Source organism: Eubalaena glacialis, chromosome 19, assembly GCF_028564815.1.
Source record: "Eubalaena glacialis isolate mEubGla1 chromosome 19, mEubGla1.1.hap2.+ XY, whole genome shotgun sequence".
NCBI classification, from domain to species: domain Eukaryota; kingdom Metazoa; phylum Chordata; class Mammalia; order Artiodactyla; family Balaenidae; genus Eubalaena; species Eubalaena glacialis.
Window position 1 is genome coordinate 61767321 of NC_083734.1, and position 121896 is coordinate 61889216.

Sequence of the window (121896 nt, forward strand, 5' to 3'; positions counted from 1 at the left end):
TGTAAGCTCTTTAGGGAGATCATGGCAGCTGCTAAAGAAGTTTAGGGTGGGGAAGGTTTAGCTATTCTCTTATAACCTTCCTGCCAGGGCGTAAGGAAAGAAAATCTCAGACCAAAGTCTTCCAACCACATGGACATTTACTCAACAAACGTTTCTTGGCAAGCAGACGCAAAACAGTTCACGCAATCAGTTCTGCAGACTCAAATGAAGTCCCAACTCTCTGTCTCTTGGGAGCTTTGAACAGTTCCTTTATTAGAAAGGTTTGGTCAAGACAGACACAACAACTCCAGAAGCAGGATTCAATTCTCTCAGTTGGATTCAGGCCACTGGAAATGTTCCAGGATCACAAGCTGAACACAAGACTACTCACTCTAAGAGTACCGGCTACAGCCTTGCAAGATTTTCATACCCTGGGGTTGGAAGGTACGGGTGTCTCCAAAACACTTTAGCCAACACCCAAAACCTGAATACTTTCTTTTCTCCGATGAGAGCTGATTTCTAACAATCATCGTGCTAGTTAGCAAGGTACTATTTTCACCAATAAAAGTAATTCTAATATCACTCTGTTTCCCAGCAATGTCTGCTGTTTTCAGCCACCAGCCTGTAGTATTTGCTACAGTGGCCCCAGGAAAATAATACAACATCAAAGGGGAGACACTGAGCTGTTGGCTGGCTTCATGGATCTAGAGCTCAGAAGACTAGTACACGGGCTGCAAGTTGACAACAAATGGGTCACGAGAGGAAAAGGATGAAGCTGCCTGAGGAAAGCAGACAGAGCGAGAAGAGAGAGTGCAGGACAGAACGATGAAGAAGACCAATCCTCCGGGTCAGAGGAAGAGCGGTCTGCAAAGCACAAGGACTTTGGAAAAGTAACGAGAGAGGAACGCACGGTCTTCAGCGTGTTAGGCAAAGCTCCAGGAAGGAGTCGACTTCCGGAGAACTTGCGAGGTGGAAATGAGAAATTGGATGAGGATGGATTTTCGACACTGGTGAAATCAGGGTAGGAGCCGTGACTGGGAAGATCAAAAACACGAATTAAGAGAATAAGATCAGGGCCTGGGTGTGATGGGGGGAGAACAGCAAGATAACACAGAGGATGCAGAGAGTGCAGGGGCAACGATGCTGCAAGTGACACACGGAGAAGACCGGCTGACAATCGAACAGCAGAGAAGCACCCTCTCAGGATGTGTGCAATCACAGCAAGCCTACATCGAGGTACATGCTCATGAAGAACCAATCAGAGCGAGCCTGGGGCCTCCAGAATAGTCATTCTTTTGCCAGTGTAGACCTTAAACTCACGGGGGTGAATGATGCCCTAGAATTAAAACTATGTACGGACTTGCAGGAAAGGCCCCTAACTCGGATTTCCCCTCACTTCTTTTCAAACCAGAATTCCTTTGACTTGACTGAATCTAATTCACCAGTCATTTGTATTGACAAGCCCACACAGATTTGGGAGTTTTGCTTTATTCTGTGACAGCGTATAAAATGCTAATGAACACAGTCTCCTAGCTACTTTTGAAAACAAAATAGAAAAGAAAAAATTCTGTTGCAAACAATCCTCCTTGAATTTTGACGCTGCTTCTACAACTTTCCCTCTGGTAGCCAAAAGTAATTGCACTCAGTTGGGGCAAAGAAATCTTTGTTTTCTCATTATAGAACAGATGCTTTACAGAAGCCATTACCCTTACGCCACCCGTAAAAAATAATCTAACAAATTGATCTTTGATTTAGAAAATAGCTATGTGATTCTGCCAGCAAAAAAAAAAAAAAAAATCTTATTAGGAAAAAAAATGAGTTGTCATTTATATGGACCAGATGTATCTCAGAGCAGCTTTCCTTGATGTCCCAGGATTCTGAGAGTCCAGGAATTAGGGACAAGTGCCTGTCACTGCTGGTTCCGTGGAAGTCGGTAAGGGGGGTGGAGGTTAGGGGGAGGGGGTACAACACACTTTATTTTGGCGGAAGAGGTATTCCATGCACATGCTTCTGTTGGCTCTCAGGACCGAGGTCAATCTCAAGTAATAACTGCTCTGTAAAGGTAACTTTCAACAGGATCACTGTGACCCATCATTCACGTAATATTCAACTTTACGGAGCATCTACAGTCTCAGGCAGTACCACTGCCCTGCTCAAGAACTTTCAGCGGTCCCCCTATTGCCTACTAAACTAGGCATTAGCGCTTCTCCTGGAAGCTGGAGACCCGCCGTGGATGCTCCTAAAATCCTTCTCCAGCCCCAGTTTCCTCTCCTCTGTGCTCCCACCAATCTAGACCACTCACCTTTTCACCATCCCTCTCAGCTTTCCCACCCATCCCAGCTGGACCTTCCCAGCTGGAGGTGGGTCCCATTGTATGCAAGGAATGTGTTTCTTCGATTCACACATCTTAGGACCAATTAACCTGAAGCAACACATATAAAGTTCGGAGTATATATTCTCTGACCGGCCAAAGCTACAAGCAAATTTGTTCTTACAGATATGTAGCCGTCAGTTTTTCCAATTTCCAAATCTATAAACTATTTTAGGACTTTTGTTAGCCACAAATGTATTTTATAAAGCATCCATTTGAAACTGTATATTTCTAATATAATATAATAATAATATCCTTTTCTTTTAAACATTTGTGAAAATTACCATGTATGTTGTCCAGTAGCCTCCTTTCTTTGCTTGTTTCCTTATCCACAAATACAGAGCCACCTTTTCATTGTTAACAGTTGTTTAGCATTTCAGTGAATGAATACACCACAATTTATTTAACATTTTTTTTTTTTTTTGCAGTCTTGCCAAATCATTTCTTCGGGTGTAACCTGGAAATGTAACTATGTGTAATCTGGAAGGGAATTGTGGGCCAAATTTTATTACCAGATTTCCATTCATCCATTCTTTCAACAAATATTTACTGAGCAAGGACTATGAATAAAACCTTGTTTAAGTACTGGAGACACAGTGGTGAAGATGGCGGGCACTGACTTTGGAGATACAGTGGTGAAGATGGCGGGCACTGACTCTGGAGACACAGTGGTGAAGATGGTGGGCACTGACTCTGGAGATACAGTGGTGAAGATGGCGGGCACTGACTCTGGAGACACAGTGGTGAAGATGGCGGGCACTGACTCTGGAGACACAGTGGTGAAGATGGCGGGCACTGACTCTGGAGACACAGTGGTGAAGATGGCGGGCACTGACTCTGGAGACACAGTGGTGAAGATGGCGGGCACTGACTCTGGAGACACAGTGGTGAAGATGGCGGGCACTGACTCTGGAGACACAGTGGTGAAGATGGCGGGCACTGACTTTGGAGATACAGTGGTGAAGATGGCAGGCACCGACTTTGCCTTCATGGAGCATCCATTTCAGTAGGAAAAGACATAAATGTATAGACAAGTAAATATATAAATAAGCAAGGTAATTTTAGATGGGATTCAGTGCTTTGGAGGAAATAAATGGGGTTTTGTGATAAAGAGCAACTGGTAGGTGGGGGAAGAGGGATGTGTCCTTCAGGGACAATCAGAGAAGAGGACCAGTACAGATATATATCACGAGATTTATTGCAAGAAACCGGCTTACACAATGGTGAGCCGTGGCTATGCAAGTCCAAAATCCATAGGGCAGCCTGTTGGGAAGGGCAGGCTGGCACTTTGGACATGGACTTAAAGGGCTAAGCACAGGTGAGATTTCTTTTTCTTTGTGGAAGCCTCAGCCCTGCTTTTGAGGGTTTTCAACTGGTTGAACCAGATTCCCCCAGATTACCTAGGAAAATCTCCATGTGTTCACATCAACTGATTATGGACTTCAATCACATCCACAAAATACTTTCACAGCAGTGCCCAGATTTGTGTTTGGCTCTAGAACTAAAGACTGTAGCCTAGCTAAATTGACACATCAAAAAGACCATCGCAGTGTCCTGGATGGGATGGTCCCAAAGAGTGACATTTGGACAAAAACTTGTGGAAAGAGAGAAACCGAGCAGGAGAAACAATTACCTAGGCCCTAACACTGGAAAGATCACAGTGGGTTTAAAGTACTGCCGGAAGGCCAATGTGCCTGGACTGTTATAAGCCAGGAGGAAGAAAGAACAAAATTAAATGGAGGATGCCCGATTACGTGGGCCTTTTAGGTCACAGAAAAATGTGTGCATTTTATTCTAACTCAAATAGGAAGTCATAAAAAGTTTTAACCAGCAGAGTGATCCAAATTCACACCATTTTAAAGAGATTACAAGGGACTACCCTGATGGTCCAGTGGTTAGGACTCCGAGCTTTCACTGTCGAAGGCCCGGGTTCGATCCCTGGTCGGGGAACTAAGATCCCACAAGCCACGAGGCACAGCCCAAAAGAAAAAAAAAAAAAAAGAAAGAAATGTGAAGCCGTTTAAAAAAATAAACTAAAAACTACAAAATAAATAAAAATAAAAAGATAACCAGTCGCTGTGTAGGGAGATCAGTTAGAAGGGGATGCAGGTGAGAGTGGACTGTGGTACCACTGGGCTGCTGGAGGTGAGATGCAGGAAAGCACAGAGGTTTGGGAAATATTTTGGAGGAACCCCAAGACAGACACTGCTACTTAACTATCAGGATCCATACTCCCCTTTTTACTTACGAGTCTCACTTTTGTTCGAGGCAGGAATATTGGAATGCTTATTATCCTCAGCTATGTCTACTGCTGGAGTTGCCCAGGGACCTGTAAAGGATTCTAGGAGAGCTTTTCTTAAGGACAGACTCAACTGGCTTGATTTTTGCCCTTCCACCTTCTTCCTGCCTAAATGAATGCAATTTTAGGTATAGATGCTATCTTGCAACAATGAAGGCAAAAGCCACACTCCTAGGGGTGTTCATCTGTGCGTATATCTGTACGGAGACAAGGGTGCTTATTTGCATATACATTAGCATTAAGAAAGGGAACCCTTTATAAATGAACTAATTTGTTGAGTCTGGACTTGAGTTATCAGAGGTAAAAGTTCTCAGAAGTCTCTTCTCTTGTCTTGACAAACAGAGCGCCCGTTTGTCTTTTCCTAGCAAGACCCAATTAGGCCTTGATGTAGAGATGGCAGGTTGAAATATTATGATTTCATCCATCATATTCATAATTGATGCATTTGCATCTCTAAGGAACCAGATCAGAATAAACAAACTCCTGGCATTTTCTCAAATTTTGGTCTCTGTCATTTATCTCTTAATAATTTCCAGAAGAGGCGGTGGAAAAAGAAGCAATGGTTCAGCCGGGGTCAGCTTCCAAGCAACTGACTGATGTTTAGCATTGGAATCTTTCTTCAGTGACATCTTCAGAAGAGAGAGGAGTGTGAAGGCATAATGTGTAATCCCCACGTATCCTGAAAGGATGCAAGACACTCAACAGAGATGCTTACAATCTAGTGCTTTTGGATTTCTTTCTCTTTTTGGCTTTGCTGGTTACTTTTGTTAGCAAGATACCTCCATCTTGTTCCACTGAAGTAAATGTCAAAGTGGCCTTTGGAATAATAGGACCCAAGAGTTTATTTGTAGCATCTCTTGTTAGGAAACTAGAAGAGTGACCCTAGAGAATCATTTGCTGCATCAGATGTTTTGTTCTCACAGCTCTGGTTGCCCAACTGTCATCTTATTTACAAACGAGAGATTAGCCTGCAGAGAGAGCAAAGGCCTAGCTTTGTAAAGGTGCAGATTCTAGGGCTAAACTTCAAACCAACAAACTTCAGGGATGGGACCTGGGAACCTGTATGTGATCCTGATAACCTATGACTCTTCCCCACGCCTAAGATTCCAGCATATTGGGATTTCTTCTGGAAGCAAACAAGAACAAGGTTGAAAGAATAATCCAGAGGCAAAGTCTGTTGAAAGTGGCTAAATTCAGAGCTGGGGAATATGCAGGAGAAAAAGCTACCAGGCTCGCCACCATTTATTGGGGAAATCAAGCCTATTCACAAGGTCAAATGTTTCAGGAGTAACACAAAGTACCACACCAACAGAAGAAAGAAAACCAGCCATAAATGCTAAAGGTACGAGTGGTAAAAGAATAATCAGAGGTGGAAAGGGACTGTTTCTTGCAAGAAAATTAGTTTGTTTTGATACTGGGGAAACTGCACATCTGCATAAGCAATACTGATTTGGTGACAGTTATATATTAGAATTAATTATTTTCAGCCCAGAAACAAAAGCATGACTGTGTGGGCATATAGTATAGGATGTAGCATTTTCCAAGTGGAGGGGAAAAGAAACACTATTTAATAATTGTGTTGAGATTTTCCATTTTGCAAAAGGAGTTAGATCCCTCCCGAGTTAGATCCCTCCCTCAGACACAAAAATGAATTCCAGATGGATTAAATACCCAAAGATAAACCACAAGCTACAAAAGCATTAGAAAAAATAGACAAATTTTTTATAGTTTTAAGGCTAAGAAAGCCTTCCTAAGAAAGACATAAAACTGAGGTCTAATTGAAAAGATCTGACAGATTTGACAACACAAAAATGGAAAATCTGCACTACAAAAGATACCATAAACAGAGTTAAAATCAAACAAACCAATAACAGCCTGAAAGAAAATATGCTCAGCAAATAAAATATAAAGAAATAATATCCAGAATGTAGAGTTATTGCAAATCAATGAGAAATGGGCAAACAGCACAACTGAAGACCAACAAACAAATGAAACCAGGTGAACGGTAAGAACAGACAACAGGAAAGGAACCCAAATCATGAGCAAACATGAAAAAATGCTAAACCTCATTGAAACTCTAGCGGGATAAAAATTATTACAGCAAATACTTTTATGATATTGATAACATCCACTGTTAGCAAAAAGGCAAGATCAAAGACACTGTCATACACTGTCGGTATGACTGTAAACGCACAAATATTAATTTATTAATGCCCATATCCCTGGAATCAGAAATTCCATTTCTAAGAGTGTATCCTCAGAAAATACCAGTGCCAGTACTACAAAGATGCATGTAGAAAACAAAAAAGTTCACTTCAAAACAAAAAGATGTGGCATATATACATATAGACATACACACACACAATGGAGTACTACTCAGTCATCAAAAAGGACAAAACTTTGCTGTTTGCAGCAATATGGATGGACTTGGAGGGCATTATGCTAAGTGAAATAAGTCAGACAGAGAAAGACAAATACTGTATGATACCACTTATATGTGGAATCTAATAAACACAACAAACTAGTGAATATAACAAAAAAGAAGCAGACCCACAGATACAGAGAACAAACTGGTGGGTACCAGTGGCGGTGATGGGGGTCAGGGGGAGCCGCAGTACAGGGGTGGGGGAGTGAGAGGTACAGACCACTGGGCGTAAGACAGGCTCAAGGATGTAGTGTACAACACGGGGACCATAGCCAATATTTTGTAATAACTGTAAATGGAGTGTAACCTTTTAAAATTGTACAAAAATTAAGAATTAAAAAATTAAAATTAAAAAATAAGTGAAACATTAGAAATGCCTGCAAATAGAATTCTTGATCAAAGGGTAGGAAGATTTTTAAGTTCTCTATTTTTTTTTTTTTTTTTTTTGTAAATTTACTTATTTATTTTTGGCTGCATTGGGTCTTCGTTGCTGCACGCGGGCTTTCTCTAGTTGCAGTGAGCGGGGGCTACTCTTCATTGCGGTGCACGGGCTTCTCATTGCGGTGGCTTCTCATGTTGCAGAGCACGGGCTCTAGGCGCACGGGCTTCAGTAGTTGTGGCGCACAGGCTTAGCTGCTCCGCGGCATGTGGGATCTTCCCGGACCAGGGCTCGAACCCGTGTCCCCTGCATTGGCAGGCGGATTCTTAACCACTGCACCACCAGGGGCACCAAGTTCTCTATTTTTAAGAGGCATATTTCAAAATACTCTGTACATTTTCTACACAGGACTCAGGATAAAAATAATTAAACTACCCTATAATTATTTGTTCAGCTATATTACAGTTCTGCCTCTGTAAGCTACCCAAGGGCAGAGACCATGCCCAGCCTGTGCCTGATGGTCATTATGGAATGAGTGGAACTTTCCAAGCCTTGATCAAACACCAAATTCTGATGAAATAAATAACTTCAGCTATTTATGAGAGTGTGAAACTCCTAAAAGGACCCCGCTTTGTCCAATGAAGATGGCATGAAACTAGGAATTGGATGACTTAAGTCAAATCACCTTACGCAAGCCATTTCACCTCCCTGATCTCCAATTAACATGTTTGCAAAAGAGGGATAATAACTGCCCTCTAAAGGATTCCTGTGAGGATTCATGAAATAACCTAGGAGGTCGAGCTCAATGTAGATCTGGAGTTTTAGCAAGCCTCAGTATTTTATGCAATAAAATGAAAATGGAAAGATACTTATGACAGGTAATTGCTTCCTTCAGGAAATGGTTTCTTCGGGGAATGGTTTCTTAGAAATAGTGATGATTTACCCCATCCCGGCATCCGTGTATCAGCAGAGCCAAGAGTAAGCAGAATGGACAAGTCACCCTGAGCTCTCAGGAAACAGGCTTATGCTTCAGGAAAAGAAACAAGCGCTTGTTGTTTTGTTTCAGTCTCAGACTGGGGTTTTGACATACATCTAATCTTCACATCACTTCCTGAGCTTGTGTGGTGGATACTTGGAAGAGGATAGGTCCAGTACCCTATGACATGTCATTGTGTCCCTTTGCAAAGTCGTGAACCCCTGGAATCCATTCTGTATACAGTGACCTCAGCCCCTGGTCACAGATGATTAGTCTAGAAAGGGGTGGCTGCCCAAGCTGGTCCAATCAGAGTATCTCTTCTAGAAACTTGCAAAAGGCCAGCCTCTCTGTTGACCAAAGCTGTTAACTTTAACCCTGAAATGGTATGGCAACCTTTCTCTTTACAGTTATTAAAAGTGGGATTTTTGCACTCCACTGACTAACCTCAGAGAATTTATCAGTAGAGGTAAGACTGAAACCACAACCTGTTATGTATTTTTGGCTTTGATCTCTCTGTCTCTCTCCCTCCCTCTCTCCCTCCTTCTCTCTCTCTGGTCAATTTCTTTATAATCATGCACATGCGCAGGGGGGTAGGAAAATTCACAAAACATTAGTACTTGTCATGTAGTCCCCCCCCTCCCATGGTGCAAGTTTAAAAAACAGTAACAATAGTAGGCTTTCTCATCCACAGCCCCACTCTCCTCCAGCTGTTGAAATTTTATAAGCCAACAAGACAAGCTTGTGGCTGGATGAAACAGCACACAGAAAACAGACAAAGCGCTTCCTAGGCCACAGCTCACTTGGATGCATCGGAGAACGTGGTGTGGCTTTTCCTGTGCACCGAGGCAGGCTTTTTGCGGCCACTAATAGATACAGCAGAAGCCGTGTGTTCCAGAGCACACCAGTCAATATGAGAAGCAACTTTGAAGAAGACCTGTTTCACCAATATGGAAAGGCCCCAAACAAGTATTTTAAAATAATGACTTCCACAGCCAAGTTTATACAGATATCCTCCCAAACTCCCCCGCCCCCCATAAGTAGTTTAGAAGCTGGTCTGGAGGGTGGGATGGGAGAATGAAAACATCGGCAAGGGAAAAGTAGAAAAGAAAGAAGAAATTCTTGTTCCAGGATTTCCAGTGGCTTTCCTGCTCCTGGTTCCTTTTTTTTTTCATAAGTTACATGAGATAGATACAGAAGCAGCCTTAAGATAAATTGCTGAAGTTGTCTTGGGTGAGGTTCCAATGTTTGTAACAAAACAAGTCTAAATTTTACTGATAGATGGTACTATCCCCCTTTCTCAGTGAGGAACCCGAGGGTTAATGAAGGCAAGTGAGTTGGCCAAGGTCAAACGGTTCCCGCCCCAGGTTTATGTGACTCCCAAGCCCACGGTCTTTCCATTGAGCTGATGAGGACAGGATGTGTCCCAGCCGATAGCAGCCTGAATTATCCGGGTACACTGCCTTGTTGATTTCCTTCTTGGCTCCAGGCAACAAGTTATCTAATGAGAGAATCTCATTCATTCCTTGTTCCTATGCTTCCTAGTCTCCTGGTCAGGACTAGAATTCCATTCCCACCCACAGCCCTTGAAATCTCTAAGTCATAGCAGGTCAGGGAGAGAGGAATCTGGGAAGGAAAGCTTTGTGTACCTCTCCTCTCAGACTCGAAGCTGGAAAGGGTGGCTGCTGTTTACCCTTGTGTTATTTGACTGTGTTCTTAAAAATTAAAAGGCAAGAGGTAAATTTAAGTCCTTCCAAAGGTCAGCTCACTCAATCTTCCCTCCCACCTTGCCTTATGCACAGGTATTTCTGAAGGAAGTGGGCCCTACAGTTGAACAGAATTGATGCCTTTGAATTTTCTTTATTTTGGTAAAAATTAGAGGGACAGAAACATGTATCACCCAGAATCCTACCATCCTAGCAGTACCAGTGTTAAGGGATTTGGTACATCTTTCCCATCCTTTTTCTTATGCATCTGTTTCAAATAAAGTTGTTATGAAGGGGTCCGATTTTGTAACATGTTCTTTTTTTAATAAGCATTTTCCCTGTTGCTGCATGTTCTTTACAACCATACATTTAAGGATAGACAAATTTTAAGGATATAGCATAATTAAGATGGACATTTACAGGGGGTTCTCTGCAGGGAACTGAATCACTTTGCTGTCCACCTGAATCATTGTAAAATAAACTTTACTTCAATTTTAAAAAAATTAAAAAGGTAAATAAGCACTAGGGATGCAATGCACAACAGGATGACTATAGCTACCACTGCTGTATGATATATTGGAAAGTTGTTAAGATCCTAAGAGTTTTCATCACAAGGAGAAAATCTGCTTTCTTTTTTCTTTTCTTCTTTCTTTTCTTTTTATTGTCTCTACATGAGATGATAGATGTTAGCGAAACCTGTGGTGATTTCATATATTTCACCATATATGTAAATCAAACCATCATGCTGCATGCCTTAAATTTATCCAGTGATGTATGTCAATTATTTCTCAATAAAACTGGGAAAATATATATACAGTCAGTGAGTTTTGAAAAACACACACATCTGTGTAACCACCACCACAGTCAAGATGCGGAACTTTGTCTTCATTCCAAAAAGCTCTCCATCTCTACCTTCAGCCCCAGGCAACCACTGAACTGTCACTCTAGACTGGTTTTGTCTGCTGTAGAATTTCATAGATACCATTTACTCTATTTCCTTCCACGCATCATAATGTTTTTGAGATACAGCCATACTGATGCAGGTATAAAGTAGTTTTTGTTTCTTTTTATTGCTTTATATCCACCGAATGGATATATCACAATTTCTTTATCCATTCACTATCTGGTGAATGTCTGGGCTGCTTCCAGGGTTTTTTTTTGTTGTTGTTGTTATTATAAATAAAACTGCAATAAACATTTCTGTATAATTCTTTTTGTGGATGTATGTTTTCATTTCTTTTACGTACACACCTAGGAGTGAAATTTCTGGATCGTCTGGCAAGTGTATAAACTTTACAGTGAGAAACTGTCAGACTTTTTCCTAAAGTGTTTCTACAACTTTACATTCCCAGCAGTAATGAAGTCGGTTCTCATTTCCCCACATCCTCACGGGTGCTGCTGTTGTCAGCCTTTTTAATTTGAAATGGGTGGAGGCAGGACCAAAATTCCAAACTCTTTCTCTGGAAAGAGGCAAAGTATTATACTACTGTGCTACACAGCCATGCAACTTGTGCCTTACCAGATGATACTGGTTAATTTCTGTGATGTTTGTTTTGGTGGAGAGCAGGCTAGAAAGAAAAAAGCAAAGGGGGAGGTAAGGGGGGGGAATACTAAAGAAGTGAAGGAGAATGTGTAGGTGGGAAGCGGGGCTCCATGGAGACATCCCAAAAGGATTAGCTGGGTGACATAACAGCAGCCAACCTGAGTTAGAACTCAGAGGTTGGCAGATATCTGTCATTCCCAAGCTTAGGTTCCTGGATAGAAGGAGTCCATAAAATTGGAGCAGGAGCCCAGAAATCACACCTGTGGCAGCGGACGGAGACTCCTGCATATGTATGAACTCTCCGATGATAAGACTCAGCTTAGAGCTCTGTGAATTTCATCAGTCCTTGCTCATGGCTTGTGAACACCTGTCTAGAGTTTTGCAGCTTGTGAATATCCAGCCTCAATTACTGAAATGAACTGTGTGTTTAGGGTGAAAATACCCTTTCCTTTGCCACCTCCAAAGCATGTGTCTTGCTTTTTGGACATGACCAGTCATGATGTCAACAGGTACAGCCTAACCTAGTCTTTCCACCGCAAGCATCTGCGAATATGTTACAAGAGGCCATGCTTCAAATCTTGTATATTAAAACCAGGGTCTTAAGTTTGCTAAATCAACATGCTCAAAATAAAATATGTTAGAGCCATAATTCCCATGGTGAAAGAAACAATGGCTAGTGTACATCAGAGGCTTTGCCTGCTTTCAGACTCATGCACAGTTAAATAAAGGTCTTTGTGCCTCTTGGGTTTTTCCATCTTCATAAACAAGGACCAAACAATGGACCTCCTTGATGATAACTAAAAAGGGGAAATTTTCAGAAAACCAACCCTATTTGTATGATGATTATCATAAATTAACATTTATTCTGTGCTTGCCAAAGGCCAGGCATTCATTGCACTAAGCTCTTAACATGCATTTGAGTGACTCATTTGAACATTTAAACAGCCCTATCCCATACAGTCGTCCCTTGACATCCCTGGGTGATGGGTCCCAGGAGCCCCTGCTGATACCCAAATTTGCGGATGCTCAAGCCCCTCATATAAAATGCTGTCCTAAGCGAGTACAGTCGGCCATATCCGCGGGGTTTTGCATCCGAGGATTCAACCAACCGCAGATCGTAATTTCGCGATTGGAAATCCTCCATGGGTTGAATCTATGGATATGAAACCCGCGGATACGGAGGGCAGGTGCTGTACTCCTCTTATCCCCATTTTAAAAACTGGCGAGGTGGAGTAGCTTGCCCAAGGTCAACAATGTGAAAAGTGCCAGAACCAGGAATCGAACATACGCTTTCTCACTCCAAAGCTGATGTCCTTAACTACCACCCAGTTACAGAACACAGTAAAATGAACTTGCCACCAGTACTATCTCAATGAATGGAATTGAGTTAATTAGTTTATCTCACCTTGCTACAAACGCACGTAGGTTGGGCCATTAATATAAGCCACGTTTTCCAAAGCGTAACCCAGCAAAGTTGCCAGGAGGGTTCTCTTATTCTCCTTCCTTCTCCAGCTCCGGAGCTCCCACCTCTCCAGACACCACACGTTTTTAGCAGACATCGGGTGAACCTTAAGAAAGAAGGCCAAACGTGAAGAGTAGCTTCTAGGAGAATTATAGTATCATTAAAATGCCTACAGGGGGGCTTCCCTGGTGGCGCTGTGGTTAAGAATCCGCCTGCCAATGCAGGGGACACAGGTTCGAGCCCTGGTCTGGGAAGATCCCACATGCCACGGAGCAACTAGGCCCGTGAGCCACAACTACTGAGCCCGCGCATCTGGAGCGTGTGCTCCGCAACAAGAGAGGCCGCAATAGTGAGAGGCCCGCGCACCGCGATGAAGAGTGGCCCCCGCTCACCGCAACTAGAGAAAGCCCTAGCACAAGAAACGAAGACCCAACACAGCCAAAAATAAATAAATAAATAAATAAATAAATAAATAAAGAAGAGTGAGTGAAACTTACTTCTAAAAAAAAAAAAAAATGCCTACAGGGTGGAAAAAATCAAAACACACTTAGATCTACACACATTTCATGGCAGTTCACCTGGGGCATTAGATTTTGTAGCAAGGTAACATATTTCAAATACTATTAACTTTTGTTCTCTCCTTTTGGGCCCTTCTTCTGTTTTTAACAGCAAAGCTATTTCATGCTTATTGGTTCAGGGGATGATGTAAAGAAGGAAGCAAAGGGAAAAAATAATACTTTCCAGACTGTAATGTTTTAAAAGCCCAGGATGTTAGGGCCTGGAAAGGACTCTCAGCCTAGACAAAATATTTCTTGGAAAACATCCTGAGTAAGAGTAAAGCCAGGTAGGAACCACGCAACAGGAACAAGGAAGTCCCTACGGGGACATGCTTGGGCCAATGAAGGAAGACCAAGTTGGGTGGCAGTTGTCTCATCCAATGCCCTTGTAACCTCATTAAAGAGTAGATAAGCCCGTGGGACATTTGGTTCCCCTAAATTTAAATACAATCCTAGAGCAGAAAAAGAAAAAAAAACAGTTAACCGAGATTAAATGTTTTCCACTCTGGTGAAATAAGGGTTTGAAATAGAAGTTAGATTGAATTTCAGAAATACATTGTAAGTTGTTTTTCTTGTACACTCAGGCTTCTGAGCTAACATTCACACCTATGACAATTTATACAATTGAATGCAAACCCGGCGAGCATTCCTGGCAGGCTCCTGTCTCAAAGGGTATCTCAGGGAAGGATGGAAAGGAAGACTTTACAGGCCACAAGTTTGGGAAATTTCTGGACAGCAAAAGGGACAGGCCATGCTTTACTGCCAAGTCATCTCATATTAAAGGACAACTTGTTTCTTTATAGACATCCCAGAGCAGAGACGTCAAACAATTTCGAAACACTTCTTCATAGGGAAAGGGCCAAAATGTTACATAAAGTTAAACACCAATGTGCAGCCCAAGGCCCAAGATGAATAGTGAACCTCTCCAAATGTACTAGGAACCCTGTTTCCCTGGAAGTGGAAGCCTCCACCTTTGTGCTCTGTGGACTTGATGCCACTGTTTGCTTTTCTCTTTGAGAGGAGCTAGACAGGCTACATTTTTAGCCAACAAATAAAGGAAGGGAGAAATCCACAGAAAAACAGGTGCTGTATCTGGTTCCCCTCTGACTGCCAAATATCCTGAGTGTGGATCCAATTTCATGCACACTTTTAACTCAATTGCTGCTTTACAGACAGGACAGGTACAGAAATGACAAGAGAGGTGCTTCCTACAGTCACAAAGGATTCTGGGTCTTTATATGCAAAGTGTGGTCCAAGGATCCACAGGAATAGCATCACCTGGGAGCTTGTTACAAATGGCTCTGGGGCCCCACCCAACACTGGAGCACAGAGGACTTTTAGGGCCGTGAAAATACTCTGTATGACATTATCATGATAGGTAAACGTCATTATACAATTGTCCAAACCCATAGAATATACAACACCAAGAGTGAACCCAAAGGTAAACGACGGATTTCAGACGATGAGTTAATGTAAGTTCATCCGTTGTAACACACGTCCGGCTCTGGTGAGGGATGTGGATCACGGGGTGGCTGTGTGGGGGGAGGGGGCAGGGGGTATATGGGTCATCTCTGTGCCTTCCTCTCAATTTTGTCTTAAACCTAAACTTCCCTAAAAAATATATAAAGTCTTTTTAAAAATATGAGACCCCCAACTGCTCCAGCTCACAGGGGGAGCTGTGTGAAACCCTATGATAAGCACAGAGAGGAGTCCAGGCCTGGAGGGAGTCTGCCTGAGATCAAACCCTGCCCTCTTTATTATCAGCTCTAGAGTCTTAAGCAAAGTGCTCTCTGGGCCTCAGTTTCCTAATCTGTAAAATGGGGACAATGATGATAATAATGGAATTTAGCTTCCAGGATTGTCGAAAGGATTAGATGGAACAAAATACATTAAAAACATTTAGAACGACACCTGGCACAGTGAGCTCTCAATAAACGTCAGCTTTTAGTGTTTGTAAGAGGAGGTGTTTTGTGTGTCGATACCTAACAAAGGAACTGAGACCGTCTTGGAGATTTCTTCCCTGCTCTTCCTTTTCAGCTGCAGAAGACACAGTAAACGGTTTTAACTGCTTCTGTCGGGTCCACGCTAAATGGTGGGCAGTGTAGTCAACTCTCGGAAAGAATGGCTTACATCACTGTTTCTCAAACTAGTCATTCTAGAAACATCTTCATTTTTTAAAACCATTTCCATATACAACCCTTATACATTATTTTTACATACATCAATTTACAACGAATTTGGTTTTTTTAGAAGCCACATCCTAGGCAATAAACAAGACCTATGAAATCAGTAGTTTGATGTGCTAAGTTGTATTTTTTTTCTAATCCATGTGAAAGGGAAACCATAACTATGGAAATAAAAACATTCACATATGCATAAAAGCGTGACTGAGACCTTGAGGAAGTCTCTTCATTCTTCCGTGAGCATTTTATTAGCTCCCAGCTGCAGTTCTAAATGTTTTGACATTAAATCTCTCCACCCAAGTGACTTGAGCAAAACCTTTTGGCTTCCAGCTCCTCCAGCTCAGCCGGGGACCAGAATCACCAATCGATTTGCCCAAGATTTACACGGCCGTGCAGGGCGGAATAGACCACAGTTTTTCTGAAATACAGAAGGGGTGAGCATCCTTCTTTGCCCCAACAGCACTGAGACAGCAGCTGTGTCTCCAGCCCTATTCCAAGCCTCCCCACTTGGTGACTTTGTGTCTCATTCCTGTGATTGTTTAGAACGCCTTCTTTTCACATCAGCTTGATTGGTGCGTTCATACTGCAGAGCTAGAAGTAATTATTTCTAAATGTCATGGCTTTCATTTTGCAGTTTTCCAACGTCCGAGGGGCCCAATTTCTTCCAGAGTCACTCATCAAAGTTTTTTTCACAGAACCAACGCAATGGCTTGGTGTTCCTGCCATCCTGCTTGTCACGAAGCATATTTCAAAGGCTGAGTCTCCTGGGCCTCAGATTCCATTCTTCTTAAACATGTAAAAAATAAAAGCTACTACAAAAGGAATGTGTGAGCAAACTCCCATGAGTGACAGCCTCCAGCTCAATTATTTCTTTCCCACATTTTTTCCTCTGTGAATTGCCTAGCAATATTCTAGGGATTCTTGACAACATTAATTAAGGTCTGAGGAAGGAGGACAAATTAGTAGTGTCTCTCTGCTCTGCTTTAGAACAAGCGTGATAACATCCTTGGACATTGTTATCATCAACATTCAGTTCAATTCAGTAACTATTTTTTGAGGGTTCCAGGCAAGCCACAAGTGCTAAGTGCTTCCCGGTGACAAGATTTCGATGTGACATCCTGCGGTCATCACAAAAGAGGGATGTGTCTTTTCCACCCAACAAAAAAATGTTTTCAGCTTGTGTTTATCTAAATCATGCATTCTCGGTGGGAGGAAAATCGGTTCTTAGAGGTGAAAATACCTTGGCTATGAGAACGGTGCACGGCCCTCCAAAGTTCAACTCTACCCCACAAAATCTTATTCCCTAGAAGTTAATTTCTCTCATCAGAGACACATTTAATTTTAATTAATTGAAGTATTTAATTGCATTTAATAATTTCATTTAATTTTTTTCTTAGGGGCAGTGATAATGGGGGAAAAAAAGGTCGAGAAACACTGAAAATGAAATGAAACTGTACTTCAAATGTACTTCTCCTTTGACCTAGAAATTCTGCTTCTCTTATCCTCCTAGAGAAAAGGTTCCCAAAAGAAGCACGTATACAAAGTTGCTGACAGCACCATCTTTTTTAATAGTGCAAAAACCTAAATATCCATTAGTTGAAATGGTTAAGTAAACCAAGGCACATCTGTATTATGAGATACTATGTACCAGTTAAAAGGAGTAAGGTAAGTCTAGATACAGAGAGCGAACCACGTCATATTACTGGGTAGAAAAAGCAATCTGCAGAATACATATGCGTGATCGCATTTATATTAGAACAAAAACACAAGATCTATATGGTTTTATATGCACATGTTATATATGTAAATACAAAAGAAAGTGAATGGTAGGATATATACAAAAGTAATAAACCCAGGTTACCTCTGGGGAGAGGAATGGATGTGATGGTCGAGGGGTAGTTGAAGAGGTCCATGGGCTGTTTATTTATCTCTTGCTTTGTGCTTTGTTTTTGCATTTTTTCACAAGAAAGAGTCATGAACAACTTGTAGAAATAAGAATAATAATAAACATTTACAAAAAAGTAAACCCTACCTCAACCACCTGACTACTGCCCTGAAGAAAAAGTTAGTCACTTTATTTCTAATAAAACTGGAAATCAAAAGCCTGCAAGCTCCAGTTGGGTTAAAGTTGTATCTGTTTAAAAAATCAAATTATAGAAAAAAATGACGAAAAGATATGCCAAGGCTTTGAAAAAAAAAAAGTTTACCAAGATTTGAATAGAAGAAATCAAAAAGTAAAGAGATCGATTTTACTACATAAAAATGAAACAACAGTGAGCAAGATTTCTCCAGGGTGGCTTGGAAATATGTATCAAAGTGTAAACCAGCATACCTTTTAACCAGCAGTCACAATTCTAGGAATTACACAAGGATGTTTATCGCTGCGTGCTTTATTATGCAATAGAGAAAGATTAGAAATCACTTAAAAGTCCATTACTAGAGGATTGATTAAGCAAAATATGGCAGATACGTACAAAGAAACACTCTGCATTCATTCCCAATGATGGTCTATTATTTACTGACATGGAAAGAAATTTCCAAGACATTACTGTATTTTTTTTAAGTTGCATCCACCAAGGAGATTTAATGTTGATTTGCAGACACAATACAAATAAGGCTTTCACTAACTGGCCAGAGAGGAAAATTCTAATTGTTAAAAAAAAAAAAAGGTATTGATGGTCAATCAAAGAAATTTGGTGGCCCTCTTTCAGGTGTAATGATGACCCACTTGCAAGGTCAAACAAACAAACAGATATATTATTCCCATCTATCAAGTTATCAAATATAAAACATACATATAATGTAAAAAAAAATTAAGAAATAATATACACATAGGAAAGGACAAAATCTTCAATGTAACAGTCAATGAATTTTGACCCCGATGTGCATACACACACAGTGAAACAAGACTTTACTGTATTTTAAAAAGTAGGTTATAGAAAAACACAAAGAGGACAATCTGATTTCCATACATAAATATTTACAGCTGTTCTGGCTCTTGGCAAGAGGACTCGTTTCCTCCCCATGTGTACCCTCTCTCAGGACTGCTCCAGTGTCTTCGGTGACATAGTAGCTGGTTTCCCTCAGAGTGAGTGACCTAAGAGTAGGACGGATGCCGCAGTGTTTGAATGACCAAGCCTCAGGACCCATGCTCTGTCATTTCTGCGATATCCTCTTATCCACACATGTCAGTCCCATTCAATATGGGAGGCATGAAACATACATAAGGGCATGAAAACCAGGATGCAGGAATCACCGGGAAGCCTTTTGAAGGCTGGCTACCACCAGTATATATTTTTCTAAGTTTTTGTAAATCTTATGGAGGCAAAATGGGACAAAAATAAGTCCATAAAGGTTATGGCACTGTGCCAAGAGGGCTACGCACATTCCTGTTGTACATCAAACCTAGACGTAAATACTGCTATTCTCTATGCCGCCTAAAAGGAAATAAAACGCTCCCAATAAAGTTATGGCGTGAAGCTTTCTTACCACTTTGAATTTTTACTGTCTACTTATTGAGAGAGCTGCTTTAGACATATGGTTAGTGATTGTTTATCATAGATCCCTTCTGTGTGTGTCTTAATGAGAAAGAAAATATAAGACATTTAAAACGTTGAGTCTGAACGTTCTAAACCGTTTTTCAATCTGAGTCATCAACGTCCACATTTTTCCACACAAAATTCAGGCGACCAATGATTCTCCTCTGGGATTTTCTTCTAACACTGACACCTGTTCTGCAGCTTTTGATGTTGGCGCTTTCTTGATCATACTACAATCAATCACAACAACCTCTCATTGCTTTGAAATTTCTTCCATCTAGTCTGTGGAACCTCACAATTTCTCCTGCCTTCAATCACATAGCTTAGCAAGGGATAAAAAAAACCCTTCTGTGTGTATTTCCAAAATAAATAAATAAATAACGCAGCTTTATCTACTCATCGATATCGAATGAGTCGATATCGACTCACTTTATCGAATCCCTTCCTTAGGGTCTCATGAAACCGTCATTGTTTTGCAAGAAAAAACATGGAACTGTGGTCATTTCCCCACTGATGAATACTTGCTTCACAAATATCCAATTTATGTGCCACCTGTCTGGCAATAATTGTAAGATGCATCCTTGACTTCAGAGATGTTAAACTATGGACAATATACATCCTAGAATTGATGACATATAGTGTCCTATTTGAACCTCCCAACAGCCCTGTGAAATAGTTATTGTTTTTACAGATGAATATGCAGAAATGTAACTAGAGAAAAGAACTTGTCCAAGGTCACACAATCAGTGAGACAGAACAGATACTCAACTCCAGGACCTTCTGATGCTATAAGCCGAGCATATGACCTCCACACTCTGCTAATTCATGAGTCAGTAGAGTCATCTTCGTCCCTAGCATCGTGGTCGACATTGTCATCACCATGACTCTGTCCTAGTCATCATCACTATCAGTCATCTTTGCCATGGTCCTCATCATCACTGTCATAGTGAGACAGGCTGGGACCTGGGACCCTTTGCTGCAGGGCTTGCACCTGGACAAACGTCTCCTCAAGCAACAACCTACAAAGAAACTATAAGGGACTAAAAATAACTGCTTGCATGCCCAGTTGCGGCAAATTCTGGACAAAAGATAAGACCAAAAAGCCCAACTGCCACTTCCGAAGAGCCGGGAGCAAAGCAGGGTCCTGCGCAGGCCCCCTGCGCTCAACACCACCTAAGGGGTGGGCAGACCACCTCAGCCACCCCTCCTGCCAGACCCCCGGATGCACCCCTACCTTCACCCCATGTAAGGAGCCAGCTCGTCCCGCCTCAGGGAGTGAGCAAAGGAACGTGTTGTTTGTTCTCACTCCCCCCGGCTGCAGCAGGGGCCCCAGTAAAGCCTTGCCTGAATTTCTTGTCTGGTCTCTAGTCAATTTCTATTGATTAAGGAGGCCAAGAACCCCAGTCAGTAACGACAGTAATCACCAGCATCGTCGTCATCAACACAGCTAATATTTACTGAGCATGTATTTACCCTGTGCTAGGCTCTGTGCTAAAGTTTACATGGTCTGCCTCATAACTACCCAACAGATAGGTTTTTTAATAACCTCATTCCACAAGCATTGATAGTAAGATTCAACAGGATCAAGTAACTTGTTCAAAATTATTCATCTGACACCCGAATTCAAACCCTGGCCATCTGACTATAGATACCACACTCTCAACTACTACTGGATTAAGTACAGGACACAGCAAACTGTAGGCACTCGATCAACGACATGTATATTGTGCCTATCCCAGTGACTGGTATGCAGGAAATAAACAGTTATAACAACAATAATAGCAGCTAGCATTGACCGAGCAATTATGACATGCCAGGCATTATGCCAAGGGCTTCATACAGTTTATTTCTTTCAGTCTTCATATGAGCCCTAGGAGGCAGGCACTGTTTTACCCTCATTTTACAGGCGAGGAAATTGAGAACTGGAGAAATTAAGAATGTGTCCAAGGTTATACAACCAGTTAGTGACCCAGCACTAAATCAAGCCCAAAAGCCCATGTTCTCAAGTACTACACAATATTGCCTCCTACAAAGAGCATTATGAGTGAATTTGTTTCCACTGACTCACTCCACAAATATTTCTAGGCCTATGTGTTGTGCCGAGTGCAATGGATACAGTAAAGAATAAGAGAAAGATCGACTCTTCCTTCATGGAAATTACAGTCTGGATGAAACACCAATAAAAATGAGAACTGTGAAGACCGAATAGAAAGATGGTGATAGAACACCCGCATTTACATCCTACCCTTCCCAAAACTCTGCTAAGAAGATAATGAGATTACAATGATGATAACTAAAATTTATCATGACGCGTCAGACATTGATATGAATGTTTTACAGGTACTATAACATTAAACTGTAATAGGAAAGAACAAATCTGACTCCATATTGGATCTGTTTCTTTTACTTTAACCTTTGTACTCTATTGCTTTTGCTATAAGTTAATCACTAAAAGAATGTTGCTTATAGCCTGAAATATACAGGGTAGCCCATTCTCAAGGCTCTGACCTTTATAGGTATAACACTTTCCCATTCATTCATAGAGAAAAAGTTGCAGAACAGAGAATAACATTTGTTTTGTTGGAGGTTTACAGGAACATCATGACCTGACCTATGGGGACAGATGCAAGAACAAAGGATTCTGACACCAAGAAGTCTGCAACAACCAACCACACACCCTCCCCTTTTAGTATAAAAGAAGCCTGAATTCTAACTCGGGGAAGAGGATTCTTTGGGACACTAGCCCACCAGCTTCTCGGTCTGCTGGCTTTCCAAATAAAGTCACTATTCCTTGCCCCAATAACTAGTTTTTCGATTTATTGTCCTTTCATGCAGCAAACAGTATGAGCTTGGACTTGGTAAAAAAAAAAAAAAAAAAAAAAAAAAAAACCTTATAACAACCTGTTTTACAGATGAAAAAAAATCTAAGGCTTGGAGCGGTCAAGGAATTTGTCCAAAGCCATACAATTAGTTTGTGGCAAAGCAAGTGTAAGAATCCAGAGCTTGTGCTTTAATGCACCTCTTTACACAGTAAAGGAACAGAAATATAAATTCTCAAGGACAGAGACTTCAGGAGAAGGGATATCCTTGAATGGATCAATAGAATCTTAAAGAATGGAAAGCAGGGCAGGAGGAGTAGCTTATTTAGCCGGGCAGAGAACACCATGAATAAAAGCAGAGGACTGAGAAAAGAACAGCTTCTCCTCACTGCTGGACTTCAAAGAGACACATAAATTGGGGATATCTGATGTCACAGAGTGTGGGAGGGGGTCACAAGAAGTCACCCTAGAGTATGCGGTGGAAGCCGATATTCATCACCATCAACACCTTCACCTACTCCTGTGCAGGCAAGGATCGTCCCCGCAAGCAGACGTCAGCAGGGAAACGTACCAACTTCCAGTGTCTCCTTCTGAATGGAGATGTGACTCACTCTTGGCCTCTCCCAAACTCTCACCTGCTCCTCCCGCGGGGCAAGAATGGTTAATCTGGGAAGATCTGGCCACGCTTAGTTCGGCCCCCGCCCCGCTTTCTTCTTGGGAGAGAGTCTGTCCAGGAGACAGCATGTTTTCTTCTGCTCTTCCCTGATATAAGTCTCACCATGAGAGGAGGCCTGTCTGGGGCCAGCGCTGCCCATGACTGGGTGTATAAGTCTACACATTCTAGGGTTCAGGTCACAGGCCCACTTGGCTCTCACTCTAAGCCACATCTCAACCTGAGCTTTTAAAAGTTTAATAGTAGTGGTGTTTTGATCTCCCATCTGCCTTAGGTTTTTGTCTTATTTCTCAATTTTCTCAGAACTTTGGTTAATTAAGAAAAACAGAGAAAGAAACAAAGAGACAGAGAGAGACAAAGGAAGAAGGAAGGAAGGAAGGAGGGGAGGGAGGGAGGAAGAGGAAAGGGAAACAGAAAATGCAGGATTTTTAAAAAATGTTAAATAACATCCTTGGAGAGATATGAGGAGAATAATGTATCCATAAAACAAGAATTTATTAATCAGAGAGCAAAGAAGAGTTCTCGAAAAGTAAAGGGAAAGCTCTCGAAATAAAAATTTCTCTTGATGAACTTGAAGATAAAGTTCATCCTAGTTTCTCTCCCAGAAAGAGAACAAATATAGAGATAAGCAGATGAAAACTATTGGGTGGAGGGGAGAGAGACATGAAAGAAAGGATCAATCCAGAAGCTTGAACAGCCAAATAATAACAGGAGCTCTAGTTCCAAACAGAAAACAGTTGGTAGGAAATATTTATATACAAGGAGAAAGGAGCCTCCAGGTTGAAAGAGCATTCTAGGAGCCCAGCATCAGAAGCAAAAAGAGACCTACCTCAAAGGCACGTCATCACAGAATTTTACAAATCAGGGGTAAAGAGCCACAAAAGGCATCCCTCCAGCAGTGCCCCCCGCGACAAGGCATTGTGAAAGCCACACTTTGAGGTTAAGACAGTGAACTTTCGAAATCTTCACACCTTCAAACCCCTTGATTTTCTGCCACAGCTTTTTTTTTTTTTTTTTTTAAGCAATTCCTGACCCTGAATAAAGCCAACCATCCATTTTCTCTGTTCCTCTTCCTAAATGTTGCTAGAGGAAGTGCTAAAACTGTGCTAATTGTGCTACAGACCCAGGACTCACAGCTTCCACTGGGCACACGCTCTGGATCATCACGCCCAGCGAACAACCTTCCCATCCCTGCATGGCCGTAAGAAGACAGTCGGACGTGAGTGTATGTTCACATGTGTAGATATGCTGCTTTCATATTGTAAAGTATATTACATACTATATAAAATATAAATAATGTAGTATATAATTCTGTATTACAAACTATATTATTACATAATATATAAAATATCTAAAATATTTTAAATATAAAATATCATTACATATATTATCATATATATATACACATATGTATATACCATATATATACACACACATATGTATATATATAAAAACTCAGATCATGATAAGGGCTGTAAAATCCACATTCCTCCGTGAACGAGACCCTCACAAAACATCACCCTGTTCACTACGTTATTACAGGGACCCTTTTGCCTGGACTATTCCTACCCATTAATTAATGTTCATTAATGATAATTAGTGTCTTGGTTCTAAACCTCCTTTCACGCAGAGGCCTCCTTTGAGCCCCCTACCCCAATGCATTGTGATGCCCCGGAGCACGGTAGCAAATTCACAGGGAACACTCTGGGGTATTTTTTAATTTCAAGGGAAATCCTACAGTGGTTGACATCTGTTGGACACATAATTCCTAATTCAAGGTGTTTTGCAGTTTCAACTTTAGATCACTGCCTTCTTTTTGATCAAATTTGAGCAAAGTTGGGATTAGGGCAGTTGGCGTGATCAAAAAGCAAGAACCACCTGACAATCACTGTGGGAAAGGACCTGAGAGTGGCGGGGTCTGATCTGATGCCAACATTTGAGAAGTTATCCCCAACAAGCACACATGTAACGTTAGCAAGTAATCATTTTTCAAAACAAAAGAGTTTTCTCTCGATTTCTGTGTATTATTTTTCAAACTTCTACTAAATTGTTAGGACATAAACCCTAAGTTTTTGGGACCTGATCACTTAACAAACAGAACTTGGGTATTTCTTTTGGCCTCACGTGCTGCGGAAGAATTACTAAGGCACTAAGGACTCTGTGAACCCAGGAAGTGTGGGAATCTCTGTCTTAGACCATTAGAACCACAATCATCTGTCTTTGCAGGGCTCTTTACTTCCCTTCACACAACAGTCACTGTACTTTTTTTTAATATATAAATTTATTGATTTTATTTATTTATTTTTGGCTGCATTGGGTCTTCATTGCAGCATGCGGGCTTCTCATTGCGGTGGCTTCTCTTGTTGCAGAGCACGGGCTCTAGGTACACGGGCTTCAGTAGTTGCAGCACGCAGGCTCAGTAGTTGTGGCTCACGGGCTCTAGAGCACAGGTTCAGTACTTGTGGTGTGAGGGCTTCAGTAGTTGTGGCTTGTGGGCTCTAGAGCGCAGGCTCAGTAGTTGTGGCTCGCGGGCTCTAGAGCGCAGGCTCAGTAGTTGTGGTGCACGGGCTTAGCTGCTCTGCGCCATGCAGGATCTTCCAGGACCAGGGATCGAACCGGTGTCCCCTGCATTGGCAGGCGGATTCTTAACCACTGCGCCACCAGGGAAGCCCCAGTCATTGTACTTTGTTGCAAGTACTTGAGAAGCAAAGTACTTTGATCTGCCTGCTGCTAGTACAGACCACGCGTGCGCACATGCACACACACACAGACACACACACCTCTATCTCCTTGCACATGCATGGGAGCCTCCTCCGTTTGTAACTGGCATTTGAAAGAGGAAATTTGGAGAACAAACCAAATGAAGACGAATGAAACCGTGTCCATGCACGGGGTCCCTTTCAGGTCCAGCAGGAGGGAAGACAGTAGAGGCAGAAACCAGGGCAGCTGTTGTAAAACTATAGACAGAAAAAGGGATATTTTGCAACCTCAGGAGACAAAGCAAAGACAGAGCCCAGCCCAGGGTGGCACCCTTGCACTTGACATTGATGCTCCCCCGAGCACAGGTTCTTCAGGCAGTGGGACTGGAACAGAGGAATGGGAGCTGGAATGGGAGGGTCCAAGCAGGACAGATGCACTGCAGGGCACAGACTGGTTTCTGGACCCATCCGTTGGGAGAGTCCCCTCAACATCTGGGAAATCATTTAAATGAGGGCTGAGAGCCTGCCACTCATAGATGGGAAGATTTTGGATCCACGGTAAGCTGTATGAAGACAAGGACAAAATCTAACATCTTTACCCTCGTGTCTCTAGTACCTAAGACAGGGCTGACCCCACGGTAAGTGCTCGTTCATTTGTTTTCGTCTATGTGTGTTTCTTTGTTGACGTCTAACTCCCTGCTAAGAGAGCACAAACCTTTCCAACCTATCAAACTCAAAATATACAAAGCCAAACTCAATGTCTTCTTCTCATTTGCTCCTCCTTGTCTTGGAAGGTCCTTTAACTGTCCCACGTTCTTCAATACCCCCAAACCAGTCCTCCGCTATGGTTTCCATCTCTGACCTCTCTCTTGAATTCTGCCTGAGTCAGGTCTTCACTGCCTCTTCCTTGAGCCTCTCCTCCATTCTAGCCCGTCCTACACACTCCTTCCTAAAACTGTGACGGGGAGAAGGATGTCTGACTCCGTGTGGATCTCTTTCTTTTCCTTCCACCTTTGTGCTCTGTTGCCTGTGCTGAGTCATGCTGACTCTGCACCTTTTGCAACAGAATGTTGCCTATAGCCTGAAATATACAGGATAACCCATTCTCAAGTCTCTGACCTTTAATAACACTTTTCCATTCACGCAGAGTTAAAAAGTTGCAGAACAGAGAATAACATTTGTTTTGTTGAAGGTTGACAGGAACACCATGATCTGACCTATGTGGACAGATGCGAGAACAAAGGATTCCAGCACCAAGAAGAATGCACCAACCAACCACACCCCTCCCTCACCTTGCCTTTAAAAAGGTTTTGCTGAAACCGTTTGGGGAGTTCGGGGCTTTGGGGGCAGGAGACACCCATCTACTTGCATGGCCCTGCAATAAACCTTTCTCTGCTTCAAACTCCGATGTTTCAGTTTGTTTGGACTCGCTCTGTGTTGGGCACACGAACTTATGTTCAATAACCGGTAACAAAACCCAGCTTTGCGCTCTGCTACTCAGAAACTTTCCATGGCTCCTTAGTCCTGTCTAATAAAGACCAAATTCCTTAAGGAAGACCGTGAAGGCCCCTTCTGGCCCCTTTCAACTTTAGTTTCTCCCATTTCCCTCACCCTGTACTGAATGCCCTACACTCTTGCATCTCTGTGTTTTTACCCATTGCATCATGCTGTATCTTCTCTCTCCTGCTGGATTATAAGTTCCTTGAACCCTAGGACATGTATTATTTGTCTTTATATCCCCCTGTGCCCCTGCACCCAATACAAGTGCCTTGTTTGGGGAGGGGTACTTAATACACAGTCTACGGGAACAATATTTATTAGCATGATACTCAGGGCTCTCCCTTCCCCCCTTAATGACTCCACCCCAGGGAAGGAGAAAATGACTTATCTGACTCATGAGTTTGGCAAAAGGATCTGAGTTTGCTCAACTCAGCACCCACCCCCCTCCATTCTCTCTTTGAGGAACCAGCCACCTATGGTTAACCTGTATTCTCACTGAATTCTCATTTCTTCTTGGCCACCCAGAAAGTTTGGGGCAGGATCATTCCAGCAAAGAAGGCCTCAAGCTTTGGGGAGGGATGCAAGTTTGATCCAGGGGCGTGTAAACAAACCTATTGGCCAGATTAACCCATGCCCTACAATATAATGCTTTGTGAGTAAGAAAGGTGATATTTTTATCTCCATCTGTCTAATTCTTACGTCCATTTTTCAACTCTTCCCAATTAAGGCAGGTTAGAGGGGTGTTATATTTTAGGTCCTCTCAAAACCTAGTGTCTCATACAGACAATGTGTGTCCTATATGTAGCCTTGATTTAGCTGGCTTGAATTCCGTCCCAGAGACTTATTTTCAGCTTTCTCATCCTGAGTGAGATTGAACAAACAAAGCCTTACTTTATAAATAGTACAACAGCAACATGGCATCTCTCAACTGAAGAAACTGAAACATTTGGGTTTTGAGAAACATCATTTGTTATTGCACAAACAGCAGGCGCTTGGGAAAAGCCAAAAGTGAATTTTCCATGTCAAATTCCTCTTCATCTATAAATCCTCCCCTTCCCAGGGAAATTTATCGGATTCTGGCTCCCATTTCCCTTTGGTCATCAAATTTAATTTCCCAGGAGTCTTGTTTTTCCTTTTTGTAGTTTCTATTCTAAACTTGTAAAATTTTCCCGATTGTTGATGTTCCAGATCTTCTCCTGTCTCCTCAATCTGTCACTTCTAACCTATTCCTTCCCTCTACCTCCACCCTCCACTTTTATTCCTCTGTAAATTCTAGAGATGACCAGACCTCCTGCTTCTCTAAGATCCATTTTGAGCCTTCGCATTTCTTTTGTTAACATCTCAAAACATCCACCAACATTTTTCATCCTTCTCTCCATTCTCTGATCATATGCCTCTCCTCCTCCAAAGTGAGCTTTTCACGTCTACCCTCCATTGAACCCAGGAGACCCACTTTTCTCCACTCCTTTTACATCCTTTCTATTTCTTTTTCTCCCCTGGCTGCTTCCCACCTGCCTTTGAACATACCCAGATCCCTTCGTTTTGAAAACCCTCTCACTTTTCACTTCATTTATTGCCCACCTCTGGCTGCCTTCCCGGCTCACCCCCCTTTCATTCACTGTCAAAGCTCTAAAAACATCATTACACAGGTTCTACCTGTATTTCCACATCACTGAATTGCTCCAGGACTCCACGACCTTTTGCTTCCAACCCAAGCATTCAATGGAAAGAACTGCTCTTAAAGTTCACCAACAATTTCTTCATGGTCACATTCTTCAGTCTTTACTCAGCCCTTGTTCCTCTTGACTTCTTTGATTCATTCAACACTGATGGCCACTTTCTACCCGACCAGCACCACTGGCTTATTTATCTGTCTTTTTGTCTTAGTCTCATGTTCTTTCTCTCAAAACTGTGATCCAGTCCTGAGTCTTGGTAAACTCTATAGCAAGCATTCATGGTTGCCGTGCTCACTTGACCTGACTAGTAGAACAAGGTGTTCAACCCAATCACGGCAAAATGTTCCCATTTGACAGTGAGTGGTGTAGGGATGGGCATGTGACCCATTTCTGATCCATGATAAAGGGAAGACCTCTCAGGGGTTCAGGGGAACATTTTACTTCGTATAAGAGAGGCATACAAGGAGAAAAGCATTTCTTCCTGCCCATCCCCATTTTCTTGGGATGTCATCACATAAGAACATGAAGTATCGAGCCGTGCCTTCTTGTCACCAAGAGGGACGGTCAAGAGAAGAACATAGAAGCCAAGACTGTCCCCTGACATCAAGGAAATTCCAAGCCAATGCTGAAACTTCCCATATGCTTGAACAACAATAGGTCTAGAGGTAAGTAATCAACTATTGACTGTATTTCTATTACTTGCACCCAAAAACATTGAAGCATTCTTCCAAAACTCTACCTCATCCATTCTCACAGAATATATTGTGATAGCTATGCTGACCTCATCAAAATCCTTATCTCCAAATGTCTCTCCCACCCCCAGACTCCCCGAGTCCTAGGTGTTTCCACTCGGGTTTCACGCCATCAGTTTAAAGCACCATGTTCAAATCCAAACTCATCAGTTTTCCGCTAAAGTCAGCCAGCCTTTTGTCATCTTCATAAAGATTAAGAAACCATTTGAGCTTTATTAGAAGAACATGAGTTTCAACCTTGCTAGAACTTCCCAGGTGGTATGGGTGGGGGGGAATTATGCAGACAGGTAAGACAGAATTTAAGATTTATGTCTTAATGAGGCTTATCTCTGTCTGGGTATGCTAGGTATTTCACAATGGATATGGGTATAAAAACATGGATGAGACACAGGGTACACAGCAGGAAGTGGCCAAAGATAAAGCCAAAATGAGAGCAGTCATGAGACCATGAGAGACGCCTTCCTAAAGAGTTAGGCCTTAATAGCGTAGATTGTGTAAGATTTTAAGCTATGGAACAACATGACAGATTTACATTTTGCAGAAGTAGCTTCAGCAACAGCATGAAGAATGGATCAGAAGATGAAAGCCTGAGATACCAGAGCTTTTAAGGCAGTTAACTGAGCCAGGCAGCGGTTGGCAAGATCACTTCTTAGCTAAGGCAGCCCTGCCAATGACAGAGCAAAGCATGGTGCAAAATCCCCACCAACACAGGACTCCAGAGCTCTCCATTGGGCTGGTAGAGACTATCAGAGCTGCATCGCAGTCAGATGGCCCCTTCTGCCCAGTAAATCTTGTGTACGCAGCATCTGTATCCCAGAGAGCCCAACTGACGCACAGGACATGAGTTCATGCCTATTATTCGATTTGCTTAAATAAGCATTTAATAGGCATTAAAGTAAAGAGGTAAGAGGTTAGTGATTTCCTCAACTAACCAAAACTACCAAATACAGATATTCTTATTCAAAGCAATTCACTTTCTAATTAATGTGCTCAGTCCTCCCTGGTTCTTTTTTTTAAATTAATTTTTATTGAGGTATAGTTGCTTACAATGGTGTATCAGTTTCTGCTGTACAGCAAAGTGAATCAGCCATACGTATACATATATCCTCTTTCTTTTGGATTTCCTTCCCATTTAGGTCACCACAGTGCATTAAGTAGAGTTCCCTGTGCTATACAGTAGGTTCTCATTAGTTGTCTATTTTATACATAGTATCAATAGTGTGTATGTGTCAATCCCAATCTCCCAAATCCTCCCACCCCTCCCCCCTTCTCCCTTGGTATCCATACATTTGTTATCTATGTCTGTGTCTCTATTCTCCCTGATTCTTTATCTCTGTTAACCCAGAATATAACCATATTCCATCAATACTCTCTCCAAAATATCATCAATTTCTATTGTTTTACTTTCCTCTTAAATTTTATCTTGCAACCAAATATTACATAGGAAAAATAAACAAGGATAAATTAATAAATCACGTGTAAAAGAATTCATTCAAGCCCCTTTGTGTATGTCATTACTGATTATTTTCCAGACTCAGCTATCTTATAACATAAACCACAGTCATTCAACACATAAATCCATATGGCAAAAGCTCTGTATAGTAAGGTGAACTTACAAGGCATGTATTAAATCTGTTCCCAGAACATCATGGGCAGAAGCATTGCCAATAGAATTAATTGAAAAGATTCTTGTTTCTGAGAATCTAACAATTTATTTCACAAAGACAGAGGTTCATTTTCTCTTTCTTCCTTTTATACCAATCATCATTGATCCCAGATTAATATTCCAAGAAAAGCACATATAGCTACAAATATGTTGGCATTTCCTTCTTACAAGAAAAACAACAGGGACTTCCCTGGTGGCACAGTGGTTAAGAATCTGCCTGCCAATTCAGGGGACATGGGTACGAGCCCTGGTCCAGGAAGATCCCACATGCCGCAGAGCAGCTAAGTCCGTGCACCGCAACTACTGAGCCTGCGCTCTAGAGCCCACAAGCCACAACTACTGAGCCCGCGTGCTGCAACTACTGAAGCCCACGCGCCTAGAGCCAGTGCTCTGCAACGAGAAGCCACTGCAATGAGAAGCCCGCGCACCGCAACGAAATGTAGCCCCTGCTCACCACAACTAGAGAAAGCCAGCACACAGCAACGAAGACCCAACGCAGCCAAAAATAAATAAAAAGAAAAAAAAAAGAAAAAGAAAAACAACAAGGCAGATAAAAATCTGCTTTCCCAGATTCTAGAGAGCCAGTACTGTATTACTGGTATCCTATTGCAACTTTCTGATTTTTTCTTTCAGGGGTCAGCAAACTACCACCCATGGACCTAATCTGGCCCACCACTTGTTTTTGTAAATAAAGTTTTACTGGAACACAGAGATGCTGTCTGTTTATGTATTGTCTCTGGCTGCTTTCCTACTACAATGACAGAGTTGAATCATAGCGACAAGACCATCTAGCCTACAAAGCCTGAAATATTTACTCTCTGGCTCTTAACGACAACAACAAAAATTGTCCTAGTGAAAAAAGCATGGCATTTTCTCACATTTCAGGTATTTATTCGTTCATCATTATCCATTCACAACATTTTAACTGACACCTTAACATGCTAACATCATTGTTAATGTGTCAATCTGAAATCAGCAATGATTTTTGAAGATCATAATGAATACTCTTCTTTTCTTTTGATTAATATGTGATTATTATTTCTTAATGAATCTAATTTTAAAAAATCTATCACCAAGAAGACATTTAGAATCTTGAGTATAGCACTCTATATTCATCCATGTTTTAGGCTAGCTTTAAACTTCAAGCTTTAAAACAAAAAAAGATTAACCTCCACAAGAGACTGGAAATAAAACTATAGCTTTAAAAAAAAATTAAAAGATAATTATGCCCTAACTGCCATGTTTTCCTTTCTTTCCTTTTGGAAAGATTGCCTCTCTAAATAAAAGAAGATGTCAACCTTTTAAAATGCCTTTTATCCCCGGATCTTTTGACGTCACGGACCTTCTTATTTTAATGGTGCAACATCTTCTTAGGAATTAATCAATGAATCATAGCCTGAGAATGAGATGGAAAAGGAGGAGGAGGAGGTCTACACTGAAAGAAAGAGATGCAGGGAGATTCCAAACTTGATCTGCTGCTATAGGTGGTGAGGGCTGCACAGACCACAAGCCTGCTCAACTCAGATGCCCAGGAGGCTAAGCGTGGACGTCTGGTTACCAACTTCCGTGTCCAGCTTTGAGCTGGGAGCTCTTTAGGTTTGCCCTAGAGCATAAATGAACACAGGTCTCTGCGTGATGAACTTGCCCCTCCTTCTGAGCTGCCTTATTTCCTCCCCCTGTTTCCTTCTCTAAGTGGGTACAGTTGTTTGGGGTTCTGTGAACTGTGGGTTCAACCACGTCTTCAAGAGGATGAGATCGGCATTTCTCAATGTGGTCCCTCATTTGTTGTATGCCAACTATTTTTTTACTTTTTATTTCAAAAGTAATACAAAGATCTTTGCATAAAAATCATAAAAATACTGGTAAGCAAAAAAAGACAAAGGAAAATTCAGATTATCCATAAATCCTATCACCCAAGGAAGCCACTGTAACATGTTGCTATGTGTTTGGTCATACATGTAGTGGGTCAAATGTGCTCATCCACTCCCCCCAAAAGATATGTGAACTAGACCTGGAAATGTGACCTGATTTGGAAAAAGTTTCTTTGCAAATGTAATTACGTTAAGGATCTCAAAATGAGATCACCCTGGATTATCCGATAGGTGCTGAATCCGATGGCTCGTGTTCTCATAAGGAGAGGAGGAAGTACGTGGAGACAGAAGCAGAGACTCTAGTGATGCTGCCACGGGCCGAGAAATGCCTGTGACCGGAGCAGGACCCTATGGTCCTTCCCGCCATGTCCTCCACCTGCCTTTTGTCTGTAGAAAAACTTTAGCCAAAGAATAAGTTTAATCAGAGAAGTGAGAAAATGCAGAAGCAAAGGAAAGCAAACAGGGCAAAATAATAACAGTTGAGTCATTAAACAGGGTCAAGGACCTTTGGTTCCTTCTCAAGGGCTATAGATAATATTCTGAGCCATGTCCTGTGAGCTGCCTTAGAGATACTGAAACCCCACCAGGCGGAAGAAGTTAACTCCATGATGACCAGACTGTAGCTGTGACATAAGCTGCCATAATTCCAAGGCCTCAAGAAAATGGGAACAAACCTACCCTGGAACTGAAGATTTATTGTACTTAAAACAGTCAAGATGACGCTGATCAGACACCACAGGATCAATTTCAAGATGAGTGTCAAGCTGACTGTGCTGTCTCTACATGTAGCCCCCTCCATCTGCCTACGTACCCCTGAAACTCCCCTTTAAAACCTCTCGCCCTGGTTGTCAGTCAGGGAGCTGGCCTTTGGACACGAGCCTGCCCTCCCCGCAGTTGCCAGCCTCGGGAATAAAGCAGACTTTCCTCTCCACCAACCTAGCCTCTCGTGCAGGGAGCAGCCAAACCCCACTTTTGGTAACACCTGGAGCCTCCAGAAGCTGGAAGAGACAAGGCAGCATGGCCCTTGCTTTCAGACTTCTGGTGTCCAGAATTGCAAGAGAATACATTTCTGTCCTTTAAAGGTGCCAGGTGTGTGGCCATTTGTTATAGCAGCCCTAGGAAGCTAATACAATACATCTGTTCAGTAAGTATTGAACAACAGCTGTGAACTAGCTATTATACCCAGGAATTGAAGAATAAGACACCAAACCTTTCAAAGTCTTTTTCTACCCATACACAGAAATATATGTATAAATATATTTTTAATGGATTATAATGTAAAAGTTGCTATTAATACATCTTTTTACCTAATAATGTAGACACATGTTCGTGATAATAAACACATAGAGCTTCATCTTACAGATTTTGCCTAAGCAGTTCTCAACTTTGGAACATTGACCTTATTTCCATTTTTTTTTTCTATACTGCAATAACCATTCTTTATCTAACTACTTACGTACACATGTGATGATTTCCTTAAATTTTTAAAAATGGAATTTAGAGGTCAAAGTCTGTGCCAGTTATCAATTTCTTGTCTCAGTTCCAAATCTACCCTTCTTTCCCCTGCTTTGTGAAACCAGAGCTGGACCCTGTAAACATTTCTCCTCTACCAGCTGGCACAATGTGGGGCTTTGTCAACAGAAGCTGCCGTAGAAAAACCGCAAGGCAGCAGTGGCAGGAAGACACTTCCTTCTGGGTCCCAGCACCTCTTTTTTTAGGCAGCAAAGAGGCCGCCCTCACAGACCAGCTCCAACCCCAGGCTCAGTCACGTGAACACCTCTACACTGTAGCTGTTTCCACTGCCACTCTGGCCATGGCCTCAGACATCTGTCTCACCTTCCATGGACACGTCTACAGATCCACACGGCGTGCTGTGTGCACAGTTTCTCCACTACCCGTGGCTGGGTTTTCCAGTAGTGGACACGTGACCTTCAAGGAGATCTAAGTCTCAGCCTTGCGTAGGGGATGGGAGAACCCTCCTCAACCTTCATTCCTTCACTGTCTACTTTTCCTCAGCCTAGATGCAAGAGCTTCTTTTCTGCACATGCTACTTCCGGATCCTTGAAAGGTGTCCTATCATTTTTACTAGCTAACAGTCCTTTTGATTAAACCGTTCTCATTCAAATAACCCATGTGCTTTCAGTCTCCTAACTGAGTCTGGCTGATAATCAAGCCTCAATGCACTGACGTGACCAAATTAAGCTCTAGAACAGTTGCGCCCATGTACAATGCCTTCCCCAAGCTCTAACCAATTCTGGATATTTTCATTCATTTTTAGCAATGACAATAGGATAAGAAAGAAAGTATCCCTTGTCGATTGCTTTCATTTGCCTTTCCTTGATTACTAGGAAGGTGGAGGAAAGACTATGTGAGTGTATGCTGTATTGGAAGGAGTTATATCCAACCAATAATACTGTTCCCTGGGAAGGGACTGAGGTTAAGGAGAGGGAGGTGGAAGGGGGCCATCCATTTATTACTCTAAAATCTTATATATTGTCCAAATACTATCCACAGAGAAGATGTTCATGGATTACTTCTATAATTAAGCGTATATCCATCATGATAACATTGTGCTGTTGCAACCTCTCTCTAGCTGGTACTAGTCAGAATTGTTATCTTCATTAGCAGAGCTGAGCAACCGACTTTGGAAGTGCCTTATCTAGACCTGTAACCACAGGCTCCAGCCCTCATCTCTCTAAGGCTGCATCTCAAACACCGAAAGGAAATGAGGGCCCAGCATATGTGCTTGGTCACAGCAGCTCTACTTCCTGTATTTCGGGGGATGGGACGTTGTTAGAGCACATGTGAAACCATGGGCTGGACCCTAAGTTCAGATGTTTAGTTCATGAGTTATGGTCGCCATACCTCTTGGGGAGAACAAAAGGAGAATATAGAGACCAATATAGGGTCCAAGTGCCTTTTCCCAACTATGGGGTGAACACAGTTGGAAATTTTGAAACGTGGGACTTAGTCTAACCCAGAGAGAAGAGGACATGATTAGTTCAGCACAGGGATGGGCTACAGTCATCTACCTCCTTCCAAAATGATTAGTCATCTTTCACACCTTTCATCCTTGCTTCCCAATTAAAAACAAAAAACTGGGACTTCCCTGGTGGTCCAGTGGTTAAGATTCCATCCTTCCGCTGCAGGGGGCGTGGGTGGGATCCCTGGTCGGGGAACTAAGATCCCACATGCCACGGGGCATGGCCAAAAAAATAATTAATTAATTAATTTAAAAAAATGTTTAAAAACCAAAAACCATGAAGAGTTAAGATGATGGAATTGTACTTATCACAACTGAGAATTGTGTAATTCTCTGTCTGATGGGGCTAAAATATGATAATATTGTGTTACAAATATTTGAAATCCTCCTTTCAGGGAGGAAAGATTCTTTAACTACCCAGATGTTTAGAAAGGTACACTAATCATCAAAAACCCCAGTAAGGTAATTTTCACTTCTCCACCCCGTCAAAAGACATTGACTGAAGGCAGGTTAATTTTCAAAGCTTTTTGGACTCATTTCTATTTATTTCAGCTGTGTTGATGTCCTGTGGCTGAACTTTGAGCCGGAACAAGATATTTGTTTGTGTTACACGTGTCTAATGTTCGTCTCACCCACTAGCTGTGAATTCACATAATGGGTTAGGAACAGTGAAAAATGCTTAAAGACCTGGCTTTCTAAAGACCTCCAAAATCCCAACTTCCCACCTTCTGAAAACAGCTATGCTATCAAAGTAGCAAAAAGTGAACCAGGGAAAACGCATCTTTTGTTGTTCGGTGAGATTATAAAACTCACATAACATGCGCAAGTGTGCTGCTTAGAAGAATTACATGATTTGGAAGCAGCTACACTTAAGTTTATGGATTTCTTCCAATTCAAAATAGAATTTAATATTATGTGGCTGATTTAAGTCAAGATGGTTCTCACACGTATTCTTTGCCCTCTATCATGTACCTCCTTTTTTAAAGAAATGGTTCAAGTTTCTTGACTGTGGATTTTTATTAACCTACTTAATCTGAATATCAAAGCCCAACTCTTTAGCTCAACTGTCTCTTTAAGAAGATTGAATACCCCAGGATATGAGCCACAAGGAAAATCAAGTTTTTAAGGAAATATTGTAAGTATACAAACAAGCATAGAGAATAATACGACTAACATCCATATACTCACCACCCAACTTTGTCAGATTTAAACATTTTGTGATATACACTTCAGATCTCTTTTTCTAAGAAATAAATCATAACCAACATTATTGAAGACCCGTGTATAATCTTCCACCATCCCACTACTCTCACTCCAATCCCATATATATCCACTATGCTGAATTTGGTAATCATCCTTCTCATACAGGTTTTTATAATTTCACTAAATCTGTATTTATCCATAAATAATATTGAGAATTGCTTTGCCAGTTTTGAAGTTTATTAAATAGCATCCTACTACTATACACACACACACACACCCCTATATATCATATATAAATATTCCCAGCCTTTCTCTACTTGAAGATGTATCTCTGTTCAGAAAATACAGTTCCTTCATTTTAACTGCTGTTTCCCATTGTACAGCCATACAATTTATTTACTTATTCTCCTATGGATAGACATTTCGATTTTTTGCACTTCTTTGCTATTATAAGGCAGGCTGCAGGGAAAGTTCTTTGGGATAGATGTATGCATCTTTTGTTTTTTATTTTCTTTTGTTTTTAATGTATAGATAAGAGAATACTATGACCAATAAAATTCACCTTTTTGAAAAAGGCACAGCTCTGAGAGTTTTAAGGCATGTACGCACTGGTGTGACCACCACCACCACAAGAATTCAGAGCAGGTCCGTCACCCAAAACAACTCTGACAGGTTCCTCCTTTGTAATCACACCTTTGTCGCTGCCCCGATGCCTGGTAGCCACTGGTCCATTCCCTGTCACCATAGTTTTTCCAATTCCAGGATATCATACTAATATGGCTGCTTCCTTTCAGCACTATGCCTTTGAGATGCATCCGTGCTGTAGCGTGCATCAATACTTTGTTCCTTATTATTGTTAAGTAGTATTCCATTGTATGAATGTACAACACCTTACATCTATTTTGCCCATCGAAGGACATTTGCATTACTTCCGAACTTTGGCAATTATTAATAAAGCTGCTCTAAACCTTCACAGACAGGTTTTTGTGCACACAGAAGTCTTCGATTCATCTGGGTAAATACCTAGCTGTGGGATTACTGGGTCTAATGGTAAGTTTATATTTATCTTTCCAAATTCTTGGAAATTTACAGGGATCTTTCTGTAATGGATTTCTAGTATAATTCTATTATGATCAGAGAACATAATTTGTATGATTTGGATTCTTTAAAATTTTTTTTGTTTTATAACCCGGGATATAGTCTATCTTGGCGTATGTCATGTATGCTTAAAAATAATATGTATTATGTTGCTGTTGAGTGGCGGATACTGTAAATGTCAATTAGATCCAGTTGGCTGAAGCACTGTTCAGTTCTACTATATCCTTGTCTTGCAGAGAAGAAAAAAATTGGTTTCTAGCTATAATTGTTGGATTTGTCCATTTCTTCCTTTGGCTTTATTAGTTTTACTTCATGTTGTTAAAAACATACATGTTAACATACATCTTGTTAAAATATTCACATTAAGGATTATTATGCCTTCTTGGTGAACTGAGGTTATTTTAGTGGTCACTTTAGGGGTTACAATCTATGAATGTAACATTTCTCAGTCTACTCAGCATTAATATTACCACTTCAAGGGGAGTATAGAACCCTTACCGGCTTTATAGGTTACTTTACCCTCCTCCTTTTATGTTTAGTGGTCATTAAGTCTGTAGATGTTGTAACTCCATCAGACATGCTTTCAACTATCATACATATTTTTTTTAATTTATGAGGAGAAAAAGAATCTATTATATTTTCCCAGATATTTAGCATTTCTGTTGCTCTTCCTTCACTCCTAACGTTCCAGGTTTCCCTTTGGTAGAATTTGTCTTCCATCTCAAAAAACTGATTTAGCATTTCTATTAGAGCAAGCCTGCTGGCAATGAATTCTCTTAGTTTTTTTTATTCGTATTTCATCATCATTCATGAAGGATAATAATTCTAAGAGGGCATTTTGGAATTGTCTAACTTAAAGTATTCATTTTACATATGAGGAAAATGAAGCCCAGAGGCATCAGATAATCTGCCCCCGTGTCACCGAGCTGGTTATTGCCTGAGCCAGGATCGAGGTTCCTGCTTCCTGACTCCCAGCTCACTGCTCTTACATTGCCTCAATTATTTACTTTACACTGGAAATAAAGTTGTGCAAAAAGAGCTGGATTATTGTATGCTAGTACAAGAAAAAACTGTACAATTATCATTTTTTAGAACTGCGAAGGACCTCAGAGATGACTCATATCTGTGTTTCAGATGGGGAAACGGAGGCCCAGGGAAGGTAATTCAGCAAAGCCGTGACTTTTTATAGCAAGATCACACTTGTAAAAAGCAAGCACTGGGGTTGCTTGTTGTTTGTTTGTGTTCCCTAGTAGTGGTGATGGATTGTGCTGGACCAAACTAACTTATACCCTTACTCTCTCTCTCTCTCTTTCTCTCTCTCTCTCTCAACTTTACGACACAAGTCAGAACACCAGCCCTGGGCAATGCATCCCAGCTGGACCGTTTGGAATCAGATCTATAACTCTGTTCTCATTAGCACTATCCTCTCAACCAATGATTCCCAAACTTCAGCGTGTATCAGAACTGGACCTCAGTGCGTGCAGAACCGTATGAGCTGGTAAGAATCAGCTTATTGAAACTGCACATTCCTGGTCCCACTTCCAAAGACCCCGATTCACTAGATCTAGGGAGTGACCCTGGAATTTACCTTTTTACAAACACCCCAGGTAATTCAGATACACAGGCTGCACTTTGAGAAATCTCTGGCCTGTGTTGAGGCATTATGTTTTGGTCATGAATAGAAAACTCTGGACTTTCTAGCTCAGAATAAGAGAAGACTGAGTCCAACACCAAATCAGTATCAGTTTTCCGAATCCCGCTCCATTCTGGATCTGCCATTGACAGTAGTCTAATTGCTTCTCTCCTCTCTCACTGGTTGCTGAGACAGCAGGTAAAGGTAACCTTGTCCTCATACACATCTATACAGTAACAAAATCTCTTAGGGACACAGATGTCTGCAGTTAGCATAGTTATTTCATTATATGTCTCTTACCTATTGCTCTTTCAATAGGTCCATCAAGATTCCTAAGGTTTAGATATTCTAACTAAATATAATATTTAACATATTCTGGGGTCAGATCTTAAAAGTCCCGATTTTTTAAATTTTATTTTTATTTTGGCCGCGCCGCACGGCATACGGGATCTTAGTTCCCCGACCAGGGATCCAACCCGTGCCCCCCTGCAGTGGAAGTGCGGAGTCTTACCCACTGGACCACCAGGGAAGTCCCAAAAGTCCAGATTTTTTTAATACTCTTTTTTCAAACCACCTCCCAGATACCTGAGCACACACAGACCCACATATACAAGCATCATTTATTCCACAGGTGTTTGTTAATTTCAGCTCCATGCCTTCGATGTAAGAGTTCCTACGAAAGCAGGAAAAGGAGGGGGAGCAGGTCGGCCCCGTACTCGTGGAGTTAGCGCCTAGTGTAGAAAACCAACCACACAAACAAGAAACAACTAGTCATGTTTTAAGTAACATATGAACATGTGCACAATAGAAATAAGAGTGCAACCTTCACAGATTGAAGAGCTCTTGTGTTTAAATGCTGACTGTTGTTTTCATGATTTAATTCCCGGAAATAGAGGGCTTGATATTTAGCTAGACTGAAAGGAAACACAAGTGCCCTTTGCGTTTGCTCCTCCTAATACCTGCCGTGGCTCAGATTCCCTCATCTGCCCAGGGTCCTCTGTCTTAATTGTCTCCTGGATACAGACAGATCTGGTTTCTCTAATAACCAGAAGAGATGCTTGAAGGGAGGAACCATGTCTTGTATTTCTTCTTCATCTCCTACAGGGTCCCAAGTTGTTATTTTATTGTAACCAATAGTTCAGCCCCTCCGGGATACCAGGCTCTGTGTGAGAGGCTACAGCTGCAGAGGTATAGCCTGAGATCCCTGCCTCCAATGATTTCCCTTCATTCCTTCTGCAAAAACTTCTCAAGCATTTCCCAAGCCAATAACCCTGTCCTCAGAGCCCCCAGTCCTTAGGTAACAGTCTCCTTCTACACTTTAGGAGGTCATGCTCCAGCGAGGAAGGCAGACGTGCACTGGATTCGATTGCAAGGGCTGCTGTAACTAAGGGCCACAAGCTGGGTAGCTGAGACAATAGAAGTATATTGTCTCACAGTTCTGGAGGCCAGAGTCTAAGATCGAGGAGTTGGCAGGGTTGGTCTCCCCTGAGGGCTATGAAGGCAAATCTGCTCCATGCCTCTTACCTAACTTCTGGAGGTTTGCTAGCCATCCTTGGCCTTCCCTGGCTTGTGGAAGCAACACCCTGATCTCTGACTTCACCCTCACGTGGAATTCTCCTTATGTGCATACGCCTCTGTGTCCAAAGTCCCCCTTTTTATAAGGACACCAGTCATACACTCTACTCCAGTATGACCTCATCTTAACTAATAGCATCTGAAACGGCCCTACTTCCAAATAAGGTCACCTTCTGAGGTACTAAGATTTAGGATTTAAACATATAAATTTGGGGGGGGGGCACAAAATTCAAACCATAAAACAAATAAACCACTAAACTCAACATGAGGGACACAGATGAGGCTGGTGAGGAAGCCAGGGCCCATAACGTGGAGAGTCAGAGCAGCGGCCAAAGGGAAAGGCTCATTTCTGGGAGAGAGAAGGAGAGATTTAGACAAACCCTGAGGACAGTGACCTCTGCCTGGTCAACTCTGCCTGTAGGGTTTCCACTCTCCCACCCCAACCTTATTCACACTTCATATCTGACTTCCACACGCGGTTTTGCCCTTGACCTTTGTAGGGCAGGGAGAACACGTTGAGATAGTCCCTACTTGAGTCAGGAATACTGTTTCCTGAATTGAGCTCACACAAAAAACTCTACTGAGCGAGCAGCACCCCATGGGTGCGCAAGAAGTGAAGTCATAGGACGTGTGATGGCTTCATGCCCACGTCCTCTGCCAGCCCAGAAACGCAGCCTAGTTATTACGGATGCAACACCGACCCACGCCTGACTTCTTCACCCTCTGGCATGGATGCCTAATTAGACACATCCGAAGCTGCAAAGTTTCTTAGAAACTGGAGACCAGTTCGAAATTAATTGCAGAGAAAAAGAAGAAGGTGGTTCAAAAAAACCCCCTAAAAATCCTGCCAGCACACCCAGCTGAGCGGAGCAGCTGGCAATAGTATCGTCTCGGGACTGCTCACTCGGACTCGGCATTTTAGGCCACTAGGTTGTGTTGCTGACGATGGTCCCTTTTTGGCATCTTCCTTTTCAGTACTTTTCTATTTTTGTCCCACTCACCATCTCGAACCTGTCCCGGTGTACGACAGGAACCAGGAAGTAATCATATTTCTGGCAAACACATCTTTCACACTTACCACGTGCTGTTCAAAGCAAGTTATAGGCTTTAAGCGGCTCAAGCCACACAATAACCCTGTGGGGTAGGTTCTATTACCACGTTCCCTTACAAATGATGGGCATGGCAAAGGCCACAAGGATCTCCCGCCGAACCACAGGAGCAAGAACTCTGGTCTGAACCCACAAGTCCAAGTGTGTCTGAGGGTTCTTGACTCCAGCAGGGAAGGAGGGGGTTAAAGACCGGGGTCCCCAGACGCGGGAGGGAACCGCTGCTGCCTGGGCCGGCGGCTCAGGCGAAGATGCCTTTCGCTCCACATCCAGCAGGCGGGGGGTTTCGGTGAGCACTTCACCATCCCACCAGGTCATTAAACTGAGGAGCCCGGAGTTCAGGGCCAGGCAACTGCCTCTCCCTCTTCCTCAACGGGAAAATGGAGTGGGGAAGTAGAAGTGACCTCACAGGATATCGGGAGAAAGCCTGATTCATGTGGGCGGACCCGCCTTCACACCCAGCTCACCGCAAAAGTTCGGAGTGGGGTCATGGGGGCGGGGGTGGACGCCCCCCTCCTTCGCTGCAAGACAGATTTCCTCTCGGTAGAGTGCAGGCGCAGTTGGCACCAAACTCCCTCCAAACAGGAAGTCGCCAAGATGCTAGGTGGAACCGGTGCCTTCTTTTTAAAGGTCAAACTTTTTCCTTGGCTAAGCGGCTGTTTCCCGAGCGCCTACTACGTGCCAAGCACATGCACACGACATGTAGTCCTTATGGATCAAGTGGGCACTCTGCGGGAAGATGCAAAGAGAGAAAAGACCACACACGCGCGCGCGCGCACACACACACACACCTGGCAAATCTTACAGGAGACAGGCTTTCCGGGAGCTGTCTTGTTTCTAGGAAATCAACATGAAAATCGAAGGTCTCGTGCGCACACCTCGGGAGCCCCCCTTCCCCGCACCGAGCGCCCGGCCTGAGCCCAAGGCAGGGCAAGCGGGGGTCCCGGGCGAGGGCGGAGGGCGCCCGCGCGGCGGGGCGGGTGACCAGGTGGACCGGCAGGGCCGGAAGAGTGCTCGGAGTTTGCGGGCGGGCGGGCGGCGCCGGAGGCAGGTGCCAGCGGGAGTGGGCGGGGGCGACCCGGCGTCACCCTCCTCCGGGGGCCGGGCGCGCACACCAGCTCGGCCCGCGGAGCCGGGGGCACGGGCGTCCGCGCCGCCCGCAGGAGGAGCCCGAGCGACCGCATCCTCCGGAGAGACGCCCCGGGCTCCGCAGCCGCCCTCCCCCTCCTCCGAGAGGCGAGAGGCGAGCGCCGCCCGTCCCCGCGCCCCGAGCCTCCACCTGCAGCGGACTCCCGGGCGGCCGGGCGCGGGGCAGAGAAGGTGCGAGAAACGGGCCCGGGAGACAGCGGCCCCCGGGGACCGCTCCGCGCGGAGAGGGGACGCCCTTCCACGCCGCCAGCCCCCGCGCGTTCGGCGCCCCGGCCCCGAGTTCAAGGGCCAGCGCCCTCGGAGGGGGCTCTCCGCGCGGGGAGCGCCCCGGCCCCGCGGACCCCGGCCCGTCCCGGGGCTCCGGCGCCTCGCCCCCCCCACCCCCCGCGGCGGGGCCATGCCGGGGCTGCGCCGGGACCGCCTGCTGACCCTGCTGCTGCTGGGCGCGCTGCTGGCCGCCGACCTCTACTTCCACCTCGGACCCCGGGTGCGGCGCCGGCTGCGGCCCCGGGAGCGCCCGCCCGGCTGCCCGTGCGCCCGCCGCGCCGCTCCCTCGGCCCCCCGGCCGGCCGCGCGCCACGTTCCCCCGGCCGAGCCGGACGGCGGCGGCCCCGGCTCCAAGCTGCGGGCCCTCTTCGCGCACCCGCTGTACAACGAGCCGGAGGACCCGCCGCTGCTGGGGCCCGAGGACTCGCTCCTGGCCGGCCCCGAGGCGCTGCGCTATTACCGGAGGAAGGTGGCCCGCTGGAACAGGTGAGACCCCGCGCCCCGGCGCCCGGCCCCGAGCCGACCTCCGCGCGAGGAAGAGTTTCTGGGCAGTAGCGCCAGCAGGAGGTGCTCCCAGCTCCTCTCCCCGCGAGCCCCTGGGGGTCCATTCCGAGCCCCTTCTGTTCCCCGGGCCGTCTCCCCCCTCTTTCTCCTGGTCCTGATGTGGAAAGCCGCTGCCGGACTTCGGTTTTCCAGAATGAGGTTCCCCAAAAGAGCAACTCGAGAGAGAGCTGCTTCGAATCTGGCACCTACCTCTAGACCTGGGCGCCTTCCACGAACCGAGGCTACACCCGCAACCCGGCTCTTCCCTTTTGCTTATTCCTCTGCCCGGGGTCAGAGATCACGAGAGGTCAGCCGGGCAGAAAGTCAGTGGTCAGTTTCCTGAAATGGTCGCCACGCTGTGCTATTTACAATGTGGCTTGTCCCGTGAGTGTTACAACCTGCAGGCAGTTTTATTATCGTGGGGATTTGGGCACGGGGGAGATAAAAATCTACCTGGGAATTTTTTTAAATCCAAGGCAAAATATAGAGGGGAAAAAAAATGCCAAACATCTTTAGGCTAATATTAAGAAGGATTCTTGTGTGTGTGAAAGAACAGGGTGGGAGGGTCCTTTGGAGAAGCTGGAATGGTCAGTTCTGAGATCCCCAGCTGATGCCAGAAGGCCTTCATAGGAGTTAGGACTCCGTTTTGAAGTACACACTGGTCTACAGATCATTCAGTCCACTTTTGGACCGCACCCATCACTTTTCTTAATACAAGAGATTTCCAAATGAGATGTCTTCGCTGGTTTTATAGTCCCTCTGGAGGATGGGTAGACATAAATCTCTATGGAAGTTCAGCGCTAGCCCAGTTTAACTGTTTGCTAGTTATTCTGTAGTGCTGAGACTGACCAGGGGTGGAGGGGGCCTTCAGAAAGCAAAAAAGAAAAAAAATTGAGAGTTACTGGCTGAAGTCACTGTGGTGCGTTTCAGTTGCAACTGGCTGATGATTTCATATTAAAAAGAAAGTGGTTCTGGATTCTCTTGCTAATTGGACGCAATAAAAAGGCAGTTTGAGATTGCTTCTCAGACACTGTCATTTTCGATATTACCTTTATTTCATCAATAACGTGCATATCAGTGAGCTAGGAAGTTTTGCCCTTGGAAAATTATCTCCACGTCCATGGAGGATTTGAGGAGGGACCGTGGGAGAAGTTGCTTGCTTTTGTCAATGTCGATCAATATTCGCTTACTCACATTTCCGTGGCCTTAAACTTCCCTATATTACTTTTGTCCTTAAGGAGAGTCGAAGGGAATATTTTGGCAGAAAAGCAAAAAGTCTTTCTCACCAATCTGTCCTACAAACAATTTTGAGCTTGAGTTCTGTGCCATTATATGTCAGAAAAACACATTTACTGACCAGGAATGATCTTGGGCATTTAACAGAGGTTTGATGGGGACTGGTGACCTTGCTGTATTCGGCGCTAACAGAGTAGTTTCGTGTGGTTGGTTGAATGTGACAGTTGTGATACCTATTCATCACTGCCTTTTAATACTTGAGATCTCAAGTGAGGTTTGTGGGCTGTAACAGGAGGGGAGCTACACTTACAAGTGTTGAAACCGGACCCCAGAGGCAGAGAACCTTCACCCAAACTGCATTGTAAATGTCAAGGCAAGGATTTTAATACGTGTATATACCAGGGCTAAAAATAGAATGTGGAAGACTCATTAGCCAGGGTGCATTGGAATTGCACTCAAAGTTCTATTGTGAGAGATAGTCACTCATTACCTTAAGTGAGACAGTGCCCTGACATGTGAGGACACATAAAAAGTACCTGCTACGATACTTTTTATGCAGGGCCAACCAACGCTCCAGATTTCAGTGCAGACAATTAGAACGAACAGCAAAGGAAAAAAAAAAAAACAGGGAGTGACCTTGCCAATTGTTTCCCTCTTGCACAGACAGGCCCCCCTTGTTTGTAGCCACAACCCAGCCAGTATTGAAAAGCCAGGGCTTTCTAGACATATGTGGATGCCACCCTACCAGTAATTACTTAGCATCATTAACTGCTATCCAGAATAATTGTAGCAGTAAACCAATCTGCCTCACCGGAGCGGGGCAGGTAATAAACTAACCAAATCAGCATTTCCTCCCCAGTGGCCCAGAGGAGCCCATTAGTCTGAGTGAATGATTTTTTTTATTTTAAACCACCACACTAATAAGTACTGGCATGAAGTCAGAACGTATCTTTCTATAACTTGAGCTCCTCACCGATAGGAGTTAGGACACGGCCTGCCTTTTCCTCCGCAGCACGTCTCTTTTTGATTTCAGTGACAGATGGAGCTTATACACTGTTTTGAATGTTTCAGGTTCTTGATCGGTGTTTGTCCACGGGATGTCAACATGTAGTTGACACGATGGGTAGGGTGTGCTGTCCTCGTGCTGTCACGAAGCTTTCTGCAGACCTCCTCGACGAGCTGCTCTTCCCTCCCTTCCTCTCTTTTCCCCCTCGCAATGTAACTAAGTGGGGCAGCAATCCAAGTTAAAAATGCAATCGGGGAAAATATCTCTGTCGGGCCATTTGGCCGCTGGTCACAGCGAGCGGTCCAACACGTTTGGCACCTCTCTTGACTGGCGAAGAGGAGGGCACACAGGGAGCCCGGGAAGTGGGCTCGTCACTATTTCAGACCTTAAGCCAACAAGCCAGACGAAGCCTTTTCCTTTCAAAGCAGTGGTGGAGGGCGGCGCTTACCTGGAGCCCAGGTTCATGGTGTTGCTGCCCTTACATCTTAGAGGCTGAGCTCTGGGTTCCTTCCCCGCCCAGCAGCTGCCCGAGCCAGACAGCATCTGTCCTTTGACATGTCAAAGCCGGTCACCTTGGCTTGGCCGTTTGCCCTCATATCTTTGGTCGGTTCCTCTGTAACCCTCTGGTCTGACAGTCAAGGTCAGACAGGGTCATGCCTGCCTGGTGTAAGAACTCCGGCAGCTACAGCACAGATGCAAGTTGTCTACTCTCTGCTTTTCTTTCTTGACCTCATTCTCAGGTATCAAGAAGGTTATATTTTCCTGCACTTACCGAGTCAGCATTTCTCAAACACGTGTGTGTACCTGTGTCTTTCCCTCCATCGGATGCCCCTGTCTTCCGCCTTCACACCTGCACCACTTGCCTTCGCTGAAGAAAGCCTGGCCCTTAGTCTCCCTTTGAAAATCACAGCAAAGAGACAGCTTTGCAAAAATGACAGCTGTTTGAGGGAAGTAAATTGGCTCCGGTTTTTCCCGGAGAAGCTATGAGAAGATCCAGAAGCCGAAGCAGTTGTAGGAGAGCGGCAGCGGAGGGCGGGGCCGGGGGGGGGTGGGGAATGCCAGAAGAGAAGGGCAAGAATTCAGCTGGGCATGAGAGTGGTCTGGTCTAGGAATTGCTGGAGAAAAAGCTTCTTCCCGCCGTGGCATCCGGGAAATAGGAAATAAAATCTCCTTATTCTCACCCCCTCCTTTTTATGTCTTTCCTGCTTAGCTCACGCTGGCCCCAGATCGTTTGGAGCGCAGAGTTATTGAGAACAGGCAGTTCAGCTCACAGAGCAGATAAAAGCCCGGGGTCTCACTCAGGGATGCCGGCCATTTGTCATTCACCCAGAGTCAGCAGGACCTGGGCCCCTTGTTCGATTCTTCCGCCAGTGATGCCAGGCTGAGAAAGGAAATGAGCCTCCTGGGATTTGAAGAGGGACCTCAGCCACCACCTGTATGTGGCTAGCAGAGCAAGTGGGAATCTGGACTTCCATTTCTCTTTTCTCCCAATTAGAGCCTTGCTTGGCCGGTTGGGAAAAGCTAGGATTGTAGTGGTTTCTGAATCCCTGGATTTGTAGCTGGAGGAAACCTCTCCACTCTTCTCAGAGCCAAAAGCTCCAAGCAGATGGTTTCAGAGGGAGCTCATCCAGAGGCCGTTTCCAGGTTCCTGGTCCCTCATTTCAAAGCTCAGGTCTCATTGCGGTCAGCACAGCAAAGACCTAAACCAGGGAGGGTACCAGTGTTCATCCAAGGAAGACGGCACTTCCGGTCTCCAGCTGCATCACAATGAAGCCCGTTGGCCAAGAACTGGAAGATGCTCATCAGCTGTTCCATTGATCCCAACCGCTGACAGCCCCCTTTTACCCCAACCAAATTCTCGTCCATCTGGGAACTCCACTGGGTAGTTCTTTGCATGCAAATCCTCCTACCTGAGACATGCTTGGTAGGTGCCAGGTACTTGACATACACTTGCTAACTCAGGCCTCACAATTTCCTGAGAAGTAGGTGCAAGATTCCAAGATGCGCCCCCTAGAGGCCAGGCCCTGGGTGTACACACACCTCATTATCCAATCCAATGCTAATCTAAGTACTGCAGTAAAGGGAATTTACAGATGTAATTAAAGTCCCAGACCGGTTGACCTTGGGATAGGGAGATTACCCAGGTATGCCAGACCTAATCACATGAGCCCTTTAAAAGCAGAGTTTTCTCTGGCTGGTCAAAGAAGAGGAAGTCAGAGACTCCACGTATGATAAGGGTTGGATGTCCCGTTGCTGACTTGGAGATGGAGGGGCCATGTGGCAGGAGAGATGAGTGACCCTCAGGGCCTAAGATGGGCCCTAGTCGACAGCCAGCCAGGAAACAGGGACATCAGTCCTACAGCCACAAGAAATGAATGCTGCCAACAGCAAGAGTGAGCACGGAAGCAGACCCTTCCCCAGAATCTCCAGGCAAGAACTCTACCTAGCTGATGACTTAACTTCACCCTTGTAAAGCCTGTGCAGGGAACTCAGTCACGCTGAGCTGGATTTCTGCCCTATAGCTCAGGGAGCTAATCAGTAGGTATTGTTTAAAGCCACAAGGTTGGAAAACTAATTCAGCACTGTGTTTACTTCATTTTATGGAGGAAACTGGGGATGGGAAGGTGGTTATAACTTGCCTTCTTAAGTCAGGCAGCTAGCAAACCTCAGGCAGCCTTTGCACCCAGAGGGTCTGGCTCTAGAATCCATGCTCTCTGACCAGCAGCTCTCACCCTCTGCATCCTTGGACGTCCACAGGTGCTCGCTTTTCCTCTCCTGGAAAGGCTTTTCCGACTACTTCCACCCACTCTGGTCCCTCCCTGACTAGACTCATCCTCTCCATATACCATCACGTTAATTGTTACGACCGTGCAGCTTCATGGCAGCTGTCATGTGAGCATGAATGGCCACTTGCTCCTGGCATGAAAAGCCCCCAGCTTGCACACGGTTGCAGGAATACATCTGTTTCATGGTTCCCCATAGGGGAGAGCCAGAGTAAATATCTGTGGGACAAATAATGGGGGACAGACGACCTCAGGATTTGGGGGCCGTTAGTCAATGGCCTGTTAGCCCCTATGGGAGAGAAGAAGCCTTGAACAAAAACAATCTTAACCGTAAAATTATCCCACCTATAACCTGGCTCTTCCTCCCTCTAAAAGTCAAAGGCAAAGCCAGCCTACTGAGACATCCTGGAATTTGGATCTGGGGTGCTCTCCCTACTGCAGTAGCGTAAATAAAATCAATTTCCAAAAAAAGAAAGCCCTGAAGGAAAGTTGAGGAGGTGCCGTTTGCCAAGAAGAGAGAATTTCCTCAGCTTCCTGATCTTTCTGAGGAAGAGCAGCCAAAAAGTCATGCATTCAAGAAAAGTGGGAACCACAGAGAGACCCTGACTCAGCCAAAGCAACCCCCGCTCACCCCTTGGTAGGTGCTGACCTGTGTTTTCCTTGTGATTATTCATTAAACTGGAGGGCGATGAGAACCTGTGGATTCTGCTGAAGTCAGCTTTCGCGTGGCTAAAAGCCGAGTGAGGGCTTCCCTGGTGGCACAGTGGTTGAGAACCTGCCTGCCAATGCAGGGGACACGGGTTCGAGCCCTGGTCTGGGAAGATCCCACATGCTGCGGAGCAACTAGGCCCGTGAGCCACAACTACTGAGCCTGCGCGTCTGGAGCCTGTGCTCCGCAACAAGAGAGGCCGCGACAGTGAGAGGCCCGCGCACCGCGATGAAGAGTGGCCCCCGCTCGCCGCAACTAGAGAAAGCCCTCGCACAGAAACGAAGACCCAACACAGCCAAAAATAAATAAATTAATAAATTAAATTTAAAAAAAAAGAAAAATAATTAGAAATGGACTGCTTACCTTTAAAAAAAAATAAAAAAATAAAAAATAAAAGCCGAGTGAGGATTCTACACCGCTGCAGCTTTAGTGGAGCAGAGGTTCCTAGGAGTAAGAGCGTCTGCGCACCTGTTATTACAGGCAGGCACACACGTATATGCCTAAGGAAAACCATAGCACGGAAAAAGAAAAGGCCTAGTTCTTTTTATGGCCTGACAGTTGGCAGGATGTCCTGTGGTTGAAGCGTGAAATCAAGACAGAACTGAGTTTGAGTGCCTTGGAGATGCCAACATCCAAGACTGTCGATCCCTGGAGGCTGACCTTGGAAGCCAAGAACTGGAGACCGCCAGCATCATCGGGCTTGGGCAAGAGGCAGAGTTAAGAACCAGAAAAGGGCCTATTTGATCAGATTCTCTAGTAACAAACCAGGTAAATTTGGGAAGCCACAGGGGATAGAAAATAGCACAGGACTATGGTTCCCAAGAAGCCAGGAACCTGTAATAAAATTCAGCAAAATGTGGAGAGTAGAGAGAAACCTGTAATAAAATTTCAGCAAATGTGGAGAGTAGAGAGAAACTTGAGGAGTCGTTGGCACAGGGGCAGATGAACTGAGGTGCTGGACCATAAAAAACAAGATGGCCTGGGGAGAGATGGGAATTTAGACAGCTTGGGAGAGGTGGATGGGTTAGAAAAGAGCTCTGCTGGCAGAAGAAGACCAGAGCTGTTCAGCCCTGGGAAGTCAAGTTCAGCTCTCAGAGAGCAAACTTGCCTTCAGCTGTCTGTACCTGGGTCAAGCTCTGTAGTTCGTGGGTAAGTACTTTTCGTGATGGTCACCAAAACGGAGCCTGTATGGAGGGACAGATTCTCTCTCCTGGCCAATGCAGTCATCCTGGTTTCGTCAATTTCAATGGGCTTTCTATTTTTCTGATTCATTTTCTTCAGTGGCTGAAGAGTGGCAAATCCTGTAGGGAGAGTGTGTTTATCTGCACTCACAGCCCAGCTCATGTTTTTTTCACTCTGAGTTAAAGAATTCTGCACAACCAGTGGCTGCTTATTTATGCCTTCTGTGCTCCTCTTGAGCACTCAGAGATGCTAGGGGAAGTCAGACTGACCAGCCACAATTCCATCATCAAGTCAAGCCCTGATGAACCACCCTTTCGTTGCAGGGTTTTTTGTGTTTTTTTTTTTAAACTGGGGTCATTGGATCCTACTGAGTTCAAGTGATGAGGTCTCTATTTCCCTTAAATTTTATGCATACGTTGCATTCTGTGCATATGTTTATTTTCTTAGGAAACAGTACATTGTATTTGCAAAGTGTTGCCTACACTCATCAGAGTACTTTGATGTCAAATGACAGAAACCCACCTCCAACCAACGCAAGCAGTTAAAGGAAATGTAGAGAATCAAGTAACCAAAATTCGGTGAAGTCAGCTGTCTCTACTCTCCCTACGCTTAGTTCTTCCTCTTGTTTTAATCCCCTCTTGCGGTTTCAAGCCCCAAAAACCCTGGGACCAGAGACAGAAAAGGGCTTCTAAAATTTCCGAAAAGAAAGATCCTGGGCAAAGCCACTGATTGGCCAGGCCTGGGGATACAACTAGGCTCTAGAGGGCTATGATTGGTCCAGTTCTGAGGAGGATGCCCAGGCTTCAACCAATCACTGACGCCGGGGAGGTGGAGTCATTGGAAACTCTCCACTGAGCTCTACATTCAAGCCATGTGGCTCAGTGTGGGAAGAGCAGTTCCCCCAAACCTGGCTGGGTGCCCAGACCTCAAGTGACCCAGAAGAACTTACGTGACCAGAGTGATGCTAGAAAGTTTCTCAACTTGTGCTTGCTGCAGTTTCGGACTCTTACAGCCACTGTTCTGGAGTTTTAATAAGACTTTTTAAAAACAAATTCATTCATAACAGATTCCTAACGTGCAGAACTTTTACACCAACCATTAAAATTACCGCAAGAAGACGGGAATCTTTATTTATTTGGGCTTTCTTTTAACTCAGCCGTGCTCTCTTCATGGGAGCCTAAAGAAGGAATTCATGTGGACCCATTAATGGGCTCGTGTCTCTTTCTCCCGAAACTCAAGTGAGAACCAAGATGCCTGAGTGTTAATCCCAAGAGAAACACTTACCTTACCTTCTCCAGGCCTACGTTCCTCCTTTTGACATGAAGAGGGTGAGTCTGTGGTTCCCAAAGGCTCTGACAGCTGTTTTCCAAGCTCTGCACATCTTCAACCAGGATTTCTTCTGAGTGAACATATGGGACAAGCATTTTCCCAGTGTGTTTCGTGAACTTCCAGGCTCCCTGGAGGTGCTTCACAGGTTCTGCAAATGATTGATTGAATTTGCATTTTGAAAGTATATACTTTAAGGCAATTTCGACGTAATATGAGAAAATGCACACCTGATTGTGTTATGCACACTGTAGCACACTGAGCCTGCCACGGGTAATTTATGTGGACAGATGACTTTCCTCCCATCTTTGTTTCATTGAGGAGTGTCCTGACATTGCAAGGAGAGCTGTTAAAAACTGTCTCCTGGTCCCAATGACTTCTGTGTGTTTATCAGGATTTTTTACACCCTGCTCCCAAAATAATATGCAGAAATTAAGTGGGTACTGAAATAAGACTATCCTGTCCTCCATTACCCCCCGATTTTGAGTGCTTGAGTTCATAATCCTATTATCCCTCTTGTTCTTATTAACTTTTAAAAATAATTTTACATATTTGACCATATAAATTCAATTTATACCAAAAAGTTATAAGTTTGACCTATTTTATACATTGGGGATTCTGTGTAAGATTTCTTTTGAAAAGAAAGTTGCACTTCTAGAAAAAATTTGAAAACCACTGATTTGGCATATACAGAAGTAGAGTAGATTTCTTTCCTTTTTTTCTAAAATCGATGTGCCTACAACCCAAACCTCCTGCTCCCCTCGTCTCCTAGCCCCAGCTATTATCACTCATTCTCTCCGATAACCAAGCCCCCACTGTGACTTTGCCAACGCTTCTGGCCACTCGAGCATAAAAGAGCAACTTTTAGGCCCTGTGTACTCTTTGCTTTTGTTTCCTAACAAATCACTCCAATACTTAGTGACTTAAAACAAGAACCATTTACTTAACTCATGACTCTGCAGGTGAGCGATTTGGGCTGGGCTCAGCCAAGCAGTTCTTCTAGTCTCTGCTGGGCTCCCTCAGGCATCCATGGTCTACATCTGGGATGTACTTCCTCCTATGGAGTCCCATATCTAGGACCTGGGCTGAGATGATGATCTCGGCTCCACGTGGCCTCTCATCCCCCAGTCCAGCCAATCGGTCTTGTTCACGTGGTAGCAGCAGGGTACCGAGAGAGAGCGGAAGTGTGCGTAGCCTCTTGAGGTCCTGGACAAAACCTGACGAATGTCACTTCTGCAACATTCGATTGGCCCCAGTAGATCCAAGGCCACTTGGGGAGATGCAGGTACCATGGCCATCGAAGTGGAGGTGGTCTGCACAACTTCGTACTCTTCTAATGAGCAAAGGCTTGAGGGTAGTCTTTTCTCCTGATGAGTTGTTGGGTGGTGGACAGGCAACTGTCAGGGGTAAGAGCCCTTCTTGTGTGTCAATGGGAAAAATAATATAACCCTTCGCAAATCTAGTGAAGCTGCTATGGACTGAATTGTGTCCCCACAAATTGTGCTGACTTAGGCTCGGCTCCACCTCAGTGCCCGGGGCAGGGTGCTGAAAGCCATCTCTGAAACTGTCTCCCTCCTCCCGGTATGGTCCTTCCAGCCTCTAGAGGCCTCTCGGCCTCCCTGACTCCCAGACAAGATGGGCTCAGTCCCTTCCTTGGGGCCACGTGTTTAGCTCTTCAGTTATTCTCTTTTCAACCTATCGATTTATGGATACACTTTAAGCTCCACCTTCTTCTGCAGACCATCTTTGAGGTCAAAAGCTGAAAACTGGCCCTTTGTCTCTCTTTGCATTCCTCCTATAGTAACCCTAATCCTCCCCAAGGCCACAGATGCTCTGATTGAGTGGAATGAGTACACAGCATCCTCTCACAAGGATTTTAAAGCTTGTTTTATAAATTTTTAAACACTTTCTTATCAACCAACCTTTTGTATTAACCAACATAATATTTAGAACAATAATGAAGGTTTGTTCTTCCTTATCAGGTGTATTAAGAGCCTGTATTTTATAAACAAATTTCCAAAGGCTATTATCTGTCCATTTATCTATAAGGCGTCTGTGAAAATAATTGTTAATATTGTCAACACCATGAATAGGCAGAGTCCTTTCTACTTCCTGAAGCTCTTTAAACAGTCTATAATTAGTTCATTACTGAAAAAGATTGGGCTTTGCAGCCAGTAAGAGGTTGACCGGCGTATCCCCATGGAAAGATGTCCAGTCAATCCGTATTTTATTATAAAGCAGTATCCCCTGGCATTGCCCCAGGCTGGCGAGGCATCAGTGAGCTCCGTGTAGGACCCCTGATGAAAAAACTTGGCAAGAACCACAAGCGCTGCCTTGTCCTGAGACCCTCAAGAGGCCAGACCTCTCAGAGAACTCTCCACTGAAATGGACAAAAACGCCGTCAGTGCAACTCGATGCCCTCAAAGCAGCACAGGGAAAAGTGTGTGCTCCCTGTTTATTTTAATCAGTATGTTATTATAATATAATGGTGAGAAGCTGAGATCTTCTCATGTAATTTGCTATTAAAAAATTAAATATGCCATCCAGGATGGGTTTTCTACAACAAACTTTTCTGCCTCAGTAACCTGGACCCCTTTCAGAGATCCCTTTATGAGCTGCACAGCAACAGCTGGATGCCTGAGACATCCCACTTCTAGGAAGCTGGAAGTCAAGTCTTTAAGCCATCGGATCTCTTGGCATTTCCTGAGCAGGGTCTAAAAAGAGAATTCAGTCACTGTATTTGTTTCCTAGGGCTACCGTGACAGATTGCCACTGTTTAAGTCACTGGTGGTGGCTTGAAACAATGTAAATTTATTCTTTCACAATTCTGGAGGCTGCGATCTGAAATCGAGGAGTGGGCAGGGTAGCAGGCCTTCCAGAGTCTCTATGGGAGAATCCATTCTGTGCCTCTTCCAACTTCTTTGGCTGCCAGCATCCCTCGGCTTGTGGCTGCACCACTCCAGCTCCGGCCTCCTTGATCACATAACCTCCTCTTTGTCTCTCTCCTCTAAGGACACACGTCATGGATTTAGGACTCACCTGGTAATCCAAGACAATCTCATCTCAAGAGCCTTACTTACCTCTGCACACACTCTTTTTCCAAATAAGGTCACTTTCACAGGTTTCGGAGATTAGGTCACAGACACATCTTTTGTTGGAGCACCGTGCAGCCCACCACAGTCGTGTCTCATGATGACCATAAAGGCCATGCAGGTGCCATTTTATTTTTATATTTTTAAAAAGACTTTTATCGTTTACCTAAAAGATTTACATAAAAGGAGTATTTTATCGTTTACATTACAGATCTTGCTTTCTCTGCTAGAGCTTCTGATAGACATTGAGGGGCAGTGCATTTAGGATGAAACGCTTGGCGGTGTCTGGAATGTAGGTCGTCGGTTGTCATTCGGAACAGAGAAATAGATCTAGTAATTAGCTGAACTTGGACATAGGAACAAAGGTTCTTTACGAAGGTCGCGGAGTCAAACGGGATCAGTGAGTGAACTCAAGCCACGGACCTCTGTCCAGAGAGGGGCCGAAGGGCCGGGAGCAGCCTGGACTCGCCTCGGACAATTCTTTTGGACCTGCTGTGACAGGTGAGCCAGCGGGTAATCAGTCCATCAAAGCCGTGTGCCGTGGAATGCGACTGCAAAATGTTTGGCTGGAAAAATATTAAAGATGGATAAGCCAATGCCCACCTTAGGTATTAAAAAACCATCAATAAAGCAACCATTGGATGCCTAATGTGAGCAGTGTAACTTACCAGGGACCCCTCTGGGTTAAACTCATTGCAAAATGTACACCCCAGGTAACTGGATGAGGTGGCGTTCTGTTCTGTTAGGAGCTGTAAATCCATCGAAAGGTCTGGGGGGGTCGGCCAAAAACGATGATCTTGGATTTATAGCAATTGATCTGCAGCCCTTCTTTTTGGCAGGAACCAAGCTAGCAGTCTGTTTAGGCTATTTGTAATTTGTGATATTAAAACCACTTTATCTGCATCTATGAAAATGCTTCTTCCTCACTCTCCGGGCAGGGGACGCTGTGCCTAACGCACCCAAAATGTTTTTTTTATTATTAATTTATTTATTTATTTATTTATTTTTGGCTGCATTGGGTCTTCTTTGCTGCACACGGGCTTTATCTAGTTGTGGTGAGCGGGGGCTACTCTTTCGTTGCGGTGTGCAGGCTTCTCATTGCAGTGGCTTCTCGTTGCGGAGCGCGGGCTCTAGGTGTGCAGGCTTCAGTAGTTGTGGCACGTGGGCTCAGTAGTTGTGGCTCGCGGGCTCTAGAGCGCAGGCTCAGTAGTTGTGGCACACGGGCTTAGTTGCTCCGCGGCATGTGGGATCTTCCCGGACCAGGGCTCGAACCCGTGTCCCCTGCATTGGCAGGAGGATTCTTAACCACTGCACCACCAGGGAAGCCCCCCAAAATGTTACTTACTCATTAAGGTATAAGTAAACAACCAGGCGGGCCAGAACATCGGGCCCCACTGGAGATGATCTGCTGACTCTTGTCCTTCAGGTCAACTTGCAAAACTACCCACTCAGAGAGATCTTTCCTGCCCCTCCCACATAAGGGATCCCAGGACCCTCTTTTACCAGCTCCTGCTTTATTTTCATCAGGGCTCTTAACACATGCCCTCTTGTTTATTGATATGCTTTGCGTGTATCCTCACTGGGTTGTCAGCTTTTTAAGGATGGATTGAATCGAGCGGATATAGCCATGTCCTGATCCCCAGAACATGTCACCGTTACCTCCTTTGGAAAAAAATTCTTTGCAGATGCAATTAAGGATCTTGACGTGAGGAGAGCCTGCTGGATTGTGTGGGTGGGCCCTAAATCCTATGACATGTGTCTTTGTAAGAGAAAAGTAGAGCGAGATTAGACACAGACAGAAAAGGAGGAGACTTTGTGACCAAGAAGGCAGAGGCTGGAGTGACGTGGCCGCAAGCCAAGGGACGCCAGCAGCCACTGGAACGGGAAGAAGCAGAGAACGGGTTCTCCCCTGCAGCCCCCAGAAGGAGCGCAGCCTGGCCCACGCCACGATGTCAGACTCCTGGGCCCCAGAGCTCTGAGAATGAAATTCTGTAAAGCCCCCAAGTTTGAGGTCATTTGTTAGGGCCACCACAGGAAATGAACGGAAGGCGGGATGCTTGTTTGCTTCTTGGGCAGTGTAACCCCGGGGTCTAAAACGCTGCTTGTGTATAGCGGTGCTTACTGAGTGTCTGGTAAACAAGTGAATAAGGGAGCATCTCGGAGGCTTTGCAGTTGGGCAGCTCTGGGTTTCAATCCTGACTCTGCCTCTGAAGCACTGGGAGGCCTGAAGCGCGTTTCCTCCCGCCTCTGTTTCCTGCCCTGTAAAGTGGGCGCATACCTACCCCTGGGGGTGTCGGGAGGGCAGAGTGAGGTCACGTGTGTAACACACGGGGCAGCGCGCCTGCTTCCTGCGGCCCTGAGTCACCAGTAGGTAAGGGACCACTAGTTAGTTGTTACTGTACACTCCGTATGGGTTATCTGATAGCCACCAACAGCCAGCCGCGTTCATCGATGTTTGATGCCCAGTTGGGTGGAGGGGAGGAGGAAGAAACAGCCTGTGTGGTCCCCACACGCCAGGGAAAAGCACCCGTGCTTCCGGCCCAGCGCCTGGCCTGCCTGGCCTCAGCCTCAGGTGCTGCTGCCAGAGAGAAAGTGCGCGTGTTCACCTCTCCGCAGTCACTTTGACATCAGATACCCAGAGCTTGCGGGCGGGGGAAGACACAGACCTGGGGCAGCCTGCAGTTAGTCTACCGACGTCCGAAAGTCTATCCCCACGTACGTGCGTGCGCACACATACACACGTGTACACGTACACACATCCTCACACACATACACACACACATGCCTCCACATACACACGCATATACACACACACATCAACACATTCACACACACCTCCACATACACACGCATATACACACACATACACACGTACACGTGTACACACACATCTTCACACACGCCTCCACACACACACATACACACACACGCCTCCACATACACACATACACACGCCTCCACACACACATACACACACACGCCTCCACATACACACGCATATACACACACATACACATACACGTGTACACACACATCTTCACACACGCCTCCACACACACACATACACACACACGCCTCCACATACACACATACACACGCCTCCACACACACACATACACACACACGCCTCCACATACACACACACGCCTCCACACACACACATACACACACATGCCTCCACATACACACACATACACACATACACACACACCTCCACATACACACGCATATACACACACATACACACGTACACGTGTACACACACATCTTCACACACGCCTCCACACACACACATACACACACACGCCTCCACATACACACATACACATGCCTCCACACACACACATACACACACACGCCTCCACATACACACATACACACGCCTCCACACACACATACACACATCCACACACACCTCCACATACACACGCATATACACACACATACACACGTACACGTGTACACACATATCCACACACATCCCCCCCCCCACACACGTACATGTCCACACACACATATCCACACGCATACACACACACGCATACACACACACACACGTACATGTCCACACACACACACACACCCTTCTGAGGGGAACCAGTCAGCTATAACGTTCCTCACTGACTCGACAGGAACCCCCTTTCCCTTCCTCTTCTCCCTTTTCCCAAAGCCTGCATCAAGCCCCCTGAGCAGGGCGCTCCCCGCTGGCTGGAGGCCTTCCCCGGGCCCCGCCTCTGCTGAGCTGGGGGCGCGGACACCCCCTCCGCGCGCGGCGCAGAGCCGACCCCCCCGACCGTCTCCTTTAGCCCCAGAGCCGCCCCATAGAGAGGCGCTGTAGCCCATCCTCAGGTGGGGGGGCTCAGACCGGCTGGGTCACACCGGAACCCGGACTTCAAGGCAGAGGTGCCGCATTCACGCCGACCTGCTTCACGTCTTAGGTCGGATCCTGGTGCGGTTTCAGCGCGGGAGGCGTAGTGGGCGGCGATCGGAGTCCCGGCCCGGCGAGGCCCGCAGGTGGGAAGGGCAGAGCTGCTTCCGGCACTGGCCTCTGCAGGTGGAGACTGCCGTGGTCCTCCCGGAGAGGACGTTGTCACGAAGCCCAAAAGCTCCACAAAGAGCCCAACGTGTCCGTCCTTGTACACCGTAGAGCTGCTGTTGATCTTTAGACTAAAAAAGTTTTGTTTTTTACCATCAGGGTAAAAAGCTTTATTGGAAGAATCTCTCACCCATGTCCTGGTTCCAGGCTTGGGTTTAATCACAAGTCTGCCACTTCTTAGCAGGGTGACCTTGGGCAGTTCACTTGGACCGCCTTCATCTGGGTCCCGAGGTAGTAACCATAATACTGACCCTATATGGAGCTCCTGGGGGGCCTCGAAGAGTTAAAACTGCAGACGGTGCTTGGTGCAATGTAAGTGCCAGGAGAGGGCGAGCTACGTTCCTTGTTATTATTCAGACCTGTGGACCCCTCGGCCACTGGCTCTTCTTCCTCCTGATGTTTGTTCACAGGGACAGAGGTCCCCGTGGCTGCCACACGTGGGATGGTCTCTGACGTGCCCCTCCCCATTCCATCCGCGCCGGCTCGGAAGCCCTGATCTCTGGGCAGGGCTTATCCCACCGCCAGGCCAGAGCTGTGGTTCTGGGACGGCAGCATGGGGCCAGGGACCCAGCGAAGCCCAGAGTGAAAACAAGTGGCCCATTGCGACACAGCTCCAAGAGGAGAAAGCGATTGTATTTCAGCCAGAAAGCAAGGGGTTTGTGCCGGGAAATCAGCCCGTTTGGCAAAATCTCAGTGAAATCTCCGTACAGTTATTACTTTCTCAACAGAAAACGGATAAGCAGGTTCAGAGTTTCCACCACCACCCTGATGTTTCAGGAGTTTCCCTCAACGTTCTCGATGCACCTTGACAAAGCGTCTCCGTCTCTGCAGCCTCCGTGGAAGGGCAGAAAAGGCTTAGGTCAGAACCCTGGCTGTTACTTTCTCCTTTTCCACGGACCGTGTTGCTGCTTCCCCTGTGCGGACCTTCCTTTCCTCCTCTGTGGATTGGAGGGGTGATCTAGTCACAGGGCTTCGACAGCACAGGGAGAGAACCCCCAAAATACATTTGCAATAAGCTCTTCGCAAATGCAGAGATCAATAGTATTAACTACAATGATGCCTCCTACGTCAAATAAGTACCACAAGGCTGTGGGAGAGGCATCGGGATCCATGGGTGTCCCAGCCCCCTCGCAGCTGGGGGGCCATGTGCCGAGTTCCAGCCCGTGGGATGTGAGTGGAAATGATCTACGTCACTTCCTGGCCAGAGCCTTTAAAAGCCGGGACCTAACCCCTCCAGTTCCTCTCTTTTGCAGCCCTGCTGGCTGGGAGACCACAAGCGGGGGTCTTGGTGTGTCCATCCAGCTGACCCCTGAGTCCCTCTGTGGAGCAGAATTCCTACTGACTGACCTTCGTTAGAGAAGCGGCACAGCTAAGAAATAAACCTTTGCTGTGTGAAACCACTGAGCTGTCAGGACCATGTTGTTTCTCCCCAGAACCTGATTTTACTCTCCAAATGCAAGTGTCGAAGAGATGTACCGAGGATTCCTATTTCTAAAATCACACCCAGTGGGACTGTAAGCCCGTTTCCCGTGACGTTGGTTGGAAATTCAATCTCAGTCGTCACTGGAGTTCCTTTCCCTAGACCCCCTAGTGTCGGGAGAATGTCCTTAGCGTCTTAGGTAGCAGAAGGTCTGAGGTCCTCATTCTGTCACCTGGTCTCGTGCATGAGGGTGGCAGTGCTGCTTCTGTGCCGAGCTCGGGCGCGGGACTATTTGCTGGTGCCTGAAATGCACCTTCCCGGGTGCACCGCACAGCCGCTTCCCGCCACCTAGGGTCACCTCCAGGACTCACCACCCCAAGCCAACTTTCCTTTCCTGATCTTGGCGAATCTGCCTGTTCCCCCAAAGCGTGTGCTTGTGCCTGCACTTCCCTCCTCTCTCCCCTGTCTAGCCTCTCCCTTCGCTGAGTTTAGGCTTTCCGAAAATAAAACCATTTTAAAAGCCAGAGAAGGAGTGGGGAAGCCTGTCTAAATGTCTGCCTGGTCCTGGATCATAAACACCCCCTAAGACAGGGAAACACAAAGTCCGGCCCCTTCTTAGAATAGGGGTGAGTAAAATTCCACGAGAACAAAAACCACATTAATATCTCAATAAATTATCCTACCCCACGGGTGACGTCTCATGCTCGGGAGGAAAAGAGGCCAATTACCCTCTCCGTGTGTAAATCAGATGGAAAAATAACACCATGCAAATTAGCACCAGCGCATGGGCCAAGGACTTGAAAGAATTTAATCTGTGGGGAAGCCACAAGGAAATTTGCCTACAAACCATGAAAATATGTGCCTCCAGCCCCTACAGTCAGATCCTTCTCTCCTTCGGATGCCCATGCCTGGTGACAGGCAGTAAGGCAAAGTTCAAACACTTTTGAAAAGATGTATATTCCCTTCAACCTCTGTTTATTGAAGGACCCAGCGTGTGGATTTTTAGTCTCCTCATTCTTAGTCCACGCTGAGCGCTGCCTTTAGACCTCAGTTCTGCTTTTTGCACTCGGGAAGATGGTGGAGGAGAGGGAGGATACACAGCCATCCAATTCCAATGTCAGTGTCATTTGCTACCTGTGTGTGTGTGTGTGTGAAACATATATTTGTCTATTTTAGGTTGCAGAGTTGGAAGAGGAAAGAACCAGAATTTAGTAGTGCATCCTTTGCAAGTAACACGTGTGTTGGTATTTTATCCATATGCTTGTTAGGTCAGTATAAGCCTGACAACTAAATGACGGCTGACTCACATTTGTTGTTTTTTTTTTTTTTACACAATTAAATAATACTTAGATTTTTTGCTGTGCAGAGGATCTCGGAGGAGTGTAGGAGACCCTGAGGAAGGCTCTTATGCTGTCTATGGAAAATATTAAATTGTGCAGAGTCCAGAATCCATCATAGCAATTTTCAGGTCATTATCAGAGGACTAAGTGCTTTCTGTGCTCGTGATTCTGTAACTCCAGCCAAGGGTTTCTCAACCTCAGCACTACTGACATTTGGGGCAGATGATTTTCTGTCGTGCTAGGCTCAACAGAAAATTAAATAAAAGAGGAGAATGCATTAGAGGATGTTTAGCAGCATCCGTCAGCACCCCCCTCCACCAACTGTGATGCAAAAATGTCTCCAAATATTGCCATCCGTGAGGGGTGAGGTTGCCCCTAGTTGACAACCTCTGGTCTACACCATGGAGGCCGTATCCCATGGAACAATGTAGTTCACAGCTGTGGGACCTCGGCTCTGTGAATGGTCACGTCATGATGAGGTTGAGGGTTCAGTGTTAATACTTAATGTTTCTCAAAATGCGTTGTGTGCCACACAGAATCCAGTGTATGTCGTAATGGGCTCTGTAAAGGTTTAGGAAGTGCCCTCTGCACAGGAAGCCTGACTGCAGGACTTCTCAGAGCCTTTACTGTCTTCATGTAACTGTGACTCTCCCAGAGAGGTTGCAGTTTGCAACTCTTTCCAATTTTATTTGCATGGGGCAAGTGATGTGTGTTAGTTGTGCTGGTGCTTTGCTTTGTGCCCAGGACCGGAATCTGGGCAACGTGGCCCAGCTAGAAGTTCTCTGCTAGGTCCCTACCTCGACTCTGGGGATCCCTTAGACCAGGATCTAAGAAGACCTGCCATCTTCTCCAGGATGTCCAATCTCCTCATCTTTGGCGATAGGTCTGGAAGTTGTTGCAGGTTTCTCACTGAGCCCATAGTCCCAGCTCCAGGAGTGTTCTCACTCTGTTAATTCATCCAAAATCAGCAAGGTCTGTTGACAGTTGCCAAGACATGGAAACAACCTAAGTGTCCACCAACAGATGCATATATGTATATGTATACACAATGGAATATTACTCAGCCATTAAAAAGAACGAAATTTTGCCATTTGCAGCAACACGGATGGACTTGGAGGGTATTATGCTTAGTGAAATAAGTCAGACAGAGAAAGATAAATACTGTGTATCATTCATATGTGGAATCTTAATAAACACGACAAACTAGTGAATAGAGCATAAAAGAAGCAGACTCACAGATACAGAGAACAAACTAGTGGGCACCAGTGAGGGGGACAATATGGGTGGGGGGGAGTGGGAGGTACAAACTGTCGGGCGTAAGACAGGCTCAAGGATGTATGCACAACACAGGGAGTACAGCCAGTATTTTGTAATAACTGTAAATGGAAAGTAACCTTTAAAAATAGAATAAAATAGAATTAAAAATAAGTAAATAAATAAATAGGAAAAAAAAATCAGCAAGGTCTGAGCAAAACGGGCAAGTCTAACCACTTTGATAAGACCAAGAAAAAAAAAAAACAAGACCACATTTTGGGTCATGAGGACCGAGGTTCCTCACTTTATCTCGGATTTCTGAGTGAGTCCAGCAAGTCCCTTTGTCCCTATATCCCCAGCTCCACTTAGTAACGTCTTCCGCAGTAGCCAGCCCCCAGGTGAGTGGAAGTTGTCTCCAGCGATGCTACCCCTCTGGATGGAGCTCCTGGTGGCACCACGTGCCTATGGATCCCTCTCCCTGGGGACGAGCTGGGAGGTCAGAGGGAGCCTGGGCTCGGCGCTGCTTCCACGTGAGGAGCGGAGGGCGGGGCGTGGGCCCCAGTGGGGAAGGCCCGTCGAGTGGGAATGCAGAACTTGACCTCAGAAGCCAACTGGCCAGGTTCATAGGGCTGCTCTGTGGTGGCACTCTCCAGCCAGGTGACCTTGAGCTAGCTCACCCGTGCTGGCCTCCTTGTCTGTGAGATAAGGCCAACAGTGTCCCTGCGCCCTCGGGAGGGGGAGGAGGGTCCTGAGCCGGTGGGTGTGGGCTGCTCACGGGGGGCGGGGGCGGGCACGGAGCCCCATCGGCGTTGGCGTGATGACTCCACGTGAGAGCACAGCTGGGGACAGCCGTGAGGAGTGGGGCAGACAGCCGGCCAGCCGTTGCCATGGCTCTCGTGTTCTCCTGGGAGCTTGTTTCACTGGCCAGCCAGGTCCATTTAAAGGGCTCAGTGGGCAGCCACGTTGCACAACTTGGGATGGGAGGGAGAAGCAGAAAGAAGCCTCTCTCCAACCTATTAGCATCCACTGCCCCCACCCAGTGGTAGCTCCTGGGCATGGGGGAGTCGGTTCCTTGCGGGGAGCCCCGTGGACTTGTTCCCGGCAGCAGCGGTGCCCCAGGACCACTCCCTACCTGGTGGTTCCCATCGGCTCCATCAGCTGTGGCCCCAGTGGCTGCTTGGATTCGTTTCCTAGAGCTGCCATCACAGGTCACCACGCCCTGCGGGGCTTAACACAACAGAAATCTATTCTCTTACATTTCTGGAGGGCAGAAGTCCAAATTCAAGGTGTAGGTGAGGCCATGCCCCCTCCAAAGGCTCCAGGGGGAAATTCATTTCTGGCTTCCAGCCTCTGCTGACTCCGGGCCACTTCTCTCTAAGGTCGGCCTCTGGGGCCACGTGGTCTCCCGCTCTGCTCTGTATCCGCCGAGGGCCTGTCTGATGAGGATACTTGTGGTTACCTCCGGGGCCCACCCAGATATCCAGGCTCAGCACCCCACCTCCAGATCCTAACTGCATCACTTCTGCAAGTCCCTCTGGTCATGTGAGGAAACATTTGCGGGTCCCAGGGTGAGGATATGGATATCTCGGCCCAGCACTCAACCCACCGCAGGGATGCAGCATAGAGCAGAATTCGGGGAAATAGGAAATGAAGCAGAGGTCACAATAATCCTTCACGGCCCTCCCTCCCCACCCTATACAAATGGAATCTTAGAAATCATAGTAATAACTCACTCACCTACTAATTAATTTAATCCTCACTAAAACCCCCCTAAGGTAGTACATTTATTATCCCTACTTTTCAGAGGTGCAAAGAGGTCAAGGAACCAGCCCTAGGTCACACAGCCATGCGTGGCAGAGCTGGGACTCTGGATGAGGGACCTGCCTCTCCTATCCACCCTGTCTCTCTGGATGTGCAGGCTCAGCACTAATAGTGACTCTGAGTTACAGATACAGCAGCATCGTCACGTGTCACCTACCCCTAAAAGTCAAGCCGCAACCCATGGGCTCAGTGAAGCAGATATTCCTTCAGGCTGAAGGACTCCAGGGGGTGAATGCTTTTCTGTCTTGGGAAGTGAGATGAGGAGGTGAGGCAGGATTGGGGACCCGCTTTGGGGTCTGACAGCTGGTGGCAGATCCATCTGGCTCACAGCTTCCGTGGACTTGCCTTGGCCTCGAGGGCACAGGGATAAACAGAGAGGGAGGCGGGTGAACAGAAAGGGCTGCAATGGGGGCTGTGCTCTTGGAGCCCGTGGGATCCTGGGCCTGTTTGTGAAAAGCCACGGGATTTTTTTTTTTTAATTGAAGTAGAGTTGATTTACAATGTTGTGTTAATTTCTGCTATACAGCAAAGTGATTCAGTTACACACATATATATCCTTTTTCATATTCTTTTCCATTATGGTTTATCCCAGGATATAGAATATAGTTCCCTGAAGCCACAGGATTTTGATGGTGAGCCCACCAGTCTGCTGAGGTGTATTTGGGGAGAGTTGGCTGTTGCAGATAATTCTGTAGTGAGAACATGCAGCCTGCAGGGACCCGATGGTCTCAGAAATAAAGTCCATTTGAGTAATAATCTGAAAAACCATTTCCAGAAGCCCACGGCCTTCTTGGCCTCCATCACTTGTCCTCATTAGCTGTTGTGCTAATGTTCTCCTATCAAGTGTTGGCTAGGAGAAGCAAGGAGGTCCTTTACATAAAGCCCTGAGTTCCCTAAAGTTATGTGCCTGCCCGTGATATTCGTACCAGGTGTTCAGTCCAAAGCTCTGGGTTGTGAATTGTGTCATTGCCCGTCTGAGGCAGGTCTACCACGAAGCTGATAAAGCTTCAGCCCAGGGCCTCTTGCTTCCCCTGTGGGTGCAGGAATCTGTGAGCGGGGTGAGTGGGGTGCTGACTAGGAAGAAGAGGCAGTTTCTACGTTAAGTATGAAATCTCAGGGAGAAGGGATCTAAATCCTCAGGGCACTAGTGATTTGTTGATATCTTTTCTCATTCCAGAGGAATAGTCACTCGCATGTCTAATTTTGTATTCACAGTTTTGTACTCTTTCTTCCTAGAAGTGGTCCTCCAAATGCGTAAGCGTCAGGTCCCACTGATCCCAGCTCCTTCTTATTCACCGGAGAAATAGGACAAGACGAAGGAAGGCTTTTCCAAACTCGTCACCACCCAAACGAAGCAACTCTGGGAAAGTGTTCTTTCTAAGACCAAGGTCAAGGCTAAGAATATTGAAACAGACCCGTGGATCAAACAGAGGCATAGATTGAGGTCGAAAGCCAAGTCCCTTAGAGGCTCACTGTCATGCTTTTATAATTTTCTTCATGGCAGAGTGCTTTGGGAAATTCATAAGATGAGTAAGATAATAAATAAGTCAATAAGTAACCTTATGAGTTCCCTTCTAACAGAGACAGAATTCTAGTGCAATTCCTGTGTTCAAGAGATTCTCGCTCCCCGCCACCCCAAGTTTTGATACTAGTATTTTGGAGTCTGATGGAGTTTTTGCAGCAGGAAAATTGTTCAGGCATCTAAGAATCAGTTATTTATAGAACATTTCTTGCACGCAGAGCACTTTGTCAAATGCTAAGGAAGATGTAAAAATCTTAGGCAGGCTCTGGCCCTCGAGAAATGTAGAGCTTTGTTGGGAAGAAAACCCACATGGCTCTGAAATCTTTCACTGTCGCCCCATCTCCTTCCCGATGCTACAGCACAAGGACCACTCAACTGATTTTCCAAAAGAGGGAATTTTGCCTGAGTGCCTGACAGCCCCGCCTCCCTCCGGCTGCTCAGGATGCTGGGAGCAGATGGTCTGGGCTCTGTGAACCTCCACAGATGATCTGTCCTAAGCCAGGTGATGGGGTTCGGGGAGCCCCATCACACTTCTCCACCAGGCGCGGCATCTCCCAGCCATGCTGGGAATGAACAGCTCTAAAAAACAAGCAGAGGGTCAGCCAATTAGAAAATAATTAATGGATTATCACCAGATTCCTCCCCAGGGGACCTCAGTGTGAGCCCTTAAAGCACAGAGTATGTCATCTCTCATCACAGCTTCATAACGAGAGAATGTAGCAAAATATAAATTCTCAGGCATGCAGCTGAAATAGCTCTGCTTGCGAGGGCTTGGCATCGTTGCTTTTGGCAGGGAACGTGTGTCCAGATGGCAAAGAGAGACTAGTTATTTCAGCCGGAAAGGACAGAAATTAATTCCCAGGATCAGTTCAGTCTGTCCTGACTCAGGAGAACCAGGAAATTTACGAGATGCTACGGTTAGAAAGAAGAAGGGCGGCAGGCAGGATTTCTGGAAACTTTAGCATTAGAGCAAACATACGCTATCCAAAAAGCATGCAAATCAGCTGCTCTTAAGTAAGCCTGTGATTCCCATTAATTGTCTTTCCAGAAAAATACAGAGGGTAGTTCTTACAGAGCTGTTCACCCAGTGTGGGTGAGATAAGGAGCACATTCACTGGTTCCCCAAACTTTATTGAGCACCTGTTGCATACAGCAAGAACAACAGAAGAGATGGGAGGTGTATACGGATTTGCAGGAGCGAGAGAGAAAGCTCACATCCAGGTGCAGAATTGGAAAAGCTTCAAAGAGGACGTTCCTTGGGAGTTGGACCCTGGAATCTGGAGATGAAAACATGGAAGTAGGCATTCCCATGGGAGAAACAGCCCGAGGTGGGGAGGAAGGTCTGGGAGCCTTAAACATAGTGCTTAGGTAGGAAGGGAATGGGGGGGGGGAAGACTAGAAAGGGTCAGAGGGGCTCTTGGGGGACACCAGAATCAGGGCTTTGGACCAGATTTCACCGGCAGCGAGGACATGGCGAAGGATTTTGCAGGAGGGAGACGCGTGGTTGGAGCTCTGATTTCCAGATAATTTGGCCGAGATCGGAGCCTGGAGAGACGAGGGGGAAGACTTGAGTCCTGAACATCAATTAAGAGGCCACTGCAGGCTCCAGGCGAGGTGTGAGGGCTGAGGTGGCAGGGCAGCAGGAGGAAAGGGAACATTGTAGAGGTTGCAGAGGTGAAACTGCAGGTTTGAGGAACGATTTGGAGGGGACACGAGTCAGAGATGTCTGCGCTTCGCAGCCAGGTCACCTGAGCAGTGACTAGCTTGTTCCTAGAGCTAATGGGGCCTCGACTGGCCCTCCTGATCCAGCCCCAGCCTCTCTGCTTTATGGGCCATCAGACAGTATTCTTGCATATTTATTTGCACAGTCTGGTGCCAAAATTATCCCCAAAGGGCCTGACCCCGCCCCATGAGGAACCTAAATACAGTGGAGGCATCTACACCTTGAAACCAAGTGTGGGGAGGGGGTCTATCCTTCCCCTTGTCTTTCCTTCAGACCGGAAATCGAGAAACCGAGGAAGTTTTTCAGGCCTGAAGCCGTGCGCTCAGCGACTGGGAGCGTGGGGCGGGGGAGGGTGGCGCCCAAGCCTCTGAGAACCTTCCAGGTCCTTCCTGAACCCTCTGAGTCACAGCTGTCTCCCCTCCTTGCCAGATGTGTTCACAGCACCTGGCCCCTGAATACCACACCCCAGGGGCTCTGCCCTGAGGATCCCAGGAGGGACCAGAGCCTGGGGTGGCATCCTCCACACGCTCTTGGCTCCCCACCTCCCAGGAAGAGGACCCAGGCCCTCACTTAGCTGGGCAGCAGCAGCTGAGGTGCCCGGCTCCAGGCTTCCCACCCAGCCCCAGGCCAGACCTGCCTGAACAGTCAAAGGATGGAGAGAGCATTTTTCTCTAATGCCCCGAAGATAACTTGGCCACTGCTTCCTTAGCACACCTGCAGACCGCAGACGAGCCACAGTGGGATTCCCGGGTCCCTGGGATGATCCGTGACCTTGCAGACGTGCCGGGGCAGGCGAAGGGCAGTGTGTAGCGCAGCGGTAAGACAGAGGTCCTTCCCTTGCTTACAGGATGTTCCGAGGATTTTGCTGTGGCTTGTGAAGCCGGTGGTTTCTAGTGACCCACTGCAAATGTGATGATCTGCCTGCTCTCTAGCAGTAATAATAGTTAAAAATGGCAACCATCCTTGGGCACCTGCTGAGTCATAGGGTAAACTCATTATAAATTTTGAAATGGAAAGTTGCCCTCTGAAAAGATGTGCCAATTATGCTTTCATCAATAATGCAAGAAAGCATTATACTCGATGCTACTCAATAAGCCTGTTTAAACCCTTTTAAAGTTTCCATTTTAAAAGCATCTTATAATTGTAAAATTCATGTAGGTAACTACACAAGTTGGTCTACATAGGCAAACTCTTAAAAAGAGCAATAAAGGGGGACTAGCCCTACCAGCTATTAAAGTGTTTTATGAAGTTTTTAAAAAGTTCAAACTGTCATACCGGAGCATGGCTAGACAGAACATGAAACAGAATGGAGAGCCCAGAAACAGACCCAAAAATATAAATGGAAATTTATTGTGTGAAAAAAGATGACGTTTTTAATCAGTGAGATTTTTTAAAATGGACTGTTTAATAAATGATTTTTAGAGAACTGGCTAGCTAGCTAGCGGGGGAAAAGGTGCATACCATACTAAATATTTTTTACATACCTTTTACTAAATATTTAAATGGAAAAAATGAAACCAGAAAATACTAGAAGGAACCATGATTTGCTTTGATTTGGTTTGGTATTCCTGTCACTTCAAAGTGAGACTGGCTTTTCTAAGTGTAATGTAGAAGTCAGAGCCTGAATAAAAGGAGTGGTCATTTCAACCTTATAAAAATCAACATTTTTGCATGAAAAAGATCATCCCAAATAAAGTCCAAAAATTGGGGTGGGGGAAATATTTGCAAATCGCAGTAGGGAAAAAGAGCTGATTTTCTACACGTGCACAACCAATAAGAAAAAGATGAACAACCCAGCACAAACAGGGACAAAGGAAATAGAAATGACTCTTGAACACATGAAAAGATGCTCTGCTGAGTGGTCAGCACAGCTTCACTCCTAGCAAGATAGAGATGCACATTTAAACTACACGGAGATACCATTTTTCACCTATTAGGCTGACAAAGATCAAAAAGTGTAGTAACACTGTTGGCAAAGCTTCGTGAAAATAGTCTCAGACACTGCTCACCCTTGGAGGAGGGCAGCTTGGTAATTTCTGTAACAATGACAAATGTATTAATACCTACCCTTGACCCATCAATTATGCTTCTAGAATTTCACTGTACAGACATCCTCCCGCACAAGGGAAACGTCACAGGTACAGGTTAGACTTCACAACATCGCTTGTGGTAACAAAAGATTTCAAACAACCTAGATTTTTACCAATAAGGAATAAGGTGAATTCTGTGATTCCCAAACACTGGAGTACTATGCAGCCTTACAAAGGAATAAGGAGCGTTCTGGGTGCTGAATTGGAACAGTTGCCAAAACCTAGTGACGAGAGCAAAGCAAGTTTCAGGACAGCGTGGATTTTATGCTACAAAACCTATAAGGGTAAAAGGGGAGAGAAACAAGGGAAAAAACTGGCCACATCAGTTACCTCTGGAGATGGAAGTCAGTGAACGGGCAGACAGGGATGGAAGGGAGATTTTTGAAATTAAAAATTTTGAACCGTGTAAATATTTCCTATTCAAAACAATTTTTGTGGAAAACTCCAGTACTTCAGAGGGTAAGGAGCAGAGTGGATTTTACTCCTCACCTTAAGGCCATGGGACTTGTAACCGAGGTTTTCTTTTTATGAATGAAAGCAACATCCCATCAATACTTTGTGCTTTATTTTTTGGTATCTACTTTATTTCTTCCTTTAAAAGTAAGGCTAGTTTAAAGACCAGGATTATCTTGGCTGATACTCTACATAACAATCCCTCCCCCCATATATATAATATTTTTTAAATATAGTGATATTTACTTTTGCCACATTGAGCTGCGTTTTTAGAAATCTACTTTCTTTTTTTCCTTGGGTATAACAAACTGGTAAAAAAAAAGCAGGTAATTTCTGTATTCGCCATATTTTTTTAATTTTTATTTTATATTGGGGTATAGCCGATTAACAATGTTGTGTTAGTTTCAGGTGTAGAGCGAAGTGATTCAGTTATACAGATACATATATCCATTCTTCGTCAGATTCTTTTCCCATTTAGATCCTTATTACAGAATATTGAGCAGAGTTCCCCGTGCTGTACAGTGGGTCCTTGTTGGTTATCTCTTTTACCACTGTTACGTTTGCAAGCACACAACCATCATCGGAGCACAGGCCAGTGTGCTGCAGAAGGGGCTCTCCTCTGGGGGCCAAAAAGCCCCGACCTGTCACATTTGCCAGTTTCCATGGTGTAAATTCTCCCACGACGGCAGATGTCAAGCTACCTGTCCAAGCCAGCTCCAGCACACCCCTGCCGGCTGTCCCCAAGGAACAAAGGGCACACAAACAATGTTTCAGATTAAAAAAGAAAGAAAGAAAAAAATAGACAACTCTGAGCAGCTCTACCTTAACCATTAAAAAAACCCAAAAACAAGCAAACAAAAAACCCAGGGGGAAGGACCCCCGTGATGTCCTTTCTTTATGCTTCCCCCCCCCCCCGCCCCCGCCCAGGCTGTGACACTGGCCCTGGAAAGGGCAGAATCGCTAACCAGAGAGCTATGCATCCCCACCCAACAGTAAATATGAACGTTTTCAAGAGCGAGTTGTCCTTCTGCGGAAGTTACACTCAATTTGCCACATTTGTTTTTCTCTTTGGAGGCTGGAGCCCCGACTGTTGGACTGTTGTTGTAGCTGGAACCCATCAGCTTGCAGCTCCACTTAAGAAAACTCCACCTCTTCCCCAGCCCCGCTCCCAAATCCCAGAATCATTGTTTCTCTTTCTGCTGCTCTAGCTCAGGGTGACTAACTCAGCTCAGGACTTTGCAGTCTTTCCACCAGACTCCCAAGGGAGTTGCGCAGTCCCAGAGTTTAAGCCTCAAAGTAGCCTTGGGAACTAGAGCCTGGCCCGACTCTCTTTTAAAATAAAAATAAATGTGCATAAAGTAAGGAAGAGCTGGCCGGTGGCCTGCAGACCTAGTAAACTGCTAGGACTGAAGCAGTTTAACATGAGACACTTCGGATAATTATACCAGTAGTTCAAGCCTCCCCTCCACCCCCAGCTGGAAGGCTGCCTGCCCAGAGCTTGCTGTCTTGGGGGGACGTCCCAGCCATCTTTTCTCACCTCCTTTTGGAGAACAAAGATCTCCTACACTTCTAGTAAATTTTAAGTATACAGTACAGTGTGATTAACTAGAGTCGCCATGCTGTATATTAGATCCCCAGGGGTTATTCATCCTGCACAACTGAAACTTTGCACCCTTTGACCAATATCCCCCCATTTACCCCGCCCTCCAGCCTCTGGCAACCACTGTTCTCCTCTCTGCTGCTATTAAATTTGACTTTTTCAGAGTCCACATAGAAGTGAGATCACTCAGTGTCTGTCTTTCTGTGTCTGGCTTATTTCACTCAGCTTAATGTCCTCCAGGTGCACTGAAATTGTTGCAAAAGGCAGGATTTCCTTCTTTTTTAAAGCTGAATAATCTTCCGTTGTGTGTATATACCACATTTTCTTTATCCATTCATCCATCGACAGACATTTCGGTTCCTTCTGCTACCAGCCAGAGAAAACTCTCTGCTTTCAAGAGTCACGTAACTACATCAGGCCCTGCTGCTTAATCTCCTCATCCCCGGTTAACTGTGCCACGCAACATAGAATAATCCTGAGAGTGACAGGTCATCATGTTCACAGGTTCTAGAGATGAGGGCGTGGAACCTTGAAGGCCAGTTCTAGAATTCTTCCAACCACAACGTCTCTATTTTCTCAGAGATATGTGATGTGGTTTCTCCACATTTATTCATTATTTGGCTACCTTAATAGAAAGAAAACATCTTGAATGGGGGTGGTAATTATCCTTTTCTGCTCTGCACTGGGCAATCCATGTTGGGCTCTTGCATTTCATTCTGGGTGTCAGAAATAAGAGGGAAGTGGGACTTCCCTGGTGGCCCAGGGGTTAAGAATCCACCTTCCAATGCAGGGGACGCAGGTTCGATCCCTGGTCGGGGAACTAAGATCCCACGTGCCGCGGGGCAACTAAGCCCACGCGCCGCAACTACTGAGCCCGTGTACTCGAGAGCCCATGTGTCACAACTAGAGAGAAGCCCACGTGCCGCAATGAAAGATCCCGAGTGCCGAAAGGAAGACCCGATGCAGCCAAATAAATAAATAAATAAATAAATATTTAAAGAAAGAAAGAAGAGGGAAACAGATCCACATAACCAAAATCACAAATGGATTCACACCGTGGCCTGGGAAGGTGGTGAAGGGAATGCAGAAACTCACCCTGAAGATGGGAACTGAGGTCACGTGACATCCATCTTCAAATATTTACAAGGCTACAATGTAAGGAAGGAATTTGTTCTGCATAAATCCAGGGGATAGAGCCAGGACTCCTTGATGGAAGCTCTAGAAAGACTTTGGCCCAGTATTGTTGACTTGGTTATATTACTAGATACTTTATTCTTTGTTGTTGTTGTTTGCTTATTTTGATACTTTATTCTTAACAGATTCAGAATGATAAAACAAAACTTTCAAAAGGGATAGCAAAAAATATTGAATGAGGGGTGGATTTTAATATGTTTGACATGATATAAGGCGAAGGTCTCCAAAAGTAGGGGCACCCAGAGGCCACCAGGACCTTGGAGCAGGTACCAAGAAGGCTAGGACCAAGAGCTGCCAGACATCCATCCTTCCACATCAGTTTATAAAACTGAGCCTCTTCCTCAAGACAAATGACTTTCACCCAGGACAGCGTTATTATTTGACTGTATTCACACAGGGCGAGGTGAGTGCAGAACAAAAGAAAACAAAACAAAAACTCCATTCCCTCCTGAGGGTCTGGACTCTTGGAGGTAAAGTCTGAGGTGACCAAGTGAAATTTTCTTGGAAAACTACTGTTTTCTATTAAAAATGATTGTTTCATTTTCCTCCCCATAACGTGTCTATATTTATTTTAATATAAAAGTAATTTTTAAAACTATTTACCAGTGAGAACATTTGACACGCCAAGAATGTCGGCCGTGTTTGTTTTGTTATGTACCCCATCACAGACCTCAGAGGTAAGGTATCACGGTTTGAGAAATATGGATGTATAGGGACACCCAAACCCTGCCCCATAATCCCACCTAGCCCGTCCCGGTCAGCTTCACCTCGCCCGATGACGTGTGCCGACTTGCCTTGCTTTCCAGTCAGAAGACGTCCATCTTTTCACTCAGCCATCTATTTTCTCCATCCTTCCTCTCTAATCCTCAGATATACCTGTCCCTCGCCTGCCTCTTGTAATGTCCATGTTGTCCCCAATCCAAGAGCACACCCTGCATCTCCCCTTCAATCCAAACACCGCCCATGTGGATCCAGCTGAAGTCCACTTTCTCCCATCGGAGTCTTCCTCTGACTACTTCACCATATAATCGTCTTTCCCTTCCCCAAAATGTTAAGGCGTTTTTGTCTGAACACATGTCCAGCAGTTGATTACAACTGCCTTGTATTTTGCTCTGATGATTTCATAGATGTACTTCTTGTCTCCCAGACTGGGCTCTGAGCCTCTGCATGGCAGTGACATTGTTTTTCAGCTTTTTCTTTTTACCCTGGCAGAAAAGTGTCCTGGGCAGAAACAACAGTACATGGCTAATTAATTCTTCTTTTCTTTTTTAAAATTTTATTTATTTATTTATTTATTTTTGGCCGTGTTGGGTCTTCGTTTCTGTGCGAGGGCTTTCTCTAGTTGCGGCGAGCGGGGGCCACCCTTCATCGCGGTGCGCGGGCCTCTCACTATCGCGGCCTCTCTTGTTGCGGAGCACAGGCCCCAGACGCGCAGGGTCAGTAGTTGTGGCTCACGGGCCTAGGTGCTCCGCGGCATGTGGGATCTTCCCAGACCAGGGCTCGAACCCGTGTCCGCTGCATTGGCAGGCAGATTCTCAACCACTGCGCCACCAGGGAAGCCCAATTCTTCTTTTCTTATAGGACGTATTGATTAATCTCACTCGGCTTCCAGCTCTCCTTAACAATCCTGACCCTCATTCTTTTCATTCTCATCAGTTACCTTCTCTCTCCTACCTCCTGACTCCTAAGGTCAGGAAATATTGGAAAGTATAAAATACAGACTTTTTCATGGGAAAGTGCCGGAAGAGGCCCAGGATCACTCCCTGAGATCCCAGATTATACGAGGCCCCTAATTTGCCTCTTAACCGTCTGCCGTTTTCCTTCACAGTATTCGTCATGGTCTGTGGTTAGGTATTTGTGGATGTGTGTGTGGCACTGTGTAACTGTTTGCCTGTTTCGCTCACTGGATTGTAAACTCCCTGAGGGCAGGGAAGCCCTGTGGCCGCTTTGTCCCCCATGGTACCCTAAGCACAGCGTCAAGCCTCATGCATATCAGGTGCTTCATACTCTTGCCAAATGAATGAAAGAACGGAGAGTCCAGACAAGGGGCTTCGGCAGGTCTTTGCGCCCTTGTTCCCCCAGCTGAAGAAAAACTCTTCCTGCTCTTTCAGGCGACACAAGATATACAAAGAGCAGCTGAATCTCACTTCCCTGGATCCCCCGCTGCAGCTCCGCCTGGAGACCAGCTGGGTCCAGTTCCACCTGGGGATCAGCCGCCACGGCCTGTACTCCCGGTCCAGTCCTGTCGTCAGCAAACTTCTCCACGACATGAGGCACCTTCCCACCATCAGCGCTGGTGAGGGTCACAGGACCAGGCGGGATGAACTGACTCTCTCCCAGAGGCTGGGTAAACCCCAATCAGGCCAGGCTCCAGGGTGAAAGAGTAAAGGGTTGACTCTGACACCCAAGAGAGAAAGAAGAAGAAAAACACAGACAGTGATCTTTTTCCCTTTGAAAGAGATCTTACAACCGTGATCTCATCACAACCCCATAAGGGAGGCACAGGAGGTGTTCCGTAGCTTACAGAACGGTGATGGCCACCACTGATCCAGTGTTCCTTTTGAATCTGGCGACTCCCTCTTACACAGTGATCTCATGATGTAGACATTATCACTGCCGCTTTACAGATGGGAAAACTGAGGCTCGGACAGTTTAAAAGTGACCTGGCCGAAGACCCAGTGGTGGCCTGCTGCCTGAGGCCTCGAGCACTACGCCAGCCTAAGGGACACACTGAGGGATTTGCAGACACCAGCCAGCACCGGTTTCCCCACCAGCCGTTGCTGGAGCGTCCACGGAAGGGCTAGAGAGCATGGGGCCTGGATGGAGCAGGCTGGGAGGCTGCGGCCCCAAATGGGGCTCGGGGAGGTCCCCTATTGAATGCGCAAGGGCCCCAGGCTGCCTTCCAGGCTCCCCCTCTGGTGTCTGAACCGGAGTCGAGGGTTCTCAGCGCCCTGCTCCTCCTTCACAGACTACAGTCAGGACGAGAAAGCCTTGCTTGGAGCCTGCGACTGCACGCAGAGTAAGTGGTCTGGCCCCGCCCCGGGCCCTGGCCCCGCCCCCGCCCCATCCACGGCCCCGCCCCCGCCCCGGGCCCTGGCAGCGCGCCCCGGCTACGCCTCGCCCATGCCGTGGCCCCGCCCCAGCCGTGGCCCCGCCCCACCCCCGGCCACGCCCCACCCCCGGGCCCTGGCCCTGCGCCATCGCCGACCCCACCCCACCCTGGCCCGGCCCGCCCCGGACCCTGGCCCCGCCCCGTCGCCGATCCCGGCCCTGGCCGCGCGCCCCAGCCACGCCACGCCCATGCCCTGGCCCAACCGTGGCCCCGCCCCACCTCCATCCCCCTCCCTCCCCTCACTGCCCTGTGAACCCCAGTACCTGGCAGCAACGTGGAGGTCCAGCTGTCCCCTCCACGGGGATCCGTCAGGAGCTGAGGCGCATGAGTCCCTCTGCCTCATCTCTGAGAACCTACATTTCTCCCCACCTTCCCGCACAAAAGAAACGGCATTTAAGAGGAGCTCTTGGGTAGGACCCTGCTGGGCGGCATGTGGTCCTTGGCCCAGCGTCTTCCGTACCATCCAGGAGCTTGTCAGAAATGCAGAATCTCAGTCCCCGCCCTGATTTTCTGAGTCAGAATCCGGATTTTCACAAAATCCTCAGGGGACTAGAGTACATTTTCAGATTTAAGAAGCAATGGTGCAGGACGGTGGTTCTCAACCCGGCGGCAGAGTAGTCACCCAGGGAGCTTTAAAAATTGCTGCGTCTTGGTCCCCACCCCAGGGGTTTTGATTCGATTGCCAGGGGGAAGCCCAGGCATCAGCATTTTATATAAAAACGCTCCAGGTGACCCTCATGCAGCCGAGGTTGACACCCCCTGGGGTAAATGATGAGTAGAACCAAAAAGATAGGCGTGAGATACAGCACGGTCCCTGCCAGGGCGCTGTGACTTGGGCACAGGTGTGCCTGCACACTGAGGTCCCGCCAGTCCCTGCCGGCCACGAGGAGCCCCCTCCAGTGACCTCGATGAACTGAGCACACGTCAGAAATTTCTGTGTGTCACGACTTGTTAAAGACACAGGTTTGTAGGGCCTGGGGCTTCCGTTTTCTTTAGTTTCGCCCCTGCCATTTGCCATTTTTTAGAAGGCAAAGGTGAGGGAGGCATTATCCCGCCCCTCGCGGGGCTGACGGCAGGGCCGGGGCAGGGCCAGGCGAGTGCGGTGCCCAGGACACACATCAGGAGGCAGTACCCACTGTCAAGATCATGCACGTGCACCTCAGGTGTCACCAAGCCCCATCACAGCCCAGGTGGCCAGTTTTACGTAGGAAGAGATATCAATAACCAAGTCTAATGCCGTGTAACAGGGGGCATAATCAGAGTCTCTAAGGCACAGCTGAAGCAAAGAGGAAGGGGTCAGCTCTTCTTAGGAAAACATCCTTTGGGGTTTTCAGCGAGTGTCCCTCTGGGGACAGCTGCACTGTCTTGCCCTTTCCCTGTAACAGCAGAGGAAGTTTTGTCTTGAGTCCCTGGACACACTCTCCACGGCCTGACCCGATGGACTGTACCCTGCAGGCTCTGAGAGCAAGTCCTGCCCTTTAGGGTCTCAAGTAAGAAGGGCGAGGAGAAGCAATGGGCTGGGTTTACTGAATGAGGAAATGATCACAGCCCGGAGCTTGGGCCCAGAAGCATCGTTAACTCCCCCTTCTCCCCAAACAGTCGTGAAACCCAGTGGGGTCCACCTCAAACTGGTTCTGAGGTTCTCGGACTTCGGGAAGGCCATGTTCAAACCTATGAGGTAAGTGACTGCTTCCCTCACCTCCATATGCACAGCTGTGGCAGCCCTGGGGGAGTTCTGACCAAAAATGAATAAAAGTGGTCTAAAATCTTTAAGCCAAGCATTTATAGACTCTCTTTGGGGCCATCTGCACAAGCATACAACTGTTTTGGTGATAATGATTCAAAATAGTAAGAGCTGGGTCTTTGCTAGTATTTCTGCTACACACTTGACATGCATTGTGCCTTTGGATCATCAACTATCTTTTGAGTCGGGGACTGTTAATAATGTCCACTTTATGGATGAAGACACTGAGGCCGGGAGAGGCCAGCTCGCCCCAACCTCCCAGCTGCAAGCAGTGGAAGCAGGATTCAAACCAGGCAGCTGGACTGCCAAATGCACACTCTACCTCCAGAAATGAGCCTCGCTTTTTTCCAGGGCTAGGACCCTCAAAAAGGTTAGAGATATCTACATAATAATACTTGTTTTGATTGAAAAACTAGACCATGAAGAAAGGCTACCCTGAAGCCAATCACACTTTTTTTTTTAATTTTATGTATTTATTTTTTATACAGCAGGTTCTCATTAGTTGTCTATTTTATACATATTAGTGTATACATGTCAATCCCAATCTCCCAATTCATCCCACCAGCATCACCCCCCTCCCCGCTTTCCCCCCTTGGTGTCCATACGTTTGTTCTCTACAGCCAATCACACTTTTAAATTAATTTCTATTTTATTCGTAACAACAGTAAACACATGCCTTTAAAATTTTGTAGTGTGTCTATGTGGGTGAAATAATATGTATTCAGTCTATGGACAGAGCTTGGTGTGCGTATGGGTTCCTGGCCCCCAAAGGGTCTGCAGCAGAGGTTTGAGATTCCTGAATCAGGAATGGTCCCCTGGACACGACACGCCCAAGAGAAAATGGCCCAGGAGGGGGTCCCGTTACCCAAGTCATGCTTTCTGCCAGAAGGCATGGTCTTCCGGTGGAATCCCATTCGGCTGACTTAGATTCCAAAACTTCCGTCAACGGAGAGGCATACTGAAGGCCCTGTAGGTGGGTCTGATGGTCGAAAGAGCACTAAATAAAGAGTCTTAGCTCTGATCCCTGCACTGCCCTAGCAAAAACCCTTATGAAGCACGAAGCACTTACATACTTAGGCATATAAAGTACTAAGGAGAGCTTTATAATACATCAGCTGTGCGTTGAATCACTTGGGAAGCCTTGAAAAACCCCGATGCCTGAATCCCACCCTCAGGGGGTCCAATAGGATTGGTCTGGGGGCCCCCTCTAATCCCAAGGCAAGGACAGCCTTGAAAACCACTGCCACACAAGGAGATCCTCCATTTTTCCATGGGAAAATCTAAAAATCTAGTTATTTGGTCAATTTAAATATATAATGATGTATTGGGAGATTGGGATTGACATATATACACTAATATGTATACAACAGATAACTAATAAGAACCTGCTGTATTAAAAAGAAATAAAATTCAAAAAAGAAAAGAAACAGATGGAGTACTACAAAATAAATAAATATATAACGATGTACATGAAACGAGGGAATGTCTGCCTGTATTTAATTTACCGATGGAAAAAAAACTCATCATATAAAACAATACAGAGATTTGGAAATATTGCTTCCCCCCCTACCCCAGTCTCACAAGTCACTTGTCCAAAATTTTTGACATTGGTCCTCAGCATCACTGGAGTCGAGTTTGGGGTCAATGTTAAATCCATGTTAAATTCTGTCCCCGTCACCACCAGCAGCCTGTTTTAACCAGTTCAGTCAGGTAATAAAAGCAGCATCTCAGCTGAATGAATCTGTCCCAAACAAAATAAAGAAATTGAGAGGGAGCCCTTGAATATGGAATGACTCCCTTTTCTGAGGGACAGTTTGGGGAGGGGGGTCTCATCTTATATTCAAGCCTATCGAGTACTAAAAAGAACTGTGTTCCTTTTAAAAGAGAGCGACAGCTTTGCGCACACAGGGCAATCAGCCCAGGTCCAGAAGCAGGCACAAGAGTCTTGGGTGCCACTCAGCTGAACACAGAGCCACCGTCGTGTTTGGGCCACTGGAGAGTTTTAAATGATCGTTATGGTTAGTCGTGCACGTTTAATGTAGCTAGAGAGGAAGCAGAAGGAACACTGATGTAGAAACACGAGACGTTAAAGAGAAGCGTCAAAATAATGAAAAATCTGCAAATTCACCATTTATCGCCAGATCCACGAATTGCGTTCTCTGAGCAAAATTCATATGTGGCACATTAAGATGTCTGTAATTTTTAAAAACTGGAAGCTAATAGAAAGTGGATGAGCTCTATTTGGGGGAGGAAAAACGACTCACACTTGTAGTGTTTTATTTGCAAGAAAGCCCATGAAGTAACAGCCTGAAATCTCTTCTCTGCCTTGTCAATTACGAACAAAACGCAAAAAGTGCGCAGCTGAACCAGCTGTCTCCCTGAGTACAATGCAAAAGCTTCCCACATTAGGTCACAAAAGCCATTTGATCTACGCTCACGCCGTAACACAAAGTTTAATCTGCATTTTCTAAAATTTAGCCCCAAGCCAAAGTATCATTTTAAAATGTATTTCTTGAAAAAGCATGCATTTTTTTTCTACAAGTAATGTAAAGTAAACAGCATTTGTCCCTTTTTAAAAAAGGAAAGTAGAAATTTATCTTTGGGTAATACAAACTATGACCACAAAGATTATATTTTTAATGTAATATAATTCAATAGATGCAACGAGAAATGCATCTGTGCTTCTCAAGCTTTGGGAAGTACCGACGTAAAGGAGAAATGATTTTCAAATTTAAAATCATGCCTAAATATGCCATACAAAAATGAAGAAATGATGGTTTAGAAAATTCTAAAGGGCATCCCAGAGATTGTGTATTCTCTCTTTTTTTTTAATTTTTATTTTTTCTTTACTTTTTTTTCTTTTTTCCTGGCCAGGGGTTAAACCCGTGGGTCGCAGCAGTGAAAGTGCCGAGTCCTAAACACTGGACCACCAGGGAATTCCCAGACTGTGTATTCTTACATACAGAATTCAGGACTGCAAACGAGCTGAGGACACATGGACAGTCCTTGCTGACCTGGACATTCGGCGATGCTCTAAGCAGCCCTGGGTCAGGCCTGGGCCGTACTCTAAGTGTGGCTGCACCTTTTAAAGGAGAGTGCCCGCTCTGGGCAGCCCCCTGCCGTGGTTTCCAGGACTGGCTGGTATTTGGGACGAAGCGCCCGTCACTGTTTCCATTTCGGGCGCCGCGTACTTACAGCTCGTTACACAACATTACGCTGATTTACATTCACATTGCTTTCGCAGCCCTCGTGCAGCCCTGCACGGTGGATTATAAAATTATTCGAAGATCATCCTTCTTCCAAGGATTATCAGCACTGAGGCCAGTCAACCTGGGGCCAGCAGCCGGGATGCCCTTCATATTACTGGGAGGCACCTAAACATACATACCCAGCCGGCTCTTCATGACCAGGCAGGATGGTGCTTTTCAGGAATCTAGTAGGGATTCTTTAATGTATAGTACATATCCTCTGCATTAGCCTCCCTTCAATCTCTGGCAGGACCCGCTCTCACGACCCAGGTGAGGTGCCTCTGAGTAGACGGTCGATTCACAGACCCAGAACTTTTCGCTCTTCCGTGTCAGTCATGCTAAATTGCACCTGTAGGGCACTTTTCCTTTTATAAAGTTCTGTCTCGTACCCCACCTCTCTTAATCCTTGGCCCCGGGGTATACACACCTCTGGTGTGTTAGCCAGTGTCCTGTCTTCTGTGTATCTGCGGAAGAATGGATTTCTTCCCTCCAACCACTGGGCTTTTCAGAGAATCAGCGGCCGTCACCACAGCTGCTCGAGAAGGAGGCTTGGCACCGGGGGGCCTCCAGGATGGTCCGCGTCTTGCAAGAAGCCTCGCTCCTCCCGCCTGCGGGTCTCCCCAGCCGAGGGAGCCACGGGCTGTTCCTGATGTGCTGTCGCATCATCCATGCCTCCCTGAAAAGCATAAAAGCGCGTCTTCCTTTCCGTCTGGTCATGTGTGTCAGCTCTTTTCTCAGGCCCCCAGCTGAGGTCTGAGTCGAGGGCGTGATTCCTTCCTTCCAGACAGCTGCGAGATGAAGAGACGCCTGAGGACTTCTTCTACTTCATTGATTTTCAGAGACACAATGCTGAGATTGCAGCTTTCCATCTGGACAGGTAGGGTCTGGCCCCAGGGAGGCGGCACTGACTGCGGAGGCCAATCCCCAGAGGGCGCCCCAGGGAGACACTGCCCCCCCCCCACTTCTTCCTGGCACTTCATCTTCTTCTTGGGTCCCAACACCTTCAAACCCAACACGACCCATCCAACCCCATGGATCGAAAATCACAAGGCCTTTTTTGTTATTTATTTATTTTTGGCTGTGTTGGGTCTTTGTTGCTGCGCGCGGGCTTTCTCTAGTTGCGGTGCGGGGGCCTCTCGTTGCGGTGGCTTCTCTTGTTGCGGAGCACGGGCTCTAGGCGCGCGGGCTTCAGTAGTTGCGGCACACGGGCTCAGTAGTTGCGGCTCACGGGCTCTAGGGCACGCAGGCTCAGAAGTTGTGGCGCACAGGCTTAGTTCCTCCGCGGCATGTGGGACCTTCCCAGAGCAGGGTTCGAACCCTTGCATTGGCAGGTGGATTCTTCACCACTGCGCCACCAGGGAAGCCCCACAAGGCCTTTTATTGTATGTAATGAAAAGAGTCACTTAGTAAGAAAACTAACCCTGCCAGACTGCCCAAGCTACACCTGAACCTGACATTGTGATTTGGCTCTAGTTTCCTGCCCTGAAAGTGGGGAGAATGTGCCCACGGCCATTTCCCCAAAGGGTCTCAAGGTCACGATACTAAAAGGGAGAGCACCTTCCTCAGTTTCCTAGCTTCCTCTGTTTGCCTGTCATTGCTACTCGAGGTGTGGTCTGGGGACCAGCAGCCTGGCCACCCCCTGGGAGCTCTTCAGAAATGCAGACTCTCAGCCTCACCCTGGACCCACTGACTCAGAGCTGCATCTGAACAAGATCGCGGGTGACTCATGTGCACATTGGAGCGTGAGACGCACTGAGCTAGGACACAGCTTGGAGGGTGGAAGCTTTGCCCAGGAGGCCTCATGGGATAAGGATTCCTTTCCCACCCCTTCTCCCAGCCCCTTAGATGCAGGCTTGCCCTCGGCACGGTCAGCTCTGCACTGCGGAGACCCCGCCCTCAGCTGGGTGTGGTCAGAAGGCCGGTCCATTTCTTTTCTTTTTTTTTTTTTTTTTTCTTTTTTGGATCCTGCCGCTTGGCTTGCAGGCAGGATCTTAGTTCCCCGACCAGGGATCGAACCCGTGCCCTCTGCAGTGGAAGCACGGAGTCCTAACCACTGGACCGCCAGGGAATTCACAGCAGGTCCATTTCTAATGGGCGATCATCCCCCAGATCTGAACTGGGCTCCCCCTCTTTCAGGATTCTGGACTTCCGACGGGTACCACCGACCGTAGGGAGGCTAGTCAATGTCACCAAGGAAATCCTGGAGGTCACCAAGAATGAAATCCTGCAGAGTGTTTTCTTTATCTCTCCAGGTAGGCTTCTGGCCAAAGCAACACTCTGGGTCTAAGAATGTGGTTGGCCAGTGTGGTCTGACCTCCTGCTGGTGGCCCCATCCCCTATCAGGTGGCTACATGCTGCCATCAGACACTCGCACCCTGGGCCACCTGGGCGTCACACAAGGTGACGTGGGGATGGGAGACGGCTGGACATGAGATGCTCACCAGCCTGGGCCCTGAACTCTGATGCCGGCCGCCCCCGAATCAGATGCCACCCATCCGAACAAAGGCCGGGCTGGTCGCGTGGGCGCGATGCAGCGAGGCTGCTCCCACACTGTCTCTACTCTGAGACATTTGAGAGCTGGTCCCCAGGATGTTCAGTTTAACAGCATCCACAAGCCCCTACATCGGGAAAAGGCGCTGTTTTCTTCTTCCCCAGCCTTTCCCCCCCGAGCCGCGGGTTCTGGGTTTCCCTTCCCGCCTCGTGGATTTCGTGGGGCAGGAGGACGGCGTGCGTCCTCCTCTTACTGAGCTCCTTCTTCGCCTCTAGCCAGCAACGTGTGTTTCTTCGCCAAGTGCCCGTACCTGTGCAAGACGGAGTACGCCGTGTGCGGCAACCCGCACCTGCTGGAGGGCTCCCTGTCCGCGTTCCTGCCGTCCCTCAACCTGGCCCCCCGGCTGTCCGTCCCCAGCCCCTGGATCCGCTCCTACTCCCTGGCGGGCAAAGAGGAGTGAGTGGGCCCCTGGACCAAGAACTTGCTCGCCTGGCTTGGGGAGCCCTGACGCTGCCTCAGTCCTCCTCTGCCTTGTCTCCCGTGGATCCCGCTGTCCGTTCCGTCCCTTTAGTTCACGCGTTTGGTTATAAAGAGCCCACTGCGTACCCAGCACTAGATGCTGGGGGAGACAGAAAGGACAGACCCGGGCTGTCCCTTCAAGAAGCTCTGCGGTCCAGCGGGGCGGCAGATGGTGGCCAGGCTGTGGGAACGCAGTGCCACCTGCTGTCCCGCAGAGATGCCCACGGGGAGGCCGCGGGAGGCACCGGGCCTGCTGAGCCCACGCCGTGAAGCCGGGACCTCACGGTTGCTCCCCAGGGCGTGGCACACTCCCGGGCACAGGGCAGGTCCTCAGTTAATACGAGGCGACTGAATGAATGGGCTCGTCGATCCAGACACCCCAACCGTGGTGGGAAGAGGAGTAACCAGGCCAGAATCTCTGGGGGACATGACAGATCCTTAGGGACTCGTGAAAGCTGAGGAAGAACCCCTCCCCCCAGACGAAAAGGGACCTGGGGGCGCTCTAGGCGGAGGAGCCCATGTGGCAGAGAAATGGCAGAGGATGGCTGGCGGGGGAGCTGCGAGCGGCTCGGGAGAGCGGAGGGCCAGCGCCCGAGAGGCTGGGCGAGGGGCCGCAGAGGGAGCAGGTGCCCCCCCGGCACACGGGCAGTACGGTGCCCAGCCGGGCGGGCGCTCGGGAAACGCGCGGAGAACGGGCCCCAACCCTCCCGGCCCAGCGAGTCCGCGGCTCCCGCGGGTCCTTGCCCAGGTCCTCCGGGGGGCGCCTGCCGCCAGCGGCCCGGGCAGGACCGGGGGGCCTGGATGCGGGCGCGGACACCTTGCCGCCCGGCTTCTGCAGCCCAGGTCCTCTTCTCCCCCAGGTGGGAAGTCAACCCTCTTTACTGCGACACGGTGAAGCAGGTCTACCCGCACAGCAGCAGCGGCCGTCTCCTCAACATCATCGACATGGCCATCTTCGACTTCCTGACGGGTGGGTGCTGCCCGCGGGGCCCGGCCGGGCGGGGACCCTGGTGGCCTGGGCCACCGGCCTCAGTAACCTCGCGCCACCCACGGGCTCCAAGTGGTAGAGGCCCCGGGGACAGGAGTGAGCGGGCTGCCCTCGGGAGGGGACGTCACTGTGAGGGCAGGTACGGGGCTCCGCGAGAGGCCGGGCTCCCCTCCGGCCGGGCGGCTGCGGGGAGGCGCCCAGGGAAGGCGCGCCAGGAAGGCCGCCGTGCGCCCCGGGAGGCGGGCCCGTGTGCTTCTGGAGCCCGGGCCGCGCCTGAGCGGGGGCGCCGGGGAAAAGCCCCCGACTGGCCAGCAGCTCACACCGGCTCTGCCCGCCTGCCTGGCTCCCTCCTGCTCCCTCCGCGATGCCACCGGCCACGCTGGAGGCGCCACAGCTGGCGGTCGGGCTCCGGCTCCGGCTCCGGCCTCCGTGCCCCGCGGGGCTCACAGGGCGGGAGCCCGCGCCCACGCCTCCCTCCTCCACAGGAAACATGGACCGGCACCACTACGAGACGTTCAGCAAATTTGGGGACGACGGCTTCCTGATTCACCTCGACAACGCCAGGGGGTGAGCGTGCCCACGGCCCTTCTCCGGCGGCGCCGCTGTGCAGCGGCCCAGGGGCGGCAGGCCCGAGCCAGGGCCTCCGCGGTCCCGTCCCACCCGCTCCGGGCTCTCCGGGCCCCGCTTCCTCTGCTCTTGATCTTGGCTGAGCACCGCCTGACTCTCCTCCAGCCTGAGAGCGCTAGGAAGCAGACCCACGTTTTCCGTAACTCACCCCACGCTCCCCTCCCGGAGACCCAGCGCACGGCTCACCCTCGTGCTCGGCCTTGGCCCTCTGCGGCCGGTGAATAAATGAACGGACGGACGCTTGCTTTTGCCAGCTGTGGACGGAGGCTCTTGTGACCTGATGGAGGAGAAGGGCTGGAGAGGCAGCCGCCGTGACCCCTGGCATTTTACCCCAAGCTGGGATTCAGAAACGGCAGAGGGGGAGGCAGGAGGAAGCACCGAGGCGGGAGGTGGTGCCTGCCCGCCCCCACCCGCCCCCGCCGCCCCCGCCCCCCGGCTCCCCCCGTGAAAGCCTGTCTCTCCTCCCCGCAGGTTCGGACGGCACTCCCACGACGAAATCTCCATCCTCTCGCCGCTCTCGCAGTGCTGCCGGTGAGCTTTCCGTTCAGGGACGGGTCACAGCTGTGACACTTCGTCCTGCTTGCCACCAAGCTGCGCAGGTCTGCATCCGTTTTCACTGGCCAAGGATGCGGGTGGGTGGAATGACAGGCACGACCTCGTTCCTTATGCCACAACCACAGAACCGCCCCCAGCACTTCTCACACCCTCATCTCTCAGCAGATGACTTAGGATCTAATCTTTTAAAACCTCTCGGTCGCCCGCTTTAATAACACACTCAGATCATCACTCACTTTTCGAAGAGCCCCACGGCCTCTGACAGGACTAACCAGGCCTCTGCTGCGCCCCGCACTCACGTAAGCTCATAAGTATGACTGCCTGATCACCGGCTAAGCAAAATCCTGACTGAAGCCCCATGAGCTCATGTCAGATTAGAGGAAGCACTCAGGCCTCTGCCTGGCCAACACTTCTCCAGAGAATCTCTACGCTGCTCCTACACCCCTCCGGTGTTGCAGCCGAGCTGGTCAAGATGGCCCACCTGCTCAGCTGCAGTGTCCGGAGATAATTAGAAATACGTGGTCCACACGTAGCAGAACGGTCTCTATGTCCAGCTGGAAAACGCAGAGCAGAGCCGGAACTCTCTTTCTCCACTTCTTGGGGTAACTAACGTGTGCCTCCCTCCCTAGCCCCTTCCTCTCCTCCCGAGTAGGACAGGCAGGAGTTGTGTATGACAATGCGTGGACACCTAAGCTGCTTGCACATCTGAGTCCAAGTCACATTCCCACATAAAAAGAAATCAGACTCCTACAGGCAAGGTTGGCCCTACCCCACTTCCAGCCCTGATTTTAGAATCTGACACAGAGAAATCAGAATTACAGAGTCGAGCAGAAACAACTTGGAGCCCAGCGGTACCCGCGGCCTCTGAGACGGCACACATCTTCACCATTTCACCTACTGGAAACTTCTCTCGTTAGCTTTCAATTTCCTTGAGAAGTCACTATCACATAGCACTTCTGTCTGGATTCCCCGAGGAGCATCCGATGCGTGTGGCGTCACAGCTGTTAGAGTACAGATGCTTGGCAGGACGACTGGGCCAAGGACCGCAAAGTCCTAGCTGTCACCCTTCATCCATTCCCTTCTTACCGGGTTTGCATTAAAACGTGCCTGAGAAGACACTGGGGGCGAAGGCTCTCCAGACGTCAGCCCCCAGCACTGTCGGCAGGGAAGGAAGTAAGTTCGAGAAGTTTCTTTCTTTACGTTTACTTACTTGGTCCCCTGACTTTGTCCTTCCAGAATAAAAAGGAAAACACTCTCGCACCTGCAGCTGCTGGCCCAAGCCGACTACAGACTCAGCGACGTAATGAGGGAGTCGCTGCTGCAAGACCAGCTCACCCCTGTGCTCACAGAGCCGCACCTCCTCGCCCTGGATCGCAGACTCCAGACTGTCCTCAGGACCGTGCGGGGCTGCATAGAGGCCCACGGAGAGCACAGCGTCGTGGCCAACGGCCCCACGGGACAGTCGGCCCCAGACTCCGGCCCCAGCTAGGGGCTGGACGAGTCCAACCTTGGAAACTACGCCTGGAGCCCACGGTGGACTCTGGAGTGTGGACCACAGTGTCCTCGCGGGCCCCGGCCAGGCTGGGGCCTGGGTCAGGAGCTCAGGAAGCAGGCAGGGCGCTGGGATGATTCCCAAAGAGCAAAAGAAGTGGGACCCACTGCACTTTCCTCCTTGGAGCACTGCCCTGGCTCCCTCTCTCCCCAGAAGCTCTGCTTCAAGGCCACAGACCACCTGCTGAGCCCACTGGGAAATCTGGACACGGGACCGGCCTGGAAGCCTGGCTCCCAGGAGAGAGCGTTAACTGTAACAAATAAAATTACGGGACATCAGATGGACACCCCCAGATCTTAATTATATCTACAAGGATAATTCCCGATCCAGATTAATAAACATCTGGCATCTCACAAGCAGACCAAAAAAAAAAACCACCTAAATATGGTTAACTCTTCAACTGGTTCAAAGTAGTCTGCACACTTTCTATTCATATTCTAAGCACTGTGGCCCAGTCCGAACACAATAATCCCTACTGACTGGTCCTAAAGTAATTTCTCAGAAGTGTTATTACAAGAGGTGAAAATAACATAGGGATTTGCTCAGAGTATCAGAAAAGGGATATTTCAATCCAAAGAGTAAACATCAATTGAAATAACATCAAGGCTGTCAAAGCTAGCATCCAGTAACAACAGAAGGCAAAACAAGGGTGGCCCTGAAGGTGGGACAGCGGAAGAATGGGTCCAGCAGGTACATGAGCCTGGACTGAGACAGCAGAACAGCCAGGGCCGACCAGGGCCCACCAGTGACAGCCCTCCTTCCCCTAAGATTCAGGAATTGTCCCCCACCCATCCCCAAGAGGAGCAAGGCTATCTGGAGAAGTCTGACACTCTGGATGCCACTCCCCTCCACTGCTCACTCAGAAAGGACTAAGTCAAGTTTACTTTCCAAGCCTCCCTCAAACGTGGGCATCTCAGGGGTTTCCTGTCTCTTCAACCTCCTCCCTGCTGACCTGCTCGTGTCTGAATAGGAGGCTGTTTCTTATTCAACAATCCATGAAAACACACGGGATAGGCGTGTATTCACATTAATCACTCAGCAAGTAAAAACGGCTGATTTCATCAGCTCAGCTTTTCTGGTACAGGCCAGAGGCGCAAATACCAGTACGAGTGGGGTGGGAAGAAGCTGTCGCTAAAGTGGGTATCAGGTCAAGATGTCTCTAGACGTCATCCAAGACTTCTGCCGTGTGCCCAGAGACAGAGGTGCTTCTGGCCCACCCTGGCTGCCCCCATTACTCGTACACTGCCCCGAACCTATGTCCCCATGATACTAACATCACTTCCATTCACGGAGCTCCTTCTCCATGTGCGAAAATCAAACGCAGGCTTCCAATCCTCCCCGACAGGCAGAATCCCTGACCCCCAATGTACCTCCAAGAAAACTAAGGCTCAGGAAGGTTAACTAAAATCACGCAACTTAATGATTCAAAACTATCCCAAAGCGTTCTTTCCACTGTAACACAAAAACTCAACAGTAACTCACCCAATTTATGAAGTTGTATTCGTTGGCTTTAAAACAAAAATCAGTCTTTAATAGAGGAACCTTAATCCCAGAGCCTTGCATTACTGCGGTGTCTCTACTGCCGCTCAGGGCCTCCCACTTCACAAATGGTTTCTTCTACTTCAAGCCTACATTTCCTTTTGGAGGAGGAGCCAGGTAATTACACACAGTGGGACGAGAGGAAAATATTCAGGCGAAGGTGTTCAAAGACTTGCACAAAATGGTCTGAAATTCCAAACTGCAGAGCCTCAGGAAGGTAAGTCCAGCTCCACCTTAACCCAGCCTCTTCTGTGACAACAGACTAGTTTTCAGATGGCCTATAATAAAAATGCTGGCGTACTTTACAGACTGAGAGTAACAGAACCGAGTTTGACCACAGTATGTCGCGTACCTAGATATCTCATTATTCACCCATCCATTACTTTCTCACTAATACCAAAATTAAGCCTCTACCATTTGTCAAAAATACCAGAAAACAAAAGACCCCAGTCTTAGAACTATCAAGTTCTTCCAACACATTCATTTTGGACCACTGTTCAATTTTCCACGACATAAAAACTCTCCTGTCTCTGTGTAAGAACTTTTCATGTTTAGTTTTAGCAAACTAAAAAATGAAAGGGAACGGACAGCCCACGAGCTGGTGGAGAAAGGGGTCTGGAGGAACTCACTTAGCCTCCCCGAAAGTCAGGAGGACAATCTGAGTCTGAAGACGGTAAAAAGGGTAGTTGATTCTCTTATCTGTGGTAGTTTTATGGTTGACGAGGTCACCAAGGACACGGAATTGGCGGAGACAACCATCTGCCCCTAGGAGAAATACAGGGTTGTAGGTTCCTGTGAGCTGAGCCTCTGGTGACACTTCTGTCAACCAACCAATAACGATCTCGATTCCTGCGTTATGGTGTGTTGAAGACACCTCGGTTAGTATCCACTGTTGCTTCACGGACACTGAGCTCGGCCAACAGCGCTGCCGCTCACGCCTGAGAGAAGCTGGCTAACACACACCCCTCTAGAGACACGCCACAGCCTTCTCGCCCTCAGGACCCCAGCCAGGGCACGAGCACTCCCTGGGGGCCACTTTAAATAGAGAAATCACTAACAGGAAGTACAAAAATGCAAAAAAGGGGCACTAAATAGACCAAAACAAGGGCGCCTGATTTCAGCTGAAACTAGAAGGCAGAGTGTGCCTGGTCTGACCTCCGCCAGGCACCTGCGTGTCGGGAGACGCGGGCCCCTCTCCACTCAAGTCCGGGAATGACCGTGACAGTGCCAGGAGTACTGATTTGGGGGGTTACAAATGAATTTCAGCAAGTACGCAAATTTGCAAAGTTCGCAAACACAGCATCCGTGAATAATGAGGACCAACTGTAACTGACTTTGAGGCTAACAAAGATGATAAAAAGCCCTCCATCTAGTGGTGACTTAGAAAACCACAAAGCTACGTAAGCTACACTGGCAGAGAGCTTTCGCAAAACGAAAAAATTCTGCTCATTAGCGGTCTGGGTTTTTAGGCAGCATCAGGATGAAGTCACAGCTCGGGACTTCTGTCAGTACACAGATTTCAACTTTATATGTACACAGTAACACTGACTGCTGTGTGAAATTCCTTAGGGTAAGAAGGGAGAGATTTACCATTCCCCCTTTTATGTTCTCCTCTCCACAGTCTTTACTGATGGCTATTATGATGGTGATCGACACACTGCTTCTCCATGTTGTTTTAGTTTTAGCCCATCTAGAAATACACTGTCAGGGCCTAACAAAAATACAGAAAGGGTTCAGCTGTTCATCTCTGGTTGGAGATAAAGCAATATTAAGAAAACTAACATCTTACTACTTCAATTTTACACTGTCAATATTTAAGTCACTAAAAAACAAAAAGGGATTTCATATAAGCCAGTGTTTTAGAGGGAAAATTAAACTACAACCAGTACAGTCAACCCAGGAAAATCTTCTTCAATTATATTCTGTCGTGACTCAAAAGGTTCCAACTCCAGCGGGCTGAGGGAGGGGATTACTGTGTGAACCTGGACAAAATGCACGTGTTACAAAGCAGCACAACTTAAGCAATGTTCTAGGCAGTACAACATTATCTTCAACTTCACTGGATATAAAGAAATTAATGCCAATATGCTAATGAATTCAATTTCATCGTCCCCGCCTCAGAAATCTGAGAAATAAATGTTAGAAATGACTTTATAGGCATGCAAACTACAGAAGCATACCTAAATATATGAATGCACATATTAAATTTAAACCAAAGAGCGTGCTGACCTAGAAATGTCCTTCCCCCATTGCGTCCGGGAAAGTTCCGAAGCCAGAGGACCAGTCTACCCTCGGCACACAGGAAGCCTCTGACTTCTGGTTTCATCTTTTCCTTCCATTGCTTAGTACCCATCTGCTGCATCTCAATTACCCTTAAAGTGAGGTTTTTAGATTCATTCTTTGACAAACTGAATTGGAAAACACTGAAAACAAACATATTATTCTTTCAAAACACCGATCCCCTAATTCACTTTCGATTTTCATTCGTGCCCACCGATTAGCAGCTTCGGGGGGTGGGGGGAGAGGGAGAAGAGAAGCAAAGGAGAAAGGGAAGAAAAACTGATTCGTTAGAGAATTAAATTATTTAATCTTTTTTATTACTTGACCTACCATTAAGACAATCTATATAACAACAAGAAGAGGGTATATTAGCACACACAGTATAATCAGGCTAGTGACCAGGAAACAATACAAAATGGTCCTTTGGCCATCTATGCTTTCTAGAGCAGTGGAGTTCATAAATCCACTTACCAAGCCCAGAAATAATGACTTCTAAAGCCCTGAATATCCACTGAGACAAATGATGCCAATCGTGATTTCTCACATAGACTGCACAAAGATAAAGCTTTAAATGTGATCATGTTTAAATTCAGAATTAAATTTTCTTAGATTAAAAACTACAAAAGGGAGTAAACAGCAAAGCCAAATGACTTAAGAACAAAACTCATTTAGAAAGCATTGTTATGAATCTAAATATACATGAGCATGATTATATACATATATGAAACTGCAAATTTATGGCATTCTAAATAATTTAGTTAAGTACAGTTTTGGCATTTAAACAAAGATCAAATCAAGCTTTAAGCTAATAAGAACATAATTTTTATTTTTAATCTTTTAAATATAAAAAGCTAAACACAAAATACAGACCAGAAAATCCTCATTTAGTAAAGATCATTTTGAAAAATAAAAAATTTGAAATAGGTGGCTTTCTATCCCACACTAAAATGTAAATAAAATCTCTTTCCCAGATTTATACTCCAAACTTAGTAACAACCCAAAAGCTGTTCAAATCTATGAAAACAATTTACCATGACCAATTTAAATTACCTGGGAAAGGGGAAGGAGAGGGGATTAAAACTCAGAGCCAGATGCACACAGATGGAAAAAACGCTTGCAGTCACCCCCAATATAACCCTATATACTATATAAATCACAATGCAAATAAAAGTGCCTACATTATGGAACTGTGAAATTTTGTTTCAAAAAATAACAATAATAAAAATAAACAGTTGGGTATCATTGGTGCACATGGAATAATGTAACAACACATAACCTTGATAAGGCTGGAAAATACTGAAATACAGTTAAGACTCAAAACACACGTTTACACAAAAAACTCTGCCAGAGAAGTAAGGTGGTAGATAGGAAAGCAGAACTTTTCAGTACGATGGCCTTTTAGACCAATTTGAAACACAGACACATCCTACCCCGCCCCCCAACCCACCATAAATTCTAGTTGATGTGAAAAGGGGAGGAAAGGTTAAAGCAAAGTAAAAAACCTCTTCCCAAACCTCCCGCCCCAGTGAACTGAGTGGGGCAAAGCTCCCAACGCTGAACTCTGTCCCCCTGCCATTTCTCCCTTCAGCAATCCCACCTCCATTTTCGGTTACGACATTCAGTCTGTCTATTCCCAGTAAATCCAATCTCCTGGAATCAGTGCTTAAAGAGCATAAGAGATCATTACCCTGGACTCAACTGAAGGATATACATTAACCAAAACCTCTAAGTTAACAACCGAGAGTGCAGACCTCAAATTCTTATTCTCAATTCGGCATCTGATGATCAACGTTTGGCACTAGCTGGGTAAATGACGGTGGAATCAGAATCTGTGAGCTGAGGCAGATGCAGTTAAGTCATTACCCAATATTTGCAGCTTATGATTTGGTGTGAACCTTAAAAGGCAGGTAGGTATAGATAGCCACACCTCAACATACTTTAGAATTGGAGAGGAAACATTAAGAACAAGATATAAACAAAACCAGGCAAAGTCGCTTGACAAATAAAAATTCTTGTTAAAAAGAAAAAGAACTGAACAGATCATTTCCACCTGATAATTAGCAAAAATGGGCATTTTTTCCCCCCCTTAAACTAGTTTAAATACAGGCAGATGTCTTTCTACTACACTAAGATTTTTCTATATCTGTTTTTCCTAATCCTCAGAGCTTAATGAGAAATCGTTTATTCTATAAAGAAATATAGCATATGTGGCCACAGTCTAGAATCTGCTTCTGATAACAGGAAACTTCTGTCACTTGAAAGGCAATCTTGCACGGTTACGTCACGACTCTACGGTAACTCACGTGGCGCAGGGTCTGCCCTCACCAGGAAGCACGGCACGCGCGGCCCAGGGCGGACACTAACACTGCACAGAGAGAAGCAGGAACAGCCAAGTCTCCACAGAACTCTTTCTATTTATTTAACTGTGTACGAGCACTCAGTTAATGCTCCAAAATAAAAACGGTGCAATAAGAGCAACTTTTAACAGAAACCGACAAGAAGCTGCGATGCCAGTGGCCACGTGGCGCTGCAAAGAGGGGCCAGAGAGCAGTCTGCGTGGGGAAGCCTGGCCAGGGAGAGGCGGAAGGGAGGCACGGGAAGCGGCTTTCAGACGGACAGGGACACAAAACTGTTGTACTGCTGGATGTTCCGCTTGAGGATGTCCGAGCACGGGCCAAGAACACGTTCAAACCTCGGGCGGTCCAGCTTGACGCACTTCAGCGGGCCACGGGCAACCACGGTGGCGGCGCGAGGACGATTCATCAGCAGCGCGATTTCGCCTGGAGGAGGGGAAAGGGCTGAGAGTAGGCTAGCTCCCTCAGCAACATCTTCTGAGGGGCGCCCTCCGGGGAAAAGAAAACCCGTATTTTTCCTCCTAGTAACTCAGTACAGGCCACACTACATCTGCACCTCAGGAAAAAACCAACTGGCAGATATGAGACAATCAATAACTTAATTATTAACTGAGTCAAGGTCAAAATCTCACACTACTTCTCTGAGAGCCGAAAAACTAAAATAAAAAATAAAATTCAGGAGAAGAAAAGACAAGATTATGAAAGACTGTGATAGCTCACTGAGAAGTGACTTACAGAAACTACGTGTTTATTGTGAGGAAATCCACATACCAAAATAATCAGAAGGCCCCAATCTTCCCACTTCAACAAATTCTTCATTTTCTGAACGACGCTGCAGCACAGCAGCTGAACCCTATAACAAAATCACCAAAACGCAAAACGCATTAATACTTTCAAATCCTGGGTGGCATTTTAAATATCTTATGCAATTTTAGCTACTCTGCAAAAAAAAAAAAAAAAAAAGGACTCAGCAGTTATTTCAAATCCTCTGCGTTCATGTGATAAAAGGTAATTGAAAAGAGTCACTACAGGCTTGGTCCTTATGTACCCCAGCAGTTCCTGCTAGGAGGTACTTGTCATCACGCCGCGGTACTTCGAGGGTTCAGACGCAGGTTAGCAAACTGCAGAAGGGCCAAATCCAAGCTCACTGCTTTTATAAATAAAATTTTATAGGAACAATACACCAATTCATTTAGATACCGTCCATGGCTGCTTTCCCACTACGACAAGAGTGGAGTCTGCAGCAGAAACACTATGGCTCATAAATGCCTAAATCAGTTACTGTCTGGCCCTTTACAGAAAGAGTTCCTCGACCCCTGGTTTAAACAACACCGATTAGCATCTACTGAGCCCCATTCACAGCGAATCTGCTCTGTGGATCTCCTTGGCTGGCAAGAGTATCTGCTATACATTTCCACGGATTGTGACGATATAAAACATGGTAACATTTAGAATTTAAATACCTGCCTTTGATCCTTGTTTGCCAAATTAGCCCAAATGCATGATTTTAACAAGAACGGTGCAGTACATCACAGCCTGTGTGCTAAATGGCTGAGTTCTGTTTGGCTTCTGTGAGGAGAATTAATTCGAGTAGGTCAGAATTCGGCTATTACTTCATGCAAAGCCCTCATTTAAAATGTGGTGGCCTGGCCGAAAACCAAACAACGACATTTCAAAGGGAATGATCATTTTTAAATAAGACTGTTTATCTTAAGAACGGCAGCTGTAAACGAGAACTGGTGTCCCCCTTATTCCCCGGCCGGTGCTGCCCGTCTTCACCTCTAAAATAATGAAGAACTCATCTCCCGGCTCCCCCTGCACCACAATCTTCTGCCCGTCTTCAAACTGCACTGGTTCCAACGCATCCGCTACCGTGAGACGCTCCCACTTGTCCAGAGATTCTAAAAGGCACGAATCAAAAGAATTTCTCTGCATTATTTGGTATTGCTAAAAATCTCAAAACAAAAGGTATAAAGAAGTCAACCAAAATACTCTAGTAGTGGCTCTAATCCAACATGGCACCCGTCTTCAACTACCTCTCGTCTCACCAAGATCCTCCTGTTACTTACAGATGACCCTAGAGCTTTCTTTCAGTAGCCCAGTGGCCAGGTTAACCTATACCAACTGCATCCGATGGTACAGGGATAAGAAAAATGTAATCGTTAAGTATTCCTAAAGACTGCCATCAATGCAAATCGAACCTACAATTACAGGACCCAAAAGTAATAGTTCCAGAGATTAAGAGAAATAATTTATCAATTTAAATCCTCAGTAGAATTTATTTACAAAACCAACAAGAGTAACTAGAAAATAACTTTTGTTCCCAAAGGCCAAACTAACACCCAAGACACTAAACAAATGTAACCATTTCAGAGAAAGGACAAATAAGGGCAAAAAAGTCAATTCACTATAACAAAGCAACGACTCAAGACTATATTACCTTATAAAAATTGCCATTTCCCCTCCCAATGAAGAACAGCTTGTAATAATGTCTCTAAGTCCACATAACAAAATATGTAGAAATGCCTCCAATTACCCTACTTTACTCTAAATTCCCCCACACTTCTAGCATTTTTTCAGAGAAAGCAAGCAAATGACACCTTTTCTTTCTACAGAGGAAGTGCATTCTTGGAAATACTCACTTTCCTGAACCAATAAACTCACTGATGGAGCAACAGAGAAACAAGTCCCAGGGGGAATGACTGTGAAAGTCCACACTCAGGAGAACACTTCCAGTCTTTCTGTCTCTCCAGGAGCAATAAGTAACACTTATTTCTAATTTAGAGGTCTGTCATATACTAGCAAATTAAACACACTTTAAAATTACTTCTAACTTAGTCAAACTTCAACTCTGCATTCCATGTGGCTTTTGTTACCCTTAAAAAAAGAAAAAGAGTTGATAACTGGAGTAATCTTTATGAAATACAATCAGTTTCCTTAAGCATTACTAACACTTCAATTTAACAATTCTCCATGCAATCTTCCAAAACTTACCTAAAATAGACACTTTACTAAGAAACTCCTCATACATCTTACGCTTTCTCAGCGTGCTTCCCTATAAATGAAAAAAGAAAGTGTAATTCACATAATGCTGTGGAGTAAGAAATACTGTTTCAAGTAAATGAACAACAACAACAGAGAAGTCAAAGCTTGCTGCTGCTGCTTGATACATGATTGTTTTCTTCCTGTTGAAGATGGTAAGCCCTCTGTTCAGTTCAATCAAAAGCTCTTAGTAACTTGCTCCTAAAAGAAACACCACATATATGCCCAAAGAATTCACGAATTAGTGAAATGTCAAAAAAGCAAACAATCAGTTCTCCAAAAAAAAACAAAACAAAAAACCAAAAACCCAAGTAATATATGTGACTACGGCTGAATATATTTCCAGCCCAGGGTCCTTTTCCACAACCCCGATCCTCCAAAGGAAGGAAGGATATACAACTGCTACCATATAAACAACATCCCACCCTGACAAAAAAAAGTGCCGTAACCCCAAACTAAACCAAGATGTCTTATCTGCAAGGTTTGCTAAATATATCTGGGGGACAGAAAGGGAGAAACACACAGTTCCTCTATAATAAACATCCCTTACACAGTAAACTGCCTTGGCAATTTATATACTTATAAATATGTATATATAATATGTATTTATATTATTTAATATTTATTATATAATATGTATCTATTACATATACATAAGTATATACACAATAGATATACATTATCTCCATCCCCCAGTACAGAAAATTTTCTAAGTACGTATTTAATATTTATTATATAATATGTATCTATTACATATACATAAGTATATACACAATAGATATACATATCTCCATCCCCCCAGCAGAGAAAATTTTCTAAGTACGTCCAACCGCGTACTGTCAAATAGCCAAACATGTAATACACAAATTTAAGAAAGCCATTTAAGATGACTAATGCCATTTACTGGGACTTAAACACCCAAGTTACTCCATAAATTTGTCAGAAAGTTCTCATAGAGTCTAATTACATCAGCAGAACGTTCCAATGGTTTTACTACTTCGTTTATTCCTTTACAGTGAGAGGGGACATGAAACCTGCATCACCGCTAACCTCCTTTCCATTTAGAGAAGCTGATCGCTTCTGAGTGGGCTTCAATAACGTCATGCACTCGGAAGCAGCACCTCTCAGGCCGACTGTAATGTGTAAAGATCAGCTAAGGGAAGATGCACTGACTGACGAATGGAGAGATTCCCAAACATAAGCTGACCACTGCGTATACACCACATTTGCTTCCCATGTTATTTCTGGCCAAAGCTTTGTTCTAAAATATCACTGTCTCAAACAGTATAATGAATAATGCTAAGTTGGGCTTAATACAAGCATTCAATCGTTAAAAGTAAACAATATTCTCATTTTAATGTGGTGATGCTATTTAAACATTAGTTACACAGTCTGGATTGTGAGCCACACTCCAAAACCCATGTATCTTACCATAAGGATTCTTCTATAGCTGTCTCGGTCGATACCCCACAATTTCACATTTGTCTTTGCCTTGACAGTGGCTGCTCTAGGTGTTCCATAAATCAAAGCGAGTTCCCCAAAGCTCCCTCCTTCCCCAACACTGGTTGCCCACTCATTGTTGACATAGACCTAAAATACAAAAGCATTGTTTTTTTCTACACAGACAAATACGTAAGTATTAATAAACCTGCAAACCTTTTTAAGAGGTCAGAATCCTGAACTTTGTTTTAAAAAATAAAATGTGTTACATTTTCGGTACACAACGGAGCAAAACAGCTGACTTCTGACAACGAGTTAAGTAAGTTCAGAGTGTCTGTAATTTACCTAGTTTAATTATCTGATAAGAAAAAGGTCCTCTGTAAGGATGACCAGGGCAAAAAGAGTGAACTAAGCATTAATATTAACCATATGTGTTTACAGAGCACTGTGCCAGGCACTGGGCTAAGCAGCATTTTACCTGCAGGGGGTACCGAGTTTTCTAATGATCTTATGGGAGCAACAAGACTTCCAGAACCAAGAAAGCTGTGCCAAGTCTCCCAGCTCACGACCGGTCCAGACTCTCCCTGACACCTGTCTTATTCCACAGCACACACAAGCGCCTTAACCACTAATCTGGCAGAAGTTCTGAACTGTAGGTCTAGCTAAAGAAATTACCTTTAGAAAGTATCTGTGTCAGTAAAATATCTGGCAAAAGGAATCGAACATACAAGGATGTAATAGCCCTTCAGAAACTCTTAGAAGCAATAAATATCAACCAGTTGACTTTTAAGATTATCAACATATTTTTGCAATTATTAAATCTTACATCCATCTCTCCTTGATCAATCACATAGAAGTTATCCCCTTCATCACCTAAAAGCGAGGAGAGTAAAAAAAGTTAGAAGCATATTAATTAAAGAAGCACAAATCAAACCAAATTAATGTAAAATAATGAACTTATGTTAGAGAGGTGCTGTGAGAGAAAAGAGTATATTACAAATTAACAGAACCTTTCAAGAAAAAAAGTCCAGCAATTTATTTTAAAAGTCATAAAACTGATCGAGTTTTTAGTCATCTTGTGGTGAAGAATGCCTCTGAAAAAAAAAAAAAAAGCCACTTGTGTGTACAAAGGCACTAAACACTACATCACCTATAACAACAAAACAAGAAACAACTCAAATAGTAAGCAACAAATATCAGATTGTCACTAAACAAGAAAATGTATGGATTATGAAGACCCATGAAAATATCGAGAGTAAATAAGAAAGGAAAAAAGAGAGGACACCAAAAGATGAGATCCATGTTACTTATATGTGGTCAAAAAAGGCAAGCATCAGTAGAAGGCATAGAACCTTATAAAGAGACGGGCTAGATGATGAAGAATATTAAGTGTTTTGCTTATTTTCTACTTTATTTTACTTTGTAAGTGGTTAATAATCAATATAAAGGATATATGAAATAAGTGAGGTTCTGGAATTCCATACAAAGTAAAAATGCATGAATTCCCTTTAACAGTTACCATAAACAAAACTATATCAGATGTTAGGGAAATATTAGTCCCTTAGGCAAAGTGTGCCTTTTAGCTCAGAAGATTTTAATTAAAAGAAATAAGAAAATCCAGTGGTATAACAGAAGGAAAATGGTAGGCTTAAAGAGGAAAACAAACTTCAATAATAATAGTGCGTGCCATAAAAGCAGCAACCCTTACCTTGCTGAATAACAGTCTCTCCAGCAATAAAGGAAACCGGAAACATGGCATCAAAAATATCACTGCAAGGGAGAGAAGGCCTCGCGTTACATTTCATGTGCTGCTTCTGTGGATTTCAAACATTAACCTTAGAATTAAAGCTCCCAGATTTTCAGCCTGGATTGTTATCAGGTGAACAATTACTAAGAGCCTTAAAACTTGCAACAGTGATGAGACTAGTTTGGGACACCAGCTGTACTGGAGAAATAGTATAACAAAGTACCGGTACCTACCTTCTCTCATTATCATCAAGATGTGAAAACAGTACATTCTTTTCAATGGCTTTGGCCAAAGCAGCCATTGTCTTATAATCTTTTGGAATAACCTAAGAAAGAACAGAAAGGCAAAATGACAATTCCATAAAGCAAGACCACTTCATGCTTGCAACCTAAATTACAATGAAATGTCAAGCTACATCACGGTATTTAAACAAAGCTGCTCTGAGTGAAACATTTTCAACATAACACTCTCACACTGTCTTTGATCCACAAAGTACTCAACAAATATTGACTCAATAATCCTCTTTGCCTACATCTAGGCCTGTATTTAAAGGCTAGTATTTGGTTCCTAGTCAACAACTAAAGGAACAAACCAAAATCACCTTGCCCAAGGTGATTAGTGAGGCAAAACTAAGCATTTTATGACAACTGGTCATTTTCTAAACTGTGATCACGTACTGTTAGTCTCACAACCTCTTGCGAGCACAATTCTCTTCCCCCTTCAGGCTAACAGCATAACTCGAAATGGCAGACTGGCTCTAAGAGCCAACTGAGACAAATGACGCTTGTGGGGTAAAAGGTTAAAAGCCGCAACATGAATTACAGGATGTCAAGAAACTGACACCATGATTCAAGAGAAAAAGGAGTACTGCCTGCTCTTCTACTGTAAAACAACAACATGCAAAAGAAAACCCCCAAAACTCACTTAGGCACTGTTTTATAATTACTGTTAGTTATTTCCTCTGATGGCATGTTGTTACAGAAACCTGTTCCCCAAGTACCCAGGAACTGTACAGAATGGAGTACGATCCATCCTCTTCGTGTTTTACTACTCGAAATAGTGCACGCATTCATCAAAGGAGACTGGATGACTGCCACGTGGGTCCCAAAACCATCTCCTCAGTGTTCAGGTATCAAAACTACCTTCCTAACGTAGGATGCGGCATCTTCCTCCGTGTAGACCTCGGCGCTGATGGCACCTCGTCGCCTCCGGCCCTTTACCACCGGGTTGGGTGGAGGAGGAGAGATTTCATCCTCCCTCGAGTCTGCACGAGAGCTTGCTTTCTGCAGATTCTGGATCTGTTTTGCCTCCTCCTGAAAAAAAAAAAATTATAAGTTTATAAAATGAGACCCTTCAGCATGGTATTCTTCAGCTGGTATTCTCATACTCCAATGACGGTCCTTCTCAGTCACTTCAGATCTCTCCCTCTATTACCAAGGTGAAAGTTAAGGGGCAAAGGTCAATTACAAATGGGGGGGGGGGGGAATGGAGAGTCAAGCTTGAAAAGAAATACTCTGAAAGGACTTTACTGTTTCTCAGAGGGTAACAGATGCTATATTCATTAATGAACAAAAGCCACTGGTACAGGGCACGTAACATGCAAATAAAAAATTATATACTCATTATGATAATATACCGACAATGATTTGTAATGCACTCAACAGCAATGAACTGCAAAACAAAAGGCTGGGAAATTCGTGTGAGATCCCTGCCCCGCCCAAGAATGCCATCTAGGAATAATCACTCAGGCATAGCAAAGTGATAGAAGAATGTCTAGATTACTGGGTTACTCCATTAATTCAATATGTATTCTCCGGATCTGCCACGCCAAGTCTACACTAGGCAAGGGGAATATAAAAACCAATAGGAGGGCTTCCCTGGTGGCGCAGTGGTTAAGAATCCGCCTGCCAATGCAGGAGACACGGGTTCGAGCCCTGGTCCGGGAAGATCCCACATGCCGCGGAGCAACTAAGCCCGTGTGCCACAACTACTGAGCCTGTGCTCTAGAGCCTTCGAGCCACAGCTACTGAAGCCCACGCACCTAGAGCCCGGGCTCCGCAACAACAGAAGCCGCCACAATGAGAAGCCCGCGCACCGCAACGAAGACCCAACGCAGCCATAAATAAATAAATACATAAATTTATTAAAAAAAAAAAACCAATAGGAGAGAGTCCTGAGCCTGTGGAGCTCACATTCTAGCTGGAGTCTCAGGTATAAACAAATAATAAAATGTGATGGTAACCTAGAATTTAACTAAGATCGGCTGTAACAATACTTCTCCTAACAGAGCTGGAAGCATTCTTTATGGTCAAGGTTGACACTTGAAGTTAAAACAAAAAAAAGTTTACCCACTTTTAAAAACTTATTAAACCAATCCGTTTAAAAGTGATATCAACTACTTAACGTTCTTATTTTTCAGATCTAGGGCCTTAAAAAGAAATTCCTCTCAGGTCTTCAGTAAAGAATGAGTTATGCCTGACGTAAAATCAGAATGAAAAAAGCCAAGAATGGTGAGCTATTTACATTCTCATTCATCTGACTCACTCTCCATTATTTTTCTAAGCCGTCTTTCAAATTCTAAATGAACTCAGCATTTACTATTTCTGAAAATTTTTTGATAAAAAAGAAACTAAAGAGCTGCCTACTTTTTCTCCTCCATGGTACTCGGCTCTGCATTTGGCATCAAGACAAATAAAAGAACATATAAACGCAGCAAGAAAAGTCTAGAACGATAACAATCAAGGCATTAATAGTGTTTATCTCTATTACAGACTCATGCTTGATTTTTATTTTTTTATTTTTTGGAGGGAGGAATTGGCTTTATTTTTCTCACTTCTCTAGATTTTCTAATTTTCAATTAAAAACACAGTAAGAAAAGCCTATAACAAAAACGACTTTAATATATTTGCATATTTAGTTACAAATGCACTTACCTGTTGACCAAATAATCCAGTAAGTCTACTGCCAGGAATTCATTCTAAAATATGCATGTGTGTGAAATGACAGATATACAAAGTTATTTATTGTATCATTGCTTTTAATAGTAAAACACTGGAAACCACCAAAACGGTCGTCAACGTGGTGATTAAATAAACTGCAGTACATCCGTACAACGGAATACCACGCACATGCGGGATGAGAACGTGCTGGATACGAATCTGTAAGTGCCCATATACTGTCCCTGGAACACAGGCTGCACTCTAGGAAGACAACGGAGTGGGAAAAAGACTTTTTACTGTCATATCCTTTTGCACCTGCAGAATTTTGAACCATGTGCCAATATAGAACCATTTTTTTTTAAAAATACATTTTTAAAGAAAACCCACTTCATTTTCATTCTGGTAATTCCAGTAAACACGTAAGGTTTTCCCATTCCATAGTAACAGAGAACTTTAAAACTCAAGTCTCCCCAAAGTCTAAAGTTCAAGAGTATAAATGAAAACACAAATTCTACCCCCAAAATCTGTCACTGATATTTCACAAAAATTTCATGTAAAGTTTCACAAGTAATATCTCATTTGGAACTGTCTTCTATCTAACTGAATTTTTAAGACAATTTTGAAGTACCAAAAGCATTTTGATTTTAACACTGTTCCATGGGTTTTCATCTTTAATAGCAGTCAGCTAGAACCTAATCCTGATGACTCAGAGCCATCACTGAGATCACCGATTTCTATTATACATTTTTACGCCCGTTTTCTTGCTGTTGTCATTCATTCTTCGGTCAGTCTCCTCCTTCCTCAGTTCTCTCACTTATTAAAACAAAAACAGACAAAAGAACCCCTCCCAGTCCACTTACTGTCAATACATCCTCGAGTATTAAGCTCCGATGCTGTGCCCACCGCTTACTTAATATGCTTTCAACCATCACTATTTGTCCCCTCCCTGCCCCTGCCGTTCCATTTTTCCCTGTAGGGGAAGTACACGTCCCGTCGTCCCGCGGACTTGGGGCTTGGTACGTGGCTTGTCTCGCCACACCGTGTCCTCTTGTAAGATCTGACCCCGGCCCCTGCAGCATCTGATCCCCCTCCGCCTTGAGAACAGCGTGCTTTACATATGGCTGCTCCTTCCACTCGACCCCAGAGCAAGACACATGGAGCCAAGGAGAGAAGATGGGTTGAGCCCACAAGAGCTGCACATGACCAAGAAATTAGGACTCCTGTAGTAAATGACTGAAATTTGGGGGTCGTAGGGTACTGCAACGTAAAGCTACTACCCTGTATGACCACAGCCAAGTTACTTGATTTCTCTTAGTTTTACCTGCTACCTCTGTAAAATGGTGATGATCATCAACCTCACACATCTGGAATAATGAGTATGTATGTAGGTATGTAAAGTGCTCGCACAGTACCTGGCACACAGAAGACACTCCATGGTCAGAGCTATTAAAATTCCTCTGATCTATCAGACAGGGAGGTTCTAATAAATATATGCAGAAAAGAGGATTCAAATTACAGGTAACAGTCTGAAATAAAACGCACAAGCTTTCAATGGAGTTTTTTGGTGCACTTCTTATTGAGCAGTTGAGGGTAGCAGAAACATGGCCCCTGGTTAACATAGGGAAAGAGGTGACAAGAGTGTGACCATATTTTCACACATAAAACCTAACACCTAATGCACAGAACAATGACCTGTTGAAAAGTCGAAAACCTAGTTACTTGAAAGTCCAGATATTTACATTCAACCCTGGCTAAAGGAATGTATGCAAGTGAACAAAGATCCTTGAATTATAGGAAAAAGTGTCAAGCTGTGACTTTTATTAAAAGGCAAAGAAGCCAACACACATTAAATTAAAAAATCCCACGTGCAAAGAAACTACTTTAATGATCATTTCTTGTCTTCCCCTTGGTCAGTGCTTCAACAGGGCCATGAGAGCACAGGCTCTGAGATGAGCGCCACACACTCAACACTCCCTATAAAAAGACACGCCCTTCACGTCTCACCAACCTCACCCCTCATCAGACGGCTTCTACTGATGTCCAGAGGGAAGAGGGATCACCTTACAGTGACCAATTTCAGAACCAGGTCTCCAGGAACACGCTTCACTTCAAAACAGGGAAGGCCCACAGCAGCCTGGCGCTACAGTATTTCACTATCAGGAAACTGCTTAAATGAGAGAAAACCAGACTTTCTACCACAATTCCAAGACAGCAAGGCTACATTCATTGGGACTGGTTAGTTTTTTGTTGTTGTTGTTTTTGATTACTCTAATCACGGTACTAGACACCAATTTCAACAAACAGCTTTTCAAGAAAACAGTAGAAAATTCCTGATCATTGAGCCACCCAAACATTTTTTAAACATTAGTAAAACAGACTCTTTTACTAGTAAGTTATGCTGGTTAAGAAACTGTCCAAACCAGTGGGATACATTACAAATATTTCTGCAATACAATTAGATAATTAACAATCATATACCTAAGAAAATGCTTCCTAACTGGTTCACAATCATTATGAACCACATCAAAACTTCAATATGCTTAAGAAAACCTGTAAATTTATCTCGCTGAATTTCAGAAGTAAATCAAACAAACTACTCAAAACATTTAACAATCCAAACTTTCTCATTCATCATTTTTTGAGGGAAGTGAACTGAAGCATCGACCTTGATGAAAAATGATCATTTTGCTTAGAAAAGCACACACCACATGCTTAGGTCCCACTGACATACACAGAATGAGGATGAACAACAACGACTAAGAACTGCACTAATTTTTTTTCAAGAGGAAACAAGTCCTGACCAAATCTGTAAAATTTTGACAACCGTCAATCTTGATCTCTCTGCTCTAGAGTCGATTCACCTGAGACATATTCTACAGTAAAACACACTTCACTAATTCAGAGTTTCTGAAATATCAGTCACAAGCTAGACTCAACTGTTTCATTACAGTGATTTCAAAAGGTGGGATAAAACTTACAAGTTCACTTGCTTTGCTGAATAAAAAAGCATTAAATGCTTTCAAGTACTGTAGAATTTCTCACTTCATACCACTGCTGTACTACTTTTTAAAAAATTTTTACTGGAGTATAGCTGATTTACAATGTTGTGTTAGTTTCTGCTGTACAGTGCCGCACTACTTCTCATCAACTGTATCTAGTCAGTTATTTCATTTAGTCAGTTTTCTGTACTAATTAAAATAGTTACAAGGAACTATGTTTGGAAAACGAAAACCTGTTAGCCAAGTAAACTCAGCATACAGATTGGTTTTGATAAATTCTACTGATTACAAAGTTAAAAATTACTTCAAGTGCGTTAACTACATTTCTTTTCTGAAGTTCTATTTTAGATGATGATGATGATTATAAATTATTATTCGGTCAGAATTCCTTTTCTTCCAAGAGATACAAATCAGCGACACGCTACAGCATCCCCTGTAACAATCGTCAGGGTCATCTCATGCTCTGCCCCATTTATTTTTACCTTCTCCAGCCGCTCGAAGTATTCCCTGAGGAATGCCATGGGCCTCTCGGGCCGCGCGGTGCACAGCTGCACGATGGAGTCCTTGAGCAGGGCCTGGATGTCGTGCTTCTGCACGTACAGCTCGCACTCCCGGAGGCTGCGCTCCTCCTCGCTGGCGGTGCTGCCAGACGCCATGGCTCGCTATGGGGAAAACACACAGACGCCTGTGAAAACTGTTTACAAAGAGCACATGTCAATTTGGCCTTTGACCTAACAAATTCACTAGGCAACTGATTCACAAGGATTTCTTTCTAAGCAGATTTTTTTTTAAACAGGGAGGTGAGGCCTAGGGAGTCAAGTATGTACAGAAATAGCATTCTCTCAAAGTAGTGTTTCACTGAGGTCCTGCTGCACAGGATCTAGGCTCTGCAGGCAGCAACAGTGAGAAGAACCTCAGCTCCCGGGAGGAAGTATGAGCCACTTATCCCCGGCAGAGGCGGGGTGCTGAGGCGTCAGGCCCTTAAGGGAATTTCATTCAATTCTCCTCCTACAAAAGAAATCATGATGCCGTGCGAAGTGTGTACATGGCAAACGGGACAGAGAATTACAAGGGCACACAAGTCAGCTCTAAGTGAAAGCAAGAAAGCACAAGACAGAACATCTGACATTCCCTATACGTAACCCGGATCCCAGGGGAGTGTCCTAATCTCACCCAGCCAACCACTGGAGCAAAGGCTCTGGTTAGCCAACTAGCGCAATCGACATTTTTTAAAACACAAAAGAAACCCCAGATGAGTTATAAAAGCAACTTTTAATCCTAGACTCTTTTTACCAGATTCCAGCTCTAGATGATAACACACTTACCCACTAGTAAGAGGGCAAATCCTTAATAGAAAAAAAAAAAAAAAAAACCACATAAACAAAAAACACCTTACCAAGTAAACGATAAAAGATTTGGACAGAAAAAAAAACATTTTATTCATCTGGACAGGAAAATGTTAAAACATTAAGTTTTAAACTCACATGAAGACTCAATAGATAAAACTGCATTTAGTGAATTTTAGACGGTTCAAACTACCTCGATGTGAAGTAAAATAAACAAATACAAGAATGGGCAGCTAACCTTACCCTGGAATTAAAAGCTTACTAATTTAACAAAAGAGCCATAAACTGTTTTCCTTTCAACTCCTAATTATTAAGTAATTAAGATTAGAAGATAAAAGTGAGGTCTCCTCCACTTTGCAACTAAATTCAATACTAATTGGTCTTTTCCAAATATAATGCACACAAAACCATTGCGATGACACCGTAAATTTCAAAGGAGAAAGAATCAGCAGGGTAAAGAGCTACCGTGCTGTCAGGCATCTTGTTTTGACAACTTTCACGGTAAGGGTCAATAACCAGTAAACTAATTAACAGACCATGAGAAAGTCTGTAGCTCCCTGACAAGCACGTAAATTAGAGGCCACACAAAAAGACTCATGCTGCTACTTCAGAAATAAACACTCTAATACAAACACAAAAAACAAAACAAAACAAACACAAAAAAACACGTTACTTTCGGATAGATTTACACCAGCCTCTTTTCCAGCTCAGACAACCACATGAACTGAGCATCCACTTCAGTAGGATTTTCTGCATTTGAAAAAATACTGGACTGAAAGCCACCGAGAACAATGATCAATCAGATCTTTTTATGCTTCAAAACATTCAGATCCATCTCAGGAATATCAATACATGTATTCAACTGATCAGAGACATCATTCGAAGATCAGGTCTGTGGTAGAAATGCGAGAACTGGGGCTAAGCGGTGAGACTGGTTTGTTGTTTGCAACAATGTATTTAAAACACCGAAAGGAGGACACTGGAAATAAGGTAGCATATTAACATAAACGCCCCAGGACTGGCGCAGTCAGGTCACCGTGTGAACCCCGGAATATCCGTTTTTCACGGTCTTAATTTTTTAATCGAATATACCTAGATTAAGCCCGTCCTCGTACTTGGTTGTAAAAGCCTAACAATGTAGCTCCCCCCGCCCCCAATTATTTAACTGCTGCAAAACGTACACTGCATTGCCTCTCCTCCTAAGAAAACACTGAGATTCTTTCTTTCGTAAAGTCGGTTGTGACACAATTCCGTTTCAAAGGGATCACATGCGAGGCGCTATGTCAGACACCTTGAGAAACTCGCGGATTCAGGCCGCAGACCCTCAGACCAGCCAGGAGCCCTTCCCGGGGGTCATCCTCGGAGCACCGAGAAGACCCATCTCTCGGGCATCCCTCCGGCGGTGACGCCGTTCGGCGTCGCGCCTGCACTGAGCTGCCGGGGGAGGGGGGGCGGGTCACAGGTACCGCGCACGTTTCGGGGGCAAGGACACGGAAGTGCCCTTCACTCCACTTAGGCCACAGTCACGGCCACGAGCGGAAGGGAGGCCCATCCTGCATCCCGCTCTGCTCGGAAGGCCAAGGGGAGACCTGGGGGGCGGGGACCGGGAAAGGGGGGCAGGGGAGAGGGGACAGAAAGCCACGGAGCGGCCGGGCGACGACCACCGCGGGGGCAGGGCGACAATCCCGGGAAGGAAGCGGAAGCGCCCGCGGGAGAGGCCGGGGAGGAGGCCGGAGGGAGGAAAACGAGGACCGCCGGGTCCCCGGAGCAGCCGGAAAGGCCGGGGGGCGACGGCGGATTCCGGGGACATCTCGCCACCGTCCTTCAGGAGATGCGGGAGGGCGAGCGGGGAGGCCGCGGGGGCGGGGCGGCCGGAGCGGGCCCCGGGGGTCTGGGGGGCGCAGACCCGGGCCGGGGAGCGAGGCCCGCGGGAGGCCCTCTGGAGGCGCCGGGCCGGGAGACGCAGGGGGTGCGGCCGTCCCCCGCAGGTCGCTCTCCGCGACGCCATCTTGGATCGGCCCGGCGCCCCCAAACGGGCGGCTGGCGGCGAAGCTGGGCGCGCGGGGGCCCCCGCCGAGGCCTCTCACCTGCGGGCGGACGGCGGCGGGCTCGGACTGCGGTCGAGGCGGCGGCCGGCGGAGCTACCTCAGCGCTCCCCTCCCAGCCTGGATCCACTCGGCTACAGCTGCTCCGCGGCGGCTCCACCGGAAACGGCCGCGCCGCAGCCAATCAGCGCCCGGCTGCTGACGTCAATGCGCCTCGCTCTGGCCAGAGCCGTCGCCTTGGCAACCTTAAAGGGGCAGCGGCCCCGGGTCCTCCGCCGCCGTTCGTTGAAGGACCCTCACCCCTCCTCCGCCTAGAATGGTCCCTCTTCTACTCTTGTTTCCGTCCTGCCTCGTCCCTCGTCCGCAGTCCTCCTCGCGCTTGCCTCTGGTCTTCTCCTCACTGTCTCTAGCCCGGGGCTTCCCTCCTCTGTTCACCTGCCGCCCCTTACCTGTTCCAGTCTGGACGCCACAGGTCCTCTTTTTTCTCTCTGCTGCTCTTCGCTCGCTCTCCGCGCGGCTGTGGGCAGCTCCCCTCTCTCCTCCTCTCCTCTCTTCTCCCCACCCTCACTCCCACCTCCCTCGCCGCCTCCGCCTTTTCTCCCTGCCTTCAACCCCCGCCCCCCACCCAGGCCGACCCACGTGGGGCGTCTCGGATGACAGGTAGGCGACTCCGCCCCGTAGCCTCGGCCGGAGGGGGACGCGGGGCCGGGAAGGGGGAATTCCTGCCGCTTCCAAGCCCCGAGGAGGTGGCGGATCCGCGGCAGCTGCACCAGAGGCCGAGCGCGGGCGGATCCCGGGATGCGCACGCCCGCCGCGTATCCTGTGCTCGGCCAGCGCCGCGGCCTCCGGGCTCCGGGCCGCCATCCGGTCCAGGAAATCCGAGCCCTGCCAAGTGTCTGCTTGGCCAAGCGGGCCGCTCTCCCCTCCGGGGGTGCTGTCGCCAAGTGGAGGCCACACAGTCCCTATGGGCACAAAATGCTGGAAAGGACTTTGTCGGAGTCCAAGAGAGGCCTGAGTCCTTCTAGCTCCTGAAATGCCCCCATCCTCGCCCCGACCCCGCATAATGAGAAGTACAAAACGTGCAGGTGGGCACAAACCGTCTGTGACCACACGAGAAATCTCAACCGCCTGTAAAAACTGCCCTCATCGGGGATGATGGAGGGGAAGGCGGGGGAGCGACTTCTTTACTGCTTCAGCCATTTTTTTTTCCCATGCAAGTATCCGCCCGTGGAAGAGGAAAGGGGATGGGAGGCAGGGGACGCTTTCGGACATATGACGTCGCTAAATGAATAAAGAAGGCCCTTGGAACACACGTATCTTTGTGTCTGGCTGGTACCTGTTGTACCCTTAGGGTATATAGCTCTAGGGCTGTATGTGTAAAATACACAATGGATTTAACACATAATACAAAAAATATATAAATACCTCTAATAATTTTTATACTGATTCCAGGCCGAAACCGTAATATTTTGGATATATTCGGTTAAATATTATTAAGATTAATTTCGCTTTTGTTTTTTTACCTTTTTAATATAGCTATTAGAAAATTTTTAATTTCCTCTGTGACTCGTGTTTATAGTATTTCTGTTGGACATCACTGTCCTAACAGGCCAGGTGCACCCCTAAATCCACCAGTACGATAAGCCTCCTGCTTATCAAAGTATTTCTTTTATTTAGTTGTGGTTATCCCTCCCCCTGCTCCACACCCCCCCCCCCCCCACGGGCTTTCTGAAAGTCAGAAGAAGCATAGACAACATCAGAAAGGCTAGATTAGGCCTGTAAGAGGGGAATGTAGGGGGGAAGTTTCTTCTCCCACCTACGCCCCCATGGGACATTCGCCAGGGATGGGTGGAATGGGAGATTATAGGCACAGCCTCAGTCGTATATACGATTTCACCCTTGTCAGTACAAAGAAAGGCTAATTAAACTGAACCCTAAGCTGGCAAGCAGGAGAGGGAATTCGATAGCACTGAGCAGGCCCGGTCGCGTTCTGGGAAGAAAACACTGCAGTCGGATAAATCTGAGTTTGGCTTCAGGCTCTGCCATCTCCGGTAATTGACTTAATCCCCATGAGCCTCAGTTTCCTCAATCATAAAGGATGAGCAGGGCTGTGCTAAAATGAAGCAATAAAGATAATAACGGCACACACGTCTATAGCACTTGCTGTGTTCCTGGCCGTGTTCTAAGTGCTTCACTCATAATAATTAATTGAATCTTCATAATAAACTCTAGCATCAGTATTATTATGATGTTATTGTCATGGAAGGAAAATGAGGCCTGGAGCAGTTAAGTGACTACTATGTTTCATACCTAGGCAGTGAGCCTAATCACTCCCCTTTGCAGCACGTGTGTAAAGAAAGTGCCCAGCACAGGGCGGGATACAATAGATAAATATTAGTTTGCTTCCCCGCTGCTCTCCCCTTCCTCAGGGGCTACCCACACTACTAGGTTAAGACAGAGTTGCACTGTGTCCCATTCTCAGCGTTACCTTCCTAAGAGAGTCAAGACGCTTAGAATAGGGAAACCAGCAAGCTGGTGACATTGAGCCTGGTGCTTTGAGCGGCGGCTGACTCCGTGCTGAGGCCTGGCTGTGTGTCCCCATTCAGCTGCATTCAGGCGCCACTCCAGCCACGGGCCGTCGTTTCCTGTGTCCGTCGCACTCAGCCTTGTTCTAGCTGCCAAATCCTCCTAGGCTGGGGCTTTGAAAGACAAAAAGGGAAATGTGCAGCGGATAGTCGAGGCTGGGGAGAGTTCACTGAGACAGCTGCTGCGAAAAGCCAAACAGCCTCGGTGGTTTCCCAATGCTGCGGATGCTGTTTCAGTGCAGCCGCCTGTGCCGCTGCGAGAATTTCAACTCATCATCAAATTCATTTCAGAAATGACAGTGGTTCCACCCTAGTTTGTGTGGTTTCTCCTTCTCCAGAGGCCTTCTGCCCTGGATTCCAAGGTCTGTCAGCCCTTTTTTTTTTCTTTTTTTTTTTAATCTGTGTCCTTGGAAAAGCTCCACAAAATGAGTTTCTACGGTAGTGGCGTTGTAAGTAAATTTTTCTCTTCAAAACAAAATTCCTTAATTGCTGTTACAATGTTTGTGAAACAAACAACAGCAAACAATTTTAAAAGCAAAATAAACATCAGTTATGCATTTAGTAAGCAGAAGTTGAACTAAGAAAGCCAGTGTACAGAAATAGAGACACAGATGTAGAGAACAAACATATGGACACCAAGGGGGGAAGGGGGTGGTGGTGGGATGAATTGGGAGATTGGGATTGACATGGATACACTAACATGTATAAAATAGATAACTAATGAGAAATTGCCATATAGCACGGGAACTCCACTTCGCTGTACGGTAGAAACTAACACGACGTTGTAAAACAACTATACCCCAATAAAAAAATTTTTTTAAAAAGAAAGCCAGTGTATAAAAGGAAGGAATATTTTGGCATGCCATTTCTTAGTGTTTCTTATGTTTCAAGTTTCCATTGGGTGAGGCCAGATGCACGTAGTTCAGGTTTCCAAGGAGTAGTTTTCAGACTATAACCAGCTATTTGTGCTGAGTATATATGCTTCCTGTGGAACCCAAGATTGTGGTTTCAAAGATAACCTAATTCCAGCAAGCATTCCAATGCCAAAAGTCTTTCTGCTTTTCTCACTGGCAAATGTCCGGGGGGGAGCTGACGCTGCAGCCTTGACTCTGAAGAGGGTCTGGAGGCCCAAATGCTTCCTCTGGGAACCTCAATCTTTTCTCTTAAGGCGTTTATAAAGGGTAATGTGCCTTACTTACAGACTACTGTTTAAAGGTGAATCACGTCCAAAAAATACCTTCTCAACGACATCCAGACTAGTATTTGACCGAAAACTGGGTACCAGGGCCTAGCTAAGTTGACTCGTAAAAATTAATCATCACAAGCATGAGTCAAGTCTAGCCCAGATATTTGTATGAATCTCTTCTAAATATTCTTCTCCCAGATATGGATCTCCTATGCCTTTGCTAGTTTTAACTCATGCTAACCCGAAATCAGTAGTTCACAGATTTAGGGCTTTAAAAAAAAAGTAGTGATGATAAGCAACCAGGATTTACTGTATAACACAGAGAATTCTATTTGATATCTTATAATAACCTATAATGGAATATAATTTTAAAAAAACAACTGAATCACTCTGCTGTACACCTGAAACTAACACAACATCGTAAATCAAATATACTTCAGTAAAAAAATTTTAGTCATGGTCTCCTCAGAGAAGCTCATGAAAACAAGGGCTTTCTTTCTCCCCAGAAAATATGCCAAGCATACACACATATGACATTTATCGTTTGATTTCAGTGGGTCCACAGATACTGACACTCATCCGTGCCTGGACGTCAGGTTCAGAAGCCTTAAAAGGTATTTCCTGAGCATACACAGGGCAGACCCTAGATGCCTGGGATGCAGAGAAGGTGAAGGATGAGCTATGGCCCTGCCCTCGAAAGCAAGGAGTACGATTGTTGTATCATATGGTACGAATATGTTTACTTTCGTAAGAAACCTCCAAACTGTCTTCCAAAGTGGCTGCACCCCTTTGCGTTCCCACCAGCAGTGAATGAGAGTTCCCGTTGCTCCACATCCTCACCAGCATTTGGTGTTGTCAGCGTTTTGGATTTTAGGCATTCTATCAGGTGTGTAGTGGTATGTCGTTGCTGTTTTAATTTGCAGTTCCCTAATAGCCTATGATGTACAGCTTCACTTTGTATGTTTATTTGCCATCTGTGTATCTTCTTTGATGAGGTGCCCATGAAGATCTCTTGCCCATTTTCGAATTGGGTTGTTTGTTTTCTCATTGTTGAGTTTTAAGAGTTCTTTGTGTATTTTGAATAAAGTTCGTATAATTTTCATGTCACATTCTTTTGCTTTCTTTTGACAATTTTAAAATGTAAAAATTATTTGCAGCTTGTGAGCTGTACAAAAACATATCATGGGCCAGAGTCAACCCACAGGCCATAGTTTGGCAAGCCCTGCCTTAGAAGTTTGGGTTTTCTTCTTAGAGCCACTGGGGAATCATGCAATGGTCGCATGCGGGGAAGAGACATGGTCAAGTACACACTTTATCACTCTGCCTCTAGTGAAGTGAGGGCAGGCCCAGGGTGTATGAGGGAGCTTGGAGCAAAGACACCTGCTGGAGTTTGTTGCCAGAATCAGTTGAGGGGTGGGAAAGGCTTAAACTAATAAAATTTTGATGCAAGTGAGTAGAGCTGGGCCTATTCCAGAAATACTAAAGAAATAGGAGAGACGGAACCTAGGGATTGTTGTGGAGCATCAGGAGGAGGGGAGACTCAAGGATGACCCCTAGGTTTCTGTCTTAGCCAATGAATCAATGCTGCTGCCCTTCACTGAGTCAGAGAAGCAGGGAGGAGCAGCGGGGGTGGGTGGGGTGAGGGGCCGTGAGTCATCCACGAGGGGCTGTCAGTTGTGTGCTGGTTGGAAGCTCAGGAGACAGTTAAGGGCTTTGAAATCATCAGCTTATTAATTTCAAAGCCATGGGCGTGAATGACATCCTTCCCGGTAGCAGGTGTTGAGAGAGAAGCAAAGGGAAGAAGGAAGATGGCATGAGGAAGACCAAGAACAAGAAGATAAAGGGAAGAAGGGATGTTAGAAAGGAGGCAGCAAGCCAGGAGAGAATGGGGGTCGCAGAAGCTGAGGGGGGCAAGTGTTTCGAGAAGAAGACAGATGCTGCAAAGACACAGAATAAGAAGTGAAGAGTCAGGGCAATTCACAGCACCGGGAACCAAGATGACACTTCTGACCTGCAATCAAGGGGGAAAGGATGCTCAGAGCTGTTTTCCACATGGACTCCTTTGCATGACCAGCCAGCAAGAGATTAGAGAATAAATAATCATGAGGCTATTGTGCTGATGAAAGCCATTGGAAACTTGTATCCCTCGGAAGGCACAGGGAAAATACACAGAATGTCAAGGCTACATTGTTTCTATCAACTGCTTTCCTACTCACATCCCCGTGGAGGGAATCCTGAATGGTGTTCTCACCCAACCACTTCTACACTGTGATTTCGGATGTTGTCCCCAACTGGCACATTGCCGGAACCTGGTTCTCCTGCCTTCCCAGAAGTCCTGTGAGTCACCCAATATACGTTCAATAAATTCCTTTTCTACTTATGTCATCAAGGGTTTGTTTCTTTGCTTACATAAAAGAGCTCTGAGTGATATGTCCCTTATCCTGTCCTGGAAAATAACAGTATAAAACTCTCCAGACTCTTGTTGGATAATTAGGAAATGACCTATTCGTTAATGTACAGTCTTCATGTCAACCAAGAGGAAAAAAAACAAACAAACCACTGGACGGTGACTGTGGTCATCCAGTCAAAAGTCACAACTGCGTGGAGAGTCCAGGCTGGCCGGCCACACTTTGGTCAACCCTTGATCCACCCATTCCTGAAGGTGGCAGCCAGAGAAGCGAGCTGCGATCAGGGGCCATCACTGAACAACTCTTCACTCTACAGTGCAGGGGCCATCTCCACTACAGAGGACGAACACAAAAAAATTCTCCTCTCTAAGCTGGAGAAAAGCATGAACAATTTTTCAATGCCTATGCTGAGAAACCCTATGTGTCTTTTCCACTTTGAAATAAACATTCTACCCTTTTAATCGTGGTTATGGGTGAGCTTTACTAAGCAGCTCTCATGGCTGGCCCTTCTGGACTGAATCCTGGCTTGCTTCCCCAGCCCTGCCTGTTCTTCGATTTGGATTCCAGGATGGAAATAGGTGCCCCATGTCTGAATGTTTTCTTATCCCTTCTTGCTGAATTGGTCGTATATCCTCAATCATCTCCTTCCTCTCTCTCCTGCTCCCATGACATCCCTGCCCCCTGCACTGAGTTTGGGATTCTGGATTTGCAGCTAGCTGGCCTCCTGGCCCATGTTCTTACAGACCCGTCTTATCCTCCCATCCCCTTGATACAATCTGAGTTCCTGTCCTGGCATTCTCTTGTTCTTCCCTATTTTTCTACCACCCATCTCTCTTCGGCCCTAGTTGGGAGTATAAGGTGTTAGCATTTTATGCAAAGCACAAATTCCTGAAGACTGATCCTGAGGAAGGCTGGTGGGTGTTGTCGGGCACCAACTAAACTGGCACCACCAAGTGGCAATAGTATAAACAGAGCTTAGGATTCGCTCCAGCTTTGAAATTATGCGGCTGGAACTTTAGGTCATTTTATTTAGATTTGCATCAAACTAACACATATATTTTTGTCTCTACTATGCTTTGCCTTGACCACTCATTCAATGACAGTTTAATGTGAACCTACTCTGCCAGGAACTGTGATCGTCCTTACAAGGGTCCCAAACATGGTCCCTGGTCTCTAGGGGGAGAGACAGAAAAATACACATGGGTGAGGGAGGGCGGAGAGTAGGCAGGGAGGGCTTCCCAGAGGAGGTGGCATCTAAACTGAGATAAGAAGAATAAGGAAGAGCTGGTGACGAGCGGAGAAAGAACACTTTTCAGGCAGAGGAAACATGTACAAAACACCCAGAGGTGAGAGGGAACCGGCTGGAGGGCATTTGGGAAATGGCAAGTAATTTAGGACGCGTGGATCCAGAAACTGTATGGGGGACCCAGCAAAAGATGAGTCTGAGCAGTTCACAACAATAAGGCTGACACACACAGAGGACGTACTTTGTGCCCCAGACCGTTCTCGAGTTTTACACAGGCTGACTCGGCCGATCCTCATCACAACTTTCTGGGGTGGGTAGTACTATTGTTATTCCCATTTTACAGATGAGGAGGCTGAGGCAGGAGACGTTAAGGAACTTGCCCGAGTTGTATGTATAGCAGGAAAGGTAGAGCTGGGGTGTGAGCCAGGATGCTGAGTCAAGCTAATGCACCGGGGCTTTCACCTGAGTCCTTCAGGGAGGAGAGGGACACAATCAGGGTGTGCTTTAGAAAGAGTACAGGATGCCCTCCTGTTCCCTGATGCCAACAACAAGGCTGAAATCAAGGATGTTTGGGAGTTAACCCTCAAAGAAGACGCCAGCAGACATCAGAGCCAGCCCAGGAAGCAAGGGGGCAGTAGCACGCGACGGTTTGGGGGTCAATTGCCAGGTTTCTAAGAACGGAGTGGCGATCTGCCCGGATGGCAGCCAAGGCTGCAGGGGATTGACCGGGCTGGCTCACGGCTATTTCTTCAAGGCAGAAACAGCCAGCAGCCTGCTTGAGCCTGACTGCCGGGGGGCCTGACACCAACTTATCTTTTCCAGCTTAACTTTCTGAATTCACCTTCTATCCTCATCCAACTAGGACCTACTCTGTTATTTATACCCAGACACATTCATGAAACGATTGAAAGAGCATCGCGACAAATAAGCACATAACAAAATTATGTTAGAACATGAATAAGAACAAATATTAAGATCAGAAAAAAAACCATAATGAAGGGCAGAAATCAGGCTGGGTGGGGGGAAAGTGAAGATGAAACACAAATATTCAAGCTGTAAGATTCTCCTACTGCTGCTATTGTCAAGTTCAAGTTTGACGCTAAGCTTCCAGTCAAAGAGAAAGGGAGACAGGGTCATTTACATGGCTGTTATTGATAGAAAAGAGGAAGTGCACCCATCTGTCGAGAAAATTCTGTGACCCTTGGCTAGCGAAGTTCTGACATGGGTTTTACAACGGCCCCGCCCTCCAGGCCCTTAGCGCCCTCTGCTTTCCCAAGGCCACGCGCTGAGGTAGGTCATTGCCTACAAGCACATAGCTATCAGTCAAAATCCTGCCCAAATGTCAAAGCTCAGCTTAAGGAGTTTGGCACCATGAAGTTGCCTCTTTCCTCCCTGGGCAGATGTTCTTCCCTCATGTATTTCCCTGCCTTGTTTTCCCTTATTTCATAGCACTCAGTACATTCCACGTTATAATTCCATGTGTACATGTCTCATCTTACTGAGGTGGCTTTGTGGTTAGGGTGACAACTTCACAGTCAACCTACCTGGGTTCTACCTTTGACACTGACAAGCCATGTAACCTTAGGCAGATCACTTCCTTTTCCTTAGCTTCAGTTTTCTCATCTGTAAAATGGGCATTAGAAGAACATCGTCCTTGTTCTCTTAGTAGGGTTCCTGGCACCTGAATTATCGGCATCTTCATCCCCATTATCGTCTCCTCTTCTCCCAGCTCTGAGCCGTCCAATGCAGTAGCCACAGGTGGCTCTTTAAACTGAAATCAATTATAATTAAAATAAAGTGTAAAAGTCACTTCTTCACTGGCACTAGCCTCATGTCAAGTGCCACAGGTGGCTGGTGGCCACCATATTGCACAACGACAGATATAGAACATTTCCATTGTCACGAAAGTTATATTGGATGACACGGGTCTAGAGCAAGGATTGGCTTTCTTTTTTTCTGTAAAGGGTCAGACAGTAATTATTTTAGACTTTGCAGTCATATGGTCTCTGCTGCAACTACTCAACTCTGCCAATGTAGCATCAAAACAGCTACAGATAATGCATAAATGAACAGGCATGGCTACGTTTCAGAAAACGTTATTTATGGATGCTTAAACTGGAATCTCTATGGTTTTCACATTTCACAGAATATTATTCAGATTTTTTCAACCACTTAAAAAGGGGGAAATCACTCTTAGCCTGTGAGCTATTCAAAAAGGATAGACCGTAGTTTGCTGACCCTTGCTCTAGCATGTAAGCTCCTTCTGGACAAATCTCCCATCTTTTATTTATTTTATTTATAGGTCCATATCCTGGAATACCTATTCGTGGGTGTCTCTTATACAGCAGGCTCCTGTTCTACATTGGAGGAGAGTCACGCAGAAGTCACAGCCTCTGTATTGCAAGAGCTCACAGACTGTAGTCAGCAGAATAATGGCCCCCAAAGATGTCCACCTGGTACTCCCCAGAATCTATGATATTTTATATCACATGGCAAAGGGGAGTCAAGTTTCCACATGGAGTTAAGGTTGCAGATGACCTTAGGATAGGGAGACTATCCTGGATTATCTGAGTGGTCCCCATGTAGTCACAAGGGTCCTTAAATACAGAAGAGGAAGGCAGAGGAGCCGGTGTCAGAGAGATGCAACGCGAGAAAGACTAGACCAGCCATTGCCGGCTTTGAAGATGGAGAAGGCTCCGAGTCAAGAAGCATGGGTAACTTCTAGACAACGTGAAATGCAAGAAACAAATCCTTCCCTGGAGCCTCCAGAAAGGAAGGCAGCCCTACCAACACCTTGATTTTAGCCTGGTGAGACCCACTTAGGACTTCTGACATCCAGGACTCCAGATAAGTTTGCAGCGTCTTAAGACACTAAGTTTGTGGTAATTTGATACAGCAGCAACAGGCACTGATACACAGACCAAAGGAAGAGAAGGACCTGGGAACAGATGTGATGCGTAGACGAGCACCACGGAAGCGGGTACAACGTAAAACATTAGCACGGGCAGTCCAGGCAGATGGAAAACAGGAGAAAAGAGGCCCAGCATGCAAGTGGAATCGTCTGGCTTTGTCCTTCTGAAACTGGCTTATTTCACGCAGCATGTAAAATGCCACTGCTAGGAGGAATCTAAACTGTCAAACTCATAGAAGCAGAGACTAGAACGGGGAGGGTGGGGGCGGGGCACGCGGGGAGATGTCCTTCAGTGGGTAGAAAGGGTCAGTTAGGCAAGACAAGTAAGTTCTTATGAAACAAAACATTGTCAATCAACTCTACTCCAATATAAAATAAAAATTTTTTTTAAAGATGAGTAAATTCTAGAGATCTACTGTACAGCCTTGTGTCTGGCGTTAAAATATTATGCACCTAAAAATTTGTTAAGAAGGTAGATCTCATGTTAAACTTTCTTACCACACATGCACATACATTA

The 121896-nt window shown here is 45.9% G+C and overlaps 2 protein-coding genes across 11 annotated transcripts; one reads left to right on the top strand and one right to left on the bottom strand.

Moving 5' to 3' along the window:
* Positions 1 to 43744: 43744 nt before the first annotated feature.
* FAM20A (FAM20A golgi associated secretory pathway pseudokinase) lies at positions 43745 to 89590 on the top strand. 9 transcript variants are annotated; one of them, XR_009698425.1, is made up of 12 exons: positions 43745 to 44572; positions 76588 to 76772; positions 77445 to 77495; positions 79188 to 79266; positions 83365 to 83457; positions 84717 to 84832; positions 85347 to 85527; positions 86451 to 86560; positions 87064 to 87145; positions 87677 to 87736; positions 88738 to 88933; positions 89028 to 89103. XR_009698425.1 is itself a non-coding variant. In XM_061176084.1 (11 exons), exons 1-11 carry the CDS (start codon positions 44217 to 44219, stop codon positions 89247 to 89249), a joined length of 1566 nt encoding a protein of 521 aa, XP_061032067.1. In that variant the 5' UTR covers positions 43745 to 44216; the 3' UTR covers positions 89250 to 89590. The 9 variants fall into 9 exon arrangements, 3 of the variants coding, with proteins under 3 accessions (XP_061032067.1, XP_061032069.1, XP_061032068.1); XR_009698430.1 differs by lacking the exon at positions 88738 to 88933 and having other exon boundaries at positions 87677 to 87804; positions 88997 to 89065; XR_009698428.1 differs by lacking the exon at positions 88738 to 88933 and having other exon boundaries at positions 87677 to 87837; positions 88997 to 89061.
* A 3836-nt stretch (positions 89591 to 93426) lies between these two features.
* Positions 93427 to 111596, bottom strand: PRKAR1A (protein kinase cAMP-dependent type I regulatory subunit alpha). 2 transcript variants are annotated; one of them, XM_061175067.1, is made up of 11 exons: positions 111493 to 111596; positions 108135 to 108314; positions 102857 to 103027; positions 101948 to 102039; positions 101676 to 101737; positions 100794 to 100840; positions 99959 to 100117; positions 98480 to 98540; positions 97265 to 97386; positions 96257 to 96338; positions 93427 to 95911 (listed from the first exon to the last, which is right to left on the bottom strand). In XM_061175067.1, the coding sequence occupies exons 2-11, from the start codon at positions 108306 to 108308 to the stop codon at positions 95739 to 95741; spliced, it is 1143 nt and encodes a 380-aa protein (XP_061031050.1). In that variant the 5' UTR covers positions 108309 to 108314; positions 111493 to 111596; the 3' UTR covers positions 93427 to 95738. The 2 variants fall into 2 exon arrangements, with proteins under 2 accessions (XP_061031050.1, XP_061031049.1); XM_061175066.1 differs by lacking the exon at positions 111493 to 111596 and adding an exon at positions 111086 to 111236.
* Positions 111597 to 121896: the final 10300 nt, after the last annotated feature.

Coding starts and splice junctions, on each gene's coding strand:
- PRKAR1A (XM_061175067.1), bottom strand. CDS start 108,308: ATGGCGTCTGGCAGCACCGCCAGCGAGGAGGAGCGCAGCCTCCGGGAG. Junction 97,387..98,479: donor TAGTAAAGTGTCTATTTTAG/GTAAGTTTTGGA, acceptor CGTGCCTTTTAG/AATCTCTGGACAAGTGGGAG. Junction 96,339..97,264: donor AGTTCTTCATTATTTTAGAG/GTGAAGACGGGC, acceptor ATTTTGTTATAG/GGTTCAGCTGCTGTGCTGCA.
- FAM20A (XM_061176084.1), top strand. CDS start 44,217: ATGCCGGGGCTGCGCCGGGACCGCCTGCTGACCCTGCTGCTGCTGGGC. Junction 44,573..76,587: donor AAGGTGGCCCGCTGGAACAG/GTGAGACCCCGC, acceptor CTGCTCTTTCAG/GCGACACAAGATATACAAAG. Junction 87,146..87,676: donor CACCTCGACAACGCCAGGGG/GTGAGCGTGCCC, acceptor TCCTCCCCGCAG/GTTCGGACGGCACTCCCACG.